The sequence below is a fragment of the Phascolarctos cinereus genome, unplaced genomic scaffold, assembly GCF_003287225.1.
Source record: "Phascolarctos cinereus isolate Bilbo 61053 unplaced genomic scaffold, phaCin_HiC Scaffold_2;HRSCAF=192, whole genome shotgun sequence".
Classification (NCBI taxonomy): Eukaryota; Metazoa; Chordata; class Mammalia; order Diprotodontia; family Phascolarctidae; genus Phascolarctos; species Phascolarctos cinereus.
In genome coordinates, this window is record NW_027555625.1 from 185,386,590 (window position 1) to 185,530,768 (window position 144,179).

Below are 144,179 nucleotides of genomic sequence, written 5' to 3' on the forward strand. Positions count from 1 at the left end.
CTGCCTTGAGGCTGAGGACTGTCTCACTTTTGTATATTTGTCTCTAACTCCTAGCACAGTGTCTTACATATAGTAAGGGCTTACCAATACTTGTTTTTTGATTGGTGGGTAGATATGATTGGTGAGCTAATGTCAGTTAGCCTTCAAAGATACCAGCACAAAGGTGCTGCAGAATTCAAGAAAGGCCAAGTCACAGTTTTCCAGAACAGGAGGAATGGACTCTGCACATTACAGGTCAGCAAGTTTATTGTAATTATAGAATTGTGATTATGGTAATTATAGAATGTGTTCTATAATTCTACAGAATGTATTATTCAAGGGATGACTAGTGAAAAGGAAGATCAAAAAGAACCAGCATGATGTTATCAATAATATGTCCTGCAAAGTTAACCTCATTTCCTCTTAGAACAAGATTCCTAGAAGAATAGATGGATATAATGTTGTGAATATAGTTTACCTAGATTTTAGGAATACACTTGACAAAGTATTTAATGTTATTTTTATGGAGTAGGTGGAGAGATGTGGGATAGATAATTATATTGTTTTAGAATTGATTGAGTAGCTGGACCCAAAATGTAATCTGTAATCACTCAAAGTCAGTTTGGAAAGAGGCCTCTCGTGGAGTGACATAAAGATCTGTGGTAGGCCCAAATCATTTTTATCAGTGATTTGGAGGAAAAGATATAGAAGTCATGTTTATCAAATTGCAATGACAGAATTCTCTACTATCTTTTATATAGCTGACACATTGGATAACAGAATCAGGATTCAAAAAATATCTCAACAGGCTAGAATATTGGGCCAAATTCAACAAGATTAAACATCACCAGCAAATATGTAAAGATTTGTACTTGGGTTCAAAAATCAACTTTAAAGTATAAGAATGGTGAAAAATAAAGAGGATAGTTCATCTGAAAAACACATTGAAGTTTCAGTGGACTACAATCTCAATCTGAATTAACAGAATCTATAAAAGCTAAAGAAATCTTAAAATTGCAGTGAGACGCATGGTATCCAGGGCTAGGCAAGTGATAGTTCTGCTGTATTTTCCTATGGTTAGATCATATCTGAAGTTCTGTGTTCATTTTTTCAGTACCACATTTTGAAAACAACATTGATAAGTTGAGCAGCATTCACATGACAGTGATCAGGATAGTGAAAAGCTTCAAGAACATATGTGCAGATTATTTTAAGGAAATGGGCATGTTTAGCCTAGAGAAAGAAAGACTTTAAGGGAGGAGACATGATAACTAGCTACAAATACTTCAAGGAAAGAGGAGGGATTACACATCTTGCTTGGACCCAGAGGGAAGTTTCAGAGAGGCAGATTTAAACTCAATATGAAGAAAATTATCCTAACAGATTCATCTAAAAGTGTATCAGTCTACTCCCATAGTTAATGGATTCTCCATCATGAGAGGTCTTAAAGCAAAGGCTGGATGACTACCTACTACTAGGTAAGTGGTAGAAGGGATTTTCGAGTAGGCATGGTTTAGAATAAATAATGTCCCTTCCAATTCGGGCACACTGTGATTCTGTGAATGAATGGTTGAATGAATGAGTGAATAATGGGTTTTGTATTTATTTGCAAAGGTCATACAATCATAAATTGGATGCTGGAAAGAATTTTAGAGATAGTCTATTCCAATTACCTCATTTTACATATGGGAGAATTAGGCCCAGAGAGGGAAAGTGACTTACTTGCCCTAGGCTACATAGCTAGTAAGTAGCACAGCAGTAGTAGAAATTTATTGTGGTGGTTTTACTTGTTATATAACATTCCTTTATTAAGAGTGTAGAGAGCTGAGCATCCCACTGCGTCTAAACAGTCTGCTTCCCGGTAAGTGAAATTTTCCTATGGTATCATCCCTGGGAAGAATAAAATCCCACAGCTCTGTCCCTGGGCTGCTGTTCACACTTGTTCATAAAAAGACCTACATTGAGAGAAAATTCATACTGTAGGATTAAATGGCATTGGCTCAGTGGGTTTGCAGTCTCAAGCAAATTAACACAAACCAAGAAAAAAGATGGGGAAATTCACTCCCAGAAAGATACATGACGACAAGATGTGGTGATCTTGAAGATTTAGTATATGGAGTTTGTCTTGGTGACGCCTTCCAGCACTTCCAAGACAGAAATTCTAAAAGGAAATCAAAGAGGAAAGCAGGTTAGCAAAGGTACATTCTGTTGGCAGTCAAAAGATGTAAGTTCTAGTCTTCTGCCACTTAGAATATTTTTTAATTTGGGGTAAATCACAACTTCTATTATAAAATGGAAGAAAGAATGGCTGCTCAATTTATCTAAGGGGTTGTCTTGACTAGGATAAAAGAAGGTTAAACAAATGTGAAAGCAGTTAGACAAAAGAAGAAAGGTTTATTAATTCAGCAAACATTTCCCTATATATGGTTTGCAGAGCACTAGGGAAAATACAAAATTTAGTTAAGACCCAGTTCCACCCTCATGGGGCTAACAATCCTGCAAGAAGATACTAGAATTCAAAATTATATATGATAAGTACATTAGAGAGTATTAGAGAGAGGGTACAAAACAAAGTGTCCAGAGGGGAAGATCATTTCTAACAGAGAAGATCACAAAGGCTTCATGAAGGAGATGGCATTTGAGTTGACATTTAAAGAGGGGAGGAGGTTCAAGAATGAGGACCTTGCAGGAATAAGGAAAAGTCTTCTTAGGACTTAAAACTGGAAGGGACATTAGAAATCATTAGTGTAATGCCCTCATTTTATAAGGATGTTCAGAAAGGTTAAGTGACTTGACCAAAGTCACACAGCTAGTAAGTAGCAGAACTGAGATCTGGTGACTCCTAATTCAGCACTTCAGTTTACTATTCTTCCAACTCCACCATACCATCTCTAAGCTAAAAGGGACCTCTGAGTCCATCTGGTCTCATTCTCTCATTTTCCATACGAAGTGATTGAGGTTCAGAAGAGTTATTTAGCCAGCCACAGATTTTTAATTCAGTTCTTCTGACTGCAAATCCATCAAACTTTACACTGAAACACACTGTTTTTTCAGCAAAAGTATTTCAATGAGTGAGTACAGGAGATATTGGGATAGCAGGTGGGAAGCCAGAGCATAGCCTAGTTTGGCTAAAATTTAACATGGGAGAGAAGGCATTTAAGTTCCTTTTCTGTACCAATATTTACAGATATTATCTAATTTGGTCCTCACAACAATCCTGTGAAGTAGGTGCTATTATAATCCTTATTTTACAGTTGATGAAACTGAGGCACACAGATGTTAAGTGACTTGTCCAGGTCAAATAGCTAGTTACATAGCTAGTAAATGTATGAGGCTAGATTTAAACTTAGCTCTTCCTCATTCCAGGCTCAACACTCTATCCACTGTACCACCTAATTGTCTAGGTACAGGAAATAATATGAAATCATCCAGAAAGTAAATTGGTGCCAGATTTCAGAAGGCCTTAAATGACAGGCAAAGTTATTTTACTACTCTATAGGCAACAGCCTCTGAGAAAAGATTTCTGAGCACAGAAGTAACATGGCAAACTACGCAAGCAAGACTACTATGGGGGCAGCTAGGTGGTGCAGTGGATAGAGCACCGGACCTAGATTCAGGAGGACCTGAGTTCAAATCCGGCCTCAGACATATAGCACTTGCTAGCTGTGTGACCCTGGGCAAGTCACTTAACCCCATTACCTAGCCAAAAACAAACAAACAAACAAAGCAAAACAAAATAAAACAAGACTACTATGACAGAGCACGGAGTAGGTAAAATAGACTGAAGAGGAAGAGATAGTGGAGGCTGGAAACTCTATTAGGAGGGGGGTTCTGGCAATATTCCAAGATAGGTGGAAATGCATACCCAGGTGTTTGAAGTAGGAACAGAGAGAAGGGGAAAGATTCAAAAAGTGTTTTTTCAGAACATTTACAGAAAAAAGGCATACTGGTTAAAATGGGAAAAGTAAATCAAACAGCCAGAAACATTAATACATATATACATCAATGATCCCAAACCTGTCTAGGAAGCTGTTTTAAGGTTATAAAAAAAATAAAGCAAAGTCTACTTCCGCCTGGTTTCATGTTAACATAGCTAGAAAGAACTAGTTCCATCTGTTATCATTATCTAGGACTTGCAACAAAATTCAAAGGGCAAGAGGACTCCCTTGGGATTTAGATATGTGGGACTTTAAAGACCATCCAGTCCAACCCCTCCATACTTTACTAATAAGGAAAATAAGCATCCAGGGAGAAGAATTGATTTGTCTAAGGGCATAAAAGGAATAAATGGGAGAGTCAGGTTTCAATTACAAATATTTGGATCCAAATCCTGTCCTCTTTCTACTACATCATGCAATTAATTAACTTGAATGTCAATTTGACTTCAATACACTGCCCAATTTCTCTAACACTTTTCCCTCCTACTTCCTTTTTCCGTTCCCTCCCCAAACCCTATGCTTAACTAGTACCTTTTAAGTACTTGCGCCTCCTGGACCCTATATCCCCTTGCTCCCAGACCTCCAAACACCCTACTTTTCCCCCCTTAATGCTCTGTTTTCATTCTTGGAAACTTGACATGTGGTATAGTGCCTGGAACATAATAAGTAATTAATAAATACTCTATCTTAAGAGTTAGATGGTAGTAGGTAGAGTACTAGACTTAGAGTCAGGAAGACTTAAATTCAAATCTGTCTCAGAAACTTACTAACATTGTGACCCTGGTCAAGTCAGTCAACCTCTCTCATCCTCGGTTTATCCATTTGTAAAATGGGGTTGTTGTAAGGATCAAATGAGAGAATGTATGTAAAATACTTTACAAGTCATAAAGCCCTATATAAATGCTATCTAACAACGTTATCAGTAATAATTACTAACATTTATATACCACTTATTAGGTGCTATTATTACCTCATCTGCTTCTCACAACAACCCTGGGAAATAGGTGCTGTTATCCCCATTTTACAGATGAGGAAGCTGAGGCAAAAAAAAAGAGGTTAAGTGACTTTGCCAAGGGGTCAAACAGCTAGTGAGAGTCTGAGGTCACATTTGAAGTCGGGTCTGGAAGCTTGGCACTCTATCCATTTCAGCACTTTGTTATTCAGTTGTTTCAGTAGTTTCTGACTTCACAACTCCATTTGAGGTTTTCTTGGTAAAGATACCTGGAGTGGTTTTCCATTTCCTTCTCCAGCTCATTTTACAGATGAGGAACTGAGGCAAATAGGATTAGGTGACTTGCCCAGAATCACACAGCTAGTAAGTGTCTGAGGCTACATCTGAACTCAGGTCTTCCTGACTCTAGGCCAGGGATACTATCCACTGAGACTCCTAGTCTACCCTCTATCCCCCTCAGTCTGCCCCTTCACCACTTATATGCTTTATTATTGTCAATTTATTTATTTATTGTGTAAATATCACTGGATTGGGAGTTCAGGACCTAGGTTCAGGCCTTCTTTGAGTCTCATTTATAAACCAATAAATCAATAAACATTTATTAAGCACCTACTATTTATTTATAAATATTTATTAAGCACCAACTATTGGCTGTTGTCCTTCGTTCCCAAAATGACATCACTAGCTAGAATCAACTTACAGAGTGTCTGACTGTGGCTGACCAGACCGATACAAGCTCACAAGCTTGGAATGTTCTACCACAGGTTGGGCACAATAGTCCATGTGAACACTGGGGGGGATTCTCTAAATTTTTGTATCTCATCTTTCTTTTGAGTTATTTCAGCTCTGCTTTGCTCATAGAGCACAGCACTTTCTCTGACGAGGGCACGCCAGGCTGGGTGGTCCTGTGCCAGGGTCTCCCATGTCACACAATCAATTCCTAAGTTCTTAAGAGAGAGTTTGAGAGTGTACTTGCATCGCGTCTTCTGACCACCATGTGAGCACTTGCCCCAAAACAGTCTCAATACAAAAAGGAGGTAAAAAGGGAAGCTAGGTGTTGCAATGGATAGAACACGGGGCCTGAAGTCAGAAGTACCCCAGTTCAAATACGGCTTGGACCAAACACTTAACACTTACTAGCTGTGTGACCCTAGGCAAGTCACTTAAACCCCAACTGCCTAAAAAAAAAAAAAGATAAAAGAGTCCCTGCCCTCAAGGAGCTTACAATCTAATTAATAAGCTAATGGGGGTCGAGTATTACGACCCATATAACTGCTCTAATTGGTGTGACAATGTATGTTAGACCACTGCTCAAAGACCAACCACCAGCCTCCCCTAAGCAGAGAATGTCGGTTCACCTAAGGCTTAGCAGTGGAAAACACGCATGCTCAATAGCCAACTTCTGGCAGGAAAGCTTCAGTTGATTACCATAAATTGGCCCTTCGGTTCAAGATGGCCAATCAAAAGCCAGAATGATAGAGATTGACAGAAAAATAAATGACAAACAGGATTCGGATTGGGCAACGAACTGTGTGGGCGGGGTTTAGGGGACAGAATGGCGTGATGGTGCTGGTTCCAGACAGCTGGCGCTCTCCTGGCCTCTCTGGAGTCATGTCCGGCGCCAAGCAGCAAGGTGAGGAGAGGGCGCGTCTCCAGGCCTGCCTTCAAAGGGGTTCCGGTTATCCAGGCGTCAGCCGAGTCCCGCTGGGGGACCCTGGCCTGCGCGGTGTGAGGCCGGACCTGCCCGCGTCTCCCCTCCGGGCCTCCGCTAGACTCCCTGGGAGGCCCTTGGAGCAGGGCGGGCAGCTTTCCCGCCCCTTGGGCAGGGCTAGAAGATGTCACTGGGACGGGCCTGACCGGCGGGAGGTACAACTGTCCCCCAGTCCCCAGCTTTGTCCCAGCACCCTTTCCCACCCTTGTCCCAGTCCTCATCCCTGTCTCCAACCCCTCCTTGCACCCGCGTCCTCACTCCCTGGACTTTTCCCTACTCTCCCCAGCCCCACCGTAGGTCCAGCTCCTTCTTCCCCATCTCTCTCTCCATCCCTGTGCTTTAGCCCCCGCCTTACTCTCCTGCCTCATCACTATCTCTGTTGCTGCCCCTAAGCCTTCACCACTTTTCCCACCCCTCCACCTCTCTACTGATTCCAACCTTCTCCTCTATCTTTTCCTCAACCCTCCTTGTAGAGACACATTCTGCTTACTTTTCTATCTGTTTTCTAGTGCCAGGACCACTACCACCCTTCTTCTCCCCGTTTATGTGAATTATAAAACCAAAAGAAATGGTAGGAGTTTGGGTAATTTAGATGCTGATAGTATTGTGAATTAAATGAGCTATCTCTGCCCTATAAGCCACTAGATTATAAACTCCCTGTGGGCTGGAACTGCTTCTGATCTAAGCTTGGGTCTGTCCAGACTTCTTCTTCCATCCGTCCTCTGCTTAGGCCAAGATTCTGTACATATTAAATGGTTGGTTAATAAACGTTCGTTAGAAATCAGTTTCATTGTGCAAAAATTGAATGGGCCAACTTCATAGGTATTGACTTCCCCATTGCCAGAAGTCTTTAAGTACGTGTATGACCACTTGTCAGAGATGTTGTAGAGGAGATTCCTGTTCATAGATCCCTCCAGTGCTACCTATATGTGAAGTCCTTTCCCAGCTTCAAGATTTGAACCTCAGGTCATTGGAAGATTTTGCTGAAGATAGCTACAGTGATACATTTGGAAACTTCAGGGAGTCTTTGAGAAACAAAATGTAGTTTTGCTTTTTATCGCTAATAATGAGTATGGAGTCCCTTTTTTTCCTCCTTAATTTTTTTAAACTACCTGAAGACTCAAGCTCTATGGTCTAAATTTTTTGGTCATATGATCATCTTGATAGAAAATTTCTGCCTTTTCTCTGCCTTAATCAATATTTTAAGGAGCAGCTACAGGTTGGGGATATTAACAGGAACCTAACAAAGTTTAAACCCAAAATATAATAGTATATTTTTATCTAAAAATTACTTTTTCTTTCTGACATTTAAAAATATGGCTATGAAATATTATTTCAAAAACAGAAACAAATAAGTGAATTTATTCTGGTCTATTGAGATTGAAGTGTCACAGAGATATTACCACACTAAATATGAGACCTTCATTGCAGATGGAATCATACCCAGTAAATTATATATCCCTTTTTGTCCCTTTTCATCCCAGTACTTCCCAATCATGAGGAATATTACAGGTGAGCAAAGGATACTTTAGACTTGCCAACAGTGATTTTTCATAAAAGAGCCCATTCATTCAACAAACATTAATTGCCTGTGATGTAAAAGGCATAAAATTGTTTCTTTGGTCAAAATTACATCCTAATGGGAGAGGGAAGAATGAAGGGTATTGGAACAGAGGGAGGTTGGAGGAGATACAAGTAATAAACAGAAAAGTAAATACAAAATAATTGAAGAGAGGTCACTAATGGATAGGGGAAACTGAAAAAATTTCTTCCCAGCTAAGAGATGATACCTATGACCTATCCATGGGGTGGAGAACCTGTGGCCTCTAGGTCCTTGGATGTGGCCCTTTGACTGAATCCAAACTTCACAGAACAAATCCCTTAATAAAAGGATTTGTTCTGTAAAACTTGGATTCAGTCAAAAGGCCACACCCAAGGACCTAAAAGGCTACATGTGACCTTGAGGTCAAAGTATAGGGCCTATGCTGATCCATAAAGGAAAACAAGGTTTCTGAGAGCTAGAGGTAAGTGTAAGGACAGTAGATATTGCAAATTTAGGGGCCATCAACGTGCAGAAGTGTGGAGATGGGAGATATTGAATTCAGGAAATAGAAAGTAAGACATTTCATCTAGAAGTAGAGTACATGAAAGGGAATTATATGAAATAAATCCAGAAAGGTAGGCTGGAGCCATATTACAAATTGCTTTAAATGCCAGGCACAGAATTTATGTTTTATCCTAAAAGGAGAGACTAAAAATACAGAATCCAATTTGGAGATTGCTATAATAATTTAGGCAAAAGGTGATGAGAGTCTGAACTAGGATGGTGGCCATAGGTGAGATTGTTGTTGAGGTAGAACAGACTTTGTAACTGATTTGGATGTGTGAAGGAGAAGGAAAGAGTCAAGACTGATTCCAAGTTTAGGAGTGACTGGTGGAGGATGATAGTGCCCTCAATGGAAACTATAATGAGTTCTATCAATTACTGCTATATTTTCTTAAGTAAATTTAGGTCTTTAAGCATTTGAAGGGCTATGGTAATGGAAAGAGATTGCTTGGTGTAGCCCTTGAGGGCAAACTAGAGACAATGGGAGAGAGTTAAAGAGAGATAGATTTTGGTTCAATATAAGGAAAACTTTCTAACAATAATAGCTGTTCAAAAGTGGGATGGTTTTGACTTAGGTTCCCCATAACTGGATGTCTTCAAGTAGATACCTGATGACTACTTGTCAGAAATTTAGTATGTGTGTAGGGGGAAAGGGGAGATGGTTCCTGTTCAGGATCGATTGGACTTAATTATATCTGAGATCCCTTCCCATGGTAAATGTCCATGAATAATATTCAAAACCACAACAAAAGATACAGTGTAGAGGCTTCTGGGCCATCAATGTATTTACAGAGGGAACATAAGGGAAAAGCTGCAAGGTGGAAGTGTACCAGTTACATATAAAGGAAACTCAGATGCAGAAATCTGATCTAATATGCAAGTTATATAAAATGTGTGTTTTACATATAATAAATTAAGGGGAGGTTCTTTATGTCTTATATAAATGCAACAGTATCTAAATAGAGGCATACTGGTAGTCACTTACTGTGATGCTTCAATGGATCTTTGATCTTATTGATGTGACTATTCCTTCCAGCATGCAGATCACAAGCCATGTGATTCCTATGTCCTCCCATAGTCCATCACAGCTCTACCCAACATACTTGAGGCCTCTCCCTGGATTACCTGCTATTGCTTGGATACCAGTGGAGCATGGCTGTGAGTTATCCTTTGTTCTTGCCACAAGACTGGCTGACCTCCTTTTCTGGTCATACATCTCTTTGATGAAATATAACACTTCCTCTGCTCAGTTCTTTATTCAGTGAACAAACATCTATTGATAATGTCTTCATATCTTACTTATGCCCACCATATACTTCTCCATTGTTCTTTAAGTGACCTACAAGTTTGAGACTGTGGTATTCTATTATCCACAAGGAGTCAGCATCACCTCAAGAATTTTGATATTAAAATGATGGTCCTGTAACGCTACTTTCAAGCCCCTGGAGAACTACAAACTAGGTGCTGCTGGGAGTGGGGAAAGGTCAAGGGAAGAAAGGCAGAGAGAGATGTGCAGATTGGTAATGTTAATGAACTGATGTAGCCTGGCATGGCCTGCCGTTTGACCAGAGAAGATGAGGAAAGGATAGCACCCAAAGCCTTAGTTATATATTGGCTGTAGTTAGAAGGTAGCCCTTCCTTCATTCCATCATTTTAGTTTATAAACACAGCTTAAAGGAGGTATGGTGTAGGGTCAGGAAGGCAGTGGTACTTCTGTTGCAATGAGGTTGATCATTAACTATGGGGTTAGTGAAAGCAAATGTGTATGCAATTGGTACTGATTGAGAGAACTGGCCCTGCCAGGGTACAAGGGAAACTATTTTTTCTTCTTCCTTTATCCCCAAGGGTTCTAAGGATGGAATGGTCTTTGGAGGAGGGACCTGGAATAAGATGGGGATCTACCTGGAAGGTTCCCCCTCATCCCTAGGCCCTTTCAAAATGCTCAGGAGGTAGCTCAGCCTGAGAGATTGAATTCAGCACTGACTGAATGTGCTACTTTCCAGTGATCTGTCAGTCCTGAGTTCCTGGCTCTTCTGTTCAGAGATATTGCCCTTCCAGATAGCTTCATGGCTGATATTAGAGGTAATGGGAATAGCTATGAGAGAGAGAACAAATTGTATAAACTGCTTTCAAGGAATGACACCCAAACCCCACTCCTTCCCCCCCAAAAAAAATAAAAGTGGTAGTCCTTTGTTTCAAGGAGACTCTTGTAGTCATTGAAAGATTAATACACTATCTCAAAAGCAACCTTTCCCGTTGTCTTTCTCTTACTCAATTCTGGTTCAAAAATGAAGCCTAAGAAATATCTAAGATCCAAGAGTAGAATCACTTCATTCTCAGAGTCTAACACAAGTTTACTAATGGATTATTCCTACAGATTGTTCATACAACTGCATATCATAGTTTGGACAACAGGAAAAAACAACATTTTTATAGTCACAAAACAGCTTTTATAGTCACAGAATTGTTCAGTGAGAATAAGTTCCCTCTGTGTTTATTGTTTAACTAAAATCATTGGCTTCAGTAGAGCAAAGAGCCGTATTTAAAGGCTCTTCAACAAAGTGTCCCCTGAGATTGTCAATAATTATATCATTCCTTGAAACATCTTAGAACTAAAACAACTTAGAGCAAAAGTAACTACCTTTTGATTATTGATATCAAGTGAAAAAAATTAATATCAAGTGAGAAATCAAATGAGAACATATATGCATGCTTACTGAAATTTTTTGCTGCTGTCATGGAAGATAGCAAGTTCTCTCTATAAGATACTGAGTTCCACCAAATGCTGTTCTTTGTAAATGACATTGTTTTGATAATATCAAGCCATAGAATTTTGCAGAGCCTCTTCAGGGAGGTCTGTAATCACTCAAAAGAGTTTGGACTACCTATCCTCATATGAAAAATCTAGCCTCCTATCTAGATAATTACATTAGAATTTGGTTCAGTTCATCAAACTTTTATTACCTGGCTACTATATTTAGCACTGTTAGGCACTAGAGATACAAGGACATAAAAGAAATTGTCCTTGCTTCAAGGGTATTAAAGGGGAAATAAGCATTCATGTAGTGCCTACCAAGTGCCAAGCACTTTTGCAAATATTTTCCTGCTTGATCCTCACAACAGTCCTGTGAGGTAGGTGCTGTTATCACCCCCATTTTACAAATGAGGAAAGTGAAGCAAACAGATTAAATGACTTGCCCAGGGTCACACAGATAGTAAGTATCTGAGGCAGGATTTGAACTCAGGTCTTCCTGATTCCAGGCTAACCACTCCTTCTAAATATAAAATATTTCAGGGGAGAAAGAACATTCATCAGTGAGGAGCTCAGGAAATATCTCTCAAACTAAGCTTTGAAGGAAACTAGTGATTGTAAGAGGTGGTGGTAAAGGAGGACTGTGTTCTAGGCATACTGAATAGCTTATATAAAGAAAATAACAAAGACTTTTTATCAGGAAAAAGAAAGAAAATTAGGCATACATATTGGTTACAAGTCAAAATCATTATTTCTCAAAAATTTTCAATTTATAGATTACTTGAATAGAGTAAAATCTGCCTGTTAACAACCGCATCTGTTGTAGTGTACAAATAAAACAAATCAAAACTAATGGCAAGAATGGCATCAATTCAACAGACATTTATTAAATGGCTACTTTGTACTACCAGGCACTCTGAGTTGTTTTGATGTGATGAAAAACAAACCAGACATACCTATAAAACCTAAGCTCTTCTTTGCATCATTCAGCTGCCCTGGTGTTTAAAACAAAAAAGCTAGGTGTCCTGCCCATTGGAATAAGAATTGTTTAAAGAGCGTAGCGTGACCGAGGCATGCCTAAGTCCTAAGTTCTTGCAGTACCACTTTTGATACTCCTTCGCCCTTATCTGTTGTGGACTGACAAATAAGTTTAAGCATGTAGTAGGTTCTTAATAAATTCTTGTTCTTTCCCTCCTTCCCTTCATTGTAAAAACTTAAATAAATACTTCTAGAACTGACAAATTTCTCTTCATGGAACAAAAGTAAAAGCTGAAAATAATTGCATGTTATTGGATTTTTTCAGTTTAACTTATACTTGGAGTCTAAGTATAGACTCAAGAGTAGAATTAAAAGACCCTCCATTTGGCTTCTTTCACATGAATTCAATCTTCAGTATGTCAACAAAGAAGTATCAGATAAATGAATTGTGATTGTAATACAAGACCAGGCCATTGACACCAGAAATTATAGAAAAGCTATTCCTGGTTTTATTGATTTATTGATCAATGCAGATTATGCAGGGAAATGGTAGAAATTGTACATGTCAGTCAGCAAGCACTTATTAAGTGCTTCCTGTGTACTGGAATTGTGCTAAGCAGTGGGTTTACAAAGAAAGGCAAAAGACAGACCTTGCTTTCAAGGGGCTTAGCAGTCTTATATAGGATACAGCATACTAACAACTATGTCCAAACAAGCTGTATACAGAATTAATTGGAGATCATCAATAGAGGAAAAGTACTAGCCTTAAGAAAGAGGGGAAAGGCTTCTTATAGGAAGTAGGATTTTAGGTGCGTCTTGAAGGAAACGGGGAAGCAGAAATTAGGAAGAGTATTCCAGACATGCAGGACAGGCAGTGAAAATGCACTGAGTCCACTGATGGAGTGTATATAAGGAACAAGAAGATCAGGAGCTAACCCTGAAGTTAATGTTCCATTTCCTATCTTCATGTCTTAGTACAATATATTTTTCATTCCAGGAATGCAAATCTTCTTCATCTCTGCTCCTAGAATGCCTATCTTCTAAGTCTCAGCTCATTTCCTACCTCCTATGTACAGCCTTTCCAGATACCGTCCAAGTTGTTAAGTTCTCAAATTATCTTGTTTTGGTTTTTTTTTTCTATGCTGTGTACATGTTTTAACCAGTTTAAAGAGTCTTAAGGAAAGGAAGATTGTAATTTTTTTGTCTTTATATCTCTGAAACCTAGGGTAATACACACAGAAAGTACTTAATAAATGTTCTTGAATTGAATCTTCATCTAAGGGTGGGGAACTTGCAGCCTTGAGGCCACATGTAGCCCTCTAGATCCTCAAGTGCAGTCCTTTGACTGAAATCCAAATTTTACAGAATAAATCTCCTTAATAAAAGGATATGTCCTATAAAACTTGCACTCAGTCAAAAGGCCACACCCAAGGAGCAACAAGGCCACCGGTGGCCTCAAGGCTGCAGGTTCCCCACCCCAATAATATAAATCTTTTCTAATTAACTAAGAATGCCTCCTAAGCAACCTCAAATTAACAACGAGCATAAATATTTTTATTTTGATGTTTATACTTTTCCCAAGAACGGCCTGTTTGTGGGAGTCTGACAAAAAAAAATTATTTTTATATGAGTGTTAGGGAAAATACAAAAGAATAATCATCAAGTATAATTTTATTTGTTATAAAGCTTTTACTGATAAGAAGATGATTGTTTATCTATTTGGTTATGTTATAAAGAGCCTTTGAACATTATTTACTGTTTAGGCTACTTTAGCTGATGCTAATTTTTTTTTTTAATTTTGTCTTTCTGATTAACAGGTTCTTAATAGAATCATAATATGATCTCAGTGGTTGTTTAATCCTGTCCCTTTATTTAACAAATAGAGAAACTGAAACTTGGAGAAGTTAGTTAAGTGATTTAAGGTTCTGTAGCTATGCTAAGTAGCAGTGATTCATAGAAACAGAGAATTTGAGTTAGAAGAAATCTCAGAGGCATACAATTTGTACCTGAACAAAAATTCCCAGTACAATATCCACAACAAATGATCGTCCAGTGTTCATCTGAAGATCTCAAGTGAGGGACAACCCAGTCCTTCCCCAGGCTGTCTGTTCCATTCTGGGATAATTTTACAGATAGGTAGGTTTTCAAGATAACTCATTCTCCTGGTTCTAGTCCTGTCTGCCTGACCATTACTACTTAGTCTTCTCTGATGGACCGTCATCCACATTCTACCTCCTCAACACAGTGGCACACCACAGTACATGTCCAACCTAGACCTTCTTCTCTTTTTATACACATTCTCTTGATGATTTCTGCAATTCCCATGGGTTCAATCATCATCTCTATACAAATGATGCACCCAAATCAATATATCTAGCCTTTATTTCCCTCAGGAGTTGCAGTCATCTCCCCAAGCACCTATTCCCTCCCCTCCCCCAACTGTTTTTCCTAATAATTTGCCTCTCTCTCTCTCTCTCTCTCAAGAGTTCTACCTACTCACTTAGGTTCTCAGGAGCTGTCTCAGAGACTCAGGAACTCTTCATTCCCTCCAGTCACTTTGCAAATCCTATTGATCATACATCTCATAACATCTCATTTCTCTCTATATTTTTCTCTCCGTTAACACAATCATCACTGTAGTTCTGGGCTTCAGTGCCTCTTGCCTTTACTATTGTAATAACCTTCTAATTTGTACTTCTTCCTCTAGTCTACTATCCACACCCACAGAGCTGCCAAATTAATATTCTTAAAGCATAGTTATGACCACGTCATTCCTTTGCTCAGCAAGCTTTAGTGGATCTCTAATACGTCTAGGATCAAATATAGATCCTATGTCTGACATTTAAAACCCTCTACAGCCTGGTACCAATCTATTTTTTTCAGACAAATGTCATTTTAATCCCCCTCATTCATTCTAAGTCTGGCCAAACTGGCTGTTACTTGTACATGACATTCCACCTCCTACTTCTGTGTTTTTGTGCAGATTGATCCCTGTGCCTGGAATGCTCTCCCTGTTGCTTACTTCTAACTTTTAGAACCCCTAGTTTCCTTTAAAGCACAGCTGAGGTACTACCTCTTACAGGATACCTTTCCTGATTTCCTTAAGTATTAGTGTTCTCCTCTTCCCTCCTTGAAATACATTGTATTTACTCTCTATGTATATTCACATTCGCCCTCACCCTCGCCCTTTCATGCACACACAGGTAATATGTTTCATTTTTGTCTTTATATTTCTAGAATTTAGTACAATGCCTCATCTATAGTAGGGACTTATTTAATGTTTGTTTAATTGTATTGAACTTACATTGAAATTAAATCTATCTTTCTGCAGCTTGTATTTATTGCCCCTAGTTCTATTTTCTGGAACCAAACAGATTTAGTATAATCTCTCTTGCCCATGATGGGCATTCAGATATTTGAAGATTGCCATTACATTTCTCCTATCATGTTTCTTTTCTTTTCCAGACTATGCATTCACAGTTTCTTCAGCTAATTCTTATATGGCATTGTAATTTCAAGGCCTTTCATCATCTTGGTCACTTTCCTCTGGATACTTTCCATCTTATCTGTATCCTTCCTAAAATGAAATGCCCAGACAGAACACAGTATTCCACCTATGATCTGAGCAGAGCAGATTCCATCAGGACTCTCATTCCCTATATTCTGAACATTGACACTTTTGATGAAATGTAAAATTGCATTGGCCCTTTTGGCTGCCATGTTGCATGGGCCTCATGGTGTGTACTTCACCTACACATCACCAAAAAATCTTAATAATATGTACTGAAGTCTAGTCACAACAGATCCTTTGAACCCAGAATTGGACTTTACATTAATTTATATTAAACTTCATCTTCACTAGTTCTGATCATTTTAGTCTGATCCATCATTTATGTCTGAATGTACATTTGACACATTAACTATTTGCCCTAGCTTTTGTCATCAACAAATTTGAAAAGCATGCCAGCAGTACCTTTGTGTAAAGTCAATTTTTAATAGGATAGGCCCAAGAACAGGTTTTTGGGAATCTTCGTTTGATATTTTTCTCCAAGTTGACATCAACATATGTCTGTCTTCATTTGATCACTTCAAAATCCATCCAATCTTGTTTTTATCTGCTTGACAATTACCACTTAATAAGCTTTATTATATGCTTTGCTGAGTTCTAACTAAACTATGTGTAGGGCATTTTTCTGATATACCAACCTTGTAATACTCTAAAAAAATGAAACAGGGTTAGTCTATAATGACCTCTTCTTGATGAAGCCATACTGGCTCTTGTGATCACCACTTCCTTTTCTAGATTTTCACTAAGCATCATTTTAATAAGATATTCTAGGGTTTTGCTTCATTTCTCACTAACTGCTCTGCTTTCTTTCGACCCCTCAAACATTATGCTTCCTTCCAGGATAGACTCATCATCATAAATCTCATCATCATGGATATTGTTTCAGCTTTCAACACTCTCTCCCTATATTTAGTTGGCTCTCCTCTTTGATAGCAGGGAGAGGCAGAAGGGGTAGGGAACAAGCATTTACAGAGCACCTCCTATATGCCAGGCACTGTGCTAAGAGCTTTTACGAATATTATTGCTGTATCAGTTTATAAAGTTTATAAAGGTCTTTCCTATCTTCTCTGAAATTGAAACCATTTCCCATTAGGAGAATATCCCCTTCATTTTCAAATTTTGGCTACTCTGAAAAGATCTGCTATAAATATTTTTGTATACATAGATCCTTTTCCTCTTTTCTTTGATGTATTTGGAGTGTAGACCTAGTAGTGGAATAGTGGTTCACAGGGTATGGCAGTTTGGTAACTTTCTAGACATAGTTCCTAATTGCTTTCCAGAATGACAAGACAAATTCCCAGTTCCACCAACAGTACAACAATGTGACTGATTTCCCTCTGTGAGTCTTTTACAAAGTAGCAAGCCAGTTTGCTGGCTTTTGAGCAATTTGAGAATCAGACAGTTTAAATGAGAGGGTAGTTCTAACCAAGACCTCAGAAGGAATCACTTGGTAGAGAACAGCCTCAATCCTCCCCATTTCTCCCCCTCCCCACACCCAACCTCAACTTGACAATAGGAGGATATTTTAAACTTTGCTAAGTTGGAAAATTTGGACTTCTTAGAGGTATCCTAACAGTGTCCCTGGAACTGTAGAGACTGGTGGCAATGTCCACAGTAGGAGCTGAAGATAAATTTGACCCACCGAGGAAAGGCAGCTTCTAAAATCTACAGTGAACCCAGCAGAAGGCTATACTATATACCTAAAGCTAACTTCATGAGGGCTCCTTGAAAGGGAGAAAAGAAGTTCTAGGAGTCTATTTACCCCCTTTGCCAAATCATGTGTAGTAAGCTTGAGCCCACTTTCCCTTGGACTCTGGATTTGTGGAAGAGTGCCATAGGCAAATGTTTTGTACCTACCCTTCTTTTATTTAATATCAATTGATAATTGCAGAGGTCTATAGGCATTAGATATGTCCCCCGGACCTTCAGGGTCACCTAAAAAAGAGAAACAATAGCTGCTTTCTGGAGACCCAGCCTGTCTAGGTCAGTGGGGTTTGGGAGGGTAGCTCCAGAGCGTGTGATAGAGAGACATCATAACTAGATTAAAGGAGTAGGGAAGAAACTCTCTATGACTAGGGAAAGAGTTCATGACCAAACAAGAAATAGAGAGGTTCACAGGAGGTAAAATGGGCAATTGTGATAACATAAAATTACAAAAAGTTTTTGTAGAAACAAAACTAATGCAACTAAAATTGGAAGAGAAACATGAAATTGGGCTGGGCTCAGAGAACAGGGTGCTGGGAGTGTGCCCCAAGGGGCAGGGGAAACTGGGTCAGTCAGTTATTCCTTCTCTTGGGTGGGGAGCACTTCAGCAACTGGAGAGGGGGCAATGATCTGTCTTCAAGAATGCTGGAAGTAATTGTCCCTGAAGTTTAAGTATTTTTGGAAGCTGATTTGACAGTTTTAGGGCTTGGAAAAATTGCTTGGGAAAGTGGTTCAACAGAGCTGACTAATATGTTGATGTTGTAGCATCCCCAGGTTATCTCAGATAATGTCAGAGGATATTCTTTTATACTTGGGATCATTTGATTTGAGATTATTGCTCTAAACACAGGGTAATTTCCATGCAGAATCTAAAGAATATGCTATGGACTTCTGATGATGGAACCAAGATGGCAGAGTAGAGGAAGTACTCAGCCTACCTCTCCCAACATTCCCTTCCAAACAACTTTAAAACAGTGCCTCAAATTAAATTCTGGAGTGGTAGAACCAACAAAAGGTCAGAGTGAGATGTCCTTCCAGACCAAGACAACTTAGGAGAGATCATGACAGGGGGTGGAAGCTGGCCCAGAGCCCACATGGATGCAGCACCAGTGAGGGGACTTGGTGGTAGTGACAGAAGTAGCAGGAGCTTCGGGAGCTCTCAAGCAAGAGATGGTAAGGGGATCTGGCAACTGGCCAGAAAGAGATTGCAGATTAGACCTTTGCCAGCATTAGCCCCAGGACCAGACTCTGTCTGGCAGCTCCATTGCCTGTACCCACTTTCAGGTTACAGTTCAAGAGAGGAGAGGAGCACTTTCCTTCACAATGGAGCAGAGGCACTAAAAAGCAATAATGCTTGTAGCTTCAAGGGATCAGGGATCCTTCCTGGGTAAAGACCAGAACCTAGACCAGGAGAGCAGTGACCACACCTCTCTCCCCAGATCACACCACTTTGGAAGTACTGAGAACTAACTCTGAAAACAGCAGTGTGAAAAAGTCTGAAGCTTGAGACAGTTTTCCTTCATCCTGCCATTTTCCCTAGGCGAACAGAGCCCAACTTGAACATAAAGTTCAAAGAAAAGAAATAAGCTTAAAAAATGAGTGAAAAAACAAACAAAAAGAACCTGACCATAAAAAGCTACTGTTAAGACAGAGATGATCAAGACACAAACTCAGAAGACAAGGATGTCAAAACAGCTATAAGCAAAGCCTCAAAAGGGAAAAAAAAGTGAATTGGACACAAGCCCAGCAAGAATTCCTAGAAGAGCTAAAAATGATTTTCAAAATCAAATCAGAGTGGTAGAAGAAAAGTCAGGAAAAGAAATGAGAGCAATCAAAAAAAATTATGAAAAGACAATTAACAGCTTGGTAAAAGAGGAATAAAAAAACTTGAAGAAAATATCTTAAAAAATGAAATTAGCCAATGGAAAAAGACATATAAAACTTCACTGATAAAAATAAATGCTTAAAAAACAGAACTTGTCAAATGGAAAACGTGGTACAAAAGCTCACTTAAGAAAATAATTTTTGGGGGGCAGGTAGGTGATGTAGTAGATAGAGCACCTGCCCTGAAGTCAGGAGGACCTGAGTTCAAATGCGGCCTCAGACAAATAACACTTACTAGCTGTGTGACCTTGGGCAAGTCACTTAAACCCATTGCCTAACAAAATAATAATAATAATAATAATTTCTTAGGAATTAGAATTGGGCAGGTGGAAGCTAATGACTCTATGAAATATGAAGAAATAATAAAATAAAGTTAAAAGAATGGAAAAAATAGAAGAAAATGTGAAACATCTCATCAGAAAAACGACTTGAAAAGTAAATTAAGGAGAGATAATTTCCGAATTATTGAACTACCCCAAAGCCATGAACAAAAAAAGAGTCTAGATATAATATTTCAAGACATTATAAAGGAAAACTTCCCCAATATCCTAGAACCAGAGGGTAAAATAGAAATTGAAAGATTCCATCAATTACCACCAAAAAAGATCCCAAAATGAAAACTCCCAGGAATATTTAGCCAAATTCCAGAGCTCCCAGGTCATAGAGAAAATATTTCAGGCAGCCAGAAAGAAACCATTTAAATACTGTGAGGCCACAATCAGAACCATATAAGATTTAGCTGCTACCACATTTAGCTCCCAGGTTCTGTCTCTGGAATTCAGCTCATTTCTATGAATGGTTACCTATTTAAAGATTTATTTTAAAAAATTGAATTTCATAAAAAGAATTTGTGTGATATAACATATGACCTAAAGAATATATTATCATTTCTTCCAATGCCCAGATTTTCTTTCTGGAACTTAATTTATTTCAAAAACACTTAATTAAGCACCTCTTATGTACCACCTCCTGTGAAGGCTGCAAAGATGAACAGGACGTGATCCCTGACTGAGTAGGTTTACACAGAGGTATCAAACATGTACCCTGACAGCATTGAGACCACTGAACCAGATAAAAATGTAATTGGGAAATATTTAACAAAATTAAATAAAAATATAGTAGAGCATAAAAAAAAGAGGCAGGAAATGGGAGGAGGGAGACTTTCTCTGATAAAAGCCTCTTCTAAGATATATAGGGAACTGAGTCAAATTCATGAGAATAAGAAGCATTTCCCAGTTGACAAATGATTAAAGGTTGTAATAGGCAATTTTCAGAAGAATAAATCTAAGCTATCAATAGTCATATGAAAAAATGTTCTAAATCACATAATTAGAGAAATGTAAGTTAAAACATTTCTGAGGTACCATTTCACCAGTGATGTAGAGCTTAGGCCTGTGTGCTGGGGAAGAAAAAGGGCTTACTACCTAAGGTAAATCTTTTGCCCATTGACTTTTCCCTAGTTCAAGACCTGAGGCTGAATATTTCAAGGCTATTGCAGAATGTGGTAGACAGAACAGAGACAAAAAAGAGTATATAACCAAATCAAACTTGTTCTGTGCAACATGGCTTCCAATTTTGTTTCTGCTCACCTTAAGGACCCTTAGTTTGGCTGTTGGGAATCAAAGTCACTACTCTTAACTCCTTTTCTTGCTTCTTATCCTGTTGACTTTTTAATATAGGTATTGCCCCAAGGAATTAGTTCTTACTCCTCTTCTTATCTCTCTAGTCTGGCAATCTCATTCACTTCTTTTTTGCATTTTTATTGATGTTTTCTGCTTCATCACCTTGGTACCCCACATATCCTCTTACCCATAACTTTGAGAGGTACATAATCTATTTCTGTTTTAATTTTTTTTATTGTATGATCTTTTATGTTAAAGTAATGTATCCATTTAGAATGGATTGTGGGTTGTGGTGTGAAGTGTTGATCTAAGTCTAATTCCTATAAGATTGTTTTCTAGTTTTCCCAGCAATTTATATGAAATGTGGAAGGGGTTTTTTTTGCTGTATAATTTATATTTTCCACTTTATCAAATACTGGGTTATTGAATTCTATTGATTCTGGATGTCCCTTATCTGTTTTCTCTATTCTTTAACCAATACCAGATGATTTTGAGTAATTTGATTGGTATAGCATTAAAAGTATAAATTAATTTTGATAGTATGGCCTAGCCATGAGCACTGAATATTACCTCAGCTATTTAGGTTGTTCTTTAATTCTTTAAGGAGCACTTTGTAATTGAATTTATATGTCTTTTGTGTGCTTTGGAAGATTGATCTCCAGATATTTTATGCATTTTATAGTTATTTGGAATGGATTTTTTTCTATTATTGCTTCTTGTGTTTTATTATTATATAGAAATGCTGTTGATTTTGGAGAATTTAATTTGTAACTTGCAACTTTGCTGAAGTTATTATCTCAATATCTTTGCTGATTCCCTGGGGTTTTCCCTGCAAACTATTATATCTTCAGCAAACAGGGCTAGTTTTATCTCCTCCTTACCTACATTTATTCGTTTAATTCCTTTCTCTTATCTTATTGCTATTGCTAGCATTTCTAGAACTCTATCAAATAATAATGGGGAAAGTTGGCATCCTTGCTTCACTCTTGTATTTATTGGGAAAGGTTGTAGTGTATTCCCATTGCATATGATGCTTGCTTTTGGTTTTAGATAGCTACTTGAATGGTATTAATAAAAGGTCCCTCTTTACCTATACTTTCTAGGGTTTTTAGCCTAAAGGAGTATCATACTTTGTCAAAGCCTTTTTCTATATCTATTGAAATGATCATGTGGTTTTGGATGTTTTGGTTTTTAATATAATTATGTTGATTGTTTTCCTAATGTTGAATCGTTCTTGTATCCCTCGTACAATCCCACTTGATTATAATGAATGACTTTGTAGATAAATTACTATAATCTTAGATAAATTACTATATAGGAGTTTGTTTAAAATTTTTGAGTTACTGTTCATTAATGATATTGCCTATAGTTTTCTTTTTGTGTTTTATCTTCACCTAGTTTAGATATTATGACCATATTTGTCTCATAAAGGGATTCTGGTATATAGTTCTTTCTCAATTTTTGAAAATACTTTGTGAACTACCAAAGTTAACACTATGGGTACTAGCTGTTCTTTAAAGGCCTGATAGAGTTCTCCCATGAATCCATCAAATCTAGGAGTTTTTTCCTTTGGTCTTTCTTTTACAGCTAGATCAGTTTCCTTTTCTGAGATTGGGTTATTTAAGATCTTTATCTGGTCTTTTGATAGTTTGAGTATTTTATATTTTTGAAGGTATTCATCTATACCTTTTGTGTTCTCAGTATTGTTAGCCTATAACTGTGCATAATATGTTCTGATTATTCTTTTTATTTCTTCTGGTTTTGCTGTGATTTCACCTTGTTCATTTAAACTCATTCACTTTTACAGCTTTAACTACCACCTCTATACAGATAACTCCCAAATCTTTTTTCTCCAACTCTAATGGACCTCCAGCCTCTAATCCCTTGCTTCATATAGTACATTTTGCTTTGATATACTTAACATAACTTACACATTCTCTCTCTCTCAGCAACTACTACAAATCTCTGCACAAAGTAGGCAAATAATAAGCTTGTGTTGTAGTGTTATATTATTATGAAGTAAGATTATTGTTCTTTTTATTTCTAATAATCACCTTGTGAATGAGCTATGAAATGTTTGCAATTTAAAGATTAGGGAATTAAATCCCAGGGAGATTGAAGATTAGAGTGGGACATACACATGTACACACACATTTATCTGGGGTAGATTTTTACCAAACACAATTGATGTTCTCCATGAACAGCTTTTCTTGTTGACTTTGTTATGTAAAAGGTTTTTTTAAATTTTTAATAAGTCAAAGTTATTTAAAAATTCCCCACCAGAATTAAAAGAAAAAAGAAAAGAATTGGAAACTTAGGAGGTGGTCTTAAATTGGGGAATGACTGAACAAATGATGACCTTTTATATTTAGGTCATTTTTCCTTTTGAAGTTCATTGTGGTATGTGGTATAAGATTATAGTTGGTTAAAATCAATTTTTTTTTCAAAATTGCTCCCCAAATTTTCCCAGGCAATCTTATTAATTAGGAAGTACTTTCCCTAGTACATTATGTTTTTTGGTTTATTGAACAGTGGATAAGCTTTGAGTCAATCCTTTGTGAGTGTTGTTTGCTTACTCTATTACACTGTTCCATTTTCTTGTTTTGTTTTGTCTTGTTTTTCAACCAGTAGCAAATAGCATTAAGGATCACTACTTTATTACATAATTTGAGATATCATAATTTTAATGTTAATTACTAGCATTTGTATAGCACTTTGAGGTTCAAAAAGTTATAATCTCATTTTATCATCATCTCTACCCTATGAAATGGGTATTATTATTATCTGTTTTACAGATGGGAAAACTGAGACTGAAGGAGGTTAGCGCAGGGGTGGGAAACCTGTGACCTTGAGGCCACCTTTGGCCTTCTAGATCCTTGGGGGCTGCCTTTTGACCGAGCCTATGTTTTACAGAATAAATCCTTTTATTAAGGGGATTTGTACTGTGAAGTTTGGATACAATCCAAGGGCCACTTGAGGACCTAGAGGGCCACAGGTTCCCCACCCCTGGATTAGGGGATATCAGCTAGGAAGTATCTTAAATGGGTTTTGAACTCAGGTCTTTCTTACTCCAGGTCCAGAATTCTAGAGCCACTTAGTTGCCTCTAATGTTAGCCTCCCTTGTTTTCTTCTTTTCCCCATTATTCCTCTTGACCTTTTGCTCCTCAAAATGAATTTTGTTGTTGTTTCATCTAGTTTTATAAAGTGACCCTATGGCAATTTTCTGTGGTGCTAAATCTGTAAATTAATTGAGATAGCATCATCATTTCCCTTCTATTGGCCTGGCCATGAACATGGATGTCTCTCCAGTTATTTTAGGTCTTCCTTTATTTCTGTAGTATTTTGTAATTGAGATTGTACAGCTAGCAATTGTGTCTTGCTAGATTGACATCCCAAATATTTTATGTATATTGTAGATATTTTGAAAGGAATTTTTCTTTGTAGTTCTTCCTGCTGAATTTTCTGAGAAATATTTAGTAAGATTTATTTTTCTGGATTTATTTCATATTTTTCTACTCTACTAAGTTATTAATTCTTTCAATTAATTTTTCCATCCTTAGATTTTTTGAAGCAAAATACCAAATCCTGCAAATGCAGATTACTGTTCCCCTCTTTTTTCCTATGTGTATTTCCTCAATTTTTTTTATACCTAGCATTTTTGAACATCCTCTAAAACAATGGGCATATTTGTTTTTCTGTGATCTTATTGTAAAAACTTATAGTGTGTGTGTTTATTTTTATTTATTGTTGTTTTTCTCAAATAATGCAAGCTTTTTTAAAAATGAAAACTTTAGATCACATTTAGGAAAGATGCTTCCATTCCTGTGCTTTTTAGGAGGGTTATAAAACATCAATTAGTGCAATGTTTTATCAAAGGGTTTTTTTCTGTCTTGATATAATCATGACAAGTACTTTGCTAAGTACTGCGAATGCAAATAGAAAACTGAGGAAGTTCCTGTTCTCAAGGAGCTAATATTCTAATTAAGGGAGATGATACATATTAGAGGCTTAAATTAAAGAGCAGATGGAAAGGCCTAGTGATCCATAGAGTGCTACAGGAAGGTAGATGACAAGGCCTTCTTGTGGTGGTAGGGCAGGTCATATGGCAGTGCCTAGGGGTCTGGAGGGCACAGTAGATAGACAAATTCAAGGCCCAGTTGACCTAATGCTAAATTATGTAGAACCCAGAAATTGTCTACTTCTTTATTCTTGTTTTGGGGAAAAGAAGTCCTAAAGCGTTCGAGCTCTTTTCTCCAAGCATTAGTGCCAGACCCAAACAGGTCTAGACCAAAACAAAGAAAATTATCTACTGTTTCTCTTAATGTTGAAGCATTCTTGTATTCTGGTAATAATAAATAATTTAAAAAATATATCACTGTGACTTCAGGGTCATATGAGCAAGAAGATGGTGAACTAGACATTTTCTCCTATTCCCACAACCCCTCGAATCTCTCCCAAACAGAAATTATGCCACAAAGATAAAACAACTTCAACTGCTTCATGGTCTAGGACACCCAGAATCCAAAAGACAGTATTAAAAAGAAAACACCTAGAAACTAACATTCACTTGACCCTGAGCTCATTCATTACACCTTCCCTACACTACTACACTACTAGCAGTGAGGCTGGACTAGCAGACCTAAGGACACACTCAGGCTTATATCAAAATCCACCTTTGCACTCTAGTCCCTCCCTCTCTTTTTCCAGTGTCATGGAGACCCCAGTTCCAAGCTATGGAAATTTGCTTGGTGCTCAACAGCCAGCTTTGCCACAGCAAAAGCCTGCCAGGGCCTACAACCCAGAAGCACCTGTGCTACAAAGTTGTGATTTTCCAGTGCTGAGGAAAACAGGCTTTGGACTTCCAGTGCCAAGCCAGAGAACTGAGAAACAGAGGGAGTAAGACAGGTCATCAGGACAGGAAATAAAGTAGATGCTAATCAATTAGGGAATGGCTAAACAAATTGTTGTAACTTAATGTAATATTACTGTGCTATAAGAAATTATGTATGTGATATGTACAGAGAAGCATGGAAAGGTCTAGAACAAAGTAAGTAGAACCAAGAGGCAGCTAGGTAGCACAGTGGATAGAGCTGTGGCCTTGGAGTCAGGAGGACCTGAGTTCAAGTGTGACCTCTGACACTTGACACTTTCTAGCTGTGTGACTCTGGGCAAGTCACTTAACCCCCATTGCCTCACCAAAAAGAAAAAAAAGAGCCAAGAAAAGAATATACATAGTAACTGCAACAATGTACGAGGAAGGAATGAGACACACACATACACAAAAGTAAATGTAACACGGTTATAAAGATTAAGTGGTACTCATATGAAGAGATATGAGAAGACAACCCTAACCTATTCCTTTGCGAAGAGGAGAGGTCCACAAGTTTTACATACTGCATGTATTTTCAAATGTTTGCAATTTATCAATCATTTGTACCAACTTTTTTTCCCCTTTTTTCCTTTCTAAAAATACTAATTGTCATATAGGATAGCTCTCAGGGAGGGGAAGAGAGGGAGAGAAATACATGGAATACTATGGTGATGTAAGAAACAAAATATCAATAAAAACTTATTTAAGAAACAGTAGTGGAATTATAAAAACAACCTTGCAAGAACTGTAAGTATAATCACCGTTCATAATTCCAGAGGCTCAATGATGAAACCAGCTATCCGTTACAAAGAGGTGATATATTTAGTGTGGAGAATGAGACGTGTGTGTGTGTAGAGATAGACATGCACATACACCTATATAAATATATGTCTGTATTCATACATACACATGCATGCATACATACACACACACACCCACACACACACACACACACACATATGGTCAGTTAGGTGGTGCAGTGGAGAGAGTGTCTGGCCTGGAGTCAAGAAGACTCATCTTCCCAAGTTCAAATCTGACCTCAGACACTTATTAGCTGTGTGACCTGGGGCAAGTCACTTAACCCTATTTGCCCCAGTTTCCTCATCTGTAAAATGAGCTGGACAAGAAAATGGCTAACCACTCCAGTATCTTTGCCAAGAAAACCTCAAATGGGATCCTGAAGAGTCAACGCAGTGAAATGAATGAACAACAACATACATGTATAAGTTATTATTACATATACATACACATATATCACATATACAGCCTTTGAGGGAATTTCTTTTGCTTTACTATGCCTTTTGTTATAAGACATATTTTTTTTTCCAAAAGAAGTGGGAGGGAAAGAAAATATATTTCTGTTCATGAAAAAAAAAAGAGTTGGAGGGTACTACAGATATGGAATGTTGTATCTACTTTCAGGTGGGGTAATTGTATCATTTTTTACTTAATTATTTTACTTCATTTCAAGGACTCTCATGAAATAGAGGTAATCTGTAAATGTTCGTAATATAAAAACAAAGCACAGCAATAAACTTAAATGTGTAGAGAGCTGTAACAGTTATGTCAATAATTTATTCAATATTTTCTATCATTCATAAGTTTATATATACATATGTTTATAGGTATATATATGTATATATACACCCATATACATATACATATATACATATAGTTTTCTGTTCTTCCCTTGTTTGGGTAGCAGAGCCAAATTTATCCCATAGGTAAAGTTTGGTAAGGTATTTTTTCAAGAATAGAAGAAGAACTGATTGAGTAGCAGAGTGGTTAATTAAAATATTTGATACAATTCACTTATAATTTCATCTGAACCTGAGGGTTCTTACTTTAAGAATTCATTTCTGGCTGTTTAACTTCTCTTTTTAGACATCAGGTTGTTCAGTTTCTTTATTTACTATGCTATTAACCTGGTTGATTGACAGTTTAAAAAATATTTATCAGTTTCATCTCATTTTCTCAAGTTTGTTGGCATATAGTCAGGTATAATTTCTGTCTTTTTGCAATTTCCTTTATTTGTTCTCTATTTGTAGTGAATGCCATTTTCTCAATTTTAAATTTATAGTTTCATTTTCTTCTCTTCCTGTCTCTTTGTCTCACTTAAATAGCACTTGTCTATTGATCCTTAGAAAACATTTCTTATATTTTTGCCATCTCAGTTGTATTTTTCTATTTGGTTTATTTTACCTATGTGACATGATTTAGTGGAAAGAGCATTCATTCAGGAATCAAAGGACCTGGGTTTAAGTCCTGCCTTTGACACTTAGACTTATATGACTTTGAGGAGGTCACTTTGAGGAAGTCACTTCCTGAATCTGGGTTTACTCCTCTGCAGATTTAAAGTATTGGACTAGATGGTCTCCAAAGTTTTATTCAGTTCAAGATCTATGATTATATGTTCTACAACAACTGCCATTTTCATCTTTTGTTGTCTTTACCAATCTGATAGATATGAAGTGGAAACTAAGTTGTTTTGATAGACATTTCTGTAGTTTATAGCTTACATTTTTAAAATCAGTAAACTATTTCTTCATATACTTTGAACACTAGTTTGCTGGGGAATGGCTCTTGTTTATAACAATATTTGTAGCAAAATATATTTATCTTGGATATCTGACCTTTATTAGAGCAATTGGCTGCAATGATTTTTTGCTCCTGCAAAAAGCCTTTTAGTGTTATGCAATCAAAATTGTTCCTTTTCTGTTTTATAATCATTTCTGTCCCTTTAAGATTTCTGCCCTTAGCTATAGCTGTGAAATATATCTCCTTTCCCTCTCTGGTTTAATAAGAATTTTACATTTCAATTTACATTTCAATCATATATCTGTTTGCAACTTATTGTGATAAATTGTTTAAGACATTGATCTAAACAAAACTTCTGACAGAATGCTTTCCAGTTTTCAAAAAGTGTCCAAAAAAGATCAGCACTACCTTAGCTTTGTAGTTAGTGTCTTTGGGCTTACTAAACATGATGTTATTTTGGTAATCTTTACTAAATACTTTTGGTATTTTGATGACTCATCATTCATTCTCATCCTCCTTAACTGTGTGTTCCCCAGGGTTCTGGTTCAGGCCCTCTTCAGTCCTTTCTCTTTGCTCTCTTGGTAACCACATCAACTCCCATATCTAGCCCCAGAATCTCTCCTTACCTTCATTCCCATGTTATCAATTGTTTATGGACATTTCAGACCAATGTTCCAGGGACTTCTCAAACTTAGTATGTACAAAAGTAAACTCATTGTCTTTCTTTTCAAACACTTCCCTCTTTTAAACTTACCTGTTTCTGGCAAAGGTACTACCATTTTTCCAGGTTCATATTATTTATAGCCTAGGCATTGTGCTTGACTCCTCACTCTCCCTGACCTCATATATCTGATCAGTTGCCAAAGCTTTCCACTTTCTACCTCCACAACATCTCTTACATCTAACACTTTCTCTCTATTCATTCCGATGCCACTTTTGTACAATCTTCATCATCAAATGATTACTGTTTTATAAATGCAGAGTATCTCAAAAATCTAAGTGCAGATTTAAGTATTAACAGTGTAATAAGTGTAACTGTATAGTTATTTCCAGTGAAACTTCTTTCTCTTTCTCCCCTGATGGGTTTTGTTAGTAATTAACAGAAAGACTGATGATTTTTGTGGGTTCACTTTTATATTCCACTTCAGTGGGTCCCTATCACCTTCAAGGTCAAATACAAATCCTCTGGCATTCAACACTCTTCTTAACCTAGGCCCCTCTTACCATTCCAATTCTCTTATACTTTATTCCTTGGCACATAGTCTTTGATTCAGTGACACTGGCCTCCTTGCTATTCCCCAAGACTCTCCATTTCTCTATTTTGGGCATTTTCTCTGGCTGTCTCCCATACCTAGAATGCTCTCCCTCTTTATTCCCACCTATTTCATTCCCTATCTTTCTTTAAGTCCCAGGTAAAACCTCATCTCCTATAGTAACTTTTTCCCATTCTCTCTAATTCTAGTGTCTTCCTTCTCTTAGTTATTTCCTATTTATCCTGTATGTAGCTTATTTGTGTCTGTTTACCTGTTGCCCCCTCTCCTATATTGTAAGCTCCTTGAGTGCAGAGACTGTCTTTTGCCACTTTTTGTATTTCCCAATACCTGGCACACTGCCTGACACACAGTAGTAGGTGCTTAGTAATTGTTTACTGACTGACTGACTTTATTGAAGTTATTGTTTAAGTTAATTTTGATCAAATCCCTAGGGTCCCCTATATATCATGTCATGTGCAAATAGTGATAATCTTGTTTCTTCTTGACTATTCTTGTTTGTGTGTCTTATATGTCTTATTGCTATAGTTTGAATTTCCAGAATTTGTCAAATAATAGGGATAATAATGAACCTCATCACTTTACTATTGGATCTCATTGGAAAAGTCACTAGTGTTTTTCTCTTACAAAGAATTTCAGCTCTTGACTTAGTTATATGATTGATAACATAATAAGGAAAGATCCATTTATTCCTGTGCCTTTTGTTTTTAATATAAATGAGTTGTTAAAAGTTTTTTCTGTGAATATTTATGATGTACTCATGAGATTTTTATTATTTTTGTTATTGATATGCTCTATTATGTTTATAATTTTACTAATGTTAAACTGATGCTGTACTTTTTGGTATGCTTTCAATCTAGTCACCACTAATCTTTTGGTATAAATGTTTTAGGTATAAATCAGACCTGGTTGTTGTTAATCTTTTGAATATTATATTATAGCTTCTTTGCTAATTTGATATGTTTACACAGATATTCATTAAAGACATCAGTTAATTTATCCCATAAAACCGAATATAATAATATAGGATAAAGTAACATGTTTAGTTTATTTTTTTAAGAATGATTAAGTCCAATATTACATAAATTATTTCCAAGGTCTTTTCTTTTGCCATTTGGTATATCAAAGTCCAAGGTTTCCTTTTGTTTATAATAATTGCTGCATAATCTTGTGTGATTTTTTTTATGATTTCCTGTTACTTCCTGTTTATAATGTTAATTGGTTTTTGGTTTTGTTTTCATAATCAACCCTGCAAGAAGGATTGTTAAGGTAAGGAGTCAGGAAAAGGAAAAAGAAGAGGTACAAAATCCTGTGTTCCCCTTAAAGTAAATTGGTATCCATCATAGGAAGTATAGCTCAATGGTAAATCCTTTGAGTATTGAGGGAAGGCAAGAGATAGAGGGGAGCAGAGAAGGGACAGTGTGACTTTTCTCAGTAAGTGGCGACCTCTGAGAGTAGGGTAAGAGCAGTAGAGGGAAGGGACTGAGATGGTGGAGGAGGAGAGGAAAGGATGATGTGTCTTAGTTGAAGAGGTAAAATTAAAAGGCTTAATTAAAGAATTTCAATGTTATTAGGGTAGAAGAAGAAAGCTTTCTGTATTTGGTGAGAAACAGAGGCTTTTTAATGTTTTTTTTTTCCTCTGGGGTGTCAAGACCCAACAGGAAACTACATTTCCTAAACAAGTGTTGCTCTTCCTAGGACTGTCTCCAAGGAGGGGACCAGAAATCAGTGTTGCAGGGAGTATATAGATTCAAATATAAGATACTCTAGTTTTAAGAGTCTTGGACTCCCTGCTTTTAGGATCTTTTCCTCCCTCTGATGGGAGAAGGTAGGGAATGGACATTGTAGAAATCCTCCATAATTTAAGGATAGCACCCAGGGAATTCTCCTTACCATTTCCCACTTGGCAACTTTTCTGGACTTCATGCTTTCTAAAAACTCATTGATTTGCAATATGAAATCAACTTGGAAACTCACAACTCCTGCCCGTGGGACCCTTCTCCATCTCTGGTTGGAAAAGGTGGGAGGGGAACATCTGGGAGCTCCTCCTTGATCCTCTACCATTTAAGGAGGGCACTCATAGAATTCTCGTTATTTCTGGTTCATCACCTTTCCTGGACTTGGTATCTCTGAAACTTGTCATTCTGTAAGAAGAAATCAACTCAGAAACTCACACCTCTTCAGATAATTTCCTACCCCAGCTGCATGAATTTATCATGTTCCACAATGAACCAAGTAGCCATATAAAACATCAAATTGCTTACCATCTTGGGGAAGGGAGGTAGGAAGGGAGTGAATTTGGAACTCAAAATTTAAAAAAATTAATATTAAAAATTGTTTTTATGTGTAATTAGAAAAATAATAAGAGAGCCTCCTCCAACCCATTTGCAGTTACTTTTTGTGAATTTTCTCCCCCATTATATTGTAAGCTCTGTGAAGGCAGGCATTGTCTTATGCCTTTCTTTGTATCTTTACCACTTAGCACAGTACCTGGCACACAGTAAGCATATTTTTTTTTACATAGTAAGCATTTAATAAACATTTGTTGAATCTGACTCTGGGGAATGGTAAATGATTGGGGTAAAGGTATTGTTTGAACTAAATAGTGAATAATTTAACCGTTTTCTTCTAGGAGGGAGGTAGTACAGAAGTTTTCAATGTAAATATAAAGAGAGAATGGGGTGAAATCTGTAAATGTGCTAACATAGAAATGTAATAGAGGTCAAATCTAGTAGTCAAGTTCTACCTTTAATGAGCACTATAGAATAAACAAGGAACATCTAAGAATACAGTCTATAAATGGGAGAATATAATTCAGAAAAGACCAAAAGGGAATAGAAATAAGAAGAGGGCAAGGTCAATCCTATTGTTGGTAATAGTGTCCCTCTAGTGTCTGATGGCCACTATGCCAGGCACTAGCCATAAAGCCATAGCAAATCCTTGAACATTATACTTTGAATTCTTCATCAGTGGAGCTCCTTCTATCCACTGGCACTCTGCCTGCACTGATTCCCCAATTGTTAGCAAGTTCTCATCTCTCTTGCACTACTGATTCCTGTGATGCTTGATTTCCTTCTCTGCTCTCTCATCCCCCTCCACCTCAGTCCTTTCATAATATCCCACTCAAGTCTATCTGTCCCTATTACCTGTGCCCTCTGGCAGTCCCACAGTATAATTTGCAAAATTCTTTTCATTTTAGACCTTTGTTTCTCATGATTTTTTTTCCCATTTTCTGTATCTTGCTGAGACTTGGACATCCTTTCCAGTATTGATCGTACTTTCTATGGCTCATTTATTCCAGAGTTGGAGTTGGAATTACTTCTTGTTCCCCATTGCCACTTCAAGACTTTATACCACTATCATCCCACAACCTCTCTTCCTTTAAGATTCACTGTATCCAGATTTTTCACCCAGTCTAGATCCTAGTGGCTACCTACTTTTCCCTACCCTCAAGTTATCTTTCCACTTTTTTTCAATAAATTAAATGCCTGACTCTCCCTATCCCTCTCTTGCCCTCCGACTAAGGGACTTAAGTATATGCATTGATGTTCCCTCAGATAGTCTAATCTTCTAGTCCTTCAGTCTACTTAGCTCCCATGAGCTATTCATGTGTTCTACCTTGGCTACACACATGGATTATCTTGCCAATATCTAAAGTGCTTTACCTCCATGACGGAGAATTTTGAAATCCTTTTATTTACTCACTATCTTATCATTCCATCTCTCCTTCTTCCTTATTCTTATTAAATCTATTCTTCATCCTCATTATGATCCCCAGTTCTTCTGCCTTTCATTACTTTCTGAGGCTACCATTCCTGATCTGATTATGCCATCTTCCTTTCCCTATCTCAATACTCTACTCTAGACAGCCAGTTCAATTCTGTGTTATTTTTTACTCTCAAGTTCCTCGATCCTTTGTCTCATTACTGCTCATGTCTTTCCAAACACCAGCCCTGGATTGCCTCAACTAACTTTCTCCTGCTCTCTTAAAAGCTAACGAATGGAGCTAGTGGAAAGCGCAAATCTATGCTGACTACAAATTTATGCTGTTTTCCAAAGCTCACTCACTTATTCTCCTCCCTAATCCTCTATCCTTTTCACCGCAATAGCTGTTCCACATTTTTTCTTCAGTCTTCAAACTTCCCACACAATGCTCTTTCACTAACCTCTCAGCTAAAGACTTTAATTCATATTTGACTGAGAAGTTCAAGACCATTTGCCTGTGAATTCTTTTTTTCTTTCCTCCTCATCTCACAATCCTTCCTTCTCATCTCATATACCATTAACATAATATCCTACTAGCTCCTCCTTTACTCCTGTCCCTGATGAAGTATCCATTCTCCTTACCAAGGCCAACCACCTTTGTTATACTCCCCCTCCATCTTCAGTCTCTCCCTATCTACTAGTTCCTTCTCTGGTGCCTACAAACATACTAAAGTATATGCCAACTTTTAAAAAAAAGTTCACTGTATCCCACCATCTGCACTAGGTATTATCAAATGTTTCTCTCCCCTTTCTCTTCTCAGCCAAACTCCTTGAAAACACTGTCTATAATCTTTACCTCTACTTTTTTTCTCCTCAACCATTTGAAGTTTGGCTTCTGATGTTATAATTCAAGGGATACTACCCTCTCCAATGTTACCAGTGTTTTCTTAATTTTTAAATCTGACAACCTTCTCTCAGTTTTCCTCCTTCCTATTTTCACAATATTTTTTACATAAAAACTCTGCTTCACTTACAGGGCTAATACATTCTCTATATAGTGGCCAAATTGATTTTCTTAAAGTGGAGGTCTGACTTTGCCATCCCCTTCCACCTATAATGACTATGGCCTTACTCAACTCTAGTGGCTTCCATTAATTCTGGGATAGAGTTTAAACTCCCATGTTTGGAATTAAATCTCTACATCCTGGCTCTTTCTTAGTCTCCCTACGCATTACTTCCTTATACATACTTTGTGTTCTAGTCATACTGCTCTACTTATTGTTTGTTCCTTGTACATGTCACTTTATCCTCTATATCCATGGTTTTATCCTGATTGTCCCCTGTGACTACAGTAATTTCCTTATCTCTGTCTCTAGAAATCTCTAGTTTCCATCAAAACGAAAATCAAGTATCATCTGCTGTGTGAGGTCTTTCCTGATATTATTTTGACCTACTACTTCAGCTACTAGTGGCCTCCCTCCCAATGTTTTCTTGTATTCATTTTGTATATAGCTTGCATATGTCTTTATGTTTACATTTTGTCTTCCTTATAGAATAGATATCCTTTGGGGGCAAGGACTGTTTTCCTTTCATGTTTTTATTCTTAGTTCTTTGCACAGAACTGGCACATAGTAGGCACTTAATAAATCTTTTTCATTTACTGATTGAAAAATCACAGCATAAAAAATTAGAGGAAAATGTAAGGCAATAGCTCTCACATCTACAACTATGAGAAGATTTCTTAACTATACAAAAGACAGAAGTAAAATAGACCATTTCAGTTTAGTGAATTTGGAAAAGTTTTTGCCTAAACAAAATGCCACTACAATAAAAACTGTTGATTGAGGGAAAGATTTTCAAAATATTTTACACATATTATCTCATTTTATCTTCACAATTATCTTGTGAGGTACATGGCATAATTATCCCCATTTTGCAAATGAGGAAACTAGGGCTAATAGAGATTAAGCAGAATTCAAACCCAAATATTCCTGACTCCAACTCCAGCCTTTTATCCAACAGTCCATGTTTAAATATATATATGTCATCCATCTTCACCAAAAATGTATTGAAGAAATTTTAAAAATATTTTTGGGTTATTTAAGGGTTATTTTTATTTGTTTGCTTTTGTTATTTTATAAACAACATATATGTAAAGATAGTTTTCACTAAGTTATTAGATTTCAAATATCCCAGAATAATCATAATTGCTATATGTGATATGTATTTGGATAACCTCTTTAGAACAACTTTATAAATAATACATGGTGTTCATGACTTATCTCTTACTGTCTCTAGTTCATTTTAATTTATGATACCAAATTTAGGCCTGAAGTATGAGGCCATCAAGTCCAGTCTCTTCATTTTTACTAGATGATTAAACTGATTCCCAAAGAGGTTATATGACTTGCATGATGTCTCATGGCTAATAAGCATCTGTAGGATTTGAACTCAAGTCCTTTGACTCTAGAACCATTTTCTTTCCACCATGCCTTAGTTGCCTCTCTTGATGATGCATATGCTTTTATTATAATAATGGAAAACTTAATTCCTTTGGACTAATTTGTTTTAAATTAAGAACCTACATGGAAAATGTGTATGGGAAAAGGTAAGAAAGTTTTTTTTTCTTTCTTTTTTTTTAGTAGCTTGAGCAAAATCTCAGCTAACTGACATCTTCTGGGAATTAATTGGGCCTTATAAGCATAGGTTTATCCAAGTAGCTGTAGGTTTAATCCTAAAAGTACCACAACTTTACTTTTAACTATTGTCAGAGAGAAATTTTTCCAAAATAGACTCTTAAGTTTCCATTGCTTCTTTAAGTAGAATATAATAAATATAATGTAACCTTTTATTAGAAACTAAGGATCATTCCTTATGAATATTATGTTACAAATTATCATAATATACTGTGCAGTATTTATCTGCTTCATCCTCCTTGATTCTCTGCAGCTCTTGACACTGTCAATCACCCTCTTATTGCTGATACTCTCTTCTCTCTAGGTTTTTGTGATACTACTCTCTCTTGGTTCTCCTCCTACTTATCTGACTGCTCCTCAATCAGTATTTATTCATTTGCTGAATCTTCATCCAGGTCACATTCATTAATCCTAGGTGTCCCATAGGCTTCTATCCTGGGTCCTCTTCTCTCTATACAATTTCAGTTGGTAATCTCATCAGCCTCCATGGATTCAATTATCATTACTATGCTGATGATTTTGAAATCTGCTTATTCAACCTTAACCTGTCTTCTGACATCCAGTTTCCTATCTCCAATTTCCTATGACATCTTGAACTCAATGTCCTATAGACATCTTAAACTCAACTTGCAAAAAACTGAACTTCTGTCTTTTCCCTCTCAAAAAAAAATTTTCTCCCTTTCTTAACTTCCCTATTACTGTTAAGGGTACCACCATGTTTCCAGTCCCCAAGGCTTGCAACCTAGGTGGCATCTTCAACTCCTTACTCTTTCTCAGTCACACCCCCATATCTATCCTGTTGCCAAGGCCTGTCGATTTCACCTTTGCAGCATCCCTTTCTTGCCTCTGACTTTACCACCACTATCATGCAAACCCTCTTCACCTCACATCTGGACTATTGCAATAGCCTTCTGGTGGGTCTGCCTGCCGCAAATCTCTCCCTACTCCAGTCTACTCAGCCACCAAAGTGATTTTTTTAAAGCTCAAGTATAACCATGTCACTCCCTCCCCACACCTACCCCCTACTCAATAAATTCCAGTGGCTCTCTATCACCTCCAGGATCAAATACAATATGCTGTCACATTTAAAGTCCTTCATGACCTACCACCCTCACATACCTTTCCAGTCTTAGACCTTACACTTCCCTTGTTTCACCCCTTCCCCCCCGCACACATATTTTTCATTCCAATGACACTGGCCTTGAACAATACAGGCCATCTCTTAGCTTTGGGCATTTTCACTGGATTTCCCTCATATCCAGAATGCTTTCTCTCCTTTTCCCACCTGCTGGCATCTCAGGCTTCCTTCAAATCTCAGATAAAATCCCACCTTCTGTAGGAAGCCTGTCCTGATCCCCCTTAATTCTAGCACCTTCCATTTATTATTTCCTGTTTATCCTGTATATAGCTTGTTTGTACATGGTTGTTTGCGTGTTGTCTTACCCACTAGACTGTGAGCTCAAAAGCTGGGACTGTCATTTGTCTATCTTTGTATCCCCAGTGCTTAGCACTGTGTCTGGCACACAGTAGGCTCTTAATAAATGCTTATTGACTAACTGACTATAAAAGCAGAAGTAGCTACTATATGACATGGGTCCTCTGCCTTTTTTCCTACACATGTAGAGATGCTGTATGCCTTCCAGGGATTCTGAGGTATAGGTGACAATTGATACCTAAATGCATGAATATAGGTAACCGTTATGGCTATGCTTTTAGGAACTATCGAAGTGTAGTTAGGTGCTTGCTTCCCCAAACTGCAGAGTTATTTTGTCTTTCCTTTCTGTTGTTGACTTCCTTCTGTGCTATTAGAGCATCTTTTGCTTGCCTCTTAATATGTTATTGCCACTGCTTCATTTATTCACTCAACAAATATTTATTATGAAAGTCCAATATACTAATAGCTCTGATGAGTAATAGTAATAGTAAAGATGAGTAATCACCGCTGTCCTCTTCCCACTAATTTTCACTTTATTTTTGTCGTGTCTTTTCTGCTGTTGATTTCCCTGTTTCACACAAATAACAGGCCTTTCAAAGGCATGGCAGCCAACTGGGTTACTTTTTATGAATTGCTCCATGGTGTAATGGAGTCAGGAAGACCCGAGTTCAAATTTTACCTCACACTAGCTGTTAGACTGTGAAAACTGAACCTCAGTTTTCACAGGTGTAAAATGGGAATAATAATACTTGTAGTACCTACGTCAAAGGGTTGTTTTGAAACTTAAATGAGATAATGATTGTAATGGACTTTAAAATTTAAAGAGATATATAAAGGTCAGTTATTTCAATTATTCTTTCTGTCTGGTCAGTGAACTAACTACCCACACGATGTAGCAGTTGTAATGTTGAGGTCATTGAAGTTTAGCTATTTTTGTTATCTGCTTCTCAGGGCCTGCTCCTTCCTGCCAAAATTTTGTTATGGTCTGCTTCTGGTTTTAGAGCTGTTCTAGATGTTTGCAGGTATCAGAAGGCTAGTCTCTGATAGCTATTATGGGTACTAATGGTAATTAATCTAATTTATTTCTCTTTTGGACCTGATGAAATAGGCTAATTTTGGTTCATGAAAACATATTTCAAATTCATTTGAATAACTTAAAAATTAAGAAATACCTCTTCTCCAAACTGGTACATGTATATGTATGTGTACATTTGAAATCACTTTACATATTGTTTGAGAAAATATATAGGATATGTGAAATTGTTTTAGGTGAATTAAGCCATTTAAGTGTTTGCTGGTTTGAGTGGTTATTTTCTTAATATGGGGTCTCAGAAATTTCAATAATTAACCTCTTGATTTAAAAAGGGTTCACTTCCAAGTGATTTCACAAATATCTACATAAATATAGCCATGAAATTAATCAAGAAATGCATCAAATTAAATTTCTACTTTAAAACTTTCATAGTCTGTACTTTCCACATATGAAAAACATTGATCTCTTAGCTATGAAGAATGTGATCTGTAGGAAAAATTTTCATGGAATAAGTGATTTAAGTCATAATTTAAGCTGACTTATTTAAATTAAATTTACCTACCAATCAAAAACTAATTTTTGTTTTTAAATAGTATTTATATACACTAAGCAGATTCTTGTGAGAGTCTTCTTACTTTTTATGGTCTCTCCCTATTTTTAGGGTATTATGAGTTGTGCATTATAATAACAATAATTTGATTTACCATTTAAATATGATTTCTTTGCCTTTTTGTAGTACATAATGGCATAATAGAATATAATATAAATATAGAAACAGTTCCATATTTTTAGACTATAGGATCCAAGGATTTGCATTTTAGCTCTTCTGAAAGACAATCCAATGTCTCAAGAATTGTAATAAAATACAATTATTATGCTATTATATTATTAATATGATTATATTGATAGGTATTTTAAAATATTGATGTTTAGTAATCAAAAATTCTGAAAAGATTTGCAGAATAAATAGGACCGCCTGGATAAGTTATTTAACTGGCATATGTCAATGTGGCTTAAAAATCATAAATAGATCTTGACCAGACATGTGGGAAAATTTTTATATGAAATTGTCAACAAGTTTATAGTCATTATGTAAAACTTTTGAATTGATGTTTCATATGGATTCATATGTTTCATACAGCCTTTTAGCTATTGATGCATTCAACATATTTGTTGTTAGGATGTGTCCTGATAGAATTGCATCTCATTTTAAGTTGATAACTTTCTAAGGAAAAAGGTCTCCTTTAAAAAAGTATGTGGAACTTTCTGCATTCACATGCCTTTTTTTTTTTAATCTGGAAAAAAAATTCTTCCTTGGTCTTCAAATTTTCTATATTGAAAAGTTTATGGGTTTAAAAAATGATTGCTAACATAAAAAATATCTTTAATACTGAGTTTAACAGTGTAGGGCAGTGGTATTTACATAAAATATTTAATGACTATGTTGATGCACTGTTGTTTAAGGATAGGGAACTGGATTTGTGATTTCATTGGGATAAGGAACTCTCAAATGAGTAAACTCCCTGAAGGCCAGCACCAAGCTTCTTGCAAAGGTTCATCACTGATTTAATCAAAATACTTGTGTTTTAGCATCTGCTCTTAAAATCCTTGACTAAAACATAAGGAATCCTGAAGGGAATATCCTTTACTAGTACCTAAAGAGAAAAAGGAGAGAGGCAGAAGACTGAAGAAGACATTCAGTACTTTTGGGAAAACATAATAAGAAACATCATGCCTCTTCAACTTGCCTGTTTAAGAAATTTCTCAGTCCTTCTTTTCCTTCTGTGTCATCTTTCCTTCCCCCAAACAAACAAACAAACAATTTTTTTAAAATACAGCATGCCCTTTTTTCTTTGTTATATGTCCCCTTGGCCTTTAAGTATATTTAGTTTTAACTGTACTTGTTTGTATAGTTTAATCTATTGTCCATTGTTAGAGAATAAGTTGATTTGGTTAATCAAGGTTTGGTTAAATAGAATATGTATATTGCAAATAAGCTGAATTTTCAAAGAAATAGGATATAATAAATTCACTTAACACTGAAACTTCTATAAACATAATAGCTTAACTAATATAGTGTACTAATGGTATTGGTGGTGTCTAAGGGGAGGTAAGCCTTTTGAATAATAAAAATGGGTAAGCCTAATCAAAATTTGTTATAAAATGCTAAGCGGTAGCTTAAAAATTGCAGTTATGTACATGTATTCTAGAAACCTTGTCACTTTCTCCTACGGATGTGGGGGGAAGGAAAGGGGCCGGGGACAGTGTCTAACTTGGTTCTGTAAAGCCGTTAGTATGAGTTCTAATTTTGAATCTTAATTCTACTTTCGTGGAGAAACATCTTCATATGAGTTTTTAATATAGTGTTGCTATAGATTGTGTTTGCTTTGTTGCTTTTTCACAATTGTTCACAACTGAACATATTGTTGTATATGAATGTAATGGAATATTATTTCACCACTAGAAATTATGAGAGAACCAGGAGAACAATTTATTCAAGATCAGCAACATTGTAAAGAAAAATAACATTGAAGAATTCTGATTAATCCAATCACCATCCATGTCTCCAAAGCATCTACCAAATGACAAGATGTTGGATTAAAGTTTCACTGAGATACTGCTTTCCCGGAGACTGCCATCTCCGACAGGAAATACCTGACTACCCTCACTCTTGTACAGAGATTCTGGACAAATAGGGCATAGACTTTCTTTGTTTATCTGTATCCCCAGTGCTTAAACAGTGCCTGGCACACAATAGGTGCTTAATAAATGTTTATTAAATTGAATTGTGTTTGTGTATTTAATAAAAGCACTAGCAAGTTCCAGTTAGTACAATTCCCATGTAACCATTTATTCTGATGTTGCTTTTTAAGTGGGTTTAAAATGTTTTTATGTATATTCTATTTCTAACTAGATTTTAAGTTTATCTGGGACAGGACTACTCTTAATTCTTTAATGTCATCTTGCAAAAAGTCTTAAAGATCTGTTCATTTTTGACACTTTCTCCTATCCAGTTGAGAAAGTGAACTAAAACAATTTAAAAAAATCTCAACATATTTGTTAAGACTATTTTACCTATCCTAGGATTCTTCCTTAATTATAGTTTTATTAAATTAGTTTATATTACTTTAGGAAGATGTTTGAGGGCAAACTTGGCTAATATTGCTATGAACTATATGTACTGCCCTTATCATCCTGGCTTTTTATTTTCTTCTGCCGTCTGAGTAAAAGTGTGTATGCAAATTTGTCTTTGAAGTCATGAGAATTAGAAGAAGCATTAGTCTTTGACATAATCTTGAAATCCTGTTGTCTTTATGAGCTTGTGCTCAGATATGCTTTCCAGAGGTGGCATTTAGTTAGCACTAAATTATACCAAATACATAAACTCAAAAATTTCTAAGTTAATAATTGCCTGGGCTACATTTCAGCTAAAAGAATCATTAAGAAACAGGAGCATTAAGGGAGAGAAGTTGGTTAAATATTAAGATAAAAAGAAGAAACCCACACATGGAAAATATGAAAACATTTCACCTGCAATTAATTCTTTAGAATGTAAATTATAATTTTTAAAAGAATATATAATCTGGACAAAACTATTTAATTTTTAAAATTGATTATCTTTTCCAGTATTCATTGAAAAAGTGCTGAAGAGACTCTATCCTTCTGTTCCAAATCAACAACTTCGATTTACAACAGAGACTTCTCCTTCAAAATCAGAACTAGAACCAAGTAAAGTCCAGCCTTCAGCAGGTAATGTTATATGAAGACAGTAGTTTTATCTTCAGATATTTTTTCCTTTTACCACTTAATTATTAACAGCCATCTATTTAATCTTTCCTGATTTGTACTTTATGCATGTTTTCTTAACTGAAGTGATTGATTTTTTAAGAAAATAACTTTTAGGTGGAGAGGTATTTTAAGGTCTGAATATGTAAACATTTAGATCAATAAAATTTAAATTGTTTTTTCAGGTATGATCAGTCACTTCAAGTTTGCTCTAGGAAGTTTTACATGTGAAAATGACATTTTATTTCTGGTGTGGGATTTTTTTTTTAGTCTTTTAATTTCCATTTGAAATCTACCATGAGATTTCTTTGCTCATTTACATGCATATGCAAGAGTTTATATGGAGAATTTCAATGAGAGAGGGATTACTATAGATGTTGAATTTCTCTAAGTCTTCATTCCTATTTACAATGACATTATCTTGATTACATCAAACTGTAGACTTCTATGAAGCTTCCTAAAAGAGTTCAGTATAACAAGAAAAAAAACATGTAAAAAAAAAGACAAGGTGATAAAGAATTTCTATTTTCTAGACTAAAATATATAAATCAAAGCCCCTTAAGTTAGTCCATCAGTACAGCTATCTTGTACAGAGATATCCTACCCCCATCTTCTACTTTTCATGTGTTTCATGTGTTCCCTTTTTATGTGTTCTCTGCCCTCATTAGAATTTAAGCTTCCTGAGGTCAGGCATTGTCTCCTCAAACTAAGTGATATGCATCCTAGTCCTTAAGAGCAGTTATAAGATGATAGCAACATAGATTTAGAGCTGGAAGAGGTGATTTAATCCAACCCACTCATTCTATATGAGTAAGGAATTGAGTCCCAGGGAATTACAAAGATGGACCGCGAGAAACTACACTGGAACAGACTAGACAAGGGAGAATCAGAATCAATAACCTAGTGTTCAATAAACTTAAAAACTTGAAAGCAGTCTGGCAGAAAGTAGGCTTGGAATGACACTTTATGCCATATTGTGCAATAAGTTTGCAATAGATATGTGGCCTTCATACTCAAAATCATACCACAAAAAGTTAGAAGAGAAACAGATCATATACATTTCAAAACCATAAACAAAATAACACATAATTTTCATTATGTGAAACTGAAAGGCTTCTTCACAAACAAAATCAATGCAACAAGGATAAGAAAGGAATTGCTCAAATGAGAAAAATTCTTTATATCAGATTTCTGAGGTAAAGGTTTGGTATATAAGATACATGTAGACAACTAACAAATATGTAAGACTTGAAGCCATTCCCCAATAGATTCATATAAAAGGATGGGAACAAATTGTACTCAAAAAAATTGCAAATTATTGACAGTGATGTGAAAGAATAGTCTAAATCACTAACAATAACAGAAATAAAAATCAAAACAGCCCTGGTTTTTCACCTCACAACCAGGAACTTTCCAAAGATGACAAAAAATAGGAATAGTCAGTGTTTGAGGAGTTGTGGAAAGCATGGCACACTATTATACTATTGGTAGAAATGTGAATTGGCACAACTTGCCCTCCCCCTGCATGTCTCTGTCTCTCTCTGTCTCTGTCTCTTTGAGCAGTCTCTCACTCTCTTTCCTCCCTCTGCCTCTTCCCTAGCTAAGTACTAGAGTGTCAACTTCAGATTTATATGTCTATCATTGATTGTCTAATACTGATTATTTTAACAAGCACTTTCCAATTATTCCCATGATAATCTATTTATGTAATTTTGCTGGAAAATGTAAATCTTGATTAAGTAGATTTTTTACCATGAATGAGTCCATATTATTTGCAGGATAAAGTATATAGTCCTTAGTCTGGTAATAATTTGGAATTAGGCAAACAAAGTAACTAAATGAGTAATATGGATATATGAATTAATGGAAATGTGTTTTTTACTATGGGAAGTATCTCAATCTAGTCAATAAACATTTATTAAACACCTACTATGTGCAGGCATTTGATACAAAGAAAGGCAAAAGGTAATCAGTTTTTATCCTCAAGGAGCTTCGATTGTAATGGGGAAGATGATACACAAAAGAAAGCTGAAAAGGGGGAAGAAAAGAGGAAAGGTACCCAGTAGGTACCTCCAATCAGTGGGAGCATTCCCAGGGGCAGACGGTACTGATGAGGTATGAGTTCCAGGGCTGAAGTGATCTTCCAGGATAAAAAGATTCCTAGGTCATGAGGGTGGTGTCCAGAGGAATATAGCTGGGTGGAAAATGAAGAATAAATAAAGATTTGTTGTTGTTCAGTCATTTCAGTTGTATCTGACCCTTTGTGACTCAATTGGGGTTTCTTGGCAAAGATACTGGAGCAGTTTGCCATTTCCTCCTCCAGCTCGTTCTACAGATGAGGAAACTGAGGCTAACAGGGTTAAGTGACTTACCCAGGATCACATAGTCAGCAAATGTCTGAGGCCAGATTTAAACTTAGAAAGAGGAATCTTGGATAGAGCACTGGCCCTGAAGTCAGGAGGACCTAAGTTCAAATCCAACCTCAGACCAAACACTTCACCTGTACTAGCTGTGTGACCCTGGGCAAATCATTTAACCCCAATTGCCTAAAAAAAAAAAAAAGAAAGAACGAAAGAAAAAGAAAGAAAGAGGAATCTTCTTGACTCCAAGCCTGGCACTCTATACACTCTGCCAACTAGCTGCCCATAATTAGGATTTCTTATTTGAATTAAGTGATTATTGATTAAGGGTTTAATTGAAGCAATCAACCAGTTAATTACTTATCTATTAGTATTATCCATATTTGTATATTTATATTTTGTTTATTATATATTGTATTTATATGTAATGTATATATACCACATATTCATATACATCTATGTATATGTACTTAGAAAGAGGTGCTTCTTCTAGGTTTTGGACAAAAAAAAGAAAGAATTTATGATAATTACCTGTTCTTGAATTTTTTCTATTAAGGAAAATATAAAGAAACTATTTAGATATTTTCTGCTCTATAGATATCACTGTATTCATTTATCAATAATGATTATATAATAATAATAATAGCTTTACTCTCCTTCTTAAAATAACAAGTGAAAATCCCCATACTACAAATGTAGACTTTGAAATATCCTTGGAAGTTTTTAACAGGTGAATTGTAATGGAACTAGAAAATTATAGCAGAAAAAATGTTTTGCCTCAATCACCTGGATATAACATTAATTTGTAAAAATTTAAGAACAATGTTTTTAATAGATGATACTATGCCAAATAATTATAATCTGTATAGTATGCGGAATGAAAAGCTTTTAAAATATAAAGACCTAGTGGAAGAAATGAATGCCATGTAGGAACAAGACATGTTCCTATTCTCCCCATCATCCTGTCTGCTTCTAGAGCTGTTTCAAAGATTCTTTCAATGAGTCTACCAAAGATTAGATTATATCCAATACATTTACTCAGTTACAGAAAGAGATCCACCTGTACAGCAGTCTAGTCTGCAGAACATTTTTTTTTTTGCTTTTAGGCAATTGAGGTTAAGTGACTTGCCCAGGGTCACAGAGCTAGTAAGTGTGTTTGGTCTGAGGCCAGATTTGAACTCAGGTCCTCCTGACTTCAGGGCCAGTGCTCTATCCACTGCGCACCTAGCTGCCCCTTAGTCTCCAGAACATTAAACATAAAAGAATAATAGAAGGATAGTAACTTGTCTCAGGAACATTTATATCTAAACTCCACTGAATTAAGTTGAGATGATTTGATGATGCTAACTCAGATATTTATATAGCACTTTAACGTTGGTAAGGTATGTTATGTACATTTTCTCATTAGTTACACTCCTTTTCCACCCAATGAGGTAGCTACTGTTATTATTCTTATGTTACATATGAGGAAAATGAGACAAGAGATGTTAAATAACTTGTCTGGTCACTTAGATTATAAATGTCTTAAGAGAAACTCAAACCCAGATCTTCCAGACTCTGTCTGGTTCAGAATATTACCCATTCTGCTATGTTGCCTTCTTAATATTGCCATGTTCTCTTAAAAACTTTAGAAGTTATGTATACCCTTTTTAGCTTGATTTTCTAAATCCCAGCCCTTTAAGGAAAGTTGTCTTTCTCAAAAACCCTAAGTATTTGATCCTGTGAGTGATGGTTCCTAGGGGACCAGTCAGTACAAATTAATTAGTAAAAGGACTAACACCTAAATATTTGATAGGAGGTGGAGCTAAATATTTCATGAAACTTGCTAGTTAGCTGGCCATGAAAACTATTGATGCGGGAACAGAAAATTGTAAGGTTTTTATTCCAACCAGTAGTGTTATATTCCTTTTCTGTTTTATTCTGCTTTACTGTGAGCTGAGGGATAAAGGAAACACAACAGGACATTGGAGTTGATAAGAAAAGGAAAAACTTATAATAACTTCTTTCTTTAACAACCAAAGCATAATGAATATTTTTATAAATTTTAATAAAAAAGATCAAAGGTGGAGTTAGGGGAGAAACTATCTGTAAGGGCTTTTGATGCTAAATTGCTCTGAAGTCCCTATGTGTATATGAGGTCTGCCTCCTAGAAATAAGCTTTTGACAATTAGAAGATTAAAGGTTAATTCTCCTCCAGTAAGGATTATATTAAGTAGTAATTTATAATTGTTTTAGAATAGATGAAGAAAAAATATTTTAAAATTTAAATCCTTTAACTTATCTAATTTTGATATTGATAATGTCAATATTAAGCAATGCTTATACTTCCATGTTTTAACAAATAGTAGTTATATTTTTAACACCCCCAAAGCATAATTGATTGAATGAGGAAATATTTGTTTTAGGACCCATTCTTGCCCTAGGAAATTAGGAAATTACTTGCCTATACTTCTTATAGATATAAGACATTCCAGTATATGAAGTACTAAACAAAAGGCCCTGAGTTAACAATAATCTGTTCATTGTACCTATAAGCATGCTTTTAAGGTTTGGAGTCTAACTCAATATAATGAGAAGTCAAATTAAAAATTCAGGCCATAAACAAACTTTGTCATCTTTGCTCCTTATATAAGCTCTTGACCACCTGCGTGGGGCATAATTTCCCAGAATCTAGGCAAGGCCATAAAGCACAGTCATGGGATGAGTCAGATTCTCCCTCCAACCCTTAAACCAAATACAAAGACTCAAAAATCTGGAAGTAAATCTGGGAGCAGAGATAGTAAGCCAGTCATTAACAGTTAGTTATTCATTAATTGCCTACTATTCGTTAGGCCCTGTACTAAATGCTGGGGATACCAAAAGGGTGTCAAAAACTAATCCTCACCTTCTGAGAGTTCATATTCTTTTGCAAGAGACAACATTCAAATGACTGTGTACATACAAGCTATAAACTGAGAAAGTTAAATTGATTCCATTTTGTAATTGATTTCATTCTGTACCAACCACTGACATCTTACATAACTACTTAAATCATGTTTCATTGTCTCTGGATTGAATTTAGAAGTCCACTTTTTCTGTTAATCACTTCAATTCAAGGAAGTCTGGTCTGTTATCTCTGTACCACTAGATAGCCTTCAAGGAGGTCTGGTTTGTTATCTCTATACCACTAACTGGCCTTGCAGGTGGACTGAATCAATCAGAATTTACTAGCAAGAGGCTGTTCCTAGCCCCACATTTCCCATTTCCAGCCAATCATATTGTTCCCCATGTCTGTGAGGCTTCAGATTTTGTGACCAAGTATATTGCTTTCCCCATTTATGATGCTGACTTCTATTTTTTGGATGTTCCTTCTTTTGTCTATAAAAACAATCTGTCAGCTCATTTGGGGTCTTAACTTGCTGAGGAGGCTGAGACCCTATTTATTAACAAATTTGGACTTTACTAATAAATTAATTGTGCTCAGAGCTTTGTGCCTTTAATTTCAATTGGAACAATACAGTATAAAAAGAAAATAATCTCTAAGGGAAGGAATTTGTGGGGGAGGGGAGAAAGAGGATTACACAATGGGAAAGATCTGTTGCACAAAGTGGGATTTCCAGGAGGAAGTGAGGAAGAAAATCATTTCAGTAAAGGGAGATAGCCAGTGGAAAGGAACGGAGTCAAGAGGGTGTCCTAACATGTGGGGTTGTAAAGTATAAGAAGACTTGAAAGATTGGAAGGGGCCAGGTTGTAGAGGGTTCTGAATGTCAAAGAGTATTTTCTATTTGATTCTGGAGGTAATTGGGAACCATTAGAGTTTGTGGTAGAAGTGAATGTTGGGGGAGTTATGTGACATGGTTGGACCTGTGCTTTAGGAAAACTTCTTTGTTAGCTATGTGGAGGGTGGATTGAAGTAGGGAGAGACATAAGTCAGGGAGACCAACCAACAGGCCATTAAAGTAGTCCAGCTATAAATCAGTGAGGGCCTGCATCATTGCCAGGGTGGTGGCTGTATAGTAGAGATGTTGTGAAGGTAGAATTGACAAAATGATAACAGTTGAGTTATGTGAGTTAAGTGTGAATGAACAGCATAGGATGACACTAGGGTTGTGAATCTGGGTGACTTGGAGATTGCCTGTGCCTTTGACAGTAACAGGAAAATTGGGAATAGGGAGGAATGATAAGTTTTGGCTTGGATATGTTGTGTTTGAGGTGACAGAAAATACCTTACTTCCCCACCAAGTCACTATTCTAGAATCCTTGCAAAGTTAAAAAACAAATGAACTGATTAACACATATCAGAGAGAAGCTTTTCCTGTACGAAAGGGAAAACTGAACAACCATATTTAATATGTTGCTATCCCTACTTTCCACAGATTTCTCTGGGGACTTCTGTCATTTTTAAAGAATATCCTTACACGAATCTTATTTGGATGTTTAAATGGGGTGTGGTGTGTGTGTGTGTGTGTGTGTGTGTGTGTGTGTGTGTGTGTGTGTGTGTGAATGTGTGCGTGCATGCATGCATGCATGTAAGTACCTATAAAAATGTTTTGATTCCGTTTTGGTTTTCCCTTCTAAAAGCAGGTACACCTGAGTGTTCTGTTGGCTTCATGGAAACATGTTTTTCTTTCAATATAGGAAAAGTTCAGCTCCTTAGAGTTTATAAGTCATTACATAAAGGAATTTTTATGTTTATTTATAGTTATTAAAGCAAAATATTTTTTTTTAAATTGTGTGAAGCAATGCTAATTAATATTTTAGTCCATTTCTAGGGAGTATAAAAATACCAAATAACCCAAATTCAAGGATCATTTTTTGGGCTTATGTGACAACATTTGGTAACCAGAACAGTTAATTGTCATGCATGTCATACATACTTTACCATTTTATAAAGAATTAGAAAACAGAAATATATTTAATGTAAAACTATGTCACTCATAATAAAGAGTATTGAATATCAAAAACTGAATCACTTAGCATGATAATGAGATTTCAGGTGATCAGTTTATCCTGGAAGGGAGATGATATTCTCTGGAGTCAAAACCAAGTGGAGCTGTTGGGGACATGCGTTTCATCACCATACCCTTACCTAAAGACTTCTCAGCTTAATACAGTTTGTCAGAGCTTATATTCTAAATACATTGTTGTTCATCCTTTGTTTTCTAAGAGTACCAATGACATCATGATGTTGGAGTATGGATGATGTCTTGATCCGTGCATGAATTGAATTTAAGTGAGACAGAGTTACAGAGTTGTCAGCCTTACTCTCTTCCAGAGTCATTGAAGTCTAGTGGCAAGACAAGAGTCAAGATGACTGATTATGGGCTGGGATGCAGCAGATGACCTTGGTGTCTTTGATGTCTGACCAAGCTCTAAGTGCTTTACAGCACCTGCTTCAGCTGCTTCATGGCCATTGGAACAAATTGTTCCCAAATACCAATTCCAACAGAGGAAATCTTCACATGCTTGGAGCAGATATCCCTCTAACTCACCAAAGGGTTTAAGGCTTGTCAGTTACCCTCAACCTGGGTTAGCCCATCTGCTGAGACAGTTTTACTGGCATGTGGCTGGTGCTTCTGGAGCCACCAATGAGATATACATACTAAATATATATTCTTTTCATGACCACAAAGCTGCATATACATGAAATGTGACAGTGGTTGTTGTCCTTCATTCTTGAAGAGGACCAAAATGACATCACTGTGTTAGGAGTCAAGTTACAGAGTGTCTGACTGTAGCTGATCAGACCAACATGAGCTCAGAATGCTCCACCACAGGTCAGGCACAAATAGTCTATGTGAACGTTTGGGGTGGGTTCTCTAAATTTGCACATCTTCCATTTCTTTTTTTTTTTAAGCAGTTGGGGTTAAGTGACTTGCCCCAGGGTCACACAGCTAGTAAGTGTCAAGTGTTTAGTCTGAGGCTGGATTTGAACTCAGGTCCTCCTGACTTCAGGGCCAGTGCTCTATCCACTATGCCACCTAGCTGCCCTTGCATTTCTTTTGAGCTACTTCAGTTCTGCTTTGATCATAGAGCACAGCACCTTCTCTGATGAGAGCACACCATGCTGGTGTTGGTCCTGTGCCAATGTCTCCTATGTCACACAATCCAAAGTTCTTAAGAGGGACCTTGAGAGTGTCCACGTATTGCTTTTTCTGACCACCATCTGAGCACTTGCCCTATGTGAATTCTCCATAAAAGTCTTTTTGGCAAACATATGTTTGACATCCAAATAACTTTGCCAGCCCACAGGAGTTGTGCTGTGTGTAGTAGAGTTTGAATGCTTAGCAATTTAGTTCGAGAAAGGGCCTCAGGGTCTGGTATCTTATCCTGCAAGGTGATCTTCAGAATCTTCCTAAGAAAATTCAAATGGAAGTGATTCCATTTCCTGGCATGGCGTTGGTATACTGTCCAGATTTCACAGGCATACAACAATGAGGTCGGCACAATGGCTCTGTAGACCTTCAGTCTGGTAGTCAGTCCAATAACTCTTCTCTTCCACACTTTCCTTCAGAGCCTCCCAAACACTGAACTAGCTCTGGCAATGCATGTGTTAACCTCATTATCAGTGTATACATCCCTGGAAAATGCACTGCCAAGGTAAGTGAACTTATCCAAGTATTCAAAACTCCATTTGCTGTAACTGATGGTTCCATATATGGATGGTGTGGTGCTGGCTGATAGAGTACCTGTATTTTCTTGGTGTTAATTGTTAGGACAAAATTAGCACAAGCAACAGAGAATGGATCCATACTTTGTTACATCTCAGCTTCAGAAGCTGCACTGAGTGCACAATCATCTGCAAACAGAAAATCATGCACCAACACACCCTCCACTTTGATGTTGGCTTGTAGCCTTTTCAAGTTGAAGAATTTGCCATCAATGCAGTAGCTGATCTTGTAGTGAAAAGATGACTCCTTGGCCTGGGCCACATGTGTACAGCATTGTGACTACAGCTCCCAGTGTATCTGCTGCTTCATCACTTGCCTGTTGCCACAGGATTTTGAGATAGGTAAAATGGTAAAATGTTATGGGTGATTTCTTTTGATTTGTGTGTAGATTGGGTTTAAGTATGGCAGAGTTGCACAGAGTTGTCGGCCTCACTCTCTCTTCCAGAGTCATCACAGTCTAGTGGCAGGACAGAGTCAAGATGACTGGTGATGGCTCAAGATGCAGTGGCTGTCCTTGGCCTCTTCTGTGTCCAACCAAGCTCTAAGCACTCTGTAGCACCTGCTCTAGCTGCCTTTATGGTGTTGGAATAAATTGTTCTCATTTACCCATTCCACCAAGAGAAGTCTTCACACGCTTGGGGTAGACACCCCCCAACTCACCAATGAGTTTGAGACCCCATAGTTACCTCCAACCTAGTTTAGCCCATCTGATGAAACGGTTTACCTGGGTGTGGCCACTGTGCACGCTACCACAGCTTCTTGGAACCACGGGTGAGTTAGGTGGACCAGGTGGACACCAAGGGTGGAAAGCAGCTCTGAAAAGGGCTCTACAGCCTTCACACCTGAGGTACTAGTCTTTCCTTGAACATACCCTACACCCCATGAAGTTTGACAGTAATACTTTAATGGAGGAATAGAAAATGTCTTATTAATATTGCCTCAGTAATAGATCTATAGATATACATAAAGACATATATGTGTAAATATATATAATGTATATGTATTTATATGCCATCGAGTTTCTAAAATTTTAAGTGGGTATGCACTGGAATTCAGTGTTGAATTGCATGTGAGAATGTCATATATTGTTATAATTTTATTTATATCCTAGGCAAGATACATATTTAAGTAGTTATTGATCAATCTACTTTTCTGGATGTATAAATAGGTAACTTGATCTTATAGCAAAATGTTTGGCTCATGGTTTTCCTTAATTATGATACTTGTTAATTGTTAAATCAGTGCCTTCAGTGACTTTAATTATAAAAATAACCCTAGTGCTGACATAATATACTTTGCCCTGTAATAACTGTCAGATGAAAATAAGCAACCAATTAAATTTATGATACAAAGTAAAGATAATTATCTTTCTCTCTTACAGATGATGAAAATAAGATCCAACCCAGGAAAAAAATGTACACAGTCAGCACACCTCCTGATGGATATGCCCCATGTTCTCTAGAATTCACTGATAGCAGAAAATCAGAAAAATCTGGTAGCACTGATGACACAGAAGGTAAAGAGTTGTTTTTTTTTTCCATATGCTTTTGAGTTGAAAATTTTTCTCTCTTTTCCTCCCCCCCACCCTCCCCAAGACGGCGCACAATCTGATATAAGCTTTACATTTACATACCCATTAAACATATTTTCACATTAATGAAGTTGTAAGTAAAAATTAAAACCAATAGGAGGAACCATCAGAAAGATGAAACAAAACTCAACAGAAGGTAAAAAATAAGTGATAGCGATTCAGCTTCCATAGTTCTTTCTTTGGATGTGGACAGCATTTTCCATCCCGTGGCCTCTGGAGATGTCTTAGATCCTCGTAATGCTGAGAAGGGTTCAGTTTAACAATCTTAGTCATTGCATAATGTGGCTGTTATTGTGTACAAAGTCCTCTTGGTTCTGCTCACTTCACTCAGCATCAGACCATATAAGTCTTTCCAGGTTTTTCTGAAGTCAGCCTGTTCATCATTTCTTATAGAACAATAGTATTCCATTACATTCATATACCACAACTTGCTCAGCCATTCCCCAATTGATGGTCATCCTCTCAATTTCCAATTCTTTGCCACCACAAAAAGAGCTGCTATGAATATTTTTGTACATGTGGGTCCTTTTCCCATTTGTTTGATCTCTTTGGGATATAGCCCTAGAAGTGCTATTGCTGGATCAAAGGGTATGCACATTTTTGTAGCCCTTTGGGCATAGTTCCAAATTGTTCTCCAGAATGGTTGGATCATTTCACAACTCCACCAACAATGTATTAGCGTTCCAATTTTCCCACATCCTCTCCAACATTTATCATTTTCCTGTTTTGTCATGTTGGCCGATCTAATAGGTGTGATGTGGTACCTGGAGTTGTTTTGATTTGCATTTCTCTAATCAATAACGATTTAGAGCATTTTTTCATATGACTATAGATGGCTTTAATTTCTTCATCTGAGAACTGTCTGTTCATATCCTTTGACCATTTATCAATTGGGGAATGGCTTGTGTTCTTATAAATTTGTCTTAATTCTCTATATATTTTAGAAATGAGGCCTTTATCAGAGAGACTAGTTATAAAAATTCTTTCCCAATTTTCTACCTTCCTTCTAATCTTAGTTGCATTGGCTTTGTTTGTGCAAAAACTTTTCAATTTAATGTAATCAAAATTAGTCATTTTGCTTTTCATAATGTTCTCTATCGGTTTGGTCATGAATTCTTCTGTTCTCCATAGATCTGATAGGTAAACTATTCCTTGTTCTCCCAGTTTACTTATGGTATCAGCCTTTATATCTAAGCCCTGAACCCATTTTGACTTTATTTTGGTATATGGTGTGAGATTTGGGTCTATGCCTAGTTTCTGCCATACTCTTTTCCAGTTTTCCCAGCAGTTTTTTTCAAAGAGTGGGTTCTTATCCCAGAAGCTGGGGTCTTTGGGTTTATCACAGAAGGTAAAGAGTTTTAAGAGTTGGTCATTGAGAACATAGGCATTTTTAAAGGTTAATTATTTTTGTTTTACAAAATATTAAAAGTTAAACCCTCCTTTATACCACAATTATAACTATTGGCCAATTTTCAAGAGAATATGTTTAGAATAGGTAAATCTAGCCTACTTGGAAGAGAAAATGATTAATTAATAAATTAATGATAATTAATCAATACCTTATTAATGTTGGCATAGTTCCATTATCTTTATGAAGATAGTACTACCTGTGAAAATTACAAAGAAATAGCCTTATAATTTCAATATCTAACTATAACATTTAAAAGTATATATATTAAATGTATGCATACTTTTACTTATTTTTCCTAATTCATGAAAAATGCATTATAATTTATCTCATGTCAGTAAGAATATATGTTTCTTTGAGCAGTCTAGTAATGGTTTTGTTTACATATATTAGTTGTATGTGAAAGGTAGGTGATATTCTGAAATTAAATCAGTTAAATATTCCCTTTCATAATAAATTTCATTAGATTTATTACCTTGTCTCTTTTATTTTTAAAGGGTACTTAATAAAAGGAAACTATAAAAATATAAATTTGTTCTTCCTCTTACTGCAGCACATATATTTAAATCAGGGTTTTCTCTGGTCTTTTACCCTTGTTCTGGTCTTTGATGTTACTTGAAAATTTCTAGCCCAACCTACATCCGTCTGCCAGGCTAGTTTTGCCCATGTTCCAGGCAGTTGGTCAGCCCCTTAATATAAATACTTGTTAAATTGAAGGGGAAAAAGATTGTCATTTCAGTGACAGCAGTCTAGGTTGTGTTGATATGATATGCAGGGAATTATTTAGAATATTCTTCCTATATAAAATGAAAAGGCATTTGAGATGAGACAGTTTGAATTTTCCTTTGAGATAATAAATGAATTTTACTTGCGTCTACAATATAATGAGAGACCCATCAGTTGCACCATTCTCAGCTAGGTGGCACAATGGATAGAGCTCTGGACCTGGAGTCAGAGTTCAAATCTTGCCTGAGACACTTACTAGCCATGTGAATATGGGCAAGTCCCTTAATTTCTGTCTTCCTTAGTTTTCTCATCTGTAAAATGAAGATAATACTAGCATCTACCTCCCAGGGTTGTCATAAGGATAAAATTAAATATTTGTATAGCAATTTATAAACCTTAAAGCACTATTCATTATCATACATTCCATATCACAACATATAATTGTTTACTAGATTATAAATATATTTGCTTTTTTATTATAATTAATATATTGAGTATAAATATGTTTTTTGTTATTATTTTCACATTTATTTTATGTAACCCATGGCTCAAGGACCTCCAATACTCTGGGATCACATAGACCATGTTAAATACTGGGGTCTATCCCATTAGGACTGGTTTGTCTCTTCGGTTTGTTGCCCCAACATGGCATTATTCCAGGAACATGTCTAAATATACTTTACATCTGGCTTTTATCTGTGGTTATCCCAAACCTGATATTCTAGCTTCAAAACAGACAAGCAGGGTTGCAATATAATGCCAGTCTTTATTTCACTCAAGAGAAAACCTAGAACAGAAAGGATTCAAGGGAGCACATAAACAAATGCGGAATTCAAATGTATAATGAGCTTCCCCCAGAAGTAGACTGAATTGGTAACTGATACTGGGCCAACTCTTTGATATCCCTTATGAGACCTTCTTTCACCATACCCCCAAGACGTATATCACTTTGTTATTTTTCCTGCCTGCAAAAGATGAATATATTTTGAGGACTACTGAAGAAATAGTACTCTTTTCACTTCACTTGCACTAAGTTCCTCAGGGTGAGGAGTGGGGAGTGTTGGGGAGACAGTGTGCCATGGTCCTGCTCTCTTGCCACTGCCTGTCAGTCAGTCAATAAATATTTATTAAGAGCCATCTATATGCCAGACAGTGTGCTAAGCACTGTAGCACCCCCATCCCCAAGATGTGGCTTTAGATATTCAGCTACAGGGACCTTGTTTGCAATCCTCTTCCTTTTGGGGGGGGGGCAATTGGGGTTAAGTGACTTGCCCAGGATCACACAGCTAGTAAGTGTCAAGTGTTTAGTCTGAGGCCATATTTGAACTCAGGTCCTCCTAACTTTAGGGCCGGTGCTCTATCCACTGCGCCACCTAGCTGCCCCTATCCTCTTCCTTTTTCAAGAAGCATAGTATTGAGAGAATCTTCTAGAAGGGTGGTTGCCAATGCCTTAAAATTTGGAAATTCTTTTGCTTGGAGTTATCCATGGAACAGACCATAAGGTCTGGGACTCCCCTCTTCGGCCAAGTTGGCACGCATGTCTGTTTCTACTATGTGCTTCTGCAGATATGCCTCAGTACTCTGGCTGGCTACACCATCTCTTGTTCTGGGACAATCCACTCTCATCAGGATCTCTTCTCTCAGGCTTAGCAGATCTGCATGCAACTTCCATGTTTTTTACCCAAGACAACCACTTCCAGTTCCTGGAAAAATGGAAAGTGATAAAAATCTTCCTCTCTCCACTAACCCTTGCAGTTTTTTTTAAAAGAAAGACTCAATGGAGAAAAGGCAAAGAAAAACTACAAAAGAGCTTGAGCTGATCTGCTAGCTTAGTCTGAAACTTTTGTAACAAAGTTTCTGTACTCTTAAACTCACATTGGTGCTGGCCTTTCCCAACCCCAGAAACAATTAGGAAAGGGGAAAAAATTAATAAAAGTCAAATGAACAATTAGTAATAGCAAAATTAGATAAAAGAAAAAGAAAAAACCTCCCCTCTCAGAGAGGAAATCTCATTCCAGATGAGCTCCCAAAGCTTATGGGGCTGTCCCAACAAGAAATTGAAGCTTGTATTCCATGAGAAATCTTCCTCTCTGAAAAGGGAGAGAGTACCCTGAATTATCAGGTCTTAAGACAACCCCTATAAAATGGAATTGAAGTCCATAACGACCCTAGATAAACTGTCCAAACGCATGCCAAGATAGGGTATATGATCTACATGTTCCAAAAAAATAAAATGAAACATGAATGAGTCTCCAAAAATATATGGATTCCAAAAAAGGGACCAGAAATTTGATGTTGATTGGCAGTTAAGCCCTTACATCATAGATGAGCATCCAAGCACCAATATAATTCATAGACAATCAACTTTCCTCCTCTGCTTCCACCCCAATGCTGGGCTTACGTAGACCAGGTTCTGATTCTGGGAGCTCATCAGTGAAGAGTTATTTTCTCCTTTTAACTCATTACTCTCTGTTAATCAGCCCCTCACACTAAAGAATTTTGGTGTAAAAGAGATGAGGGAACTCATACACTCATCTCATAAATAAAATGGTCTAGTGGGGTTGAGATGACAGATTGATTAGCCCTTATCATGACAGTTGGCAGTGTTCTTGGATATTAATATTTTAACCTCTCCATTTTTCCTCCTTCTCCCCATTTTCATTAATAAGAATGGCTCATATTTATGTAGTGTTTTATGGTATCCAAAAAATGTGAATTAATGGAAGACTGAGAGGGTTCTCAAAGAAAACAGACTTGCTTCATTTTCATTCCTTCAAATACTGAAGATAACTTATTGTAGGACTTTTCCTTAAGAGTTTTTAAAGCTTCCTAACTTTCTCTGTGCTTGTTATTTTTATTCCAATCAGTTTATCTGTAGTTCCTAGCAGTAAAAACACTAAAAATTATAAAAGGGTTCTGTGCTTATTTCAAATATAGGATAGTAGGAAAGAACTTGTGAAACTCTACTTCTTTTCTTCAGTGGGTCAGAATGGAGAGAAACTGTTTAAAAGAAATGCAGGGTGACATTTGGAAGGAAAGAGCCAAGCTAGTCTCTGGAGAGGGGGAAAAAATGTTGTGATTAGATTATTATAGTGTAAGGAGACTTTACCCCTTAATGTCAGGCTGGTCTTGCTACTACTTCTGTTAACATTTGACACTTACTTTGACTTCTGATTTAGAACTTTTATTTTGGCTCTTGGCTTTGTTAGCTCTATCAGCATCTTACTACTTTGGGGAAGTTATAAATGTTTTAGTCATATCTCCAAGGTTATCTAAGTAGATATTCCAAAAAAAAATGATAAATTTGTTTACTCTTTGTTTATACTTATTTTTCAATTTATTTTCTCATCTTTTTATTATAATTAGCTTTTCTAAAACTATATCATATAATAGTGGTGATAATGGAAATCCTTACTTTACCTCTGATCCTTCTGGAAAGGCCTTCTTGTGTTCCTCCATTACATATGATAGTGGCTCTTGTTTTCAGAGAGTTAGCACTTGCCATATTAAGAAAAGATGGGGCAGCTAGGTGGCGCAGTGGATAGAGCACTGGCCCTGAAGTCAGGAGGACCTGAGTTCAAATATGGCCTCAGAACAAACACTTGACACTTACTAGCTGTGTGACCCTGGGCAAGTCACTTAACCCCAGTTGCCTAAAAAAAAAAACATATTAAGAAAAGATCTATTTATTCCTATGCTTTTATTTTTGCTTTTTTTTTTTTTGATGAAGCAGTCGGGGTTAAGTTACTTGCCCAGGGTCACATAGCTAGTAAGTATCAAGTATCTGAGGCTGGATTTGAACTTAGGTCCTCCTGACTCCAAGGCCAGAACTCATCCACTGCGCCACCTAGCTGCCCCCTATTCCTATGCTTTTTAATTTTTAAAATATAAATTATTCTTCAATTTTGTAAAAAAACAAAAAAAAACATTTTTCAGCATTATTGATATAAATATGTGATTTTTATTGTTTCTATTTTTGGTAAGGTTTATGCTATTTATAGTTTCCTTAATATTGAACCAATTCTGCATTCCTGGTATAAATCCAAAGTAGTCATATTTATCGTCTTTTTAGTATGTTGCTATATAGATTCTTTGTATATGGTTCTTTTGTTCTCTTTCTTCATTTTATGTCTCCCTGCTTGGACATCAAGACCATATTAATATCATGGAAAGAATTTGGAAGAGTACCTTCACTTATTTTTTGGAAACAGCTTATATAATATTAGATTTAGTTTTTTGAAAATTTGGTAGAATTCATTTGTAAATTTATCAGGTACTTCATTCCCTCACCTTTCAAAAGTTCATATATGATTTGTTCAATTTCCTTTTATGAGATTGGGTCATTTGAATTTTCTATTTCTTATTCTTTTAATCTGATTTTTTTTGTATTTCATTTAGTCATCAGTTTTGTCAGCATATAAGCAGGCAAAATAATTTCTAATAATTCTTTTGTTTCATCTTAATTTGTTGTGAATTCTTCTTTTTCTTTTTTTGATATGAGCAATTTTTCTTTTTAAAAATTAAATAAGTCAATAGATTATTTTTTAATGAATTCAATGGATTTTTGCTTTCAGTTTTGTTAATCTTGTTACTGATTTTCAAGATTTTTATTTTCATGTTTAGTTGGGGTTTTTTGATTTGTTGCTTTTCTAGATTTTTTTTTTGTTACATACTCAATTCATTGATTGTAGAATATTCTCAGGTCCTTCTGTTCCCTAAAAAGGTGAGACTAATTCAGTTTACATAATACTAACATAACCAATTGAATAGCGAAAGAAGTTCAATTCAACAAACAACTTTTTTTCCCATTGAGTTTGATGACATTGAAACACTGTGTTCAAGTTTCGAAGATAATATTTGCAATAAGATTATGATTTAATGAGTTATTAAAGCAAGAGCTAACACTTTGTCATATATAGTTCCTTTGTGTGTATCTTGGTATGTATCCCCCCCAAATATTTTCAAGGGAAAGAAGTAAAAAAAAATCACAGATGGTAACGTTTTCATTTTTTAATTTTTTCCTCCATTGGGCATCAGCTTAAGTTGTGAAGTGAGTATATGACATTATTTGACAGATCCTAACAAGGTCCATTTAAATTTATAGTGGACAACTGATAATGCAAGATATAAAAGACAGGAGATTGTGTTTATATAAAAAATTATTTATTTATAACATTTATTTATTTATTTGGCAGGGCATGGGGTTAAGTGACTTGCCCAGGGCCACACATTTTGGACATGTTGAGTTAACTTGTCTATTGGATATCCAGTTCAATATATCTAAAAGGCAGTTGTAAATGTGAGGTTAGGACAGGATAGGTAGATTTTGAAATCTTTATTATGGAGATGGCAATTAAATATATGGGGTCTGATGAAATCACCAAGTGAAGAAGTAAGAGGCACAAAAGAGGGCCCAGGATGGAAGCCTATGGGGCACCTAGAGTTAGAAAACATGATCTGGATAAAGATCTATGAGGAGAGATTAAGGAGTTTGCCCTAGGGACTGAACATGTTTAAGAAATGAAGAGATCATGCCAAAGACTTATAGAAAACAAAGAAGAATTTAAAAGAAATTAGTGGGATAAAAATTTTTTTTGTATTTTGTTTTGTATTTGGGATTCCATCTTTCTTTTGTTTTATTAGAAGTCTATAGTTGGAATAATTCATTATATTTTCTTACCCTAAAAATTTTGGGGGACTAGATTGGAGAGGACTTATTGGGAGAAAAGCTTTTGACATGCTAAATGTTGATTTAAAATTATGGCCAAAGTGTATTTTGTTCACTTCCATTCCTTACATATCGTTGTATTTTTTTTCAATTCCCTAACAGAGTGTTACACATGGTAGGAATTTAATAAATACTAATTGAATGAATGGCTATGAATGAATCACTGTTTACACTTTTTCTAAGTATTCAGGGGTTTTGTGACTGGTGAGAGACTGGGATTAGAATAATTCTTAACTGGTTTAGATTTTGAAGGTTTTGTTCTTGTACTCAATTGTATCATTCATAGAGTATTGGACTAATATTGTAGATCTGAAATTGAAGGGACCAGCATTCTAGTTTACATTACATTACATTACTCAGTTTACAGATGAGGGAATTGAAGCCTAACATATTTATGGTCAAGTGACTTGTTCAAGGTCACACAGAGAGCAAACATCAGAGGTAGAATCATTTGGTTTCTTTTAAAAAATGAACATAAACCAATATAACATCAGGATCACAGTTGAAGATGGTAGACTGAGATTTAGAGACCTGTTCTGTCTTTTCTATTCTCCCCCCCATATCCATATATCTCTTATATCACATATAATTTTTACTTTTCCAGGCATGTTTATGTACATATTTTATTCTGCATTTTATAACTGGGCATGAGTTGAGTTGTAAATCCATGAACCCCAGGGCTTGTTGTATAGGGAAACAGGTCAACAAGAAAGGAAAAAAGAATGCCCAAAATTATGATAACAGTTGTGTATGTGTATATAGGAGAAATTTTCAACAACTCCCTGTTTTGGTTCAGAATTAAAATAATAAAGTTTCTCTCAGTATTCCATGTAAATCCAAGGTAAAGCAAGAAACTCAAGATGAATCATTCTTTACCAAAATTTTCCATCTCAAAATTTAAATAACCACATACAACTAATTAAAATTGAGAATTTCTTATATAACTAGTCTAGAATGTATTAAAATTGAGATTGATCATTAAATAGCTTGATACATCAAGAACTTCAAAAAGTTTTTTGATTGAAAGTATTTTTCTCACACATTGTGAAGTTGGCTTCCCTATGGTAGTTATCCTCTGGATTTTAAATAAAACAGAAACTAGCATGAATTTTAGTGTACCCAGGGCACTATGGAGTCTTCTCCCAAATGATATTATGACAGTTTATTTTACAAAGAGAACTTTGGGATTAAAATGTGGTTTGAGGAGTATAGTTGAGATTGGAACTAACATTTAAAAGTATATATTTAATAGGATCTGTACACAACATCAGCAGTTTTCCATAAGTAAGATACTCTTCTAAAAATGTAATTCTGATGGGAAAGTCATTTTCTAGGGAAAGATCAGAAACTTTTGGAGAATAGAGGTTATTCCCCAAATAGTTACTTTTTTCAGCGATACTCACTCTATATTCTCTGTAATTATCTTTTCATTTGGTACTCTTTCAAGGAATATTTAGTATAAATATTAAAGCAGGTATTAGTATTACAATGTTATGTATTTGGAATTATAAAAGATATGAGGCTTTGTTAAGATTTCTTTCTATCTATATGTCTGTCTGTCTATCTATCTGTCTATCTATCTATCTATCTATCTATCTATCTATCTATCTATCTATCTGTTTTTGCCTTTAGCTGCAGAGTTGAGCTGTGAAATGGTCCTTCCTTTGCCTGTGACTGCTTGCTAGTCTAGGAATGAGAACAAGCAGATAAAAAGCCAGGCAACGTATAGAAAAGAAAGCAGAATAAAAGCCAAAATAAGAGGAATTGAGGACCAAGAAGGACAGTTTGTTCTAATGCTGTAGATAGATTTGAGAAGGAAAATTCCTTATGCACATGATGACCTTCAAGGAGTTTTTCAGGAGAGATGTTGAATCATCCAACATGTAAGGCAAGTCTGAATCACATGCAGCAGGAGTGGACTGGTGTACTTCTTGTGGAGGTGAGCATGCTCTCTAACACCTTACCAAAAGGCATATGTAACCTAGCAACTTCTGATTGGGTCCATGGTTCCAATGACTGGAGTCCAAAGATGATGGAGCTCAAAATCAGGAGGAATGTCTCATCTCAATAGGTTATAAGGATAGCTCTAAATGAAGCTCCCTTGATCTTTGGAGCACATCTATTTGGAATTATCAACTCTCCCTTGGACTTCTAGTAAGGAAGAGGGAAAGGATTTTTCTCCCTTCTCTCCTTTTTCCTCCCCTCCAGTAGCAGTTGTGACTGCCTTCGTGTTTCTTTTTGAGTATACAGTTGTGAGCAACAACCAGCAATGCTGAAAAATGAACACTTCCACCTACCTGTTATGGACTTAACACCTAGTTCATAAGTTTGAGAATTCTGGGTTTGTGAGTCAATGCCAACTACCCAATGGGGAGGTGCTTTCTGCAACTTCTTCTGCTGCTGCTGCTTCAAGAAAGAAATGGACTCATCCTGAACCAATAAGGTCTAAAGACCCAGGTCTGGTTAACCAGCAGATCTGACTAAAGTTTGTTTAAATAGCAAAAGTCTGTAGTGAAAAATGAAAAATCTGTTCAGCAGTCCCACAAAGTGCCAAGGTACCTTTTGGAGAGATTATAATAACAGGAATGTTTTAAGTCTTCCTTAATGTGTGCTTGTAAGTCTTTAGTGTCTTGAGAACTTCTTGGAAGAAGAAGTATCTTCCCAATTTGTGATACCTGTTTTGTACATTTAGTACCTTAAATTTGGTCTTGCAAAAGCTTTTAAATTCCAGAGCAGTATACTGCTGAGGGAGATATAACTGAGGAACATGTTCTTCCCTTTTGCATAGAGGACTTGATTTCTCAGCTGTCCACTCCCTCCTTAGGGCTGTGTTGGCTCACTACACTTGTTTGCTGCTGCTACAGCATACACTGCTATAGACTCTTCTCATTGGTCTTCTGGTGGTTCTTCTGACCTTTCAGAGCTTATAGGGTCATTCCGTGTCTGCTGCTTATTCACCTGGAATCAGGAAAAAACAAAATAGAGACAGGAAAACCAAAGATATAAGTATTTTAGACCACAGGGCAACCAGGTTGGGGAGTAGCTATATCACCCAAAGGCAATTCTGCATTTTTTCACTTTCACTATGTAGATGCCAGAGAGACAGAGACTGAGTTTCTGTCTTGGAGCCTTTATGTGCTCTCTTGCATTCAGGCTCAGTAGCCAATCAATGTGGCTTTTCTTCACCATGCACTAAGGGGACGGGAAACATTACCTACCTGATTTGAATCAGGGGCAGGATTTCCCTCCGTTACAGACACTTTCAAAAGCAGGATTACCAAGCCCCCAACAAGGGCTGTGAGAGCTCCCTGTTCTCAGTACTGGACTTCCAGTCAGCTACTAAGTGTTATTCCAGGCAGCTGCTGGGATTGCATATATGGTATTCACCTTGTAATCTTTTTCATTTTTCTAGTAATTTTAAGTAGATTTTTACACAAGTAATTTTCTCTAATTCATCTTCAACTTCCTTCTCTGTGATTCCATCTTTCCTACCTTTGTTAAAATGGATGTTCTTGCCTGTGCTATTCAACCTGTTTTCTTCATGTTCCTCCTTGCCTTTTATTTTTTGTTCGCCTGTCACTTGAGGAAAAGTGAACTGAGTCATATTTATCAGCTCCAGATTGAAGATTTAGCTCAATTTCAGTCCATGGTAAGCTTACTCATTAGGAAAGTGACATTTTTTATCTTACCCATTCATGACAACGACTTCAGCTGCACAGAAAACAGCTTCCTCTTTTTTTTTTAAATAAGGCTAAGTACCTGCCTATCAGTGATAAAATTATCAAATTCAGTAATCCAGTGCAAAAATATCAGGAAGGACCACCTTGACCTTTGTTAACTTCACATTAAACAAGTCTCTAGCACCAAGGGCAGTCTCTTTCATCAGTATGCAATGGAAGAATTGTTTTGATGGTATTACATTCTGTGGATTGGCCTTTATCTAACATTAGATTTTTAGTCAGGCAATTATTTGCACATAAGAGACATTCTCTTCCCTCAAGAAGCTTACATCTTCCCAGGGGAAACCACATATTATACAAATTAATTAATACAAAGGAGGACCAGAAATGAAGGAGTCAGAAAAAGTCTCATGTAGAAATCATTACCCAAGTTTTGCCTTGAAAGGAACCAGAGATTTCAACAAGTGGCTAAGGAGGAAAGACATTATAGGCATGGGGGTCAACCTGTATTAGGTAGAGTGATAGGAGCTGAAATGTCATGTAGAGAGAACAGCAGATAGGCCCATTTTGACTGGAACATGGAGTGTGGGGATTGGGTGGAGGGTATTGTTTAAAAATAATGAAAGACAGATTGGAACCAGAATGTGGAGGTCTTTAAATTCCAGAGGAGTTTATATTTTATCCTAAATGCAATAGGGAGCCACTGAAGCTTCTTGAGCAGGAGCACCTGAGTTCATATTTGACCTCAGGTATTTCCTAGGTATGTGATCTTGGAAAAGTCACTTAATCTCTAAGCTCTATCTTCCTCAGTTTCCTCAACTGTAAAATGCAGATAATAATGACACCTTCCTCACAGGGTTGTGGTGAGAATTAAATGACATGATATTTGTAAAGCATTTAGCATGGTGCCTGACACATAGATGGTTAATAAATGCTTGTCCCTGTCCTTTCCCTTCTGATCTCCTGGCCATTCCACTAACAAGACTCTATCTCTTGTTTCTGGTCATTTCCTCTGGCTGTCTTCCATGCCTGGAACACTCTCCATCCTTTGCTCCACCTACTGACCTCAATAGCTTCCTTAAAATCCCAAGTAAAATCCCTTCTCCTAGAAATCTTACCCAAACCCTCTTAATTCTAATGCCTTCCTTTTGTTAATTACTTCCTATTTATCCTGTATATAGCTTGCTTTGTATATATTTATCTGCATGTTGTCTCCTCCATTAGATTGTCTAAGCTCCTTGAAGGGAGGTACTGTGTTTTGCCTCTTTTTATATCTCCAGTGCTTAGCAGTGCTTGGCATATGGTATGTACTTAATAGATGCTTGCTGATTCTTCTCCCAAAACTACTTCGTATTCATTTTGTGCATATCATGTACATGTGTTATCTCTTCCCAATAGAATGTATGCTCTTTGAGAATAGGTATTATTATTATTTTTTTTGTATTCCAAGCACCCACCATAGTTCCTGGTTCATAGAAGGGGCTTAAGAACTGCTTGTTGTGAATGAATGATTGATTTAAATGCCCAATCAAAGGCAGCTAGCTGTGTGGAACAGAGCATAGAGCACTGGGCCTAACTTCAAGAAAACCTGAGGTCAAATTTGGCCTAACGTACCTACTAGCTTTGTGACTGAGCAAGTCAGTCAGTCTTTCTCGCTTGTTTCCTCAGATATAAAATGGAAATAATAAAAGCACCCACTTCCCAGGGTTGTTGTGAAGATCAAATGAGATATTGTTTAGCACAATGCCTGACACATAGTAGGGTTTCATAAATACTTGTTCCCTTCCTTTCTCCCCTTCAAAGTACTCTTAAATCCCGTCCACATGTCACCTTCTTCCTCTACAAATCAAAACTTAGCTGCCCTTGGAACCAGGTTAAAAGTGGTATAAGTGTGAATAGCTTGGTAACCATGGCTTTCCATTTCCCTCAGAACAAAGCCCCTAATCAAGCTGGCTCCAGGGAGCCAGATGTGGTAGACAAACTGGATTATGAAACAACTTCTAGCATTCATAAAATATAAAAATAACTTTCATTTATATAGTACCTTGTAAAAATGCTTTTAAAAACTGCCAGGAAAACAATGGAGAGTAGTGTTATCCTTCTTTTATATATAAGGAACTGAATTCAAGGGCAAAATAAATTGTTTGTGTTACATAGTAAGTCAGTGAGAGAGCTTAGAATCAAACCTAGGTCATTTGACTCCCCAGTTCAATGTTTCCACCACACCATGCTATTTATAGAAAGGTTGGAAAGAATCACCCATGCTTTTAGAAGAATATTACCTACAGAGTTCTTCATTTTTGAAACAACACTATAGTAGTTACCTTTATCATCAATCTCTCCCCCTTCCCCAAATTCAGTTCTACAACTTACCTGAAATTAGTTGAAGTCTAGTTTCTCTTGGATACTTATTTCTTTTATTGATAATAAAATAGTGTGATCTAGTGAAAAAAGAACATGACTTTTAGTGCTGGCAGTACTATTAACCAGCCATGTGGCTTCAGGCAGGACCAGGGCAAAATGTATGACTTGAGCAAGATTTGAATATTACTGTACCCCATGTTTGAAATTTTTTCTCTTTTCTGCAAGAGACTCAAAGTTTCCACTATAACTCATTCTATTTAATATCATAATATAAATACGTTCTATTGAGAAGAGAATTTTCTGGCATCATGCAATAATGTATGTACTTACAAAAGTATCCCTCATTCTGCATTCCCAGCCACATGGTAATCCTCCAGGCAATTGCCCATCTCATCTACACCTTATCTTGTTTTGGTTTTAGATAAGTCACTCAACTTATCTGGATCTTACTTGCCTCTTCTGTAAAATGAATATAATAATATCTGCCTTAGTTACTCCACAGGGAAGTTAAAAGCTAAAAATGAGAACAAATATGAAATTTGAAAAGTTAAAAATCTTTTAATATGTAATATATTATTTTACATATTTGTCAGTCTTTGAAAAATACTAAGGATTACTTTGGAGATCAAACTATCTTAAAGAAAACTTCATATTGCCACGTCAAATATTCATGTGTTTCCGTGAATAACTTTCTTTTATGAAGATTTTTATATAAATACCAAATTTTCACCTTTTTGAATTTTTAAAAACCCTGTAATTGGGTTACTTTGTGGTACTATGGCCAATCTTTTAAATTTTGCTGTGAAGAAATCTGGTGACAAACGTCTGACTTTCAGAAATTTAGAAGGGGAAAAAACACTCTACTAAGGTGAAAAAAGATTGTAGAAGCAGTTTAGCTGATATTGCTTAAGATTTCAGTTATAGTAGCAAGAATACCAAAAGTCTCTGGATATCTGTGCTAAAAATTACTTACATTGTCTATTGATGTTAAGTGACCTTGATAATACTGATATAAACATAGGTGAATAATTTTCATTGTGGAAATGGTTTGCTTATTTGAGACCTGAGTGGCTTTGATTGAACAGATGTTTAATAATTCAGATCCTCTGAGATTTATAGTAATTATATTATACTAGACAATGCTGTAATCTACTATCCTATTATATAATTTCTTATACTGTATTTTGAGGTTTTTAGAAAAGCTTGTTATTCAAATTTATCAACACATACATGTAACTATATGATTTATGTTAGAACTATTACAGCAGGTCATTATTTTCACCAAGTCACATATTACCATAGGTCAGTTTATAACAACACATAGCACAATTAATGTATATAAGATAGAAGCCAGAGGACTCCAGATGAGAAAAGTATATATGGGAAATATATAAAATATATTTTTAAATACATTATATATATATATATATATATTATATATTATATATTATAAATATATTTTTATATATTTAAATGTATATAAAATACATATGAGGGAAATATATTTAAAAAGTATGTAAGAGAAATATTAGTCTTATTCCTCAACATCAGGTTTCATAAAGGAGCTTCTCAATACCTAGGCAAGTGTTAATATTAATTTATTCTGCAAATTATTAAAATCAAATCATTTTAATAGTGGAAATAAAAATAAAAAATCACAAATTTAAATAGTTTACAATTTGTGACAAGAATTGAATATTTTAATTAGCCTAGATCCAATTTACATTATAACATATGGTTCTTGAACTATGTCCATCTTGACTGAAAGTAGGCCATTATTCTGATGCAGTGAAGTTTCAAATGATATTGACACCTTTCAGCTTTTTTTCTCTTTCTAATCTGTGTCTTTCTTATAGTATATCGAAGTGCCATTGTAAGGCATTGCTTGGCATCCTAGCCAGTTTGATTAATTTGGTTACAATTGATTTGATTTGATTTGATTTGATTAATTTGGTTTCAATTACTTAAAAAAAAATGAAGTCTGAGAGTATTCCTGGAGTTAGCAGGTTTTCATTGACCAGTAATCAGTGATGGGTAGGCATGTATAACATCATTAATAAGGTTTTATGCTTATTCTTATATTTGTGATACTCTTGAAAAATTAAAAAGCAAGCTAGCCCTACAAAGTTAACAATTATCACTACTTTTTGTGGCAAACTTTAGTAACATAAGACTTTTAACATCTAAATCTCTTAAAACTTTTCCCCTTAAGCAGATGTCAGACTGGAAGACAGTGAGTGTTTACAAGTCTGGAGTACTGTGGCTTCTATCACATTGCTGAGATTCAGGGGACAGTCTCATTTAAGAATTTTTCTTTATTCATTTAAGTCACAGTGTGTGTGTGTGTCAACTGGTAGAAATGGGAGATAGCTTTAAAACATTTCATAGAATCATAGTTTTTGAGACATAATCTCAAATAGGATTTGATTAAGGACAGAGTGAATGTAAGATATCAGGAATATAGAATTTATCCGTTACTGTGCATAGTCAAAATTTATGTAGTGCTTTAAGATTTATAAATTTATATATGCAATCTCATTTCCTGTAATCCTTACAATACCCCTGTGAGGTAGGTACAATTGTTATCCCCTTTTTATAGGCAAAGAAAATGAGGCACAGGAAGATTAAGGATCACACAGCAAATGTGTCTAAGGCAGGATTCAAACTCAAGTCTTTCTAATTCCTGGTACCGAACTCTAGCCACCACACCATGGCTAAAAAGCTTCAACATAAGCTTTGCATAAGGTCATGCAAAGATCTTGCTCTAATAATAATCAATAGCATAAAAGGACAACTTGATTTTCCTGAAACCTTGTCACTGTGAACCAATATTTGGTAAAAGTGACCATTTGGAACTGTTAAGTATCTCTTCCACTTCCAACTAGTTGGCCACCCTGTATTAGAGGGTGAGTTTCTAGGCTTTTTCCACCAGAGGGCTCTCATCTTCTAGTTTGGTTCCATCAAGGGCAATTCTGGCTGCATCTTAGAAAAGGAATCCTACAATCATAGAATGGTAAAGCTGGAAAGGACCTTAAAGACCATCTAGTCTAATCTCAGTTCACAAATGAGTAAACTGAGTTTCAGAGAATAAAGGTAACTTGCCCAAGATCATACCACTAGTAAGTGGCTAAGCTGAGAATCAAACCCAGGTCTTCAAGTTCCATGGGGATTCTTTCTCCTTCTATTCTGTAGAATACTATCTTTCTCATCCTGTTTCTTAGGACAGTTGTTTTATATATTTTATTGACTGAATAAACCAGTAGACAGTGTACAGCTGTTGAGTGAATAGCTTGAGTAAATTCATTGATGTCCCAATAGATTCCATTTTTTTTACATCCAAGGAGCCTTATACTACATGTGCTATAATTTTCATGAGAAACTGAGTAGGAAAAATAGATCCTTGACAATGAAACATATTTTTTAACCTAAAAATGGGGTTATTTACTCTATTTCCTCTTCTGCTAATCTAGGAAATTTATATTTTTGTAAATATTCATCCATTTCACTTAGATTGTTAGATTTATTGGCACACAATTGGGCAAAATAGCTCCTAATTACTGTTTCATTTCCTCTTCATTAGTAGTGAATTTGCCCTTTTCATTTTTTATACTGGTACTTTGGGGTTTTTTTGTAATCAAACTAACCAATGGTTTATCTTAGTGGGTTTTTTTTTCATAAAATCAGCTCCTAGTTTTATTTATTAGTTCAATGGTTTTCTTTCCATTTTATTAATCTCTCATATGATTTTCAGAATTTCCAATTTGGTATTTAATTGGAGATATTTAATTTGTTCTTTTTCTAGATTTTTTAGTTGCATGCTCAATTCATTGATTTGTTCTTTCTCTATTTTATTGATGTAAGTGTTTAGAAATACAAATTTTCCCCTAAGTACTGCTTTGGCTGCATCACATAAATTTTGGTATTTGGTCTCATCATTGTTGTTCTCTTTAATGAAATGATTGATTGTTTCTATGATTTGTTCTTTGACCCACTCATTCTTTAGGATTAGATTACTTAATTTCCAATTAATTTTTAATCTGTCTTTCCATGGTCCTATATTAAATGTAATTTTTATTGCATTATGATCTGAAAGTGATGCATTTAATCTTTCTGCATTTAATTGTGAGGTTTTTATACTCTAATAAATAGTCGGGTTTTGTATAGGTACCATGTACCACTGAGAAAAAGGTACAATTCCTTTCTATCCTTATTCAGTTTTCTTCAGAGATCTACCATGTCTAACTTTTCTAAAATTCTATTTACCTCCTTAACTTCTTTTTTGCTTATTTTGTGGTTAGATTTATTGAGTTCTGAGAGGGGAAAGTTAAGGTCCCCCACTAGTATAGTTTTATCGTCTATTTCCTCTTGTTGCTCGTTTAACGTCTTTAGAAATGTGTATGCTATACCATTTGGTGTATATATGTTTAGTGTTGATATGGTACCTTTCAATAAGGTATAGTTTTCTTCTTTATCTCTTTTAATTAGATCTATTTTTGCTTTTGCTTTGTCTGAGATCATGATTACTACCCCTGCTTTTTTTATTTCAGATGAAGCATAACTGCTCCAGTCTTTTACCTTTACTCTGTGTGTCTCTCTACTTCAAATGTGTTTCTTGTAAACAATATGTTGTAGGATTCAGGTTTTTAATTCACTCTGCTATCCACTTCTGTTTTATGGGTGAGTTCATCCCATCCACATTCATGATTATAATTACTAATTTTGTATTCCCTCCATCACATTTTCCCCTTTATTCCCCCCTTTCTATCTTTCTCTCCCCCCACACCCCCACCCCTCTCTCTCTTTGTCTCTGTTCCTTCCTCTTCCCTAGTGTTTTGGGTCTGACTACCACGTCCCTCAATCTGCCTTCTACTCTATAAGCCCCACCCCATTTCTTGTCCTCCTCACCTCCTACTTCCCTATAAGGTAAGATAGATTTATGTAGCCTACTGATCATGCATGTTATTCCCTCTTTGAAACAAATTCATTGAGGGTATGGTTCAAATGATGCTCACCCCTTTACTTTCTTTCATTCCACTGTAATTGGTCTTTTGTACCTCTTCATGTGAGATAATTTACCCCATTCTACCTCTCCCTTCCCCTTCTCCCAGTGTAATCCTTTTTCTCACCACTTAATTTTTTTATATCATCCTATCAAATATACCTGCACCCTGTGATTATGTATACTCCTTCTAAATGCCCTAATAGTAATACAGTTCTTAAGAGTTACAAGTACAGTCTTTCCATGTATGGATATAAACAGTTTAACCTTATTGAGTTACTTATGTATTCTCTTTCCTGTTTACCTTTTTATACTTCTTTTGAGTCTTATATTTGAAAATTGAATTTTCTGTTTAGCTCTAGTCTTTTCATCAGGAATGTTTGAAAGTCCTCTATTTTATTGAATATCCATTTTTCTCCTGAAGGATTATGCTCAGTTTTGCTGGGTAGATGATTCTTATTTGTAATCCAAGCTCCTTTGCCTTACAGAAATCCTTTAATATAGAAGCTGCTAAATCCTGTGTAATTCTGAATGTGGTTCCACAATATTTGATTTGTTTCTTTCTGGCTGCTTGTAGTACTTTTCTCCTTGACCTGAAAGCTCTGGACTTTGGCTATACTAGTCCTGAGAGTTTTCATTTTGGGATCTCTTTCAGGTAGTGATTGATGGATTCTTTCAATTACTATTTTACCCTCTGGTTCTAGGATATCAGGACAGTTTTCCTTGCTAATTTCTTGAAAGATACTGTCCAGACTCCTTTTACTGATCATGGCTTTCAGGTAGTCCAGTAATTCTTAAATTAGCTCTCTGGATCTGTTTTCCAGGTCAATTGTTTTTTCAATAAAACATTTCACATTGTGTTTTATTTTTTCACTCTTTGGACTGTGATTGATTTATTCTTACAGAGTCATTAGCTTCTACTTACCTAATTATAATTTTTAATGAATTATTTTCTTCAGTTAGCTTTTGTATCCTTTTCCATTAGTGAAATTCTACTTCCTAAAGAGTTGTTTTCTTTGATGAATTTTTATACATCTTTCTATTTTTGGTGCTTCTCTTACCATGCTGTTGACTCTTTTTTCATAATTCTCTTGCATAATTCTCATTTCTTTTCCCAATTTTTCTTCTGCATCTCCTCTTTTGATTTTTAAAATCCTTTTTGAGCTCTTCCAGGAGTTCTTTTTGGCCTTGAGACCAATTTATATTTTTCTTTGAGGCTTCACATGTAGACATTTTGACATTGTTGTCCTCTACTAAGTTTGTGTTTTGATCTTCCCTGTCACCATAGTAGCTTTCTCTGATCAGGGTTTTTTTTCTGTTGTTGTTGTTGTTGTTTTCATTTTTTGCTCATTTTCCAGACTATTTTGTGACTTTTAAAGTTGACCTCTGCTCCTGGGATACAGAGAGCACTGTCCTAAGCTTCTTACTACTGCTGCACTAGGGTCTTTGGGCCTGGCAGCTCACTTGTTGCCTTGGGGACTGAAGGTTTCACAGCTGACCCACTATGCCACTGACCTGCTGTGCTAAGGCTGCCTCAGTTGCTGATCTGTGCTGGGGTTAGGGGACTCCCATTGGCTTGCCCAGATACTGCCTGCACTGGACTGTGCTCCCCTTTTACCCAAGTGAGAGAGAGTTTTCATACGTTCCTAAGTTATTTTGGGCTGGAAAATTGTTTCATCATATCTCTTTGCGGATTCTGCTGCTTCAAAATTCTTTGTGAGGCTTGATATAAAATTCTTTGGAGGGAAATTTGAGCCTTTTCTCTGCATCTTGGCTCCACCTCCAAGAAACATCTTCTCAGTGACATCAAGAAAACAGTGATGATAATCAGTATATATAAAATGGATCAGGTATACCTAATTCAAAATGAAAAAGCAAAGCAGTTTTGTCTTTTGACTTGGGAAACATTGATAGTGGTTTTTAAAATCTACCTAAAAATTGTAGAACCTTCTAATTTTATAGCATCATAGGAGGAGCAATCTAATATTATAATTTTTTTTTGAGAATAAAAGGACAAATGTATCATTTCTCTAGATTTGGTTCATGCACTCTATGTATTTTCTTTGAATGTTACTGAATCCACATTTCATTGCTTATGGGTTTTTTTTTTTGGTGGGGGTGGTGAGGAGAAGTCTTCCTAGAGCGATATTATAGTTGGGATTTTTGTCTTGAAACAGCAGGAGGTAGGCCAGAATCCTAGACCTAAGCTCAACAAAGGAATATCTGAAGAACATGAGTCAAAAACTGATGTCAAAGAGATCTAGAAGTAGGGTAGGCAGTTAAAGTGAGACTCTGGGAGCTCAGAGAGTAAAATCAAAGGATATCAGAAGGACATCTGGCGCCATGACAAAATGGCTCACAGGCAGGTAAAAACAAAGAGATGTTCTTATGTTCAAGTGTTATCCTTGCCCATCAACATCTCCTTAAGTCCAGGAACCTGGCAATAACCCACAAATGTAGATAAATTACATTGATTTGTAGATACTGCAAAGTTTCTAGCCTCTCAAACTTAATCTGCAAACTTGTATATGAAGTATTATCCATTTGTTGGAGATTAATAACAAATTTCATTTTTAAAGAGAAAAATCTTTGGATAATGCTTATGTTACTAGAATACATTTTCTAAAAACAGTTTTTTAGTTGTTTGTATACGTAAGTTAAATTACAAATCTTCAAAATATGTTATTCATACAAGAACAAATTTTGAGTTTACTTCAAAGAAATTATCTGTAAACACCCAGCTAATTATGTATGTAAAAAGATAGTTTGGGTGGCAGAAACCTATCATAGTTAAATGTTCTTGAAACAATTTGTTGTGTACTGAAGTAAGCAACAACTTCAGTTGCCCAAGTATAAGAAAAGTAAGAAATGTGGTGGAGAGTCAACGAGCAAATATTTTTTAAAAGTGCTTCAGGTAATAAAACGTTCTTAAAATTAATTAGTTTCATCAAAAATCTGTTCTCAGGAGCAACCTACTGCAGTATTATAATCAGACAGTCTGGCATCTGATAGTGAGATGTTAATTCAGATTCATCATAATTATGCCTAATTATTAATCAAGGAGGCTGAAAGAGTGACAAACTCAGTTGCATTTTAATAAATCTATGGGTTCATACAATGAATAGTACCAAATTTGGGGGGTCACCAGCAGTATTGGCAATAGGAAGGCTCAAAACATTTTCTGAGTTATAGGAATAGTTCCTCTAAAGCCCTAGGCTTCAATCTAAAAGTATTGAGCAAAATGACAAGCCTGTTATCATATAACTAGACTCATCATCAGTAGCTTTTATCATGAGTTCTATAGGATCAAGATTGGTCATTATAATTAATCAATTCTACTGTTTATAATGCTTTCATTTACATTATTTAAGTAATTATGTATCTTGTTCTTCTGGTTCGACTTGCCTTGCTCTGCCTTAGCCCTTTTTAAAAAATTTGATCATTTTTATTTCACTTTTATCTTTTAATAAGTATTTTTAAATTAATCTATCACACTACTTCCTGTCCAGAACAAATTAAAAAAATAAGATAAAATAAAATTGTCTGCATAGCTGCATAGTTTGAAACAAATTCCCACATCAACCACATAAATACATATATATATGTATATGTGTGTGTGTATACACACACACACATACACACACACACCACAATGTATATGTATGTATGCATGTATTTAAGTTCATACTTTCTCTGTCAGGCGGTGGATGATATGTTTCATCTTCATGCTTTTGGACTCATTTATCATTGTGTTGATTAGTAGATGTAGATGTATAAATGTTGTTGTCATTGTGTAAATTGTTCTAGTTCTGCTCACTTCACTCTGCCAAATGAGAGAGTTTTTCCCTAGGTAACATGTTTCCCACTTTGTCAAACACTGAGTTATTGAGTTCTGTTTTTTCTGAACTCCCTTGTCTAGTCTGTTCTATCAAACTATCTCTGTTTTTTAACCAGTACGAGAGACCAAATTTTTTTAAATTACTGCTGCTTTGTAATATAGTTGAAACTCTGAAAGTGCAAGTCTCTCTTCATCTTTATTGTTTTTCATCATTTCTCTTGAAATTCTAGATCTTTTGTTTTTCTGAATAAATTTTGTTAGCATTTTATCAAGCTCTGTAAATTACCTCTTGGTAATTTAGGTTGGTATAGCATTAAAAGTATAAATTAATTTTGATAGTGTTGTCATTTTTTAAAATATTGGCATGGCCTCTCCATGAGCACTGAATATTCCTCCAGCTAATTAGGTTGTTTTTTAATTCTTTAAGGAGCACTTTGTCATTGAATCTATATGTCTTTTGTGTGCTCAGGGAGGTTGATCCCCAGATATTTTATGCATGTTGTAGTTATTTGGAATAGTATTTCCCTTTCTATTATTGCTTCTTGTGTCTTATTATTATAAAGAAATGCTGTTGATTTGTGAGAACTTATTTTATAGCCTTTAACTTTGCTGAAGCTGTTAATTGTCTCAGTTGCTATCTTTGCTGATTCCTGGGCTTTTCCAAGTAAACAGACATATCAGCAAACAGAAATAGTTTTATCTTCTTCTTGCCTCTCTTTATTCCTTTAATTCCTTTCTCTTACCTTATTGCTATTAATAGCATTTCCAGAGCTATATCAAGTAATAGTGGGGAGAGCAGTTCATAGTGATTTAACAGCATGTGATACACAAGATCTCACTGCCTCCCTCCTTCCTTTAATATCCCTTCTCAGTTATCACTCCCAAGGACTTCTTCCCATCCTTCTACTTTTTTTTTCTGTATCCAGAGCACTCTAACAGATTGGTAAATTAGAAAAATCAGTTAGAACTTAGAGGATCTTTAACCCACTAAGACCATCTTTTTAATGCTCTGTTGTAGGGGTGGAAATGTGATATTGGTAAGTAGCTATGTCTTTGTATCCTTCCTGCCATCTGAGATGGTTAAATAGTTAATAAATAGGAAATCTGAATGATTTTTAAGCAGAAATTTAATTATCAACTTACAAATCAAATTTGAAAATAACAATATGATAAACCCAGTTATATTCTTTATTTTACTAAAATATTGTTATTTGAAATTCTGTATGTAGCTTTACTTATTTGGTTAAATTCTTTAATCCCATTCAGTCTCATTCACTTGCTCACTTTTAATACAAAGCATATGCTTTGATCACTGTCTTTAAAGAAGTAAAATATACTTGGTTAGCCTGTAAGAAAAATGGTATTACTTGTAAATGACAACTGACTTGCCATGTAATAGTACAAACTAGCTTCTGTTTTTATGTGTGCAAACTGAGCATTTCTTTGAGATCTTTTTTAACTAAGGTGTTATTATGTAACTTGTGGTTTGAGTATGAACATATGCATACTATAATTACTAAAATGATTGGATTGAACTAGAGAGAGTAAAAACAAAATGTCTACAACCAAAACTGTGACAATTGTCAAATATAAAAATCTGTGATAAATCTGTAAACTCCACTTTTCCTTAAATATAGGAAAGATTTTTATATAGATTTTTCTTTATGCTGATATGAAGTTTAAAAAAAAACCACTAAGTCTCAGTTTTTAAGCTAAGTGGACATACAACTAATTGTGTATAACCTAGCTACAAAAATTTCTTAAACAAAAATTTTTCTTAAGCAGTGGAAAAATATAGTCATAAAGATGAAATATAGACAGTGTGATCACATTAAAGGAAAATATTCTATAAAAAATTATTTATTTTATCAAAATCCCAGGCATCTTTTAAGATCCAATAAAAAGTCATGTCTAAACTTCTATGTCATTTATTATCTGTAATATGCATGTGGTATTTACTTACTCTGCTTTGTTAGTTCTTTTTCATCCTCATGTTTCCTTCAAAGCTCAGATCTAGTGCCTCTTATCTCCCTAAAGCCTTTTCTAATGCCCCAGATGCAAGTCCCCCCCAAAAAATTTTTTACTTGCATTTATTTTGTATTTATATATTTTCTATGTACTTATGTATGTACATGTTGTATCCTGTGATAGAACCAAGTTCTTTGAGGGGAGGGACATTTTTGATTTTGTCTTTCTAATTTCCATGCCTGGAACAAGGTAGAGCTTCATAAATGTTTGCTAGTCAAAGAATTGATTTTCAACTAGATTAACCGTCTAGTGGCCAGGGTTGCAGTATCAGGGCTCATTGTATGCCCTTAAGCACCTGATATAATGTTCATAGTCAATGTTCAGTAACTACTTCTTTATTAACTGATTATCTCCACTTCAATTTTGATCACTTTACTTCTCTGAGCCTCAGTTTATTCACCTGTTATGATGGCAATAATAATATCTACACTCCCCATCTCACAGGGTTGTTTTGAAGAAAGCATTTGTCAACTGCTAAAGTAGTATATAAAAGTGAGTTTTTCTATCAAAAGGGCATCATGGAGGAAGTAGTATTTGAACTGAATTTCTAAAGATTGGTTGGCTTCCATGAGGTGCAGAGTATATAGAAGAGGGAAGAGGGGAAAAAAAGATGAGAAGTCTAAGGTTTAGAGAAGAGTTGTATAAGATGAGACTGGAAAAGTAGATTAGATATAGGCTATGGAAGGCCTTGAATGTCAAGGTAAGGAGCTGAATGTTAATTTGACATTTGATAGGGAATTACTGAAGGCATTTAGGAAGATTAATCTGGCAGTAGTATATAGGACAGATTGTAGGGAGTAGGAAGAACAGTAGTAGTAGGAAGAACACTTGCCAGGTAATTGTTCAGGTGAGACATAATGATGGTGCTAATGTGTTGGCAACTAGAAGTAGGAATGGATAGAGGGGAATAAACCTAAAAGATTTTGTAAAGTGATAGTCTATGGAATTTAGTGCATTTGAGACCCAGACAGAAAGTAAAAGCAAAGATAGCACTTCACATTTGAGCCTGGGCACCTGGGAAAGTGGTGGTGCCAGTAATAGAAGCAGCATAATGAGGAATAAGAGCACTTTGGGGAAAGAGTGATATGTTCAGCTTTGATAATGCTGAGCTTAAGATGTGACATGGTCCTTGCTCTACAAGAGCTAGAGGAAGTGGACATGGAACAGGACATGATAGCTACGTCCAGGTATTTGAAAGGCTATCATATGAAAGAAGAATTAAATTTGACCTCAGAAAGAACTTGGAATGAACAATGGAGGAAGTCAGAAAAGATTCAGATTTGGAATTGATATAAGGAAAAGCCTATTAACAAAGAGAGCTATTCAAAAGTAGATTAGACTATGTCAGCTGCTAGGGGGTCTGCCCTTACTTATGCCTTTGGTCTTCCAGACAAGGCTAGATTACCTAATTGGTTGTGTTGTCAGGAGGATTCATTGTTTTCAAGTTAGAGTTAAACTTGAAATGGCCACTTTTCCAACTCTTGAGAATTTATTATTCTTGATAGTGATATTAAGATGTATTGTATTTCCAGTAGAGCCAGCCACCAAAGTTTGTTATGCAATCTATAGTCATATGAAAAAGTGTTCTAAATCACTGTCAATTAGAGAAATGTAAATTAAAACAACTTTGAGGTACTACCTTTTACCTATCAGATGGGCTAATATGATAGAAAAGGAAAATGACAAATGTTAGAAGTGATGTGGAAAAATAAGGACACTAATGCATTGTTGGTGGGGTTTTGAACTGATCCAACCATTCTGGAGAACAATTTGGAACTATTCCCAAAGTATAAAATTGTATATAGTCTTCGACCCAGCAGTACCACTATTAGGATTGTATCCCAAAGAGATCAAAGAAAAGGGAAAAGCACCTAATATTTATAGCAAATCTTTTTGTGGTGACAAAGAATTAGAACTTGAAGGGATACCCATCAGTTGGGGAATGGTGGAACAAGTTGTAGTATATGATTCTGATGGAATTTTATTGTGCTGTTGATGGAATATTATTGTGCTATAAGAAATGATGAGCTCTAAGATGCCATTAGGAAAACCTGGAAGGACTTACACAAACTTATTTGAAGTGAAGTGAACAGAACCAGGAGAACATTGTACACACTAACAGAAATGTTGTAGGATGCTCAACTGTGAATGACTTAGCTGTTCTCAGCAATACAGTGATACATGACATCCGAGAACTTAAGATGAAAAATGCTATCCATTAACAAGGAAGGAACTGAGAGTCTGAATGCAAATTGAAGCATAGTTTTTAAACTTTCTTCATTTTTCTTTTTTTTCCCTCTGCATTTTCTTTTATAACATGGCTAATATGGAAATGTTTTGCAAGACTGTACATCTGTAATCTGTATAAAATCGTTTGCCTTCTCAAGGAGTTGTGAAGGGAGGGAGAGAATTTGAAACTCAAAATTTTTTTAAAATATTTTTAAAAATTTACATTGAGGTAGCTAGGTGGTGCAGTAGATAGAGCACCACCCCTGGAGTCAGGAGGACCTGAGTTCAAATCCAGTCTCAAACCAGATACTTGACACTTACTAGCTGTGTGACCCTGGGCAAGTCACTTAGCTCCAACTGCCTTGCCCCCCCAAAAAAAATTACATGGAATTGAGAAAAAATAAAAGTCTTAAAAAGAACAGGAAAAAATAAATATTAGCTTAAATACTAATTTTTAAAAAAAGACTGTCATTGTACAAATGTGCACAACCAACCCTTTCGAAGTTTCTAAGTTTGACTGAGTGGAAGTTAACTACCTATTTGGTACTACCCCAATTTCAGTGATTATCATTATTTACTATATATTTTTCTAGGCTGATAAAAATCTGAACAATGTAATGAAAATATCAATAAAGAGAAAATGAAATATCTGACTGAAAAGAGTTCTTAGTAATTATAGAAAATATGACCTTTGCAGTTTATAATAGAATTTACCTGAAGCTGAAGAGTTGATAGCCCAACACCTAAATTTAATTAGAGAATGACAAATTTGGAAGAGTATTTCAGTCCTTCTTCCAGTTAATCTAATCCTTGCCTTTTTTTCTCTTAAAAGTTTATTTTTCACTGTATATTTCATTGTCAGTAAATTTTTGGTCCATTAATATAAATTCTCTCTCTCTGGTGCAGAATACAGTGTAATCATACCTTTCCCTCCTGTTTAATTCCCATATATGTTTTGCATCAACGTTTGTACAACATATCTAATCAATTCTCTGAAGACTGGTTCACTAAGTCTTTTAGTATGCTATGGGTACTGATACTTTTAGTACTGATGCTATCCATTTGTCTACCTTGATTTTCCCGTATGACCAGTCTACCTCCTTTCCCAATCATATATTTCCTAGATGATATCCTTTAAGCCATTTCTTACACATAAACTATCATTGAAAATAGTATTGCAGTCTGTTTATTCCTAGCATTTGATTCTTCAGAGATGATTGCATTCTGTTTTGCAGTCATATTAGCATCATCAAAAGATTGGTGCAAAAAATATAGGGTGTTGTGTCAAAATTGTTCATAATTGTTGAAAGTGGCGTACAGTTTCTGCAATGCAGTCCAGCCTGGTCTTTTTCTTTTTTTCAGTTCTAGTCTCTTGAGTATCACAGAATCATAGAAATTTAAGGTTTGAAGGGAACTTGGTAACTATATAATTCAGTCCATAACCAGTAAAGAATTCCCACTATGGCATAGCCAACAAATGGTCAGCCCATTCCTTCTTGGGATAGTTAGGAAGTTGTTCTGGATAGCAAGCCAAAATTTGTCTCTACAAATTCTACCAACTGCTCCTAGTTCTTCCCTCAGAGTCCTAACAGGACAAGTCCTTTTTCCATGTCATAGTCTTTCAAATAATTAAAGGCTATAACACTAATAATAATAATGTTAGCAAACATTTATATAGCACCTACTAACCTACTAAGTGCTAAGCACTTTACAAATATTATGTTAAATTAAATAAATCTATCATGTAACTCTTCTCCAAGCTAAGCCTCTTATTTCCTTCAATTAGTCTCCCTATGTCATAAACTTGCAGCCTTTTAGGATTCTGTAACCAAGTAGATTTTTTTTTAAAGTCTTTTTTTTTTTTTCAGATTACAGTATCTGTTTAGATGGACAACCATATCTTTGATCATTTTTAGATCCATGAGTACAATGCAGAATTGAATAGTTTGTAAAGATTGAAAAAAAATAATTTGTAGAAAGTATAAAGTTCATTTAAGGCCCCTGGCTTTTCCCTGAAGCAAAAGGAACATCTTTTTAATGCCATAATTCTTCTGCTGCAGGCTCAGATTCTTATAATCTAGCCACTGCTCTGATTTTCACAATCTAGCCTATAGCTCACAGGTGCTCAGATTCCTTAAGTCTGGCCAATATGGTGCATCTTTAATAAACCTTGTCTTTGGCTGAAAGAAGGGTTGGGTCGAATTCTTTCGGACAGGACCCGCGTGTCATGATTTTGTAGTTCCAGCACCCCAAAACCTCTAGACTTCATCAAAGTGACTTGCCTGAGATCACACAGATAGTAATGCCAGAGGCAGAATTTGAACCCAGGTCCTCTGACTTCAGAGCCAATGCTCTCTCCATTGTACCATGCTGCCTTGTGCTGCCACTCTCTCCATGCTCCATCCCTCTCCCTACAACACTGAGGAATGAAACACCTTCCACCTCTATAAATGCTCCTCTGGTGCTCTCTTTAGGGGTCAGGAGTGGTCAACAAATCTTGTCTTGTCCTAATGGTTGAGACAGCTGGAAAAAACTTCTCCAAGCACATTAAGCCACCTATTCTCTCAATAACCACATTTAAATTAACTTCTTTTATTGATTTAATTAATTAAATTAAATTTCAATTAATTAAATTAAATTTTTAAAAATTACTTTTAAAAAATTATGTACTTTACAGACATAATTCTTCTGGTGTGATTATATGACTACAAGTACAACCCTTAAAGAATTGAAATTGATTACCATCCACCCTGCAATGGAGAAGTGAAGGTAGACATGTATAAAACTGCATCATATTACAAACCCAGGATTACAAAGGAGTAGCAGAATAATAAAAGATGTCATCAGTGAAATGTTTGAGACAAAAAGGTGGGCTTGTCACAGGGTGAGACTGAAGGATAACTAATTAATTGTTTATATCTACCATTGATATCTTTATTATGCCAAGAGAAATGAGGGAGGGAACTCACCACATTGGATGGATTATCTGTTGAAAGCTTAGAGAAACATGTAGAAAAGTGTCACACAGGATGGGCAAGCATAGACAAGTTACATGCAGCATTGGAATTCCCATAGTAATGAGATCCATTTGAGCATTACACTGTTATTTAGCACCAAAATGCAATATCAGTGGCCTTACTTTTAAATAGTTGCCAGAAAGATAGTTGTCTAGTATGTGATATTTTTGGTTGTTCTTTATCAAGCTAATTATCCTAAAGTAAGTCACTTATACTAGAAAAAAGCATAGACACCATCATGTTTATAGCATTACTACTTTAAGAGATTAGTCCATGAACCCCCAGAAAGACCCTTGACGACCATCAGTAAATCCTAAAGTAGACTTTGAGAATCCTTGAGTTAGAACAACATTTCAGAGTGAAATATAGAAAATCCAACAATGAATCAAATACATAAAACACTTATTTTGAAACAAATTATGTACTACAAGGTAATTTTATGAAATGGCCCTATGGGGAATAATTTGGACCAAAAAAGAAGGTGTTTGATACAAAGGGATGTCAGGCAAAGCTAGAGAAAGTGAGAACTTCCATTTAACACAGTAGTGATGAAATGCTTTTTTTTCCCTCCAATATTTTAAGCCTTTTTGTTATTTTCTGTCTACAGTTTGTTATTTGATTTGCTGTTATTCTTGGTCAAACCTGTAATTTAATTGATATAGGGAGTAACAAATCAGGAAATTCCCTCTATTAATGCAGATTGGCCCTTGCTCTACAACTTAAGAGTCTTAGAGAGTTGTCTGGGACACTAATTGTGACTTGCTCAGAGTCAATCAGTCAATAAACATATATTAAGCACCTCCTATGTGCCAGTGTCTGTGCTAAATGCAATACAAAAAGAGGCAAAATACATCATCCCTCAAGAAACTCATGACCTAATGCTGGTGATAACAAGCAAACAGTCAGGTTATAAATAGATAAACAGGAAATAATTTTAAAAGGAAAGGTACTAGAATTAAGAACCATACAGCTAGAACAAGTTGTGGTATATGAATGTAATGGAATACTATTGTGCTATAAGAAATGATGAGCAGGCAGACTTCAGAAAAACCTGGAAAGACTTATATGAACTGATGCTTAGTAAAGTGAGCAGAACCAGTAGAACATTATACACAGTAACAGCCACATTATGCAATAACTTTGATAAACTTAGTTTTTCTCAGCAATGCAAGGATCTAAAAAAATTCCAAAAGACTCCTGAAGGAAAATGCTATCCACATCCAGAGAAAAAAAACTTTACAGTCTTAATGCAGATGGAAGCATACTATTTGCTATCTTTTTTTGTTGTTTTGGTTCCTCCCATTGGTTCTAATTCTTCTTTACAATATGACTGATGTGGGGGTAAAGAAAGGACACTTCAGTTATGTAGGACCAACAAAAGAAAGCCTTATCATGAAGTTAAGAGGATAACACATGGAATTTTTATGCAGCATTCAGGTCCACAAAATGTTCAAAGAATGACATTAAGGTACTTCCTGTATATTAGGTAGATCAGCTATGGAGAATTTCTGAGACAGCAAGGAGAAGAATAATATAAGTTTAAAAGGCATGGCTGGGTGAACATCTTCATTGGTAAACAGAATATTGGCCATAATAAGATCATATATTCATTGAAGCACTCACTTATGTATAGCATTATTTGTTGTTTCATTTTAATCATATCTAACTCTTTGTAACATCATTTTGGGGTTTTCTTGCAAAGATATTGGAGTGATTTGCCATTTCCTTCTCTAGGTCATTTTGTAGATGAGGAAACTAAGGCAGACAGGGCTAAGTGATTTGCCCAGGGTCACACAGCTAGTAAGTGTCTTAGGCCAGATTTGAACTCAGGAAGGTTAGTCTTCCTGAGTTCAGACCTGGCACTCTATCCACTTTGCCACAACAACAAGGCTCTTCCTTGGAACTCCTAGACTAAAGAGTACCTTGCATTGGCTGGGGAGAAAAAAAAAAAAGAATCATACAGCTAGTTTGAGTCAGAAGGGAAATTTGAATCCGGGTCTTTTTAACTCTTAGGTTGTCTTAGGATGACTCTTAGGATGTTTATCCATTATGCTATACTGCCTCCAAGTATTGGATATGAAACCAAATTAGATTATTTAAATTAATGTTGACCAAGATGTTTGCTGCAATCTTGTTATACTGATTACTGTTTCATTTTAATGCTTTTACAGAAGAGAATCCTCAAGAGCCACCAAAGAGGAGAAGAAGAAGAAAGCGGAAACCAAAGAATATTTTGCAAAATCCCCATAATGTCCATGTAGAACAAACCAAATTTGAGAAGAATGAGAGCCATTTACAAGAAAAATTACAGCCACAGCATACAGATGGCCCACAAATAAGCAAAAATAAAAAAAGGAAACTGAAAAAGAAACAGCAAAAGGAAAGGAAGAGAGCAGCTGGCCTACTAACAAAAGCCACTGGCATCAGTTTTACATACCAGCCTGAGAGCAGCAGTGAAGGAGAAGATTCTAAAGACACCAATGAAAAGGCAGATGGCATCCTAGACTTCTTGCAGGCAACACAAGAAATTTATTTCTCTGACAGTATGTTCTCTCCTATTTCATCTTTAGAATAATGGTACTAGTTTCGAATTTGGAAAATAGGCAATGCCATTCATATGTTTCTCCATAGAATATTCAAAATAAATAAATAGCACAGAGACAAATTTAGGATGTTTTAATTCTTCCAAACAAATATATTTGTACCTTGGCTGCTGGCTGAAGATATACCTAATGGAGCAAATTGCAGTCAGCCTCAGCAAAGTTCTTAAGAAGGATAATGTACACAAAACAAATTAATAGTTCCATTTTAAGATAGGTAGTCAGCATTAACTATGCTTCTATATAAAATACATACAGATAAGAGAATTTGGAAAATTCTACAACTTTATTTTCCTAACTTCATTATAAGTAAAAGTATTAATAGTTTATTCCTTTCTCTTCTCTACTAACTTAATAGTTTTTAGCATGCCTTTATTGAGCACTTACTATGTGCATAGGAGTGTCTAATATATGATAGTGAAATTATTTCTATTTATTAATACTAATGATAATGCCTTACATTTGTGTAGGTTTTTAAATCCCTGCCCTTCCTGATTTAAAAAAAAAAAAGGTGATCTGTAAGAGCCAATATGGGTTTACTAGAGAGAAAGATATGCCAGATTAATTGCATTTCTCCTTTTGGTAGTTATATGACTGAGGGTATGTTATTCGTATGGTATATATTGACCAGAATCAGTCTTGTCAGTCTCTCGTGATATCATTGTGGACAAAATGGAAATTTGCAGACTAAACGATAGTCTTTAGATGGATTTAACTATTTAAACAACCATACTCAGTGTTTATCAATAAATGTTATTCTGGAGGGAGTCCCCTATGACTCATCCTAATTCAGTATTTTTATCAGTATCTTGAATAAAAACATAGAAGGCATGTTTATCAAGTTTGTATATCTCACAAAAATGAGAATAATGCCTAAGGTTCATTGACAAATTCCATGGATTTGAGCTTTTTGTATACACATGCTCTAGGAGTCTCATGAACTGAATTTTTTTGTCTTTGGCACTAGTATGACTTGGCATATTTTTCTCAACAATTCACATGGGTCCTTCATTGAAAATAGGAGTCTAAATTTATTAATTGAGCAAAATTAAAATGTAAATGATCACATCTGGGAAATAAACTGAGAGACAAATATGCAAATCATTGTTCATTAAAAATGAGTAATTTTACTCAATCAGATAACTATTTTTCAAAAAGTACTCAAAATTTTTCATTGTTAAATCAACTTCTAAAGATGTAACCAAAGAAGGGAAGTGAATAGAGAATGATATGAGATTCATGTACATGCATAAATGTGGATAGTTAAGCAAAACAGAAGTTGACACTTTAAGGAACATATTTCTTAGAATAAAAACACAGAGTAATAAAGATAACTTTCTAGGAGCTTACTGTACTGTCCTTGGTGTGGAGTGTTGAAACTCTTGGTTAGCCAGTGAGGTAGTAATAGACCTTCTCTTTTCTTAATTATTATTTGCTCCTGGGTAGACAGAATGTTTTCCCATAGTAACTCTGTAATATGTCTTCTGCTTATGGTCTTAGTTGGTCTGTTCTTAAAGCAGTATGTTCTGTTACCAAGTCTTTGGAAGAATAAATTTTATTCAGAAAGAACAGAATAAGTTAAGTGGGTGAGGAGGAAGTATTGGTGACACTATATATTAAGAAGATATACATGAAGAACGTTTGGTGAAGATGGACAGCAACAAAAATGGAAGGAATATTGTCACGGTAGTAGATTACATAAAGGAGGAAATAGGTATAACAGATGAAGTAGAAGGAAGATGGAGGAATTCACTTCATCATGTGCACCCCAGAAGTAGAATATTGAATCAAGATTTGGATAGTCAGAGATACAGAAAAGCTTGCTGGATTGGTAGCAAGGTTGAATTAGAAAGGTGCCTTCATACTCTAAGTATTCTGTCAACTTACAGACAAACTGTGTGGTAGAATTGGGAGTTTTTTCTGAATTTTCTTTTAGTATTTTCTTCATTTAAAAATTAATTTAGCTTCCCCATCATATAGTGGCTTTATGCTATCAAAATATGTAGTAACTATATAGAAGCTTATGATAGACATGGAAACTTGAGGCCAGGAAAGGTCAAGTGTCACACCTGAGCTAACACAGATAGCACAGAGCTGGCATTCAAACCTAAGGCTCTAAAGCCAACATTCTTTCACTGTAAATGAAGGTAATTGTTTTACTACTGCCCTCTTTCCAGTTCTTCCCAGAAATGTTACAAGAATTGATAAGAGAATACTTGTTAGATTGAGCTATAAAAAAAGTCTTAAAATAAGCTTTGAAATAAAATGGCCTTGTCTTATCACTCCTCCACATTTCTAGCAGCTGCATACTTTCTCCTCATTTCCTAGTGAGATGCAGTTGTCTATAATGGTTGCATTTCCTTGGCAAACCACCAAAAAAGAAGAATATCTCAGCAGTGGGATATGGCTTGTCCATGGTGGTCCAGATATGTGCTTGAAAACTAACTTTCCACCACATGCCAGTTCTAAAAGGCACATGTGCCTGAAGTTCTACATCTTTTTTCTCAGCTAATGGCTGCAATCACACGCCTGGGAATAGCCAAGCTTCTTTCTGAGGCAGCAACCTGGAACAGAGGGAACTTCATCTATTCTTAGGTGAGTAGTTCTGGCTCTGCTGAGAAGTGATATGCATACATATTTCTCAGATTCTATAGTTACTGGTGATAGTTCAGTTTCCAAAGGCATGTCTCCCTCCCCTTAATACCAACACGTTTCATAGATATGTTTTTTTTGTTGTTGTCTACCTCAACAAACCATAGTATATAGTATATCAATTATTGTTTTTTAAATTTAACTTGCTTTCAGAACTCTAAATATGTGAAAATAAAAGCTTATAAGTTAGATATAAGGTAGCTAGTCACATTGCAAAAAAAAATTCTCTAGTTCTCAAAGAATTCAGCAAAAACTTTTTTTTTAAATAAAGGCAACTTACAATACCATTAAATGCTTTAGTACAGTGAATTTAAGTGTTACTTTGGCAATCACTGATTACCTGGCAGAAACCATTTTTGGATACTTTAATTGTTAGAACACGCTTCCTTAAACCATGATAAAAATTTATCTCCCTTTAACTTTTATCTTCTGAAACAACACAGAATAGACTTACCCCCTCTACCATAGACTCATTGAGTTGGAAGGAATTTTTTGTCAAATATTCTCTTCTTTTTGATTAGAGAAGAAGAATTAATGGCCAGAAGGTAGAGCAAAGATACCCAGTGACTGACTGATATTCAAAAAATTCCAAAGATGAGGGAGCAAACAGGACTAAAGACTAATTGATCAAAGTCAATATTGAATCATGCCCAGAGAACCAGATCGAGATAAATAGGACTGGGAATAGAAGAACTAGGACAAGCATCAAGAAATCATAAACCAGAATACAAGACTAGATAGAGCTCAGTACTTCATGGGGAAAACTCTTGTGATGTGATAAAGAAACTGGGTGATGCCAACTCTACTGTCCTTTTGCATCTAAAAGGAGATCTATTTTTGGGATCCAGGAAATGGACACAACTGTCCCTCCTAGAGTGTCTCCCTAGAGACAGACTTTGACTTAGTAGTGTGCCAACTATGAAATAATCTCACCAGCATAGGATCATGGTTTCTCATGTATTCCTGCATTCACTATTCCAGGTCATACCCTTCCTAGTCAACTTAGACAGTCAATAAACATTTATGAAACACCTACTACTAAGTCACCCACTACTAAGCACCTACTGTGCTAAGTTATGGGGATACGAAGAAGGTGTGACAGTCCCAGCCCTCAAAGCGTTTACAATCTAACACACAAAATGAAGCTCAAAGCAGGGTGAGGGAAAGGTACCCCCTGATACAGGGACATAGTGAAGTCAGAGACATCCCAGAGTTATCCCAGAGTAGTGCAGCCAAGTGAGAAATGAGATGTTCTGAGTTAGTTACCTACTTAAATAGAGGTTTTGGAGTTCGTGTCTGCATTAACAGAAGATAGTGATTAGGTGGAGTACCAAGGCTGATGAGATCTTATAGGATGATGAGATGTACTACAGATGCTTCCATGTTAGTAATTAAAGACAACCCTGATAATAGACTTTTCTTATCTAATCAAATCAGGAGTGAGGCAAGCCAAGAAGCTAGGGAATCATCTTAGGATTGTATGGTGACCAGGGACAGATGGGAGTTATTGTGGATTTATAGGATAAAATGAAGATTGAATGTCCCAGGGATCATTATATGGATTACCATTGAAATAAGCCATACCTAGATATCTGCCTAGTGATTACCTAGGAGTGTGGTATTTAGATGTGCAAGGTGTAGAATATGTTGTTTGCATAAAAAAGGATATCCTGATTGTGGAAAGATATCTATTGTTACAACTATTTATAACTTCCTTATCCTCTCCTACTCTCTGAGAACAAAATATTCAGGTCTCTTAAGCATTGGATTTAGCAAATAACTCTTCCTTACTAAATCCTAAAGCCTTTTCTCAGTGCTTCCCCTCCCTCATCTTTCTGTAGCATTTGCTACCATCTACTGCCTATTCCCTCTTAATAGACTCCCTTCTTAATTTCCATGACATGCTGTCTCCTGTTTCTTCTATCTAAGCACTGCTTAAATTCCTTCATGGATTCATCTTCTTCCTCTTGTTCTCAAGATTGGCCTCCCCCAAGGCTATGTCCTGGGCCCTCTCCTCTCTTCCTTTGTGTGTGTGTATGTGTGGGGGGGGGTTTCCCCCCCTTCAATCTCTTTCACTATTGTGGCTTCAATTATCATTTCTGTGTAGTTAGCTCTGAAATGCATATGTAGCCAATTCTGAGCTCTCATCTGAACACCAGAATTTCCTGGCCTCCCTTCCTCCAGTCTCTGCCATCTTGACTCACTTCTTCATAAGATTATAGGTCTAGAGCAGGAAAGGATCTTAACAGAAATCTAGGACAATCCATGTAAATTCACAAGGAACAATTCATGTTAAATTAACCTAATTTCCTTTCCACTTAGGATTAGTTACTAGCAAATCAGAAGAATCCCATAGACAGTACATTTTGATTTCATCCAAGTATTTGATATGAAAAGTCATAAAAGCTTTGTGGACAAGATGGAAAAATGAGGGCTAGATGATAGTGTAGTTAAGTGAATTCATAGCTTGTTTGACTGTACTCGAAAGAGTCTTGTTGTACCTTTCCTTTATACAGCTGGTTTTTCAATTGCATAGATGCTAGAATGCTACATTTTAAAAGCCAGTACAAAAAATCTGAATAATTATTTTATTTTGTTGAACCAATCTTTATTTTATATAAAGTGAGGTTGAATTCTACTTATGTAAATTTTTTCTTCTTTTGAGTCCTGATTTTTTAAAAATAATTACTTGTGATGGAACCACTTTTAAATAATTTACAATTAAAAGCATGCAAAAAATTTTACAGTAACTCTACTGTCTGCAGTTGTTGCTTTATTTTTTGAGTCTACTAACTTGTTCTTTGTTTTTGACACATTTCACAAATATGGAAATGCCTTTTATCTTTGATTTGTCTCTCATTTCTCCCTAGCTTTGCACATGTTTTTCAAATACAGTGTACTGCAGTTGGGAAGACACTTGCACATACCCATTAATAACTCCATTCAGTATAATAAACATGCCTATGTGGTGAAAGTCAATTTAGATTTTTGTTCTTATTCAGTTGACTATTTATAGTGTATATAAATGTGTGCATGCATGTATGCATGCACGCATGCCCTGCCTTCAAATCATTGATCAGAGTACTGTACTTCAGGGAGGCAACATGGTATGGTCAATAGATTTTGGGTCAAGCCCTGGATTCCAGGTGCTGACTTTGCTCAGTCCATTTTAGAGAATTATTGTGAAAATCAAATGAAATAATATACATAAAAGTACCACTATAAAATTGTACATAAATATCAGGTAGTATTATGACCATTCCTTTTGTAACATTGACCAACAGTATTTCTGTATAAGGTTCTTCTTGAGTGATATAAAGTTATCGTAAGTTTAAAAACATCATAAAAATTAAATTATCATTAAATAGAATGCTAAGTCATCCTGCCTTGTTTTCTTCAGGTAATTTTAAATCTTCTGGTTCAACTGCCTGTTTGGAAACTATCCAGGAGATTTTTAAACATCTTAAATTTCATCGCATAGCTTCCTCAGATATTATACTTTTGGACCAGATGAAAACTCTGGTACTTTTGCAAGATACTGAAAGATTAAAGAGTGCTTTGGAACAGTTCCAAGAACAATGCATGATGCCTCCTGGTATGTACTGAAATTTATTAATCAGAGTGTTTATGTTTTTGTCAAGGTTTGCCTCAAAAAAAAAACACCTTAAGAAAATAATAATGAATTAGGATATACGATGATATACTTGTGGTTTGGTTGAATAACACAGAAAGAAAAACACTTTCATTGCTTCTTTGATTTGTTTATGGGATAATATACAACCACGCCAATTTTCCATCCTGTGGTTGTCATAGATCCCAAAGGGAAGTCTTCTGTAGTTTTATCTGTAGTAGGAAAACTTATCTCTTCCTCTTCTCTTCCTTTATCTTCTCTGCTGCAATAACTAGTAGATTTTCTGCACCCTTCAATTCTAAAAGCCAAAAATGGAAAATTAAGATAATCAGTATTTAACTTTCATTCAGATATTAAGTACCTACTATATCAGCATTATGGTAAACCCAAAGAAAGATGCAAAGAAGTATACACCATAAGTTCTGCCCTCAAGAAGTATAAAGTCTAGGACAGCGAGGTGGCGCAATGGATAGAGTACCGGCCCTAGAGTAAGGAGAATATGAGTTCAGATCTGACCTCAGACATATAATACTTCCTAGCTGTGTGACTCTGGGCAAGTCACTTAATCCCAATTGCCTCACAAAAGAAAAAAAAAAGGTGTAAAGTCTAGTTGGAGAGAGCCAAATACTAAAGCTAGCTCTTTGTGGAGGCAAAGAGTTGGAAATTGAGAGGATGCCCATCAATCAGCGAATGGCTGAATAAGTTATAGCATATGAATATGATGCAATGCTATTGTGCTGTAAAAAAATAATGAAGGGGATAGAAAAACCTGAGAAGACTTACATGAACTGATGCAAAGTGAGGCAAGCAGAACCAGGAGAACAATCTACACAGTAACAGCAATGTTGAAAGATAATCAACTACGAAAGACTCGATAACTCTGATCAATACAGTGATCCACCACAACTTCAGAGGACTCACAATGTAAAATGCTGTCCACCTCCAGAGAGAGAGCTGATAGTCTGAGTGCAGATTGAAACATTTTTATTTCTTTTCTTGATTTTTCTTGCTTTTTTTTTCTTTTTTCTTTTTTCTTTTTTCTTTCTTTTTTTTTTGGAATATGGCTAATGTGGAAATATGTTTTATATAACTTCATATGTATAATAAATATCATTTCTTTTTAGCCTCAATGGGTAGTGGAGGGGTGAAGGGAAGTAGAGAACTTGGAACTGAAAATAAAAATAAAATATTTTTAGAACTACTAATGCTAGACATAAATGATAGTATAACAATATAACAATATAAGTGATGTCATAAGCTTCTATGTAATTTGGTATCAAATGAATGGTACAAGTAATATGTGTTATGAATTTATGAAATTGAGAGATCAGTGGTTTGGATTGATCAGGGATGACTTCATGGAGAGAATGTTAATTGAGCCAGAGTTTGACATATGGTGTCAGATTTATAAGAAGAAAGGATTTTTTTTAAGAGAAGGTATAGCAGATTTAACTCTTCTACATACTACTTTTGAAACTGATAGTTTTTTAAAATTAATTTTCCCACGTCCATTTTTAATTCTAATTTAGAAAAAGAAGTTTTTTATTGAATGTAAGGTCAGTGCACATTTACTTTAGGATTAATATCAAACATATGAAGACTAATATCATAATACTCTAATGAAAAGATTATTGGTTCTGTAATCACTGGACCTAGGTTCAGATCCCACACCTGATACTTAACTACTTACAGAACCTTGGGCAAGTCATTTAACCTCCCAAGGCTTCAGTTTCATCATCCATAAAATAAGGAGATTGACTAAATGGCCCCTGAACTATCTTTCAGCTTCAGATCTGTGATCCCATCCATGATCACTTGCTTTTTTTTTTCTAACTGTCCTGCTATTTATTTAATAAGGTTAATCTTAAGCACCATACAAAAAGTTTATTTTATTACATATATACATGTATATGTATATATTTCAAAGTATAAATTGAGAAAGGCTATGCATATAGAAGTAATAGCATGATTTTTTAATAGAAAAAATCATTTTTAGGCATGTTATCACATATATGTACCTATAGATATATATATGTACATAAACTTAGTATTTTATGTTGTATTTTACTCTGTAGAGGTTTTTTGGGTTTTTTGTTTATTTGTTTGGTTTGTTTTTTTTTTTATTCAAGTGTTTTATTTTGCATAGAGCAAAAGTGCCTTACCTGACTTTGCATATTGAATTTCTCAGTTTCCATAGGTATATCTCACTGTATGTAGATACAGATATATTTCTCAGTACCTTCATACCAATGAAATGGTTGTACTAAAATACTAGAAATTATAGGGATTTTCCCTTCACCAACACCATGGCAGGCCATCTTCATGAGTTGTGTGGCTAAAAAAAGCCTTGGTCTCTTAAATGACCAAACTTCTGGTGATGAGGCTCTCTGCACTAAAGTTATACCATACATTCCATTACTGACCCTGAACATGGAATATTTCCAATTTGGCAGGATCTGCCAGAGCTTATGGCATATTATCATTTAGGACCCAAGGGTTGCCTCTATAGCGCAGTGAGGTATTAGAGAACTTTATGAAGGCTATGTACCTGACCATGTGTGTGTAAATCAGTGTTTTTTGTTGCTCTTCTTTTAATATACATGGAAACTTAATACGTAAAGGAGTCTTCATGTAAGTCCTTTTGTAATGCAAATGTTAAGAAAATAAATGAAATAAACACTTCTTATTAAAGTTCTGCTGCACTCATCTTATGATAGAGGTAACCCTAAGATCTCTTCTAACAAAGCATAAACTCTGACAGTTCATGCCTGGCTAAAGGCTTCAAGTAAGACTGCCAGGAAGATGGCTGAAATTTATTATCCCTATCTCTCATTGTGGCCTCTTCAAAACACTAAGAAATGTGCCAAGTAAAATAATGAAAGGAAAAGGAAAAGGATACAATTCTTCTCAAGGTAAGTCTTCTAGAAAAAGGGCACACATATTGTGCCCATCATTACCTTTTTACTACCTCCACCCACGGGCCCATGTTCTAAATTCCACACTGAGTGCCGCATAGCTGAATGGTATCAGATAGTCTGTCAGTTGCAGTCTTTTGTTGTCTCCCCCTTAGCAGTGATTCAGTTAAATTACTTCCCTATCTTCTTACATCACCTTTGTCCTGGAGATCTGTCCCAGTAATTTAAAGAGAGCAAGCTACTGGAGTAGAGAGGGGATCAGCAGTGTAGGGCAGATCATCGTGTTATCCAGAACCCAAAAAAAAGTGGCGTTTGGATGAAAGGACAAATGAGATGTAGGATATAAACCTTCCCCCCACTCAGCAGCCCCAAAAGAACTTTAAGGGCAGCAAACTAAAGAAAAGAAAATATAAGAAGTAAAGGAAGATGACTTGTAGCAAAGTTGCTGGGTTGAGAAGGTAACTAAGTCTCCTCTTTATATGGAGGCAAGTAACGTGCCATTTAGAGTAAAGGAATAAATAACAAAGGCATGGAGGGGAAAGGAAAGAACTCATGATGGGATGGACATTGCAGACCAGCAAACAAAGACTAATAAAGAAGGGAAAAAATTATTAAGCAAATGTAAAACTATTCCAATGCAAGAAACATATTCCGAAGTAAAGAAATCCCTGAAGAAAAGGAAAGGATAATTATAAACTGTACAGAGCCCTAGCATGTGACATTGGAACAACTACAAAAACCTCCAGAATAAGTCAAAAGAACAATAAAAGAATTAAAGGATTAATTAAGGATAGAAACTAGATTTCTCAAAGTAGTTAAGTTGTCAACAATTTAAGTTGTTGAGGCAGTCAAGAGGCACAGTGCATAGACTGTGGAGTCAGGAAGATCTGAGTTCACATGTGACTTAAACGTTTGCTAGCTGTGTGGCCTTGGGCAAGTCACCTAACTTCTCTTTGCCTCACTTTCCTCAGCTGTAAGATGAGGATAATAACATTTTCAAAACACTTCATACAGTGCCTAGTGCATATAAATGCATATAAATGCTATATAAATGCATATTCCCTCCCTAAGGAGAGAATGGTTATTCCCTAACTAACAGATAAGCTGGATAGTGGAAGAAATGTTCTATGTTTTCGAGAAGCTCCACCTTGAATTATGGACACAAAACAGAAGGAATGTGTAAAAAGATAAAGTCCCAGAATGAAATAATAGATACTAGAGTGTAACAGAAGGTGAAAGTAGTAAGGAAAGGGATTTTTTTTTTGAAAGCAGCACTACAAATGAAATGTTATTCAAATCAGAGGGGGGAAGGAGGTGGGAGAAGTAGTCTTCTGTACTATACTCTTTTTATAGTTTCATAGAAGGACTAGTAAAGGAGTGAAAGAGAATAATAAGCTCAGGGAATAAGATTAGGAAAATGGAAGGGAACATGAAAAAGGCTGTAGGAGGAGATGGATCAGACTAGTGTAGTCAAAATAAACTTCAAGAACTAAATGCAGATTTAAATTAGGAGGAATAATAAAAAATAAATTGAACAAAACATAATAATAACTCTAAATATAAATGGATTAAACTCATTAGTAAAATAAAATAAAATAGAAGACTGAATAAGAAAGCAAGCACAATTTGCTGTATCCAGAATACTTATTGCAAATTTTAAGGAGTGCTGAATTACTTACTCCAAAATATTTAACACAAATTGTAAAGCATATTTAAATATTCATAGCTGCATACTTTGTGATTGCACAAAGGGTATGCCTATCAGTTCAGGAATGGCTAAGAAAAAACCAAAAACTATGGTATATCATTATAATGGGATATCACAGTAAGAAATTACAAGTATATAAAATTCAGAGAAACTAGCATTTTTTAAGAACTAGTATAGATTAAAATTATTAGAATCAATCATATATACAAGGACTATGCCAGAGTAAATGAAAAAGATCACTGAAGCTGGACTCTGAGTAATTTGTAAACTCATGAAGGTATAGATAATGAAACATACGTCCTTCCTGAGATACAGGGGCACATTGGGAAAGAATGGTGTTTACATTGTCAGATATAGTCATGTATCAGATGTTTGTACTTAGTTAATTTTCTTTGACATAAGGGAAGATTCAATTTGGAGTAAAGATAGTTTTTTTTGTGTTTTTTCCCCCTCAACAAATGACTGTAATATAAGGATAAAAGCCATCAATGAAATATATTTTACCAGTTAATAAAATAAAAGATATAGATCCTTTTTGGAAGGATCCAGGTATGTGATTTCATCAGAAAAGTGAGTTCCCAGTAATGAAATACTTTCTGCTGCTCCAAATCAACAACTGATGATAGTTTCATAGAGTTTCCTCCAGGATTAAAAAATTAAATGACTTGCCCAGTATCACAATGGCAATATATGTCAGGGATGGGATTTGAACCAAAGATGTCCTGACTCTAAGGTCAGCCCCTACAGATTGAAAATTAGGAGCTGGAATAAAATGTATTATGTTTTAGTTCATTGCCCCCAAAACATAGGAACTGTGCTCATGATTTCAGTTAAGGCAAAGATAAAATTGAACGTGTCGAGAGAGGTAAACAGGAAAACTATATGATGAATAAAAGTGCCAAAGAAAGAAAATGCTATTATTAGATATAGATAGGTATGTGTACACATATATAGGCATTTTTAAATAACATAGCATCCAAGTTCCTAAAGGAAATACTAGCCAAATTGCAAAAGGTAACAAAATAACAATTATATGATGCTTAAATATTCTTCTTTCAGCTTAGGTAATAAGAGAAAGATGAACAAGTTAACATATAGATCCAAAAAGTATTGGAAAAATTAGAATTGAAAGACCTTTGGCAATTTCTAAATAAGAATATTGTAGAATATACATATTTATGAGCATCATAGTGCTCATTCCCAAAAAATGGTCAAGTACCAGAGCACAAAGACATCATAAATAAATGTGAAAAGACAGAAATGATAAACACATCCATTACAGAGCATACTGCAATAAAAATAACAATCAATAAAGAGGATAGAAACAAACCTAAATAGAAATTAAGTTAACACTATCCTAAATACCAAGTGGGTCAAAGAATAACAGAAATAATAATTATTTTTAAAAGCATTTTAATAACGAATAATGGAGCTAGAGACCAAACTTGTGATACCTTGATATAAGAAACTCCCATATGAGGAAACCCCTTTTATCAGTGCAGGTCAGCACCATCTCTGCAACTCATAGAGAAATTCCTAGAGCATTGAAAGGTTAAGTGACTTACCCAGTATTATACAACCAGTATATGTCACAGAGAAGGGACTTGAACTTAGATCTTCCTACTACCAAGGCCAGCTCTTTAGTCATATTAACAAAATAGAAAGAAAGCATTCATGAACTAAGTATGTGGTTTTTTAAAAAAAAATAACAATGCCCCAAGTCACCAATAATTAGAGAAATGCAAATAAAAACAACCCTGAGATTTCATCTCACACCCTGCAAATTGTAAAAAAATAACAAAAAATGGCAACAGTCAATGTGAAAGGGGGTGTGGAAGGAGAGACACACTAATATGTTGCTGCTGGATCTGTGAAATAGTATGACGTTTTTGAAAAGCAATTTAGAATTATGCAAATAAATTGACAAAAATGTCTATACCCTGTGAGCCAGAGATCCCATTACTGGGCTTATATCCCAAGGAAGCCTGATATCAATAAGAAGAAATTCCCCATATGCTCCATAATATTTATAGTAGCACTTACTGTGATAGCTAAGAATTGGAAACAAAATAGAAGCCCATCAATTGTTGTTTGTTCAGTTATTTTTCAGTTGTGCCCAACTCTTTGTGACCCCATGTGGGGTTTTCTTGTCAAGGATACTGGCATGGTTTGCTTCACTTCTCCAATTCACTTTACAGATGAGGAAACTGAGGCAAACAGTTAAGTAACTTGCTCACGGTCACACAGCTATTGACTAGATTTGAACTCACGAAGATGAATCTTCCTTATTCCAGGCCCAGCATTGCACCACCTAGCTGCCCATCAATGGAGAATGGCTAAACAAATTGTGGTACATTAATATAATGTAATATTGCTGTGCTATAAGAAATGATACATATAATGAATACAAAGAAGCATGGAAAGATCTATATTACTTGGTGCAAAATGAAGTAAGCAGAACCAAGAAAAAAAAATATACACAGTAAATTATAAAGATCAAATGGGACTCCAATGAAGAGATATGAGAAGATACTCCCAACTCACCCTTTCATGAAGGTTGGGAGGTCCACAGGCATTACACATTGCACATGTTATCCCTTCCACATCATGGAAGTTAGAGGCATGTCACCCCCATTATCTGGAAAATCTATGTAAAAGTTTTGGGGCCTCCCTTCAGCCTGGAGAAGAAATTGGAATTTTTTTCTTTTTCTTTTATGAGGTGTTTACAGTACCTTATTGCAAAATTTGGGTTAAGTATTTGGTCATAGGCTCTGTGTCATCTGCTGACCTTCACATGTCATCTGCAGTTTCCACAAAATTCCCCCCAAAATCTTACTTAATTTCTTATGCTGACCCATGCTACATCAAAACCACAATGGGGAAAGTTGTGATGTGGAAGTTCTGCTGATTTTTTTTCCCACTAAAATAATAATATTTTTCATATGGGATATCTTTCTGGGAAGGAGAGAGGGACAGACATGTGGGTATAACTATGGTGAGGTAAGAAAAAAAATCAATAAAAACTTTTTTTAAACGAATATAAGCTTCTTAAGGAAAGATGAATGAGTTAACATAGTTCCCTTAAGGAAAGGAACTGTTTCTGTATCTGAATCCTCTGCATGTAGCATGGTGCTTGGCACATAGTAGTGCTTAATAAATGCTTTCTGCCTTCCCTTAAAAAAAAAAAAGGCTATTGCCAAGCAAGCCTGACTTCCAAAGACTTCCAATAAGTTAGAAAGGCTTTGATTATTGGCCAACTATATCCCAATGTCTTTATTTTGAAGCCCAGTCTAGCAAAATTCAGAGAGGCTTAACACAAGAGTTGACCGTCTGGGGGAAAATGTTGAGGTCATAATGAACATCTATATAGGGATAAATTGAATATTTGGCTTACTATAGTTTCCAAAGTTCTTTTCTAGGAAAACTCTAAATCTAAAGGTCAGAACTAAAGTAACAAACACATTGTCAGAATTTTCTCATCTCTAAGTCACTTTTGTTACATCTGTGTGTAAGTTAAATAAGATGCTACTATAACAAATTTCTTGCTATTCCTAAATGTCAGGTTTGCATTCTGGTAGATTCTTCACAATTTATTTGGTTTTCAAGGGTTCATGTATAACAAAACACCAGAATTATAATTTATAATGTGTAGTTGTTGTTTTTTTTCTTTTCAGACCATGCAAAAGAAATTGCAATTCTTTTTCATTACTGGATTACAGATATCCTTCCTATAAGGAACAGGAAATAAGGTCTGGATGCCCATCTGCAAAGAGTTAAAATTTAATAATAGGAAAAAGCCTGAAGAAGACATATGAAATACCTGAGAACTCTCAATATTGAAGTTGCCAAAATTGGTTTTAAAAGAAAAAAGTTCTATATTTTTACGGTGTAAATCGAATGTTGTAAATTGATAAGATGTATCTGTTAATTTGCTTGTACAAAATAAACACTACGTCTTATCTAAGATTTTAAATGTTAAAATCAGGATATTAGAGTTGAAATGTTATTTATACATTTTTTCATTGTATACATCGTAAATTAACATTGAGATTCTAGTTTTTGTTCTATTTGCCATAAAGGAAACATAAAAATGTATTTTCTTTGTGGAATCAAATCAAGTATTGTTTTGAAGTGATAATAAATTTTTTAATGTCAAAATCACACTGAATTTTAAAATTTTTTAGAATGCTTTATTATCCCTCATTTTTGAGAACTGTTTTGATGCCACGTTTCTGTTGTTGAGCTTTTTGAGGGGTGAGTGGGACTGTGGATTTTAAGAGTGCTTACTGTGGTATAGACTTGGAGTCAGAAGATCTAGTTTAAAATCTTCATTCCTGCTCCTTATCACCTATGTTTGTTCTTTACATTTTTTATGAAAATTTGAAATTTTCACTTATAAATAAGGAGATTGGACCAGAAGACTTCTGAACATGCCTTCCAGGTCTGGCAGCCTGTGATTCTAACCATTTCACAACTTAGAGGTCAAGTGATCCAAAATCACAGAATTTTTGAGGTCAGAGGAATTGTTAATTTGAATCTAGTACAGCTTTTTCATGATACAGATGAGGAAATGGCCCAGAAAGATGAAACGATTTCCCCAAGATTGTACCAATAGTATAACCAGGTCTCCTAACTCTAGGGAAAGAGCTGTCAATATTATACTCTGAGGTCTGTCTGCAAGTTATAATACAGAAACCATTAGAAAATAGAAGTGAACAAGTACACCTACCTTGCTATCATAGTCCCAACCTCAAATCCCATTTCTATTATTTTTTTTTACCTCAGTTCTTTTACTGATAACACTTTTCACATAACATAGAATATCCTTTTACTTGACAGTATGAAGAGTTAAAGAATATTCACATCAGGAAATGGGGGCTTGAAGGAAGGGGACATAAAACTGAGTGACCAATCATGCTTCTACTAGAGTTTTTGTTTGTTTTTAATCAAAACCCAAAAAAGCCATCACACCACCATAAGTACAAGGCAACTGATTTCTTTGGTCAAATTCCAGCCATTTGGCAACCCTATTCTCTACCCACTCCCTTCTGTCTGCTTGACCCTTTCCTTTTCATTTATCTCACATCTTCCCTGAACTTTCAATCAACTTTGTATTACTTAGTTGGCTGTAATAACCTCCATTAAACAGACAGCAGTAGGTAGCTCCTTGGACTTGATCAGTCATAATGTTAGAGCCAGAAGGGGCTTTGGGGATTATTTGACTTAGTCTTCTTGCTTTTCATTTGACCTATGGCTGACAAAAAACATTGAGCAAAGAACACTTTTCTTAAAGATAGAAATAAGCCAGAAAAGGCCAGAGAAATAGCTTCCTTTTGGTGACCTTCCCTCTCCCTGAAGATCAGCACCAACACCACCAATTCAAGGTCAATCAAAGGACAACATCCCCCTGACATTATTCTACTTTTTTCTGGCAGGAGTCCACTTGTTTCCACTGCTGGTTCTGGTGCTGCCTTTGCACTAGGAGCCCTAAGTCTCCAAACACAGTCAGTTTTAGCTTCTTTGCTCCTTGTGGCTATCAGAAAGCATGTTTACTTCCCCCGTGACAGCTGCCACATTTTGTGGCTGGCTGACCACTAGTGTTATCCAGGCCTCCTCTTTGTTCTGCACAGCCATCTAATGTTATTGGCATCCCAGGTCTACTTTTCAGGATGCTCCTACCAGCAATTTGGACCTGTGCCTGTAGCATTTACTACCACTACTCTATCTGAGGAAAGAGCACCAGAAAGGGCCCACAGTCAGCAGCAACACTATTTTGTCTTTCTGTGTGCACTGCTTTCCTGTCCACCATGTTGCTGCTGCCTGATCTACCAGCATTATAGCCCCATGCTTAAAAATGAAAGGAAATCTAATTTGAGAAGAAGCACAGCAGGAGGAAAGGGTGCCAGATTTGGAGTATGAGGATGAGAATTCAAATTCTGCCTCACTACACCATCACTTAAATTCTTGGGGCTTCAGGTTCCTTCCTCTGTAAAAATTTGGGAATTTGGCTCAATATCAAAGATTCAATCCAACTCTAAATTTCAAAGATCATATCCATCTCTTGGCACCTTGCAAGTTGTTTTTCTCTTCTCTGTAGTTTCCAAGAATAATTCAACTTCAATAAGGTTTACAAAAACCCTTTCCTCAGACCAAAGTTGCACCTCAGGAGTGTAGCTTGCTTAGAGCTTGGTCAGACATAGAAGATGTCCTGGTGACTGCCATTGCCAGTTGTCTTGATTTTTGTCTTGCCACTGGACTTCGATGATTCTGGAGGAGAAAGTGATGATTTTGTGCAGCTCTGCCTCACTTAAATCCAATTCACCCAAAAGTCAAGCCATTGCCCTTGTGGTGTCATTGGTCTTCTGCTAGAATGAACAATGACAAACGATTCTGCATGAGGTCTCCACCCAGAGGCAAGGACTTCCAGAGTAGGTGCTGTGAGTTAAACCTTTGTCACACATATTTCTTACAGGTGTACCTCACTGTGGATGCTGTATTTGTGGAAAGGAGGGAACCAGGTTTCAGGAGAACATTTCATGTTAACTGTTTTTACCATGGTATCTGAGTGTAGTAGTAGCTGCCCTCTGGGGACCCAACTTGCCAATGAGCAGAAGGTGAGGAATGCTGCTACTTCTTCTCTTCTTCCTCTTCCTTCTTCTTCTTCCCTCCTTGCCAAATGTGGTCCACCACCTTACATGTGAGTGCTCTGTCCATAAGAATATAATTTTTGGTCACTTATATTTATAAAACATCTTGGGGTTTTGGGCCTAGATTTTTTTAAAAGTATTTTTTAATTTTTAAAAATGTGTCTATTTTTTATTGTTATTTTTTTCTCTTCGAAAAGCTGGGACAATTTACTCTTTGCAGTTTTCATTTATTATTTGAAATATAGCTGTGAAAAAACAGGCTTTAAAAAAGCCTATTCCATTGTGTTTCAAACTAGTCTTTAAAACCAAATCACTCTGGGTCTCATTGAATGGCCAATAAAAGCCCCCAACCCAAACCTTTGTGGCACATTATTTAGGTTTTGTTGGCTTAGAATGAGTGTAAATAGCAATTGTTTTCTTTTCTGGCCAAAAACTCTAAGGGTCTTTCCCTTAGACAAACTGAGACTCCAGAAAGACCTACTTTATAAAGGCCAAGGTCACCTACTGCAACCTGGCCATCACCAATCTTATCTTTTATCTTGCCACTTGGACTTGGATGACTCTGGAAGAGAGTAAGGCTCATCATGTCTTTTTGCAACTCTGTTTCACTTAAATCCAATTTCATCACACATGGAACACTTGTGAGTAAAAGTAAGATGCAAAATGTGACCGTCCCTATGGCCAAGGTGAAGTGAAAGAGTAATAATAAAATTATCATCATCATCATCATCATCATCATCATCATCATCATTATTATTATTATTATTATTATTAGAACAACAACCATTTTACAGAGCACTTTGAGATTTGCAAAGCACTTTACAAATATCTCATTTGATGTTCAAAACTGCTCTGCTAGTTAGGTTAATTTAAGAAAACTGAGGAATGAGGAACTTGGGGAAACCTCAACAGGGATGTTGAAATCCCTTAATATAAGGGTATGATTTGAGGAGGAACAAAAGATGATGAGCCAGGAACTAAATTCTTTGAGAAAGGAGGGTGAATGAACTTGGGAATATTATGCAACAGCCACCATAATCTGGACTGGGTAGAAAATGTTTATTCTGTTAATTTCAAAGGAGAGGAGGCTGCTGAGTGCTGGTGATAAAAGGGTAGTCTCCTACTAGGAATAAGGAACAAGGAGAATTCTAATTTCCCCACCAGGATCAGTGGGACAAAGAGGGAAGGGGAGAAGTAAGAGTGAAGTGTGTAGATAGAGCCATTGGTACTGAAGAGGGACAGGGATGTAGTTATGTAGTGTTATAGGGGGGAGGGAGTAGAGATCTGGTCTCAGGACTTGATGAAAATATAAGCCAAAAAAAATGTCCTGGATAAAGGGAAGTTTGTTCACTTGGAAGGGGCAGATTGGAGTGGGACATGGGTAGGGTAGGGCTGAGGAATATGAAGATGAGAGAACATACTGTGGGGGTTGGGAATAGTTTTCTTCTGTGTAGTTTAAGACTGATTAATACAGAGAAAGAGAAATAGGTAGTCATAGGAGTAGTATTGGATAATAGATGAAAAAACAAAATTGCCATTCTCCAAGGCATATTGATGCTGGTCAAGGGCCAGTGATTTAGGGCCTTAATCACTTTCCCCTACTCATGAAGGGGGCAAGGGAGCCTGCCCTGGGTCTCTCCCAGCTGGCAGAGGAGTCTGGGTGAAGCCCCTTCTCTTGAGTGGCTGGGAGAGGAGTGGACTAAAGGTAGTTGGTGGTGGTGCTGGTGCCTCTGGAATTATCGGCAAGAAGAAGGCACTGTGCAGGACCTGGGTCATGGAATGACCCCAGCCAGATGCCATTGCTGTTCCTCTGGGGATAAATGTAAAATCTTACACTTAGGTTGAAAAAAATCTTCAAGATACAGAACAAAGATACAATAGGAAGCAGTACAGCCAGTCAAGTTCTCCTTCACAAAACTAGTCCAAACACCTAGAAAATGCCAACAGACTGAATCCTGATAAGAATTCCAGAAAAAGTGACAGTGAGTCATTTGTTCTGCTCAGCTCAGCATAGGGAGACAGACAGAGAGGTCTATGAATACACTGCTCATGAGAACACTCCAGCACCTATGGAGAAGCTGTATACCGGGACAAGAGGAGGTCCCAGCCTCACATGGGGCACCACTTGACACCATACCAGGACACTTCAAAGGAGACAGGTGTGAACTGACACCTTTGTTGCTCACTACCCAGTTCCAAGAGCAGAAACCAACAACAGCTATATGATTCAGACCCCAGAAACAGAACACAGTCACAGTTTCAGTATCTAGCCCAGCCTGCAGAGGAATAAGTGCAGCAACAATCCCAGACCAAAGGTAAGCCTGTAATTCTGCTTCTCTGAACCAATAGAGCTTTTCTCAGCCACAGGGATTAGCAATCATCCCTGGATCAGACCATTTTGGGAGTACTGAAAGCATATAGATTTCCAGCCTTTTCCTGAAATTCTGAAGTAACACAACACTTAATATCCCAAGAAAGCAGCAACAGGACTAGCTCAGACCTTCCCTCCTGAGTTGAGAGAGCTCAAACTGAAGATCAAATCTGAAGTCAGAAAGTAGGCAGGATTAATAAGCAAACAAACAAAAAGAATCCCCTGATGAAGAGCTATTATGGTGGCAGGAAAGTTCAAGATAAAAACCTAGAAAAAGAGAATGATTCTAGAATATCTGCAATCAAAACCTCATGAAAAAAAACATAGTTTGGGCAAAAAATCAGATAGAATTCCTAAAAGAGATAAAGCAAAGTCTTTAAGAGAGTTTAAATTTTTTTTTATAAATGGAATGAGAGCATTTGAAGAAAAAAATAAAAAAAGAAATGAGAGTTATGGAAGGAAGAATTGGAAAGGGAATTAACAGCTTAGCATAAGAGATATAAAGCTTTCCCCAGTAACAAACTCCTTAGAAATTAGAATGGACCAAATAGAAGCCAATGACTTCATGAGGCAACAAGAAATATTAAAACAAAGTCAAAAGATTAAAATTATAGAAGAAAATATTAGGTATCTCATATTAAAAACAACTAACTTGGAAAATAGATTGAACAGAAAAATGTTGAGAATCATATCTGAATACCATAACAACAGCAACAACAATAACAAAAGCCTAGACATACTACTTCAAGAAATCTTCAAAGAAAACTGGCCAGAGTTCCTAGAACCAGAGGGCAGTGGAAATAGAAAGAATCCACAGGTCACCTCCTAAGAGAAACCCCAAAATGAAAATTCACAGTTACATCATAACCAAATTCCAGAGCTTCCAGATCAAATAAAACCTCACTTTCATTTGAACTGGTCAAAAAAAAAAAGGAAATACACACACACATGTGCACGCACACACACACACCACAGAGTTGGGCACAAAAACACAGTTCACTCAACAGGGAAATAAGAGGGAAAGGGAAGAAAAGGGAAGGAAGATTTACAGGGAGGATAGATCGTTTGTTCTTCAATTGTTCAGTCATGTCTGAACCTTTATGATCCCAGGGACCATAACATACCAAGCCTTCTGTCCTCCTCCGCTATCTCTCAAAGTCTGTCTTAGCTCATGTTTGTTGTTTCCATGACACTATCTATCCATTTCATCCTCTGCCATGCCCTTCTCCTTATGCATCTTTCCCAACATCGGGATCTTTTTCAATGGGTCCCATCTTCTTATTATGTGGCCAAAGTATTTAAACTTCAGTAATTTATTTAAGTATTGACTGATTTGATCTCCTTGCTGTCTAAGGGACTGTCAAAAGACTACTCCAGGACTACAATTTGAAAGTGTCAGTTCTGCAGCACTCAGCTTTCCTTATAGTCCAACTCTCAGAGCCATATGCTGCTTCTGGAAAAACCATAGCTTTGACTATAGGGATCCTTATTGGCAAGGTGATGTCTCTGCTTTTTATTATGCTATCTAGATTTGCCATAGTTTCACTTCCTTGTTGTGGTGGAGGGACTTGCATAGCTCAATGAAATAATGAGCTATGCTGAACAGGTCATAGAGGAGAGCTCTGAAAAAAGGTGATCCACTGGAGAAGAAAATGGCAAACCATTCCAGTATCTTTAAACCCCATGGACAGTACTAAAAAGAAAAAAAACAATATGACATCAGAAGATGAACCCCTCAGGTCAGAAGATATCCAGTACACTACTGGGGAAGAGCAGAGGACAACAAGTAACTCCAGTACTAATGAAGTAGCTGGGCCAAAGCCAAAAGGAAGCTCAGCTGCTGATGTGTCTGGTGACAAAAGGAAAGTCCAATGCTGTAATGATCAATATTGCATAGGAACCTAGAATGTAATATCTATGAACCAAGGTAAACTGGATGTGATCAAACAGGAGATAGAAAGATTAGACATCGACATCTTGGGTGTTTGTGAACTTAAATGGACAGGAATGGGTGAATTTAATTCAGGTGGTCACCACACATACTGTTATGGGCAAAAATCCCTTAAAAGAAATGAAGTAGCCCTCATAGTCAATAAATGGATGAGAAAAGCAGTACTGGTGTATAATCTCAAAAATGACAAAATGATATCTGTTTGAATCCAAGGCAAACCATTCAACATCACAGCAACACAAGTGTAACCATCGATGCTGAAGAGGCCAAAGTTGATCAGTTTTATGAAGACCTACAACATCTTCTAGAAATTACACACACACACACACACACACACACACACACACACACACACACACACAAAATGTCACATTCATCATAGTGGCTTGGAATGCTAACATAGGAAATCAAAACATAATTTGTATGACAGGCAAGTTTGGCCTGGGAGTACAAAATGAAGCAGGGTAGAGACTAATAGAGTTTTGTCAAGATAACTCCCTGGTCATAGCAAACACTCCTTTTCAACAACCCAAAAGGTAGCTCTACACATGGATGTCACCTGATAGTCAATATAAAAATCAGATTGGTTATATATACTTTGCACCAAAGGTGGAGCAGTACTATACACTCAGTTAAAACAAGACCTGGAGCTGACTATGGCTCAGATCATGAGCTTCTTATTGTAAACTTTAAGATAGATTAAGGGAAGGATTAATCCTAAGCAAAACAAACTCGTTAAGGATATATTAAAATGTTTGTAGCTCTTTTTGAAGTGGCAAAGAATGGGAATCTGAATGGGTACCCATAAATTGAGGAATAGATGAACAAATTATGGTATATAAATGTGCTGGAATACTATTGTTCTGTAAGAAGTTATAGGAGGGGTATGAATTGAGATGGGAGGTAGAGGGAGGGGATGGGGGAGACTGTTGGAAGGGTGGGTGAAGTGGGAGATGCAAGAGTGGGAGAGGAGGTAAGGTAACAAAGATAGGGTAAAAAGAAGCTAAGAAAGAAAATGGTGAGCAAAAATAAGAGGGAAATTCACAAATAGTAATTATAACTTTGAATGTGAATGGGATCTCTATAGCAGCTCTCTTTGCAGTGGTAAATAACTAGAAATTATAGGGATCCCCATCAATTGGGGTGGTATGTGGTTGTGATGAAATATTACTGTGCTATAAGAAATGATGAGCTCAATGATCTTAGAAGGGTCTGGAAAGACTTGCATAAAATGATGAAGAGCAAAGTGAGCAGAACCAAGAGAATATTGTATACAGTAATAACAATATTGTTTTAAGAACAACTCTGAGCAACTAAGTCATTTTGACTATTATAAAAATAAAGAACATATGAAGAAAGATACTATCTGCATCCAGAGAAAGAACTGATAAGTAGAAGTATGTATAGAATAATTTTACATCTATATACATGTATACATACACACAAACACACACACATACATATACATACCTATTTGTGTCTAACAGTAGCCATCTCTGGGAGGGGGGAAGAAAAAAAGGGGAAAAAAAGAAATTTATGTGATAACTTTGTTTATATTTGGAAGAAATAGCAAGTTGTACATGGCAGATTTGCAGTTTCATGTTCAATCATCTTTTTTATTGTACTGTGTTATGGAAATGCTTGTTTTGTTCCATGAATTGAAAATAAAATAAATTTGTAATACAAAGACAGGAGAAGAAGGAGGAGGAGGAAGAAGAGGAAGAGGAGGAGGAGGAGGAGGAGGAGGAGGAGGAAGAAGAAGAAGAAGAAGAAGAAGAAGAAGAAGAAGAAGAAGAAGAAGAAGAAGAAGAAGAAGAAGAAGAAGAAGAAGAAGAAGTTATAAAGGAAAGGATTTCAGAGAAACCTAGGAAGACTTGTATGAACTGATGCAAAACGAAATGAACAAAATGAGAACAAATCATACAACAGCAACATTGCGGTAAAGGCAAACAGCTTCAAAAGAATTAGGACCTCTCATCACCATAATAACTGGTTATTATTCCAAGGGACTAATGATGAAACACACTACTTAACCTCCTGATAGAGTGATGAAGGATTCAGAGCACAGGATGAGACAAATTTGTTATAGACATGGCAAGTACAGAAATTTATTTTGATTGAGTGTACCTGTTTGTAATGGGTTTTATTTTTCTTTTGTTTTCAGTGGGGGAGGGCATGGAGTAGGAGAGTGAGAAGGCATATTTTTGCTGATTGAAACAACATATATACATATATATATATATATATATATATATATATATACATATATATATATATATATATATATATATTTTAAGTCTACTTCGCAAGCATAAGATGAAAGGCATTCAAAAACAAACAGCAGTTCTTCTGAAAAAAAAGATCTGAATTGTTTATTGAACTGCAAGGCCAAGTTTGATATTGTAACCAAAAAAAACACAAAGAAAAAAGAGAGACATTACATCCAGGAGAGTGGAGATGATAGTCTTGCTGCATTCTGTCCCAATCAGACCTCATCTAGAAAATTGTGTTCTGTACTTGGTGCCACATTTTAGAAGGACAGATAAGCTGGAGAGCATCCGCAGGAGGATGACCAAGATGGTAAAAAGCCTCAAGACTATGCCATATGAGGGAGGATCTATTGAAAAGATTAAGAAGGTTTAGCCTGAGAATAGAAGTAATAGTGTTTAAGTATTTGGAAGGTTGTCATGTGAAACTTGTTTTGCTTGGTCTCAGAAGACAAAATTAGAAACAATGTGTGGAGAGGAACAAGGAAGAAATTCCCTTTTAGGTCTAGGAACAGGAAGAGTTCATGACTAAGCAAGAGATAGAGAAGATCACAGAAGGATAAAATGTACAGTTTTGATTACATAAAATTAAAAAGTGTTTACACAAATGCAGTTCAGCTAATCTTAAAAAGCAAGTTTCTCTGATATAGGTCTCATTTCCAAGATTAAGGAACTGATTCACATTTATAAGAATAAGAACCATTCCCTACTTGAGAAATGATCAAAAGATACGAATGGACACCTTTCAGTGGAAGAAATCCAGGCTGTCTTTACCCATATGAAAAAAATGTTCCAAATATATATATGTGTGTGTGTGTGTGTGTGTGTGTGTGTGTGTGTGTGTGTAGTTTTCACTTCACACCCATCATAATGGCAACATTGACCAAAAAAAGATATTAGAGGAGCTAATATTAAGAATTGGTATGGCCATTCTGTAAAATGATTTGGAACATTGCCCCCAAAATTACTCAGTTGTGCATATCCTTGATCCAGTAAACTTACTTTATAAAATTGTACTTTACAAAAATATTAGTAGATCCAGTAAAACTAACCTATACTTATAGAAGATCTAACAGAGAAACGGTCCTATAAGTATAAAAATATTTATAGCAGCTCTTTTTTGTGGTGGCATAGAAGTAGGAACTAGGGGGATACACATCTGCTGGGAAAGGGATGAGCAAATTATGGTATGTGAATGTAATGAAATACTATTGTATGAACAAAGAGATGCTCAGAGAAACCTGGGAAGATCATTATGGGCTGATGCAAAATAAAGTAAGCAGAACCAGAAGAACAATTTATACTATTAACATCAACACTGTACAAACAAACAATTTTGAAAGATTTAAGAACTCTGATTACCACAATGATTAGTCATGATCCCAGAGGACTGTTAATGAAGAATGCTACTTATCTCCTGACAGAAAGATGATGGACTAATATTCAAAATAAGACATACAATTCTGGACATGTTGGGGAGGGGGGGTTTGTTGGACTATTTGTGATAAGGGTTTTGTTTTTTCTTCACCCACCCTGCCCCTGGGGGAGTGGGAGGGGGGAAAATAGTTATTTTATAATTGAAAAAATAAAATTATATTTAAAAACCAAAATAAAGTATTGGCTTTTTTTTTTAAAGAAAAGTGATAATGAGTTAAATGAAGCAAATTTTGATCTGAAATTTTTAGAAAATTTTCCTAATGATGAAAGATACCCAGAAGTGAAAAGGGGTTTCCCCTTTGGAGGTTTATATGCAAAGGCTAGATGTCCACATTTGAGATATCTGTAGAAGGAATTCTTTTTCAGGTGTGGGTTGAACTAAATGGCCACAAGGATCTCTTTCAACTCAGTAATTCTGTCATTCTGTAATTCCTCCTGACTAAAGCTTTTATCCCCCTCTAAGCAGCACCTTTCAGAAGCAGATTGGAGCCAAAAAGAAGGAGAAGAAGAAGTCTTAGATACTCTAGGTCCCAATTAACTTCACAGTAGTTGCTTTATAACTCAGAGGGAATCATTTTTTATAAGTGACGATGGCCTGGATTAATGAAAGTTTTTGAGAATGGCCACATACCAAGCCAAAAAATGCTGGAAGCTATCCAATTCTATCTCCAGAACTTCCTCTTCTTAAACTGGATGGAAATACATGAAAGTGTTGATGAAGCCTAGCTGATGAGCAAGGAAAGTTAGAGCAGAGAGGTTAGTTGCTTTACCAAGTAGAACAGTGTGATGAAATGTAAAGAGCAGCCAACTTGAAGTCAGAGGATCTAGGTTCAAATACTAGCTGAGTGTACTTCAGCAAGTCATTCAGTTTGCTTTTTAAAATCACAGAATCTCAAAGCTGGAAGGGACCCAAGAGGTCATCTAGTCTAACCTGTATCTGAAAAAGAAGCCCCTCTATAACATCACCAACAAGATCTCAAATGAGAGAAAATCACATTTCCAAGGGAAATAGCACAACTGACTGGCATTTTCACCAGCCCTCTTTTTGCATGTCTTCTATCCCTAGAAAAGATGCCACCATTCATAAATTTTAGGATATGGTTCCAAAATCCAAATCCTGTTCTCAATCAATCAACAAGTGTTTATTAAGTGTCTTTTATGTTCCAGGCATTGTGCTATGTATGCACTGGAGACACAAAGACAGAAATGAAACAATCTAGGCTTTCCTGAAGTTTACCTTCTATCTTGATAGATCATCTATCTGTATATAAGTTTAAGTACTTATAATATATAAATATTGCATTAAAATACAGGCACTAGAAGTTGAGAGAATCAGGAAAGGCTTGATAAAGAAGGTGGTGCTTTAGCTGAGTCCTGGAGAAAAAAAAAAAGGATTCTAGAAGGCTGAGAAGAGAGATGGAGCCCTGTGTATGATACAATCTATTTACAATATATACAGAAGGTTAGTTTGACTAGAGCCAGGGGTGAGGAACCTGTGGCCCTCTAGGTCCTCAAATGCAACCTTTCATTGAATCCAAACTTCACAGAACAAATCTCCTTAATAAAAGGGTTTGTTCTGTAAAACTTGGACTCAGTCAAAAGGCTACACCCAAGGACCTAGAAGACCACATGTGGCCTCAAGGCCATAAGTTCCCCACCTCTAGAGACTGTTGAGTGAAGGAAGAGGAATAGTGTATAAAGACGCTGGAATGGAAGTAGGTTGGGACTAGGCTGTGAAGGGCTCATAAACAGAAGAGTTTATATTTTATACTGAAGACAATAGGGAACCACTGGAGTTTATTGTGTAGAGGGGTGATAACTTTGGCATCTGCGTGGAGAATAACTTTGAGCACATTTATTTTTTTATCCAGGAGCTTATTTTCCAAATTGACCTCTCTTCTAAAGCCCCTACCTTAATTCTTCTTGCCACCCTAAAGTCTAATTTCTGGTCCAAGACTTCATAATACCTAGTAATGTTTTCTAGGTTACTTCTGGATGTATTTGATTCTCATGAAACACCAGAAGTGAGTAGTGGTCACAGCAGATTTGACAAGTGTTTGCCCATCTTGTTCCAGGATACAAACACTAAAGAGATATAGACTTCCATTGTTAATGTCAGGTGGACAAACTGATGCTTCAGTATCCCTCAGCAGGCAATTACCAGCCACCACTATTCCTCTCTTCTTCCTCTGACTTTACTAAAAACTCTGATGATGTCATTTGTGAATCTACATTATCTTTTTTTTTAACCCAAGCAACTGCATCTTCTTCAGAGGATTCCACTCCCTCCACTAAATTAAGAGCCTAACTGCTAACTTAGCTCCCAGTGTTCAATGGTCCTTCATTTTCTCTCCCTCTTGAACTTAAAAAGTCCCTTTCAAATCTGAGTACATCTACTTTGGGATACTCATTTACCTAAGATCAGTAAAAGACAAAAACAAAAGCAGCCTAAACCCAGTCTCAAGCTTGCCTAAGACTGAACATTTGTTTTAGATGCCATGTGTTTACAGCCACAGGGATGCCAAGATAGAAAAATATACCAATCCCACTGCACCCCTTCCCGTCTTTTAGGACATAACTTGAAACAGTTCTGAACAGTTTACAGCCAGAAGAGAGGATGAGGAGAATGGCCACTCCATTTTATATATTCACTGAGTCTTCAGTTTTTCTGGCTCCTTAGGCAATAAGAGGATTCGTTATCTCATGGTGTAAGCCCCTCAGTAGTCATTCATGACTGGAAGCAGGTCCCACACAGCTTCCAAGTTATCTTGTAGAACCAGGAATGATCATTCTGAATGATCATGGTGCTGCATGGCAGTGGGATGGCCCCTGCTATACTCTTCTGCTGATTACTGCTCTTTCACAAATCGACTACATTTTTCAATATAAAAAACAGTAATAGAAAAAAATGGAATAAAATATATACACAGGTGATCCCTTTGGTTGACTCATATATTATCTTTATTCAATTTATAAAAAATATATCATATTTTATCAAGATTTTTTCATTTCATTTAAGTCCTTTTTTTCTTAAAGTCCTTTGATTTCATATTTGTCAGTTGCACTCAATTTTAATTGATAATTTTATATTTTGATTCACTTTTTCTTTTATAAACTCTTATTATTTTCAGAGGTATTAATAACTTATTTCAATCTTGAAATTATTAAAAAATAACAATTACATTTTCATATAATTAAAATATTTTAAGACATACATAAAATAATGGGATATTAGCCTTTTAAAAAGTATTATAATATATATTTTTCAGCTTTTCCATGTACAAAACTGAATTGAATTGCATATTCATTCTTTCCAAGCCTCACTACATTAATTCCTCCATTTAACCACTGTTCAGCCAACAAATATTTGTGGACTACCTATCGCCAGACTTGAATTCACTTTCCCCCTCTAAGCCTCAGTTTCCTCATCTGAAAAATGGGATAATACATAAACTACTTGCCTGACAGCGTTTTCATAAAGACCAAATGAGATAATAAAGATTAAAATAATTTTAATTATCACTTACAAATGACTTGCTGAACTTTATAGACCACTGAATTGGAAAGACCCTCAGAGTCCACCTTATCCATTTCCCTTATTATACAAATAAGTAATTAAGGCCCAGAGTTAAGTGAGTTGTCCAACATAAGTACAAGAATCATGACTCAAAGCAAGTTCCTCTGACTCAAAAGTGAGTGCTATTTCCATTGTATCACAAGAGCTTAAGTGGAGTGACTTTCTACACCAGGAAAATGGCATTCTATGCTGGTGAGATCTGGACTAAACAGACAAACAAGGTATTATGGATAAATATAAGGAGGTGCTGTGGAGATGGGAACTATACCTCCCTTATCAACTCACTATCTCACTTTCCACAATAGCTCTTCCAAACTTTTTCATCCCTCAAACCTCCCCTGACTCCCCTTTCCCCAACTCTCTCAGCTGAGAACCTTGCTTCGTATTTTATAGAAAAAATAAATGAGGCTATTTGTAGTAAACTCCCTCTTCTCCCTTCTCTCTCATATCATATCACTTATATGCCTTCTTCCACTATCTCCTCTTTCACCCGTCTCACATGATTAAGTGGCCTTACTCCTTACCAAGGGTAACCCCTCTACTTGTTCAAGTGATACCATTCCAATCCAGTCTCCTCTGATAGACTGTCCCCTTTTTACATGTCCACTTTTTCACTTATTTTCAGTCTCTCTTTCTCAATTGATTGGTTCATTTCCTAACTATCCCTATCTATCACTATTCCCTAACCTACCTACCTTATCTCATGTCTCCCTTATCTCAAAAAACCCCTCACTTAATCCTTCCATCCCAGCTCACTATCATCCTATAATCTTTTTTGCCTTTTGTAGCTAAATTCTTTGATTAGGCCATCTACAATAGGTGCTTCCACCTTCTGTCCTCTCACTTTCTTCTTAATCCCTTACAATCTGGCTTCTGACCTTACTACTGCACTAAAACTGTTCCCTCCAAAGCTACTAATGATCTCTTAGTTGCCAAATCCAATGGCCATTTCTCCACCTTCTCCTTGACCTCTCTATAGCCTTCAATACTTTCTTCTCTCTAGGCTTTTGGAACCACTCTCTTTTGGTTTCCTCTCCTTAGAAACAGCCTTGTTTCAAGGTATGCTGACTCTTTTTTGTTCTGCATCAGCCATTTGGCTGTAAATGGCTCCTAGAGAACTGCAAGACCAGCTGAAGAAGCTATTGTCCTTCTGTGTCTCTTTATCCTATCAGTACCAAAAAAAAAAAAAAGACTGATGCTGAAGATGGAGGATTCCAGCATCTTGGGAAAGTTCTCCTCCCTACTTGGCCTGATGGGCAGATTTCTTTGGGTTAGTGGGACCAGCTATACTCAGACAGTAACTCCTTTATCTATCTCCTGTAGTTAAATATACACACTTTTCTCCAACAAGCATACTATTCATTTTGTATAAACACTTTTGTTTTATGAACAGCCATCTTTCTTTTCTTTGTTTCACCTATCGTTTCTTTGAATAATGTTTAGCGTATGTATGCTGCACTAAAAATATGTATATAAAGAACTTGTTACTCCATCTTATACTCAATATGTCCAAAATGGAACTCATTATCTTTCTCCCTAAACCTCTCCCCCACACACAATTTTAGTAGAGAGGGCAACACCATCCTCCCAGTTCCTCAGGCTTGCAACCTAGGAGTTATCCTGTATTCCTCCCTATCTCTCACCTCTCATATCCAATCTGTTGCTAAAGACTATGGATTTCACCTTTTTGACATCTCTAGAATACATCCCCCTCTCTCCTCTGACACTGTCACTACCCTGGTGCAGGCCCTCATCCCCTAATGCCTGAACTATTGCAATAGCCTGCTGGTGAGTCTGCCTGCCTCAACTCTCTCCCCACTCAAAGCCATTCTCATTAAGTCACTAAAGTGATTTTCCTAAAGTGCAGATCTAATCATGTTACCCTGTTACATATATAGGTGTTTGCATGTTGTCTCCCCCATCAGATGATAAGCTCCTTGAGGACAGGAACTATCTTTTGCCTCTTTTTGTATCCCTAGTGCTTAGCACAGCACCTGGTATGTAATAGGCACTTAATAAATGTCAATTGATTGATTGATGACCATATTTTAATAGCAGTAGTAGCAGTAATAGTAATAATAGTAACCCTTGTCACAGATTCTTTTGACAAGAAGGCCCTGAGTACCTTGTGAAGGATTTTCTTACTTCTCTTGGTTCACAGCTTCCATCCAAGAAAAGTAGGAAACATCTTCATGGATGACTCATTCTTCTTGTAGGAGAGGAATCATTCAGAACTGACAGCAACAACAAGAGAGCATCCATAAAACATTTAAGAAGGATATAGATAAGCTGGAGCATATCTAAAAGAGGATGAACCAGAAGAAAGTGCCAGAGACCAAACCATCTAGTTATCATTTGAAGAGAATGGGGAAGTTTACCCTGGAGAAGAGAAAACTGAGTAACAAAGGCTAGTATTCTTTAAGTATTTCAAGAGCTGTTGTGGAGGAGGTTTAGACTTATTCTGCTTGGCCCCAAAGGCATATCTAGGAATAATGGGCTGAAATTTCAGAGAAGCAAATTTATATTTCATCTAAAGAAAAATTTCCTATAATTTTAGCTATTCAGAAGTAGAATGGGCTGTCTCAGGGGTACCATATTCATTCTCACTTCAGGCAAAGGCTAGATAAACACTTATCAGGGATTTTGTAGAAGGGATTCTCATTCAGGGATAAGGTAGACTACTAAATCACTTGGGAGTTCCTTTTTAACCTTTATAGCTCATAATTTGATGTAAGATACTGTGGCTGTGGTAATAATTAGTCAACCTTCTGGTGAGGAGTGTCTCCAAACTAGCTGGTTTGGTCTGGGCAGATCCATACTTGAAGATTTTCTCATTAGCAGCACATACTAAAGGTTACCCTCTACCATCTTAGCCTTCATAATTCCAATGTCCTCTCCAGTCAGTCAGTCAATAAGCATGCATTGAAGGCTTACAATGTGCCAGGCTATTTGCAAAGCAACAGGATTACAAATTCACTTATAAAGACAATCTCTGCTCTTACTTTCTAGTGGAAAAAAAGACACATTAAAAAGGAGCTAAAGGTCGGGGAGGGGGAGCTAGGGGAAGGAAAAATAAAGGGACAAGGCTCAGAGGCATAATAGAGAAAGTCCTATGGAGAGCCAGAAGGACCTATAGAAGAATGCAGAGATGATGGTATTAGCTAAAACAAAACCCAGACCTGAAATAATTTAGAAAGAAATTTAATAAACCTGGCAAGAAAAGAGAGATGAAAAAAGGGGCAGCCCACTTCCCACAGTGTCTGTAATTAACACATCATATAGGACTCAAACAAAGGAACAAGAAAACAGTAGCTGATTGGCCAGCACAGAGGCAGTTTCCAGATAAGACATGTGGGTTGCTTGAGATGTATAGCCAAAGAAACTGTTTACATTAATCTGCAGATCTAAGTAGATTTCTGGTCCATGCAAACTAGGTCCTGAGTTAAGCATTAAACAAATCTGGTCAATTGGCAACAGGTCTGCTTTCTCAGCCAGGCAGGTTCAAACAATGCAATAATATTTTTCCACTGTTATCCTAGGTCTCCTCCTTAAAATGGAAGGTCCAGGAGGAACCAGCCAATCAGAGAAGAGGCTTCAGAATCAAAGGGTACTTCCAACATGATAATCTAGGGATGGAGTAAGCATTAAAGGCAAAGAGGTTTGCATGGTAGACAAAGTCCCATGGAGAATCAGGGTACAGCCTAGAGAGGAATGCAAATCATAGGAAGACAAAGAAGGGTTTTTAGAGTATTTATTCTGAAAGGTCCCCACTTCTCAGAGTTCATATTATTTCTTCTTTCCTTGTTACATCTGATCCATAATTGGGATTTTGCCACCACTCTGTGACAAGGTGCTGATGTTAGTGCTCAGTCAAGATAAATGTCTTTGTGCTCTGTTGCTCTGTTGGATACCACTGCTCATAGACCAGGCTTTGTAAAGGCACAAATAGGAAAGACTGGCAATTCAATTCAATACACATTTTTAAGTACCTGCTATTGGCTCCCAATGTGCTAGGCCTTAGGGGTACAAAGGTGACTGAAAATAATCTTTGGTCTCAAAGAGTTTGCCTTCCTTTGGAAGGGAAGTCATTTATACACAGATAAGTATAAAACTTAAAGCAAGTAAATACAAAGTAAAGAGGGAAGAGGGTAGAGGAATGCTAACAGAATTGGAAAGCTTCCTGTAAGAACTGAGCCTTGAACTGATCTAGAGAATCCAAGGGACATTGGTGAAGAAGGAGAGCATTCCAAACATGGGAGACAGCTCATACAAAGGAAAAAAAAAAAGAGAGATGGTTTATTTCCTATAAGGAACTGCAAGTGGTTAGCATGGCTGGGGAGTAGAGTACATGAGAGAAAGGAAAGCGAAATATCAGGAGAGGCAAGAGACAGATTGAAAAGGACTTTAAATACAAAATGGAGGAATTTGTATTTCATCCTAGGGATAATATGCTAGGTGTTTCATAGGGTTTCATCTAAAACTGACTGATACATCCCTGCCTGTATGATGGTAGTGCCTCTTCATACTGTAAGTAGCTTTCAGACACTAAAACTTAATCACTAATTCTCAGTGAAATGTAAATGGGTGGATAAATACCCAGATTCCAAAGTCTCAGTTCTTTCAAGAGGGAGTTAATGGGCATCCCCTAAAGGGAACTGTGGTCAAAATATACATGAACAGTTTACAGATTCACAGGCTCACAGAATTAGAGCTAGAAGGGACCTAGAAGCTAAGCTAAACTCCCTAATTTACATATGAGGAAACTGAGGAACAGAGAGGTTAAATAATTTAACCAGGGTCACTTCTCTGAGAGTGAAGCAATGCCATACAGTGATAGTCATAGGTCTTATTTAGTTGAATGATGGACCAAGGTTACAGACATCATGGTTTGTTTGGTTTGTTTGGTTTTTTCACTAAAGAATAAATACCTAGTCCACTAATGCATGTGACTCTCCAAACACAATGTCTTAAGAACATCTGACTTTTAGGGAAGGTTTTCTCTAATGAACATCCATAGTGCTTTATGAATAACACTGAAACTGTCTCCTGGGAGTCTAGCCTCTGGTTCTGACTGAAGGCTCAGCACAATGCAAAATTACTCATCAAAACTTTACTGGCTTAGAGAAAAGAATGTGCATGGTTCAGGAAGCAAATATAGTCAGTCAATCAGTAGATAGGTAGTTAAGTGCCTACTATGTGCTATTTACTATGCTAAGCTCTGGGGATACAAAGAAAGATTTAAAAAAAAGGCCCTGCTCTCAAGAGGCTCACTGTCTAATGGGAACACAATATGATAATAGCTAATTTCAAATACAATGCAGACAGGATAAATTAAGAGATAATCAACAAGTGGTAGGCATTAGCAGTAAGAGGGATCAGGAAAGGCTTCCCATAGACAGTGAGATTTTAGCCTGAACTTGCAGGAAACCAGGGATGCCAAAAGCCAAAGATTAGGAGGAGAGAATTCCAGGAATGGAGGATAGCCAGTGAAAATGCCTGGAAGTTGGAGATGGAGTGAAAGAAACAGCAAGGAGGGCAGTGTTACTGTATTTCAGAGTACTGGGGGATGAATAAGGTATAAAAGCCCCAGACAGAGGCAAGTAAAATGACACTAAGGCAAATTGAGGCATGATTTTCTCCAAGGCAAGTTTGCAATCCGTTAACAATGATGCATATAGCTGTTAATAAAATGGGTCACTGACCACCACAGCAAAGCCAGGGACCTGAGCATGAATATTGATTAGTTGGGCTAGCAATAACCAATAAATGGGCCAATGTCCTCTCTCAGTGACCAAAGACCCCAAGTGAGGGCCAACGGGGTCTTTTAAACCTAGGTGTGTCTGCCCTCTGATAGGCCTAACAGAAAGCCATTTGGACGTCCCCTGGCAAAGGTAAAACAATCCCAACTGGTAGGCATTTTAATGAGAAGGTGGGTTGACCTCAGCTCCTCCCTATTACTTCCTTGTTGGGACTGGAGTAATCCTCGGGTAATAGGATTAGTTTGCAGAAGGGGAAAGACCTTCAGGTGTGGCTGAATTAAAGAATGCTAATTGTTTCATGGGCCTCAACTGTCTCTAGTAATCTTGGCCAGAAAATCAGAACTGCCCTAATCAGGATCCCCTAGGTAGCCTTCCCCTTGGAGACTAAATTACCCCTTGGAGAACCAAGCTGATTCTTTGTTTTCCTGTAAACAAAGCAAGGGTCCACTCTCAAGGGGCTAGGTGTGATCATATTATTCAACTGGGGGTTGACAAAATGGAGAATAGGATGGATTACAAAATAATACTGGTTATTAAACATATCACATGATATTATTTTCCTCAGGACCAAACAAAGATCTGGACCAAAAAAACAAGCAAGCAAATAGTTTCAAGGTACCATGGACAAATATAAGGGGACAAAGATGATGTAGTAGTAGTAGCAGTAATATAACTCTTGGAAAGGTAGGAGTAGGCCCGGTTATGAAATGCTTTGAATGCTAGAGAATTTTGTATTCAGCCCTGGAGCTGATAAAGTATCTTTGAATACAATATAAGCATTAAGGTCTGACTATGATCTCAAGTCAAACTGGTAACATTATAGGGACCTAAGTCTTTTTAGAGACATGATTCTGGGAAGACTGGAAATTTCATGTAGGTGAGATACTTGGCAGCCTATTCAGACACAACCGCGTTTGAATGATTAAGTCCAGTTGGTTACCATATTTCACTGCATAATTATTGCCACTGCATTAGCAACAAAAGTTCCACGAAGCCATTGGTTTACCAGAAAAATTTATTACTGGCCTAGCGAGGCCAAGTGTCCCAAGTGTGGGCACACCCTTCAGGCACGAAAGCACAGCCTTTTATTCCCTGTCCTGAAACACAAGTCCCTCCTCTGATTCCCCATTGGCTGGGTACTACAGAGGTTACAGCCTATGCAAAGCTCCTAATTTCCCCACGGAGTCTCTGCCCTTAATTACATCTCCTACTCCTCTCATTTCCTTGTCAACAGCCTACAGCTGTCAACACTCCAGCAGGTACTCATCACCCAGATGAGTGATATGCAGAAGCAACATTCCCAACCACATTTTCTACAGCACCCTGTTTTTTCAGTCCAAAACTTGGCACCCCCTCACACAAGGTCTTACAATCCTCATACCAATAAGAGATAAAGGAGGAAACTCCTGGAGGAGTAGGCAAATGATCTGAATATTATTCTCCTTCACTAAGTCCCTCAAGTCTATTCACTAAGTACTAGACCAGGACTAAATTCTGTTTGTCATACCACTTAAGAGTCAAACAGAGCAGCGATGTATTCACCAGTGGCATATAATTCTCAGAGCACAACTACTGTCCAGATTCAATTTTAATGTATATTCACAAGTATTCTGCGCATCTTGCACCAAAGACAGTTTAGTAAAAAATGATTTTTAAGTAATACCAGAACAAGTTTTTAAAGCTTCACATAATGGTTGTATTCTACTTTTTGCATAAATTTGCAATGATTATGCTGTGAAATACCATATTGTAGCTAGGCACAGTTCAGAGTGGCTCAAATCCACAATAGCCTAAGTTAATCTCAGCATTCTGTGACACTGAAACTTTCACTGATCCTCAGTGAAATGTAAACAGGTTGATAAGTAGCCAGGTCCCAGAGTCTTCCTGGCTCTCTCACAAAGAAGTGAATGGGCATCCCCTTAAAAGAGCTGTGCTCAAAGTGTATATTAATAGTTCATAGATTCATAGGCTCATAGGATTAGAGCTAGAAGGAATCTAGAGGCTGAGTTCAACTCCCTGATTTTATATATGAGGAAATTGAGGAGCAAGAGAGGCTAAATAACTTAACCAAGGTCACCTAATTAGTAAGTGCCTGAGGTGATGAACTTAAAGGCCAGTGCTCTTACCACTTCACTGTGCTGCCTCTAAAATTTCTACAAAACAAAAAAAAAATTGCAAGCTATTAACAGTCATTTGAAAGATTGCTTCAAATTGCTAATAACAAAAGAAATGCACCTCAAAACCACTCTGATGTTTTACCTTACACTCAGCAAATTGGCAAAGATGGCACTCATCAGTCTTGGAAGGGTTTTGGGAAGACAGGCAAAATAACATGACAGTAGTAGAGCTGTGAATTTGTCCAACCATTTTCAAAAGCAATTTATAATTATGGCTATGGATGTTTGAGTCACTTTTTTTTTTTGCATATTCCAAATTGCTTTTAGCATAGTTGGACAAATTTATAGCTCTGCCTCCTCTAAGGTATATACTCCAACTAAGTCAAAGACAGGAATGAAAGGTTTCATATACACCAAAATATTCATGGAAGCAATTTCTCTAGAAGCACTGAACTGGAAACAATGTGAGTGTCTCTTGATTGCAGAATGGCTGAACAAAGTGAATTCATAAATGTAATGATATATATAAAATGACATAAACCAAGAATTCAGAGAAGCATGGGAAGGTTTACTTCAACTGTTGCAGAATAAAGCAAGTAGAACCAAGACAACAATATACACAATGACTGCAATAATATCAAAGAAAATAATAACAAGAAAACAAACTGAACACGGTGTAATCATAATGGGTAAGCTTAGCTCTGGAGAAGAGCTGAGAAAATGAACCCTTCTCCCTCCCTTCCTTTGCATAAGGAAGGGCCATGAGAGGGGATTATTACATATACTGTCAGATACAGTTTATGTGTTGATCAGTTTTTCTGAACTCTTTTCTCTTGTTTAATCTTTGTTATAAGAGATGACTTAGGGGCAGCTAGGTGGTGCAGTAGATAAAACACCACCCCTGGATTCAGGAGGACCTGAGTTCAAATGTGACCTCAGACACATAAAAACACTTACTAGCTGTGTGACCCTGGGCAAGTCACTTAACCCCATTGCCCAGCCAAAAAAAAAAAGAGAGAGAGAGATGGCTTATTACAAGGGAAGGATAGAAGGTGGGCTATATTAGAAACTGAAATAATGTGAAAACGGTATTTTTTTTTAAAGGTTCACTTTCCTCTAACACTGTCAAATTGGTCAATCTCTTCCATTCAACAGTAAATTTGGAAGGTCTCTGGGAATACCTTCAGCTGTGAACAATAGTTTCAGAATGAGGTCTGATCATAATGATCTTGGATCAGATATGTCAAATTCATGGCCAACCATCCTGAGTAAAGCCCAAACCAAATTTAAGTGTAATATTGGGAAATATTTGATAATAGCTAATATTTGTATAGTCTTTAGTATATGTCAGGCATTGTGCTAAGTGCTTTACAATTATTATCTCACTTGATCTTCAGATCTGGGGAGGTCGTGTTATTATTATCCCCACTTTACAGATGAGGAAACTGAAGCAAAGGTTAAGTTACTTACCCAGGGTCATGTAGCTAGTAAGTATCTGAGGCGAGATTTGAACTCAGATCTTCCTGACTCCAGACCCAATGCTCTATCCACTGCACCATAACAATATAAATAACAGTATAATAATACAAAGATAACATTCCATTTTAAAACTAAGCCAACATGTGGTGCTAGTATACAGGCCCCCATTTCTATTTGAGTTTGATACTGCTGATCTGAGTGACATCAGTGCCTTGGCAAGGAAACATATTGCTGGAAGGGTGGGGGGCTCATCAAGTTATGAGGAGACACTAATACCCAGAATCTCCAGGTCAATCACCAAGCAGTTGCTGGGTTCATAGATGAAGCCAGTTAATCCAGTGTTTTCAGTGTAGCAGAGACTGTGACCTTTGTTGCACACAGGTGTATGTTCTCTGCCAGGCTGCAAGTGACTGAGAAGAATATGATTATAGGAGAAGCATCTGTTTTCCTAGCCAGAGGGATTCTCTCCATTTGGCCAGGGGCAGCTTTTGGGAAATCAAAAAGCCAGAACTAAGGTTGCTGAGAGAAATATCAACAATCTCAGATATACAGATGATACCACTCTGATGGCAGAAAGTGAAGAAAAATTAAGAAGCATCTTGATGAGGGTGAAAGAAGAGAATGTCAAATATGGCTTGAAGCCTAACATTAAAAAAAAAATACTAAGATCATGGCAACTGGTCCCATCACTTCCTGGCACATAAAGGGAGAAGAATGGAAGCTGTGTCAGATTTTATGTTCTTGGACTCAAAGGTCACTGCAGATGGCAACTGCAGTCATGAAATTAAAAGATACTTGCTTCTTGAAAGGAAAGCTATGGCAAATCTGGACAGCATATTAAAAAGCAGAGACTTCACCTTGCCAGCAAAGGTTTGTATAGTCAGAGCTAATGTTTTTTCCATTCCATGTATGGCTGTGAGAGTTGAGCTGTAAGGAAAGCTGAGTGCCACAGAATTAATACTTTCTAAGTTGTGGTGCTTGAAAAGACTTTTGGGAGTTCCTTGGACAATGAGATCAAATCAGTCAATATTTTTAAAAATTAATTCAGACTACTCATTGGAAGGACAAATATTGAAGGACAAATACTTTGGCCACATAACGAGAAGATGGGTCTTATTGGAAAAAAAAACATGATATTGGGAAAGATCAAAGGCAAAAGAGGAAGAGGATGGCAGAGGATGAAATGATAGATAGTGTAATGAAAGCACCTAACATAAGCTCGGGCGGACTTCAGGAGATAGTGGAGAACAAAAGGGCCTGATGTGCTATGACCCATGGGTTCATGAAGAATCAGACACTACTGAACAAATGAACAACAACAACAAGCTTTCTGGGGCTGAAGGAGAAACATTTCTGGAGAAGGCTCCCAGACCCTCATAGCACTTGGTGGTAGGACTACAGGAACTAACTGGCTGAAAGTGACCATGTCACCAACAAAGAAACTGCAAAGAGAAAGCCAAGCAAGGAGCTGCAAGTTCAGGGATTGTAGACTAAGAAAATTCAGAGTTGGAAAGGTTCTCAGTGGCTAGCTAGTCCATCACTATCTAAAAAGAAGTTCCCACTACAACATATCTGACAAATGGTCATCCATTCTCTGCTTGAAGACCTTCGATTAGGGAGGAAACTATTGACTTTCCAAGACAATCCATTCCACTTCGGGATGGTTGTAATTATTGGAAATTTTTCCTGGTGACTTCCTTCAAGCCACAGCAAAATCTCACCTTCTGCAATATGCATTTCCTGATCTGTCTTATGCTAGTACCTTCTCTTTGTCAAATGTCTCTGAATATACATACATATGTATGTATATACACAAATATGTATAAATATATGTACATATGTGTATTGTTTGTGCCTAGTTGTTTTTATTGCATCTCCCCTAATAGACTATAAGCTACTTGAGAACAAGTGAATAAGTGTGGTCTTTACTTATATTGTTAATGTTTAGCACAGTGCCTGGTATATAGTAGGTGCTTAATAAATGTTAATTGACTGACTGATGTCAAGGGTAAATTTTCCCATCATTCCTGGTTCCAGACCCTGGAGCCAAACAGAACAAATTTCATCTCTTTTCCACGTGACCACCCTAAAAATACTTTAAAATATCTATTTGGCACGCCCTCACACAAGGTCTTACAATCCTCATATCAATAAGAGAGAAAGGAGGAAACTCCTGGAGGAGTAGGCAAATAATCTGAATATTATTCTCCCTCACTAAGTCCCTCAAGTCTATTCTGGAGCCACTATCCCAAATGCTGCTCTCATTGAAGTCCAGTTCCCAAAGAATGGCTACTAAATCCCATTAGTGATCTCAGAGTAGCCCTAAGGGGCTGGTGGCAGAATGGGGTAAATGTCCTTCTCTAATGCTATGGGTCTCAAGCCCCCATCAATGTGCTTCTGGCTATGACTGACAATTGATCAATCAACCAGACTTAACTAGCTTTTAGAAAGAGGTGTTTATTCAGAAAAACAATTAGAATTAAACATTCCCCCCCAAAAGTCTGTGACTTAGACTTGTGTCACTGCCATAGTCACAGACTGTGCTTTATATATAGCCAACAATACATGAATTCAGGAAGAAGTAGGCTCAGTTCTTTAAGATCACATGGCAAATTCATTACTCCCAGAAGTCTTATTGCTAGAGTCTTCAAAGTGTTCTCTTTAGGTACAGTGTGACTTTTCTGCTAGGCCCTTTGAATATGCATATACCTTGCATCTGGCTCCCAATGCAGACATAGATCCAAGACACTTCTAGGATGGGTATGGGGTGTCCTCTCTGAGAAAATAAAGTGGAGGGGGAAGAGACCAAGACTGGAGCCAAAGTCTAGGGTGGTTGCTCCCATTCAATTCCTTTTTAGGTTTTAACTAGACCTTTCTCTCCTCTCTACTTGCTCAAATCTTGGGTTCTAAACTATCCATCTCATTTTATATAGACCCCACAGGACATTACCAAGTTTCTTCAATCAATCTAGACATACTTCCTGTGCACTTTTTTCTTTCACACTTATTCAAAGTCTGTGATTGTTTGATTGAGACTCATTATCCCCTGATTAAGATACTGGAGTGTAGTGTTTTGTCATTTACTTTAAATAAGGCTGGTGATGTGATTTACTTAATCAATTCACAACCATACCCTCCTATTTTCATAAATCAGTCCTTTGTTTAGTGGTTTTAGGAGAAACAGGGAAGCAAAAAAGAAGTTTCATATCTCTCTGACACAGACATGAAACATATTTCAGTGTTCCCAGGGACTAAAACCCTGGGTGGGGATTAAGCCATTGATGATTTAAAATTCTGAAAGCCCCCAAATCAAACCCAGTTAATACGAGCTGAGCTCTAAGATCCTGAGCCATGGGTTATATCTAAATGAATGTGCCAAGCAGTAGACTGGGCCCTGAAGGGATTTATGACGGCCCCTCCTCACAGAGTATGAAAGTAAATATGAGAACAGGAAAAACACAAGTCCATTTATAAGCACAAAGACCTATGACTCTGTTGTGTCATCATGTTGTTTGCAATCCTGCTGCTAGACTGCGGAAATTATAAGAATCAGCCTGCTCCTAATGCTAATAATACTGAGAAAAGAAGGGAGGAAAGCAATTCAACTGTCCCCTCAGTTGAACTTAGAAACTAGATTTAAGAGAAAGACAGAAGCAAGGACAGAGACAGACAAAGAGAGTTAAACCTAGAGAATGCGACATTTTAAGGAAGGAACAGGAAGATGAATGCACAAGAATCATAGGATTGTAACATGTTAGAGCTAGAAGGGACCTTAGTGGCCCCCTCATTTTATGGGTAATAGCTGGCATTTATATGGTGATTTAAAGCTTGCAGAGTGCTTTACATTTGTTATGCCATTTCATAAAGTCATAGATCTAGGACTAGAGGAAACTTCAGAAGCCCCCTACCTCATTTAACTCCCTTATTTCACAGATGAAGAGACTGAAGCCCAGGGAAGTCATTATTTCCCTAAGGACAGGTGGTAAGTAGCATGGAAATGGGGGAGGAAGTGAGAAAGAATGGAAGGATCTGCTGTATCATGATGTGTTTACAATACTGCTGCAAGAGGAACTTGGTCTGACTGACACATATATGCAGGGGTGTATGGGCTGTTCAGGAGGACTAGCACCTCCCATGTGAAGACTGCTGAGTCCTTTTCAGGGCTGCTCAGCCACCTTTGGTGCCCATCTTCATCCAACTCTCACCAGTGGCTTCAAGAAGCTGTAGCGTGCTCAGGAGCCACATCCTGGTAAAACCATCTCAGTGGATGGGCTAAAACCAGGTTGAGGGTAACCGACAGGCCTCAAACCCATCAGTGAGTCAGGGGAATGTCTACCCTAAGCACATGAAGATTTCCCCCAGCAGAATAGGTAAATGAGAATAATTTGTTCCAACGACCATGAAGGCAGCTGAAGGTGCTGTGGATTGCTTAGAGTTTGGTCAGACATTGAAGATGCCAAGGTCATCTGCTGTATCCCAAGCCATTGTCACTCATGTTGATTTTTGTCCTGCCACTGGACTTCCACGACTCAGGAAGGGAGAGTGAGGCTGATGACTTTGTGAAACTCTGTCTCACTTAAATCCAGTTCACTCGTAAGTCAAGACATCACCTATGATGTCTTTGATCCTCTTCAAAAACTGAAGGACAAACAACAACATATATGCATATGTAAGAATACACAAAGCATACACACAGTACAGATATAATATGGATATTTCACACTCTTTTAAAATTTTTAAAATTTTTATTTTTTAAGAGTTTAATTTTTTTATTAATTTATTTTGATTTATCAACAATCACTTCCATAAGCTTTTGAGTTTTAAATTTTTCTCCCCTTCCCTCTCCAAGCATTCCCAGCTTTGCTCTAGCAGGTCAAACAAAACAAGTCTAATCCCTTCTCTGTTTGGGGAAAATAGCTATATGACACATCCTAATGGAAAAAAGTCTCTTTTACTAATAACATCAATAATTCCTTCAAGTGATCTTCATTTGGTCTGATTGTACTCCTCTGAACATTCCTCGGCTTATCAACATCTTTCTTAAAGTGAGGCACCCAGAATTTAATGTAATATTCAAGATGCATTCTGACTTCTCCAGTCCTAGATCCATCAACAATGTATGCCCTAGGTCTAAGATTGCATATGCTTTTATGACTACCACATCAGCTTCCACCATATATTAGCCTCGTGGTCTATAAAAGCTTCCAGATCTTTTTTCAGCCATGCCTCTTCTATCCTATACTGGGATTCAAAAAAATCAACCTCGGGTGTAAAACTTTATATTTATGCCTACGAAACTTGATCTTATTTGATTTGGTCCAATGTCTTTGGGTCTCATTGCTCTGTGCAACTTTGTGTCATCTGCAAATTAGATGAGAATTCCACCTATACGTTCATCCAAGGCATTGATAAAAATGTTAAATAGCACAGGGACAAGCACAATTCTGTGGGTCCCTCCACTAGAGATGTCATTCCAAGCTGATATCAAACTATCAAATTTTCTTGGAGGTCCAACCATTAATCAGATCCAAATCTATGTATTAATTACCAGGCAGTTATTAAATACCTACTGCATGCCAGACACTATATTAGACATTGGGGAGACAAGGACAAAAATGAAACAGTTCCTGCCCTTGAGGAGCTTAGCATCTAACTGATATGAACATATAAGAATACACAAAATATACATGTGGTAAATATAGGTATAATATGGATATTTCACACTCCCAAGCCCAATTAATGTAACCAACCCTAGAACTCTGAGGGGAGAAGTAATTAACTGCCTTCTGGAGACCCAGCCTCTCTAGAGGAGTGGAAGTTGGGAGAGTAAACCCAAAAGAGATCCTACTAAAAGAATTTCAGGGTAGAGGAGGCATTATCAGCTGTGGGGATCAGGAAGGAGGTAATACTTGAGCTAAGGTTTGCTAAGCAATGGTTCTATGGACAGAGATAGGGAGAGCATTCTGGGCAAGGGGGACCAACCAGGGCAAAAATGTGGATGCCTGAGATAGAATGCTGTGGGTGAGAAACAGAAAGAAAGCCAGTTTGACTGGACCACAATAAGCTTGGAACTGCAGCATGGAACAATGTTATGAAGGGATTTAAATGCTCCACAAAGGAGTTTCTATTTGGTCGTAGAGGCACTAGGGATGGATTGGAGCTTCCTGAGCAGATGGAGTGAGGTAGTCAGAGCTGAGCTTTAGGACTATCACTCAGGCAAGTGTGTGGAGGAAAGATTGGAGAGGAGAGAGCCTGCTGTGTTATCATCTAACTCATGTCTCTCTAGCTTTCCCACAAACATACCAAAAGATTAGTGAGACTGGAAACGTACTGTACTTAGAGGTTAAAAAGACCTGAGAAGACATCTCTCCTCATTTTACAGAAGAGGAGTCTAACACCCAGAGAAAAGAAATAGTTAGTATGGTGTAGATGCCTAGGGAATGTGACTCCAAATCTAGCACTCTTTTCATTGTACCACATTTCATCTCCATGTGAGCTCCACGAGGACATGTATCATGTCTTACATAAACTTTGTATCTATTGCTTAGTACAGTGGTCAGTACTATTTTGTAGGTATTTCGCTAATACTTCTTGAATAAATTAATACAAAAATCTTTCTAAGAAGAATTTTCAACACATAAAGGCTCTCCTATATTGGGTTGTCAACTAGAAACAATCTTCACCTCACTCAAGACACAAAACCCTGACCCAAGGTCTTATATTTTCAGCAAACTAATGCCAGAATGCTCACTATAGCACAGGACTTTCAATGTTCAGGGATTTGCCTTCACCTCTTTAAAAGAGGATTTATGAAATTAGACATTCTGAATATTTAGATCTAGGGAGACAAAGAAGGTGACCAAAGGAAATGGAATGTATTAAGCAAAGTGATTGATAGAAAGCATGTTAATGTATCCCATAGCATGACAAGAAGAGTGATGTTGAATAGATTTCCAGATTTGGTAGCACAAGGACCTGGATACAAATCTCTCCTCTTATACTGTGTGATCAGGGGCGAGTTGTTTAACTTTGGGTGAGACTCAGTTTCTGCCTCTGTAAAATGGGAATAATGATACTTGCAGTACTTGCATCATTGGACTGTTGTGAGGTTCAAATGAGACAGTGTATATGAAGTGTTTGGCAAGCTTTTAAGTGTTTTGCAGGACGTTCAAAAATTATTGTAGTTTTAAGCTATTATTTTAGGGACACTATGAATTTTACAATTATTATTATTATTATTATTGCACATATATGCAAAATGAGATCATATACAGAGTCACACAGGGAACTGTTTTAAAATGGGGTGTGTGTGTGTGTGTGTGTGTGTGTGTGTGTGTGTGTGTATTTCCAAGTATTGAGAAGTGAAGGAGGGAAGGAAGTTTGGAAGTAATTGTAATGGTTTGAGTGACCAGAACTGGCTGGGGTTAATAAAGGAGGCCTTTTAGGAAGAGACTACCATATTATATAGGAGAAAGAAACAGGACTAGAAGATAGGAGATCTGGGTTCTAGCTCTGTCTCTGCTATTAACTAATTTAGCAAGCTTAAGTCAGTCACTTCTGCTTTCTGGGTCTCAGTTTTCTGCACCAACTAGGTGGCACAGTTGATTAGAGGGCTGAACCTGGAGTCAGGAAGAACTGAGTTCAAATTTAGCCTCAAATACTTACTAGCTGTGTGACCCTGGGCAAATTATATAACTTCTGTCTAATTCAATTTCCTCATTTTTTAAATGAGGATAATAATAGCACCTACCTCCCAAGGTTATTGTGAGGATCAAATATGATAGCATTTGTGATGTGCTTTGCAAACCTTAAAGTGCTATATAAATGCAAGCCATATGTAAAATGGTCTCTCAGGCCCCTTTTGGCACTAAAGCCTTACTTAAAGGATGACTTAATAGCATTAAAATGACAACAGCATTTTGTGCAAAAAATTTTAAGCCTTAAAAAGAGAATGAAAAATTGAGGTCTATGAAATATTATTTTAAAGGTTGTTAGATTTCTGGATGAGAAAGGCTGGGTGGTATTCCAATTTTCTCCTACTGCTACAAAATGGACAGGCATTTGAGCTTTCTCTGCTGGATTTCAAGGTTCCAGTTTCTAGGATACTCAAAACCAACTACCAAAATGTGCCAAAAATGAGATTCTGCATATTCCCACCAGCTACTCATTAATGTCAGTCCCAGACCACAAGCACTACCAGCCACTCATTTCTCCCCCTGATTCCTTCTGATTCCCCCTGATTCCCAAAGTACAGAAGCTGAGATGCACTGTGGTGTTTGCCATTAACAGTCACCCTGGGCCTTCATGAAAGTGCCAAGAAATGGGCAATTATCCAAACCAGTGACCTTGGATTCAAGATAATCACTTTGACCGAAAAACACAGAAAAAGTTTCACCAAAAAACATTGTGAGAATGAGTCTTATTGGTGATTTGTCCTGAGTCAATGAACTTGGAATAGTGGGATGTGGTACAGTGAAGAGAATATTCGATTTTAAGTCAGAGGACCTAGGTTAAAACCCCAGATCTGCTATTCACCAGCTGTGTGACCATGGGCAAATTATTTCATCTGTCTTGGTCTCAGTTTCTTCATCTGTAAAATGAAAAAGTTGGACTTGGCAATTCATATGGTTCGCCAGCTCTGAATGTAATAAATTTATACAATTTCCCTTTTCTAGGCCTTAATTTTCTCATTCGCAAAATGAAGGTTTTGGATTATATGATGTTAAATTCCTGTTCTAGCTCTGAAGTTCTAAGAGGCATTTTTAACATCTTTCTTTTAATGAATTATTTTTTTCATTTTATATCACAGACATTTTTCTACACATCCCCACAGCAAGGCAACATGGAATAGTGGGAAAAGCACTGTATCTGGAGTTGGAGGACCTGGGTTCAAATTCTTTCTCTGGTGTGTCATAACTCTATGACCTTGGACAAGTCATTTCACTTACCTAGGCCTCAGTTTTCTTATCTTAGAGGCAGTTAGATTGTATATTGGACTGACTGTTAGACATGAAGTCCAGAAGGCCTAAGTCTAAGTCCTGCCTCAGGCCCTTACTAACTGTGTGACCCTATATAAGTCAATCACTGTTTGCCTCAGTCTCCTCATTTGTAAAATGAGGAAAATAATAGCGCTTACCTCCTGGGGTTGTTGTAAGGAGAAAATGAGATGATATCTGTAAAGTGCTCCACAAATCTTAAAGCACTAGATAAATGTTTATTGTTGTTGTTGCTGTTATCACTATTATTATTACTATTATTATTATTATTATTGTTATCTGTAAAATAAGGAGGTTGAACTTGGATGATCCCTAAGGCCTTTGCAGTTCTAGCCCTATAATCTCAAGCCACATGTAATTCCAGCTACACAAAACTGATGAACATAATGAATATATGGCAGTGTAGGCAACATTCTGTACCTAATATCACCAACCTCTCTACCAAGAGAAGGGATATGTGCTTCATCTTTTCTGGAATTAAGATTGTTCCAGAAATATTCTTTTTTTTTTTTTTTGGCTAGGCAATGGGGTTAAGTGACTTGCCCAGGGTCACATAGCTAGTTAAGTGTCAAGTGTATGAGGCTGGATTTGAACTCAGGTCCTCCTGAATTCAGGGCCGGTGCTCTATCCACTGAGCCACCTAGCTGCCCCCAGAAATATTCTTAAGAATAATAATATAATCTCTCACATTTGTGTAGTACTTTACAAAATTCTGTCACGTACATCATCTATTTATTCCTTACAACAAAACCATTTAGGATGGCAGGAAAGCCATTCACTATTCCCATGAAAAACCTGAGGCTTGGAGAAAGAAGCCAGGTCTCCTGACTCATAATCCTGTGCCTTTCTGTGATAACATATTTGTTTCTTAAAGCACCAAGAGGCAATAGAAAGGGCCTTGAGTCTGGAGTTAGAGAATGTGGGTTCAAATTTTGTTTGTGACCCTCTCTTTGTGAACTTGGGAAAATCATTGAATTTTTGGAAGCCTCAGTTTCTTCATCTACAAAATGAAAGGTTTGGACTAGATGATCCCTGAGGTCCTTTCCATCTCTAAACCCATGATCTGAACAACACAGAGAATACTTGGTACCAGTGCCCTGTTCCTTTGTTAGTTCGTCACCTGTTTCCTAACTGCTTGCTTCTTCGCTAGAGCAAATGAGGGGATCTTTCAGACAGTAGTCAGACTGTTTACCCAAGAATGCAAACACACCTTTGCTCATGATTATGCCTAAGAATATAAACCTCTTCAAATTAAATCACCACCAACTGTGCTAGCAGCCTGCTGGTCCTAAATTAATAGATGTCTCCTTAAGGGCCGAGGATATCTAAACAGGAATTCAGACAGTAATTGATGGCATCTGTAAGAAATCAATCATCCAAAGCAATCATCAGTGAACAAACAGTAAGGAACTATGCCTGCAAAAACAATCAGAGCAGGGCCCTGGCTACATAGCCCAAGAAGTCAGAAATGAAGCTTTCCTTCCTTAGCTAAAAGTCTCTGAGTTTAAAATCAAGATTTACTCATTCACTGCTTCATTGGACATTTAATTAGTATCCACTATGTGCAAAGTACTGAAACTACAAAGATGAAAAAATATTAGTCCCCGACCTCAAAGAGCTTACATTGTACTTGAAAGATGGGGGAGGTGAGATAGATAGGACATGGCCATAGTCAACAGATTTTCATTTATATTCATGTAGCACCCATGCTGTACTTCCCTCATTCTGGACCCCCAGTTAGATACCCAAAGTATCAGATATTTTGTGGATTAGGGTCCTCTTCTCACCATAGTTGGTGAGTTCACACCAATGTGTTTTGTTTTGTTTTCATCAATCAACTGGAGAATAAATATAATGGAATCAGGCAAGCAGCAACTCAAGTGTCCTACTATGTGCTGGCATTAGCAATCTGAAGGCAAAAGCAAAACATTCCCTGTTCAAAGTTCAAAGAGTCTGCTTTCTATCAAGGGAGATAACATATACATATATAGTATAAATGTAATAATCATAATTATAGTTAAGTGCCTACTATGTGCCAGACACTGTACTAAGTGCTTGACAATTATTAGCTCATTTGATCTTCACAACAACCCTGGGAGGCAGATGTTATTATTATCTTCATTTTAGAGATGAGGAAACTGAGACAAACAGAGACTTAGTGATTTGCCCAGGGTCACACAGGTAGTAAGTATCTGAGGCCAGATTTAAACCCAGGTCATCCTGCTTCCAGGCTTGGCACTCTATCCACTGCACTATCTTGCTGCCACCAATACACAGACAGATATATGCAGAACACATATAAAGCAAATACAAGGTTACCTCAAAGAGGAAGACATCAGTCCCCAGCTGTAGGGATCGAGAAAAGCCTCTTGCAGGAGAAGGTGTTTGAGTTGAGCCTTGAAGAAAACCAGGGAAGCAGAGATGAGGAGGGAGTGCATTCCAAGCCTGGGGGAGAGGGGACAGGGGACAGGGGACAACCCATACAAAGTTATAGTGATAGGAGATGGAGTGGCATTGTGAGGAATGACAAGTAGGCCACTATGGCTGCCCTGTAGAGTACTGGGGGACAGAGGTGGTAGAGAATCAATGTGGTATGGAGAAGGGCTTTGGATTTGGAGTCAGGAAGAACTGAGTTGAAATCCTACCTCAGATAACTGAGTGACACTAGACAGGTTATAGGGAAGCTAGAGGATGTGGTGGATAGAGTGCCAAGCCTGGAGTCAGGAAGACTCATGTTCCTGAGTTCAAATCTGGCCTTAGACACTTATTATCTGTGTTATCATGGGCAAGTCACTTAACTCTGCCTCAGTTTCCTCACCTGTAAAATGAGCTGGAGAAGGAAATGGCAAATCACTCCAGTATCTTTGCCAAGAGAACCCCAAATAGGGTCATGAAGAGTTGGTTATGACTGAAAAATGACTGAACAACAAAAAGAAATTGAGGAAATTGAGGGCTTTGGATAGCATAGCCTTTAGGGTCCCTAATAGCCCTAAATCTATGATCCTATGTTTGTTTGATCAATCTTTAAAAAGACAGGATGAGGCCATGATTTAAGGAATTTAAAATAACAGATTAATTTACATTTGATCCTAGAGTTAATATGGAATCACTGGAGTTTGTTAAGTAGGGGGTGACATGTTTTAGGAAAATCACTTTGGCAGCTGAGTGGAAGATAGATCATAATGCAGATATATAAAGGCTGCCTCAATAGTTCAGGTGAGAAGTGATAAGACTTGAATTAAGGTAGTGACTATGTGAACGAAGAAAGGGAGATGGATACAAGAGATTTCCCCTCTAAGGGGTAGAAAATGTGGAGAGCAAATTGACAAAATTTGGCAACTGATTGGATTATGTGAAGTGAATGAGAGCAAGGATGCTGTAAAATTGTGAACTTGGTTGACTGGAAAGATGAGAGCACCTTAAATATTAATAAGAAAGTTTTGAAAAGGACAGAGTTTTAGAGAAATGATAATGAATTGTGTTTTTGACATTTGAAATTGAGATGTTTCCAAGATAGCCAGTGTGAAATGTTCAAATAGCAGTTGGTGATGTGGGACTGGAACTCAGGAGAGAGAGACTAGGGCTGGAAATATGGATATGGGAGTCAACTGGATAGAGATGATGATTGAACCTATGGGAGCTGATGAAGTAACAAAGTTAAAGAATGTAGAGAGAAAACAGAATAGGACTCAGGAAGAGCCATGGAAGCAACCATGTCACAGTTGGGTGACATGACATGGGTGGTGATCCAAAGACTAAGACTCTAAAAGAGACTCTTTAAAGAGGCTTTTTCTAAAAGAGATTAAGCAAACAGGAGGAGAACCAGGAGAGAACAGTACCACAAAAATTCAGAGAGAATAGAATTCAGCAGAAGATTTTCAACAGTGTCAAAGGCTGCAGAGAAGTCAATACAGGTAAGGACTGAGAAAGAGCCATTAGAATTAGCAACTTCAAAGAGCAAAGTTTCAGTTGAGTGAAAGACAATGAGAAGACAAGTGAAGGAAATAAATACAGAGAGCTTTTTCAAAGACACTAACTAAAAAAGAGGAGGAGAGATGTGGAACAATAACTGTCAAGAATAGTAATCTCTAATAATACTTTTGTTTTTTAAAGGATGAGGGAGACCCGGCACGCCTGTAAACAGCAGTAGAGAATCCAGTTGATAAGGAGAGACCAAAGATTGGGAGAAATGGGTAAATCACATTGAGGGTGATCTGCTAGAGAAGACAAAAGAGGATAGGATCAAGTGTACATGCAAATAGGTTGGCATTGCCGAGAAAGGCCATCTTCATCACAGACTGGAAGAAAAGAAGAAACAGTGGGGTCCCATGTCAAGGGGCTATGAGATGGTTAAAATGCAGGATTCTAGATATAGAGCTGAAAGGAATCTCAGAGGCCATCTAATCCAACCCTTTCAATTCACAGATAAGAAAACTGAGGACCAAGGAGGCAGGAACATTTCAACCAGATTTCATCAATGTGGATAGAGCACCAGCCCTGAAGTCAGGAAACACTTGACACTTACTAGCTGTGTGACTCTGGGCAAGTCACTTAACCCTAATTGCCTAAAAAAGAAGAATAAGAAGAAGAAGAGTGCAACCATATAGAAATGATGTGTGGAGAACTGACATATAGGGAACATATACATTTGTACATGGTAGATGCACTCTTAGGGAATACCTCTGACTATATCCCTTTTAGTTCTCAATCAATGCCTCCAAATATATACTAATTTGATAAATTAATGCCTGCTAGGTGGTAGTATCACCTACTAGATGACAAATGTATTATATTTTTACAGTACTTTCCTTGGCTGTTTATAACAACTCTATGTTATGTGACAAAGAAGGGCAGTATGATCTAAATGAAAAGAGAACAAAACACAGGATCAAATGACCTGGGGCTGAATGCTGCCTTTGCTATTTAGGTAGAACCTATGTGACCTTGAGCAAGTCATTTTCCCTCTGGTCTGGAGTCAGCAGAAATATTTCAATCAGATTTCATCAATGTGGATACTCCCTATTTGAACACTAATTACAATCTTCTGCCCTAGCAGAGCTGTTAGGACCGTCCCCTGGGGCCCACCCTTCAGATGATGAGCCTCCTAAAGTTTAAATAGGCCAATCACAAAGTCCATCACTAAGCCTCTAATCCAAATCTTTCCACCTTGGTAGGATCTTCTAGTTTACATTCCATTGGTATTGCCTTCAATAACTGATAATCATCTCTAGATGACGAAGAAGTATGGGGGTTTGGTGGGGTGGTTAATGAAAAACAGGATGATATAAATGGTAAAAACCCTGGATTGGGACTGAGAAGACCCAAATTTGGATGCCAGCTCTGCCACTAACCAACTGTGTGACCATGGGGAAGTTATTTAATATCTCCAAACAACAGTTTCATGATCTACAAATAATAATACTTAGACTACCTAGCTCACAGGGTTGTTATGAGGAAAGCATCTCGTTAGTAACACTGGGGTGTAACCTCTTATTGATGAAACAGTTTGCTGTCAAATAGTCACTGAGGTTAGAAAGTCACCCACTCAACCTCTCAGAAGTCAAGACTAATCATTGGTGACACCTTTAAAAAGGGTGAAAAATATGGATAGTGAAGGAAAACCAAAAGACGGGATTTTTAAGTTGAAAAAGACCTAAAAATGTCCTGAATTGCACTGTGGCAGTTTGGGGTTTTATTTCTGCCACATTGCCATTATAGTTCAGCTACAGTTGAGTTACTATAAGAAGGTCTCTTAAATTGCCTTGAAGAAAAAATTCAGTAAATGTTCCTTTCTCAAGATAGGTGTAAGCATGAAGAATCTCTGAATCTGAACCATATGGACTATATTCAAAAATATATTTAATATCACAAATATTTTCTGAAGATTTTATTACATAAGAGGTCATTTTAATAGTCCTGTTATTTAGTTAAATGGTATTTTGGCAAGATAATAGAAGGAAAATGTGTTTGTAGAGTGCTTTCCCATTTAGCTTGTAAAATTTGGCCCAGATTATATTTATTCAATTGACATTTATTAAGTGCCCACACACTAGTGGGATAGGTTGGGCAGAACATATAAGGTGGTCCCAATCCCTCTTCTCTGCAAGCCTACAATTTAGTCTAGAGAAGACTAAATGAAAATGAATGAATTATATGTAGACACATGCAGGAATGGCAAAACCCCATCTATCTAGTAATCATTCTTCTAGCAATCTCTGTCATATGAAATCTAGTAATAAACTCGGAAGTAAATTTAAAAGGCCTACTTACAGAAAATAGCTATCACAAAGTCCACAAACTTTATTCTGTAAAACAACGGTGCTACCTTAAGCAATAATCTTTTAACTTAGAATTGTATATAAAATCAGAGTTATAGTCTTAGAATTCATTTAGGCCAATCTCTGCTCAAATCATGAAGCCTCTCTACAATATCCCTGAGACTTATTGCATGAGAAAAGACCACCAGTATGGTAAACTCACTTCAAAGACATCTTATATCAAGGTGACTGATTTAACAAGAAGAATCGGTATGATATGGGGGAAAGGGTACTGACTCTGAAGTCATGGGACTTTAAGTTCAAATCCTGGCTCAGATTCTGATAACTTGTATGACTTTGGCCCTAGGTTTCCTCTTCTGCAAAATAAAGAAGTTGGACTAAATGATCTTAAGTTCCTTTACAGATCTAACTTTCTGAATCTACATGGTTTTTTGTTTGTTTGTTTTTTCCCAGCAACCATCAGGTTTTCTTAGACTGCAGCAGGGATAGTAGATTGGGAGGTACATGGTTAAGGGAAAGGGGACCACTGGAAGCACTAATAACTGATGAATGAACAAGAAGACCCAGTAACTAGAAAATCATGCTAGTCTAGAGCCATTTTAATAAAGGAGCAAACAGCCTTATAAATCTTAATGGAAAGGCTGCTTGGTATAATGGAATAATCACTGGGTGTGGAACCAAGAAATCTGGATTTGAGTCCTGGCTCTGACAGTTGTTAGCTCTGTGACTTTGGGCAAGATTCTTTCCCTCTCTGAGCTTTAGTTTCCCCTCCTGTAAAATAAGGATAACAACAATCATTTTGCTTCTATCACAGAGTTGCCAGGAATAAAATACTTTAAAGCTCTATGGAAATATGAGCTATTCTTATGACACTCCCTTAGTGTACCACTTGATTACAGCACAGAATGAGTGATGTTCATTATAATGCTCTTGAGTCTTCAGTGAAATAGGTTAAGAGATGTGAGGTAAGTCCTTTGGAGGAAGATGAACATCTAAGTACTATGTCTCAGCTTGGAGTAGTAGGCACCAAATCAATGTTGATACATATTTAGGAAAACTTAATTCCAACGGGCATGCGTGATGAGATATTTGAATATGGCAGTCTTCTTGCCTATGCTTTCTCTATAAAACAACATATAGATTTACTTCTACTTTTAAAAGAATTCTACTACTCCACATATAAGCAATGAAATGCACTAGTGAGAACAAAGGTTAAGTTTTACAATCTGTTAAGCAATAATGAGAGTACTTAATTCGTACTTAGGAGTTTATATATATTTTTTAACCCTTGTTCTTCTTTCCTGAAGAAAGCTTACCATTTGAGCCCAAGTTATTAAAAATCCCACTTAGATGAATATTTTCTTTCTCATGCCTACAGGAAGGTCACTACCTTTCTCTTCCAGCCTGGCCTGTAGTAACACCTCGTCACAGCTCCTGACCCCATCTGTTCCAGCCTATTTTGAATGTTCTTCAGAGAAATAGAATTAATTACTTCCTTAACACCTCCCTAGTACTCTGTGAGAACTAGCTGCTCCTAATTACTCCATGGCCAGCTGCCCAGAGATTAGCACCCCTGAGTGTTCTCTACCACAGAGCTCCAAACAGCCCTTCTCAACATGGCAGCATGAAAAATCCCCAGAGATAACGGGAGCAACTGTGCAGCCTCTATTTGTCTCTCCCAGCCCTCTGTTTCCAAATCTATGTTCTTGGAAGATCTTATAGACATGGAAAGTTAAAACAAGAGAAATATTCATACAAGGATCTATGATTATAAATATCTATCCATTCACTGAAATATATTAAGTACCCTCTAGAAGTAATAACAAGTATGACATTTCACATTTATACCCTCCCCCTACAAAATTACTTCCAAAAAGAAAAAAATTATCTGATATCTCATTGTGGCATGAAGGTGACCATGAATTGTTAAAGCCAATGCCATGAGCTCTGGAAGTTCCTACCAAAATGGGAAATTTTGAGTATAGGCCCAGAAAAAGACTGTATCTGCTCTCTACAGGGAAGTCTGATTAATTCACTTTTCACCAGGTTGGTTGCAGGGAAATTATTATTATTGCCATTGTTATCATCATCATCATCATCATCATCATAATCATCAAAAATTGCCAGAGATTTTCTACCAACCACTAGAGAGTCTGTAATCTGCAGCAGTGAAAAAAGCACCTGCACCAATAAAATCAATATTCTTGATGTCCCGAAGAAATATATAGTTACAATGGCTTTCAAGCATTGTAATCATCTTAACTTATACTTCAGTAGTTCTTTGACCTTTATAAAGTGACTTCATTATGTAACAGGTATCCCACTTGATTCTAGAATTATACATTACTTAGGTTCTGCCTGGCTGATGCATAATAGGGCCATTCAGGCAGCTCTAAGACATTCTTTACTCATTCCTCTCAATAGGAGATTGCTGACTTTCTTGGCTTCCTTTAAGTCCCAGCTCAAATCCCGTCATACTGGAAACCTTCCCCAACCCTTCTTAATTCTAATGTTTTCTCTCTGTTTGTTATTTCCTATTTATCCTATATATAGCTTGCTTTGTGCATATTTGTTTGCATGTTACTTCCTCCATTAGATTGAAACTCTTTGAGTGTAGGGACTGTCTTCTGTCTCCTTTTTTTTTTTCCAGGCAAAGACAAGGTTTATTAGAACATCCATCATATTGGGCAAACTCTTAAGGAGTCTGAACATTAGTAAGTTATTGGCTAGATTTTAAGAATCTGAGCACCATAATGGAGACAAGATGGACTTTAAGATGGACTTTATATACAGAAAGACTGTGAGAGAGATCTAGGAGTGGCCAAGTAGTCAGGAGGGGCTGTGTGTGTGTGTGTGTGGAATTGTGAGGTAATAGAATGCCAGTGACCTGGGCCACATGGCCAAAGGAGAGTGGAGCCTAGCTAGGATTAAGGGTGGGAAGTGGCTGGGCACCACAGGAAGGTAAGACAAGGGAGGGCCAGGCTAGGTTAAGGATAACAGAGATTGGGCATAGCCACAATGAAAAACCAGTTGATGGGATTATAGCCTCAGGCTAACGCCAGAGATTTGGCCCTGTGAGAAAGTCCAAGGTTTTTCCTTTTTAGGGTCTAGATCCCATTCTCATCATTCCCCACTCAAACAAATGGGACCGAAATTCTTTTGGGATAAGGGGCGAAGGTATCGGTTTCTGAAACTGCTTCTTGCTGGCAAGGGGCATAGAGCTATCCTTGCCTTTATGCCTCTTTTTGTATCCCCAGCATTTAGCAAAGTGTTTGGAACATTTTCCAGTCAATTCAGTCATGTCTGATTCTTCGTGACCCTATGGACCATATGGTCCATGGAGTTTTCTTGGCAAAGTTACTTGAGTGGTTTGCCATTTCCTTCTTCAGTGAAGTACAGCAAACAGAATTCAAATGACTTGCCCAGGGTTACAAAGGTAATAAGTATCTGAGGCTGAATTTGAACTCAGGTCTTCCTGATGCCAGGCCTAGTGCTCTATCCACTGAGCCATCTAGCTGCTACTTAGTAGGTGCTTAATAAATATTGATTAATTGATTGGATGTCTCCAGTCCTTGTTCTTTGCTAAGAAATAAATCCCTTTCTCTTCTTCCCCACATCTTTTACTTATTCCTGGCCATATCCTGTGGGGTGTTGTTCTCTTCTTCCTTCCACCTTCTGCTTTCCCGCCTTCTGCCATGTGGCTATGTGTGATGAGTCTTTCATTTATTTCATATTTTGATTATCTGGGGTGCAAGGTGTGTTCAGGGAAGACTAATACCTCTTGTGTGAGGGCTGCTGAGCCCTTTTCAGGGCTGCTTTCCACCTTTGGTGTCCACCTCTTCCACCTAACTCTCACCTGTGGCTCCAAGAAGCTGTAGCATGTACAGTGGTCACACATGGGTAAACTGTTTCAGCAGACAGGCTAAAACAGGTTGAGGGTAACCAAGGCGTCTGAAACCCAATGGTGAATTGGGGGTGGGGTGTCCTACTCCAAGCACATGAAGACTTCCCTGGTGGAATGGGCAGATGAGAACAATTAGACATTGAAGATGCCAAGGTTATCCACTGCATCTTAAGCCATTGCCAGTCATCTTGACTCAGTCCTGCCACTAGACTGTGATGACTCTAGAGGAGAGAGTGAGACCAATGACTTTGTGCAACTCTGCCACACTTAAACCCATTTTACTCATGAATCAAAAGACATCACCCATACCATTTTACCACTTTTACATGGATTATTTATGCCTCACCTAGTGTAGAACCTTCCAAGCTCATGCTGGTCTGATCAGCCACCATCGGACACACTGTAACTTGACTCTAGCATAGTGATGTCATTTTGGTCCTCTATGAGAACGAAGGACGACAACCAACTCTTATTATTTTGACAAGGACTTAATCTAGTACTGTCATTTTCTTGATCCAATAGAGTTGAGTTGGAGCTATCTTTCAAATTCAGAGCAGAAAAACTTCTCTGTCTCTTTGTGACTCAAAAGGAAAAGAAACTCAGACCACATCAAAATGATTTTTAAAAATGCTACTAACTAAATTGGTGAACAGATTTAATGCTATGCCAATTAAATGAAAGTAACTCCTGGTGTCTGAGAGTCAAAATCACAAAGACTTTGGAAGACCTTCTAGGAATAAAAA

The 144,179-nt window shown here is 36.7% G+C and overlaps 1 protein-coding gene across 2 annotated transcripts; it reads left to right on the forward strand.

Moving 5' to 3' along the window:
- The first annotated feature begins 6,394 nt into the window (after nt 1-6,394).
- Nucleotides 6,395-100,814, forward strand: ERICH1 (glutamate rich 1). 2 transcript variants are annotated; one of them, XM_020973012.2, is made up of 7 exons: nt 6,395-6,502; nt 42,371-42,493; nt 52,921-53,055; nt 85,319-85,690; nt 91,800-91,994; nt 94,792-94,942; nt 100,328-100,814. In XM_020973012.2, exons 1-6 carry the CDS (start codon nt 6,433-6,435, stop codon nt 94,899-94,901), a joined length of 1,005 nt encoding a protein of 334 aa, XP_020828671.1. In that variant the 5' UTR covers nt 6,395-6,432; the 3' UTR covers nt 94,902-94,942; nt 100,328-100,814. The 2 variants fall into 2 exon arrangements, with proteins under 2 accessions (XP_020828671.1, XP_020828672.1); XM_020973013.2 differs by lacking the exon at nt 94,792-94,942.
- The last annotated feature ends 43,365 nt before the right edge of the window (nt 100,815-144,179 follow it).

Bases quoted from the DNA above. Each gene is read 5' to 3' on its own strand.
- ERICH1 (XM_020973012.2), top strand. From the start codon at position 6,433: ATGGTGCTGGTTCCAGACAGCTGGCGCTCTCCTGGCCTCTCTGGAGTC. The intron at 42,494-52,920 runs GTAATGTTATAT...TCTCTCTTACAG, and splicing joins TAAAGTCCAGCCTTCAGCAG to ATGATGAAAATAAGATCCAA. The intron at 91,995-94,791 runs GTATGTACTGAA...AAACTCTGACAG, and splicing joins ACAATGCATGATGCCTCCTG to TTCATGCCTGGCTAAAGGCT.